The following is a 138,462-nucleotide window of genomic DNA, read 5'->3' on the forward strand; positions in this document are numbered from 1 at the left end:
GAGAGAGAGATCCTAGTTGCTCTCCTCTGCACTTTTTCCAGAGTCCCAATATCTTCTCTCTAATGTGATGACCCAACCTGGATGCAATATTCCAGGGGTGGCCTTTCCCCCCGAAATCGTCTTGCTTCCTCCCAAGCCCGTTCTAGGCCTGGCCTTCTTGAGAGGTGCCAGACTTTGCATAAAGGAACCTCCAAGCCACGTGGACAAGCAGAGGAGAGGGAGGAACGGAGGGAGAGAGAGATATTAAGCTTTTGCTCAGCGGTGACTTAAGGCCGGAAACCCGAGGATGCTGGGATTAGCTCCAGGCCTTGCAAAGCATTCCTTCCTTGATGAGTTACCACCGACCGGGTGGGGGAGGCTGCTCTAACTACAGCTCCATTGGGACAATTGAGGCAAAGGCGTTGCTCTCGCTAGGGGCCTGGCCGCTGCCTTCTGTCTCTGTTTTTTCGCCTCTAATTAGAAGCGGCTTGAAGCCACTTATTTTTTTTTTAGCAGGGGGAGATGAGGGGGCTAACCAGAGTTCCTCTTCTCCTCCCCCCCACACCCCGCACCTCCCTAGCTGAGATTTTTAAGGAGAGATCGGACAGTCATTTTTGTCCTGAATGGTGCCAGGGTCTCCTGCTTAGGCAGCGGGTTGGACTAGACGACCTCCAAAGGCCCCTTCCAAGTCTTAATTCTGCAAGGCAAAACAGCCAGCCGGGCTTGATTTCCCCAGCCAGAATAGCTTAAAGAGGAGAGAGACGTGTGGCCAAACCAACGAATCCTGGAATAGCTAGCTAGCTATCCATCCTGGGGTTCTTCCCCCCACCCAACAATTTCCAGCGAGCAAAAATATATTTTGCTGCAGGAAAGCTGCACCGTCCCGAACTTCTATGTGTTTCTACGGCAGGATTCTGCCAGATATGTCCTTAACCAAACACCCACCGGCCTTTTGAGTCTCCTCATCGTGTCTGGGAAAGACAGGCCACAAGCGACAATTGTGCAAAACCAGCGTTGTCTAACCGTAGTAACTTTTTATTTTTAAGACTTGTGGACTTCTACCTTGAAATGGGTCACTAAACAAGAGGATTAAAAATGCTTTTTTTTTTTTAATTAAAGAAATTTAACATATTTCGGTGAAGTTGAGGGAGACCTCAGTGTAATTCACCCCCCCCACCCAAAAAACTTTCTCATCCACACCCTTCTCCCTCTGCCCCCATTGCAAAAACCAGGCTGCCTTCTTCTCAAAGCGTCTTTATTAAATTTATATAAAAACACAATAATTAAAAACAAAAACAAAATGGTCCTTCCCCCCCACAAATCCAGATACTTTCCCCTCCCTGCCCAGTCCGAATCTCATTTTAAGATCCTACTCTCTTTCTTCCCTCCCTCCTCTTTGAGAACAAATGCCCACCCACCCACCCTTTGCACACACAAACACACTGGCACGGAGCCAGGACAGATTTTTTGGGGGCGGGGAACAGGGACGGGGGAGGCAGCTGCAGAGAGATATTGCTAAAAGGCGATCAAATTATTCTGATTATCAGAGCATCCCCCCCAAATCTTCCTCTTTTTGTGATGGTTCGGGAGGAGGGGAAACCAACCGATTCCTTCCCCCTCCTCAGCCCTGTGAAAGCGCCCCCCCTTCCCTGAAACCCAGCACTGCCCACATTTCAGCGACACACGGGCCCCGAATGGCTGGGGCCACGCAGCACGGCCGCCCACAACTCCGGAGGTCACTTCTTCTGCGGGGTGCTTAGTTTCTGCATCCCTCGGATCTTGTCTAGCAAGTCGGCCACGAAAACCTGGGAGGTAAGAAAGGAGGTGGGGAAAAAAGGCTCAGAGTAAAAGTTTACTCCCCTGCGTAGTAGTGTCCGTAGCAAGGATTCTCAACCTTTGGCAACTTTTAAGAGCGGTGGACCTACAACTCCCAGAATTGCCCAGCCAGGATGTTTGGACTTCAACTCCCAGAATTGCCCAGCCAGGATGTTTGGACTTCAACTCCCAGAATTGCCCAGCCAGGATGTTTGGACTTCAACTCCCAGAATTCCCCAGCCAGGATGCTTTAAGATGGGTGGACTTTGACTCCCAGAACTAACCAGCTGGCATGATTTAAGATGGCTAGACTCCAGGTCCCAGAATTCCTCATGCTTTAAGATGGGTGGACTTCAACTCCCAGAAATCCTCAGTTAGAATGGCTTACGGTGGATGGACTTCAACTCCCAGAATTCCCTAGGTAGCACGCTTTAAGACAGACTTTTGACTCCCCAAATTCTCTAAACCAGCAGGCTTTTTACAACTCCCAGATTTCCCCAGGCAATATGTTTTAAGATATCTAGACTTCGAATCCCAGAATTCCTCGTGCTTTAATTTGAATGGACTTCAACTCCCAGAACTCCCCAGCCAAGCAGGCTTTAAGATGGGTGGACTTGCATTCCCCTTGCTGGCTGGGGAATTCTGGGAGTTGAAGTCCACCCCTCTTAAAAGTGGCCAAGACTGAGAAACACACCTCCTAGCTTAAAAAGACCTTAAACCAAGCCTTTAGCGCTGCTTGAGCTGGGACTGTAAAGCCAAACCTCTTTGAACAGGCGCAGTCTATCCCCAAATTGTGGGGGGGGGGGAACAGCCCACGATACTTAGCTGGGTAGTGTCTAGAGAGAGGGGGGGGGGAAAGGCTGGCCCAGGTAAAGCAACCTTCATTTTGGCACATCTGCTCAGTCTGGAAAACTGCGCCGGAAAACCCACCTCTGGGATCAGCCACTTCTCGCCCGTTGCGGTGCGTGCTGTGTTTGTGTGTGTGTTTGCACCACAGTGAAGCTGTCCCTGCTTTGCCTTACAACCTGTTCCACCCTCCCCCTGCCGTTTCAGGAGGCCAGGCTTGGGAAAAGGCGCCAGAAAAGGAAGTGAGGGTGTGGGGGGGGGGGGAGAACCAGTCCTCCTCCCCTAACAGGTGTTGGGGGGGCCGCAAACCCCACAGAGAGGGAGGCAGCAGCTGTTTTGCAGCTGCTGGGAAAGAGAGGAAGGACTAGCACCCTCTCTGGGGAGTTTAAGAGGAGGGACAATGGGGAAGAGAAACTGGCCACTGCCAATAAGCTGGCTGCAGAAAATATATATATATATATATATTTTTTGAAATAAAGACCTACCTCTGTGGGCTTGTAGCAATCGACCAGAAGTTCCTGCAACGGGGTGAAAAAAACAACAACAGAAAAATTTGCTTATTTTTAAAGCTTGTCATCTTAGATCTCCAGCCAAGCCTTAGGGGTGGAGAGCTGTGATTTCTTAAAAACCCTCTTTATTTGAATTACGGTTCTTTTGGCTAAGCCGGCGTATCACAGCTGGGGCTTGCACGCCTTGCTTTTGGGCCGTTTCGGAGGGTCTTGTTACGGCCCTGGGGTTAGTGGCAACAAAACCCACACGCGCACATCCCTTCCGGTAACTTTTGGGCAGAGGCGATGAGACACACGTGTACAACCTTCCAGTAACTTTTGAGTAGAGGCAGCGGGACATGCACACCTTTCAAGGTCTTTTTGTGACTCTTGTGTAGAGACGGCGAGACACACACATGCACACCCTGTTTCAAGCCCCTCTTGTAACTTGTGTGTCCCTGTGTGTGCAAAAGAGACGCTTCTCTTCTCGTCCTTTTTTTTTTTTTACCTTCACCCTGGCGCTCCGCGATTCGTCGCTCTCCATGTCCAACAGTTCATCCACATCTATTTCTAATTCAGGGATTTCTTCTTCCTGCAAGGAAAAATGTTTTACGCCTTATTCCTCTTGCTGGGATCAGTAAATTGGGAGAGATTGCTAACGGAGGGGAGCAAAGGGTGGGAACACATCGCCTTGCCAATCCAAGCCAGATTCCTACCCCTTGTGAAGACTTCAGATGCTCTTTGTACTCAAGTCTGGCACCTTGGGGGAACCTCTCCCCGCCCCCCTGCAATTTAAATCTCTCCCTTGTTGAGAAAGGGGTTCAGGGCCGACCCTCCCCACCTCCCCCCCCCCAAAAAAAACAGAGTATTTTGCAGATAGGATCATTCTGTGCATCTTCCTGTTTGTGGCATAAAGGCCCAGCCATTATTTCAGCCCCATTGGGATGTCCTGCAAAGACATCCAAGGGAGGGAAGAAAGGAAAGAGAAAAGGGAGAAAAGAGAGCAGGGGAATGGTAGAAAAGACGAAGGAAGGAAAGGGTGAAAAAAAAAGAAATTTGGGAAGGAGGCAGAATGGAAACAAGGAAAGGAAGAATGGGAAGGAAAGAGAAAAGAAAAAGGAAAGTTGGAGAGAGAGAGGAGGGAGGGAGGAAGATTGGAGGAAGGGAAGAATAGAAACAAGGAAAGGAAGGAAAGGAAGAATTGGAAAGGGGAGGAAAAGAGAAAGGAAGGAAGGAAAGAAAATGGTAGAGGGAAGGAAAGACAAAAGAAAAGGGAAAGTTGGAGAGAAGAGGGAGGAAAATTGGAGGAGGGGAAGAATAGAAGGAAGGAAAGGAAGAATTGGAAAGGGGAGGAAAAGAGAAAGGAAGGAAAGAAAATGGTAGAGGGAAGGAAAGACAAAAGAAAAAGGAAAGTTGGAGAGAGAGAGGGAGGAAGATTGGAGGAAGGGAAGAATAGAAACAAGGAAAGGAAGGAAAAAATTGGAAGGAAGGAAGGAAAAGAGAAGGAAGACAAATTGGAGAGGGAGGGAAAGTCGGATAAGAGAAAGGAAAGTTGGAGACAGGAGGGAAGGACGGGAAAGAGAAGTGAAGGGAGGAAGGGAGGAAGGAAGGAAGGAAGGAGCAAGCTACCTTTCATTCTGCCTGCCCCCCCCATCAGAAGGAGGGCCGTTTTGGGGGTTGCATCCCAGTTTCCCGGACCTGAACTCCCATGTTCTTCTCTGTAAATCTCTGCCAACTTGCTGGCCTCCCTCCCTTCGCTCTCTGAGATATAGGATCCATCGAGGGTGCCAAATGGAATCATTCTGTGCTCATTTCTAAACCTTCCACGGAAAGGTTTAATTTTTTTAATTTTTTTTTTATCGCTAAGCTAGCTCTCTCCTCTTGCACACAGAGCAAAACCCTATTTTTAAACCCAGCCTTAACGCTGCTCCAAGTCCTGTCCAGCAACCAGCATTCCTTCACTTTTAAGCTGGGTGGGCTTCAGCTCCCAGAATTCCCCAGCCATCACGGTGCTGGGAGGCCACCTCTCTCTCTCTCTCTTAAAGTAGGCTGGCTGGGGGAATTCTGGGAGTTGAAGTCCACCCAGCTTAAAAGTTGCTCCCCTTGAGAAACCCCGCTCCTAAGAGGAAGGAAGGTGACTTAGGTGATCCGGGAGAACATTTCCCATCATCCCCAGTTAAAAGGATAATGGAAACTGTCCTCTCAACCCCTATAGAAGACATCAATCCTGCACTTAAGACCTTCTTCACCTTCACCTGCACAGCACCAGCCCTATAAATTAATCAGGCCAATTTGATAAAAAATTGATCTTTAAAAGGACATCATCCTTCCGGCAGGCCGTTACTGTCTTTTGATGGTCACTTAAATTGCTTTTTAATGCCTGTCCTCATGCACATCAGCTATTTAGGAAAAGAAGCTTTCACCTTCATATTGGGTTTTATTTTTTTTCCCTCCCTCTTTTAAATCCTTCCCCAAAGGTCACCCATTTGCCCGCAAACATAGGCAGGCCTGAATCCCCCCCTTCCCTGTCTTTAAAATTGGCACAGCTAGTCCTCGACTTAACGACCGCCACTCAGCCCCAAATTTCTTGTTGCTGGCTGAAAAAAACAACAACAAAAACCTCTGAAGCCAGTTTCGTCCCGTTTTACGATCTTTCTTGCCGCCGTTGTTAAGGGAACCGCCGTAGTCAATGTGGTTGTTAAGTGAAACCGGCTTCCCCATTTGCTGTCGAGCAGGTCACAAAAAGGGACGTGACCTGGGACACTGCCAGCATCATAAATGTGAGTCAGTTGTCAAAACGGTCAAATTTTGATCATGGGAGCGTTGGAGACGCTGCAAAGATTGTAATTATGGAAAAAATAAAAAAAACAACCGCCCTAAGTCCCATTTTGCAACTTCCAACGATCCCAAAATGAACTGTTGTAAGTTAAGGACTACCTTAAAACACTTGCTGTCTCATGCCCCTGTTGGAGTCTGATTCAGAGGGGGAGGCGGAACAGCTGACAGGGAGTGGGGGTGTGGCTCAGGTGGCTGTGGAGGAAACTGGGGAAGGGCAAAGTCCGGCTGGGCATTCAGAGGAAGACCCAGGCCCACCCCTCTTCATCCTAGAGCACACAGGGAGGAACGGAGAAGGGAGCAACATGGGTTACGGGGGAGAAAAAGGCCCTGATTCCCTTCATTAGCTGCAGCTAATGGGAAAACAGGATAAAGAGGGTGTCAGTGCACAGAACCTTGCTGGAAGCAAAGCGTGCATTATCTCGGTTTGTCGTGTCCTATCCGGGTTCTGGCGTCCTCGCAACTGTATGTGTTTCATGATCTTTTGTGTTCTGCAATTCCTTATCCTGCCCTGTCTCGCTAATTGCTGCAGCGTGGTTTGTGTTGGTTTTTATTTATAATTTATATATACTTTGAGTTCGGACTAAATTTCTTCCCTTTAAAAACTCTTCTTGGGAGATTATTTTCTCCAGCCGACGATAACTGGACATTGCGGGCCAAGTTGGAGGAATTAAAGGGACTTTTACCTACTTTTGTGACTTGGTTGCTTTTGTGCCACGTCCCTTTGGGTCACCACACGCTCTCTATTGTATGTCCTGTGAAACGGCCCTTAACCCATCAAACCCACCCACCCTACCGCTTCGTTTTTTTGCCCCATTCAGACATGCAACCTTCGTAAACAAAGGAAAAAGTGAGATTTCACTCGGGCACGGGTGGAAAAAGGAGCAAACTTTCTTTTTTCCAAACTGGGGTTGGCCTCCCTTTTTCAAGGCTGCCCTTTATGACTTCTTTTAGCTAATGGTCAACTAGAGTTTGCAGCTGCTCAAAAAAGAAAGCCAAGAGCAGGCGGCTGCAGTAACAGAGAGATAAGAATCAGAGATCACGTGAAGCGTTAATACCGCTTTATAGTGCCTTGGTAATAATACCACGCTTGGAATATCACACCCAGTTTCGGTCGCCACGATAGGAAAAAAAGATGTTGACACTCTTGAAGAAAAAGTCCAGAGAAGAACAACAAAGAGGATTAGAGGACCGGAGGGTAAAACCTACGAAGGACAGTTGCAAGAATCGGGGATGTCTAGTTTAACGAAAAGAAGGACTTGGGGTGGACACGATTTCGGTCTTCCAATATTTGAGGGGCTGCCCCAAAGAAGAGGGAGTCAAGCTATTCTCCAAAGCCCCTAAAGGCAGGACCAGAAGCACCGGATGGAAACTAATCAAGGAGAGAAATTTCCTAACAATTGAGAATAATTTACCAGTGGAACAGCTTGCCACCAGAAATTGCAAAACTGGAAAATCGAGCATACATAAGGGCCCGTTTCCAGCTCTCTCAGTCCTTTCCCCCCACCCACCCACCCCTCCAAAAAAAAAAACCTACGCTGGTTAGCAGGTGCCTTCTAGCATTTGCCAAAGTGCCCACCCGACACGAGAGAGAGAGAGACAGACGGGAGGCCCTGAAAGCCGATCCTGCTATTGTGACCCACATTGAGAAAGCCGGGTTCGAAAGCTGCCAGGTGGGGACAGCCACATTGCCAAGACGGAGAAAAATCAACTCCTGCCCAATCTTGTGACACACACACACACACAAATACACACACACACACACACGGAAGAGAGAGGCCGCAGGATTTCTGAGGCCGCGTGCCAGCTGCTAGGACGGGCAACATTAGGGGCATCCTCCCCCACCCAAAACCGAACCCATGACACGTTATACAATTGGAGTTTTTTAAAAAAACTCTGATTCACATGGGCACGTGAGACCCCCGTGCAAAGTTTTTTCCCAGCCGTTTGAGACCCGTGCAAAGTTTTTCTCACCTCTCTGAGACCCCCATGCAGTTTTCCCTGCACGTTTGAGACCCCCCCACGCAAAAGTTTTTCCCACCTGTTTGAGACACCCCACCCACCCACCCCCCGAGCCAAAGTTTTTCCGTGCCACCCAAAGGGCTGGGATGCCAGTGACCTCCAATGACCTTCCCTCTGAGCCACCTCTTCAGGAATGGGAGATCCTGCCCCCCCGGGCGATCGGCGGCCGTGGGAACTGGCGAGTGGGAGGGTTGCCTTATAACCCGGTTTGGCAACCGGAGAAAGGCTCCGCAATGTGCCAGGACTGCGCCCCCAAAATTCCCAGCTTCATTCAGTGGGGTGCAAGCTGCCCCCTCCCATCAGATCTGAGGTCACCAGGTTTCTGGGTCAGGGTAGCCGGGGGTGTGTGTGTGTGACCACAACGGGGAAGAGACCCCTGTCTTAAAACAGGCCAAATTGCAAGGGCGAGGAAGGGGGTTTCCTGGTTCTCCTTTTGGGGAGCAAACCACCCTCAAGACCCCAAGTTGGGTTTGGGACAGAACTAGTTTAATTGCTCCCTTGCAGCAGCTCCTCCGATCGCTGGCCGGGGGTGGGCGGGTCCACCCCGCAGGTAGCCAGACATAGGTGCCTCCTTGCTGGCTCTGGGTCAAGAGGTCGCCCACTGGTCCCGCCTTATGGGGTGGTGGGAGACGCTTACAGGAGGAAGTTTAAGGGAGGAAAAGTTGGGATGGCACCGGGGCTGCCTTAGGATCTGGACGGTGTTCAAAGGGCGCTAGGATGAGGGGAGGGTCCGGAATCCAGGAAGAAGCGATGGGGGCTTCACCTCGGGAAAACTGGGCGGAGTTCACCGGACAGCCCTTCTTCCTCTGACTAGCCAGCCTTGAGTCACCCCCTTTGCTGGGCAAACCCTAGATTGATCCTTCCTCCCCACCTCCCTTTCTCTGTTCCTCTCTTTTTCTCCCTTCCCTCTCTCTTTTCCTTCCCTCTCTTTCCCTTTCCCTCCCTTCTCTCTTCCCCTCCCTTCCCTCTTTCTCTTTTCCTCCCTTTTCTCTTTCCCTCCCTTCCCTCTTTTCTTTCTCTTTTCCTTCCTTCCCCCTTTTTTCTTCCTTCCTCTTTTCTTTCCTTCCCTCTTTCCCCTTTCCTCCCTCCCTCCCTTCCCTTTTCCTTCCCTCCTTCTCTTTTCCTTTCTTCCCCCTTTGCCTTCCTTCTCTCTCTCTCTTCCTTCCATCCCTCTTTCTCTTTTCCTTTCTTCTCCCTCTTTGCCTTCGTTCTCTCTCTCTCTCTTTTCCTTCCATCCCTCCTTCTTTTCCTTTTCTTCCCCCTTTGCCTTCCTTCTCTCTCTTTTCCTCCCATCCCTCTTTCTCTTTTCCTTTCTTCTCCCTCTTTGCCTCCTCTCTCTTTTCCTTCCATCCCTCCTTCTCTTTTCCTTTCTTCCCCCTTTGCCTTCCTTCTCTCTCTCTCTCTCTCTTCCTTCCATCCCTCTTTCTCTCTTCCTTTCTTCCCCCTTTGCCTTCCTTCTCTCTCTCTCTCTCTCTCTTTTCCTTCCATCCCTCCTTCTCTTTTCCTTTCTTCCCCCTTTGCCTTCCTTCTCTCTCTCTCTCTCTCTTCCTTCCATCCCTCTTTCTCTCTTCCTTTCTTCCCCCTTTGCCTTCCTTCTCTCTCTCTCTCTCTCTTTTCCTTCCATCCCTCCTTCTCTTTTCCTTTCTTCCCCCTTTGCCTTCCTTCTCTCTCTCTCTCTCTCTTCCTTCCATCCCTCTTTCTCTCTTCCTTTCTTCTCCCTCTTTGCCTTCCTTCTCTCTCTCTCTCTCTTTCTCTCTCCCTTCCTCCCGCGCCCACCTGGCAGTCGTAGAGGACGGTCAGCTGTTCCAGGATCCACTCCTCCAAGTGCAGCCGCTTCCGCAGCTCCTTGCGGTCGTATTTCACCGTCACCCGTCCCTGGCGCCGGACCGGGCCCTCGTCGTCGTCGGGGCCCGCTTCCCCTCCGGCCCCCGCCGGGGGGCTCTGGAAGTAGACGCGGGGCCGATCCCCCGGCGCGCCGCTCTCCGGGCTGCAGGGAGCCGCCATCCGCCAGCGGAGGAGCAGCAGCGGCAGCGGCGCAGCCCCCGAGACGGCCGGCCAGGCGCGCCTCTTTTGTTCCCGGCCGGAGTCCGCGCGGCACGTGGGGCGAGCGGGGAGCGGAGAGCGGGGGGGAGCCCAGCCGGCTGGCGGAGCGGAGGGCGCGGCTCGGTCTCCCCCGGCCGCTTCCCCACGTGCAAGGCGAACGGGAAGCCCTCCCCCGCCGGCTCCTTCCTTCCTTCCTTTCTTTTTTTCCTCCTCTCTCTTTCTCTCCCCTCTCTCTCTCTCGGGAAGAGGGATGGGCGGCGCTCCGGGTCTCGGCTGATCCCGATCCCGGTGCTCTTTGTCCCGATGCCGCGTCCGCCGCCGCCGCCGCCGCCGCCGGTGTCTCTGGCTCCGTCTCCTGCCTCTCCGCACCCCCACCCGCCCCCTTAAAGGGCCCGCTCTCGCTTTCCCCTCCCAGCTTTGTCCCGTCGCGACGGCGGCCTCCCCGCGCAGGAAATCGCTCCCCTCCCCGTCCCAGGAAGGGAAGGGAAGGGAAGGGCGTGGCCGTGCCCCCCACTCTCCCCCCCGCCGCCCCCCGCTCGTGCCTTCCACGAGCCCGATTGTTCTTCGCACCTTACGCCGCCGCCCCACCCCGAGGTGGCTTCCTTTTCTGGCGGAATTCTGAGGATGAGGAGGGGATGTTCTTCCTCCTCTTCCTCCTCCCCCTCTTCCTCTTCTTCTTCTCCTCCTCCTCATCTTCCTCCTCTTCCTCCTCTTCCTCTTCTTCCTCCCCTCAGTCTTCTTCTTCCTCTCTTTCTCCTTCTTCCTCCTCTTCTTCCTCCTCCTCTTCTTCCTCTCCCTCCCCCCTCTTCCTCTCCTTCTTCTTCATCTTCCTCCTCTTCCTCCTCTTCCTCTTCTTCTTCCCCTCAGTCTTCTTCTTCCTCTCTTTCTCCTCTTCTTCTTCCTTTTCCTCTTCCTCTTCTTCTTCCTCGTCTTCCTCTTCTTCTTCTTCCTCGTCTTCCTCTTCTTCTTCCCCTTCTTCCTCTTCCTCCTCCTCTTCTTCTTCCTTTTCCTCCTCCCCCTCTTCCTCTCCTTCTTCCTCTTCTTCTTCCTCCTGTTCTTCCTCTTCTTCCACTTCTTCTTCCCCTCAGTCTTCTTCTTCCTCTCTTTCTCCCATTTTCCTTCCTTTTCCTCTTCCCCTTCCCCCTCCTCTCCTCCGTCTACTTCTTCATTTCCTATTCTTTCTTTCCCCTCCCCCTCCTCCTCTTCCTCTCCTTCTTCCCCTCTGTCTTCTTCTCTTTCTCCCATTCCCCTTCCTTTTCCCTCTCCTTCCTCCTCCTCTTCCTTCCCCTCTTCCTTCATCTCTTTCTTCTTATCTTCCTTTTCCTCCTCCTTTCTCTTCTGCCTCTTTCTCTTTATTCTTTTTTTCCTCCTTCCTCTTCTTTCTTCCTTCTCTTCCTCTCATTCTTCCTCCTCTTCCTCTTCCCCTTCTCCCCTTCCTCTTCCTTCTCCTTTCCTCCTTTCTTTTCTTCTCTTCCCCCTTCTTCTTCCTCTTTCCTCCCCCCCCTGAAATGTTTCCAAACATTTCCCAAAACTCACCTAACCTAAGTGATCAGCTGAGTAGTGGCAGGACTTGTTTGAGTATCCTCCTACCCTGATATTTTAAAAAGCAGGCCTCTCACGAGCCCTGCCAGCCTGGGTGAATTTTATTTATAAATTCACATGTATATCAGACGGGGGACTCAGCAGAGCTGTGATCAAGCCATATCCTATAAAACAGTAGGTTCTTCAGGTGAGTTAAGCTCCTATACGAATCTGCTGTCCAGCAGCGACCTGAGCATCTCATACCTTACATTCTTATAAAGCAGCCTGACCTTAATTATACGTGCAACCTATATCTGTACCAAAACGTAGATAGTGCTACGGATACTCCTCGACTTACGACCACAGTTGGGAGCAGAATTTCCGTTGCTAAGCAAGGCCATTGTCCAGCGAGGTGAGACAGAACTCAAAGTTTTAACGGCAAAAACGCAACAAGGAAAATAGCCTCGGCCTGGGACGTCCCTCACTGGAATTCATTAACTGATCACGATTAAAAAGCGGCTTCTACTTCGTGTCTTGTCTTTAGACAAGTCCCTTCTACTTTGCCATTGCTTTGCCTTTACCCGGTTCCGTTAATGTTGTTTAATAAAAATCTCTGACGCCCATCTCACCTCAGTGACTCTAAATCCAAAGGAAAAGTAAACAAAAAGCGAGAGTGAATTGACTTACCTAAATTAAAGGCAAATTTAAGGTTTGAGTTGCTTGGATTGCCTCTGAGGTTGATGACGGGATCGGTAGGGAGAAAACGGCCAGGAAGTTGGGGAGTGAGAGAGAAATCCCAGCATTTACTCCTTGGAAATAATTTTATTTATTCCTTAGAAATAAATTTACCCTTGCTTTTTTATTTCCATAATAAAAAGTCCTCCCCTCCCCTTCTGCTAACACCTTTCTGTTTTGCAAAAGACGTTTGCAGCAGGAGCAGAAAGGGCAAGAGAGAAAAAAAAATGCTATTTTTTAGGGTTTATGTGGCTTTATCCCTTAAAAAGTAGAGAATTCAGCCCCCCAATAAGAAAAAAAAATTAAGCAGGTATTAAGAAAAATAGAATCTGTGGTCAATTGTTTACAAAGTCACAACATGCAAACAGGACACTTTTTCCCGGGAACATAATAATAGTAGTAGTAGTAGTAGTAGTAGTAGTAGTAGTAGTAGTAGTAGTAGTAATAATAATAATAATAATAATAATAATAATAATAATAATAATAATAATAATAAGAAGAAGAAGAAGAAGAAGAAGAAGAAGAAGAAGAAGAAGAAGAAGAAGAAGAAGAAAGGAGAAGGAGGAGAAGGAGGAGGAGAAGAAGAAGAAGAAGAAAGGAGGAGAAGGAGAAGGAGGAAGAGGAGGAGAAGGAAGAAGAAGAAGAAGAAGAAGAAGAAGAAGAAGAAGAAGAAGGGAGAAGAAGAAGAAAGGAGAAGGAGGAAGAGGAGGAGAAGGAGAAGAAGAAGAAGAAGAAGAAAGGAGGAGGAGGAAGAGGAGGAGAAGAAGAAGAAGAAGAAGGAGCAGCAGCAGCCGCCAGTGCTTGCAGAAAAATGGCCTATTGTGTGACAGTCCCAAAGAGAGATTTCTATGGCTTTAAGATACAGGATCCTTGCAAGGGAAGGGGGGGGCGTGGAAGAAGAGAGGGGGGTCACGTGGCTGGGCCCCAATAGAAGCTCGATTCAGCCACTTCCTGCCAAGGAGAAGAAAAGTCGGAGCAGCTGCGCTGAGTCAGACTTTCGGCTGCTCTGCTCCAGAACCAGTCCTGCTGTGAAATGAGAAGGGGTTTTTGGGGTGGGTGGGGGCTTGGAGAAATCCTAGGAAAAGGGGAAGGCCTCCCCTTTGGAGACAGATGCAAAAAAAGCAAGATGTTTCTTGCTTAAACTTAGCAGAAAAGTTTCCTTTCCTTTCTTTCTTCCCTTCTTTCTGTCTCTCCTCCCTCCCTCCCCTTCCTTCTTTCCTTCCTTCCTTCCTTCTCTCTTTTCCCATCCGTTCCTCCCTCCCTCCCTCTTTCATTCCCTGCCTCCTCCCTCCCATTCCTTACTTCCTCTTTTCTTTCCCTTCCTTTCCTTTTCTCCTTTCTTCCCTCTCTCCTTCCTTCTCTCTCTGCACCCTCCTTCCCTTCCCTCTGTTCTCCCTCCCTCTTTTTCCTGCCTTCTTTTCTTCTCTTCCCATCCATCCCTTCCTCCCTTTTCCTTCCTTCCTTCCCTCCTGGCTTTTCTCTCTTCCTCCTTCCCTTCCTGACTTTTCCTTCCTTCCTTCCTTCCTTCCTTCCTTCCTTCCTTCCCTTTTCTATTTGAATTCTTCGACCAATATCCGCATTTAGAGGCTGGAGATTGTGGATGGATTACCCCCCCAGCTGTATCATAGCCAAACATCTGTAGCCCAGATCTGGTCACCTACCCAAACTGACAAATTACCCTTCCTAATTTCCCCCCACCCCCCAAACCCCCACCATCCTAATAACCATGTGCCCTGTGATTATTTTTCCCTAATCTCAGATCTACAGGGGGAAGATTCTTGTTATGAGCCTGAGTAAAATTCCACAGTAATTGCCAGCATTCTGTTGTCTGGAATTTTCCAAGATTTTGATTCTGGGAATGGCCTTCTAGAAAAGGGCGCTTCTCCGTAGAGTTGATCCCTCACTTCTAGAAACTTGATTTCGTAAATCGGGCCAAATGTCCCCTCTCCAGTTTATCCTTGCAATATTCGTGCGGAGGACATTTGTATAAAGCAGTGCTCTCCAAACGTGGCGACTTTTAAGACTTGTGGACTTCAACTCCCAGAATTCTTTGTGCTGGCTGGGGAATTCTGGGAAACAAAGTCCCCAGATCTTAAAGTTGCCGCGTTTGGAGACGCCCTGATATGAAGGGTAAAGCAAGGGACCTTGGAGATCTTCTAGTCCAACCCAGGTGTCCTTATTCCATCCCAGACAAATGGTTTGTCCACCCTTGTCCAATAAACAGAATGAAACAAATCACAGTGTAGACAATATATGCATATGCGTCCTCTGTGTATGCATTGTATATGTGTGTATCTCTTTGTCAACTCTCTCAACTTGCTTATTACAGACCTTAAGTTTTTCTCAGAAAGAAAAACAATTGTTCTTGGAAAGCAACAATTTTATTCTAGCACATCTATTCCTTGAATGACCCATTCATTCGTTCATTCATTCACTCTCCAAATCAGTTGGTTTGCCTTGAAAGCAGCCCCTGCCAGCCTCTGCCTCTTCGAACAGTCATTAAATAAAAAAAAGAGAGAGAAAGAAGGAAGGAAGAGAGAGAGAAAGAGGAAGGAAGGAAATGAAGGAAAAGAGGAATGAAAGAAAAAGAAAATACAAGAGGAGGGAGGGAGGAAGAAGGAAGGAAAAAATGGAAGGAAATGAGGAAGGAAGGAAGAGAAGAAGAGGAACGAAAGAAAAAGACAGGAAAGAAGAAGGAAGGAAGGAAAGGAAAGGAAAGGAAAAAAAAGAAGGAAGGAAGGAAGGAAGGAAGGAAAGAGGGAGGGAGGAAGAAGGAAGGAAAAGAAAGGAAAGAAGGAAGGAAGGATGGAAGGAAGAAGGAAGGAAAAAGGAAAGGAAAAGAAAGGAAGGAGAAGGAAAGAGGGAAGGAAGGAAGGAAGGATGGAAGGAAGAAGGAAGGAAAAAGGAAAGGAAAAGAAAGGAAGGAGGAAGGAAGGAGGGAAGGAAGGAAAGAGGGAGGGAGGAAGAAGGAAGGGAAAGAAAGAAGGAAGGAAGGTTGGAAGGAAAAAGGAAAGGAAAAGAAAGGAAGGAGAAGGAAGGAAAGAGGGAGGGAGGAAGAAGGAAGGAAAAGAAAGGAAAGAAGGAAGGAAGGATGGAAGGAAGAAGGAAGGAAAAAGGAAAGGAAAAGAAAGGAAGGAGAAGGAAAGAGGGAAGGAAGGAAGGAAGGATGGAAGGAAGAAGGAAGGAAAAAGGAAAGGAAAAGAAAGGAAGGAGAAGGAAGGAGGGAAGGAAGGAAAGAGGGAGGGAGGAAGAAGGAAGGGAAAGAAAGAAGGAAGGAAGGTTGGAAGGAAAAAGGAAAGGAAAAGAAAGGAAGGAGAAGGAAGGAAAGAGGGAGGGAGGAAGAAGGAAGGAAAAGAAAGAAGGAAGGAAGGATGGAAGGAAAGAAGGAAGGAAGGGACAAAAGAAAAAGAGAACATCAGAAAATAGTCTGATTAAAGGCACTAATAGGAGCGCAGACACAAGCTCAGCTCACGTCTTCCCTCTTCTGGCTCCACTGAGAAATCACATAGGGGAGATTTGTTGGAAAGGACAAAGGAGATCCACCCATGAAATCCAGAGACTGTAATTTGCCGGTTTTTGGAAAAGGGGAGTAAATCCACGAGCCCCTCAATAAAGCCAGACTTCCTGCTCTCTTGTCCCAAGGGAGAATTCTGGGGAAAGCCTTGGGCATCGCTCTGCACGGATCTTCAAATCCTATTATCTGATTTGGATTTTCTTGTTAGATGCTTGTGTTGATTAAGAGGCATAGCTTGAGTTAAGACAAAGATGAAGGTATCTTTGAGCATGCAGAACCTTCCTTCCTTCCTTCCTTTTTTCTTCTTTCTTTTCCTTCCTTCCTTCCCCATCCTCCCTCCCTTCTCCTTCCTTCCTTCCTTCCTTCCTTCCCCATCCTCCTTCCCTCCTCCTCTGTTCCTTCCCCATCCTCCCTCCATCCTCCTTCCATCCTTCCTTCCCCATCCTCCTTCCATCCTTCCTTCCCCATCCTCCCTCCCTCCTTCCTTCCTTCCTCCCTTCCTCCCTTCTATCCTTCCTTCCCCATCCTCCCTCCCTCCTCTTCCATTCTGTCCCCATCCTCCCTCCTCCTCCCTTCCTTCCCCATCCTCCCTCCCTCTCTTCTCCTTCCTTCCTTTTTTTCTTCTTTCTTTTCCTACCTTTTCCTCCCTCCCTCTATTTCCTTCCTTCCCTCCCTTTCTCTCTTCTCCTTCCTTTCTTTTTCCGTCTTTTCATTTAATGACGGTTCAAAGATATAATGGCAGTGGAAAAAGTGACTTATGGCCAGTCCTCACACTTACAACCGTTGCAGCATCCCCAGTCCCCAGTCCCATGAAATTTGGCGCTTGGCAGTTGGCATAATTTAAGACGGTTTTGCAGCATCACAGAGTCAAGCAGAGTTAATGGAGGAAGCCCGATCTGCTTATGGACCATGTGATTGACTTAACAACCGCAGTGGAACCCTTCACGTTGCCCCCAAAATGTCACAAAATTGGGTGTGACCCACTCAACGGGGTTACTTGACAGCGCAAGTTCTGGTTCTGATTGTGGTCGGAAGTCGAGGACTTGCTGTAGAGACCCCAGCCAGCAAACAGATAAACCTGGGGTTGGCTGATAGTCAGATTCCAAAGCCAGCGACGAAACTTAAGCGTGGTTGCCTTTTGCAGGTTCAGCGTCTGCTGGCGAAAGACGTTGTGAACATCTTATCAAAAGAGATTTCGATCTGGAAGGATCCTTCGCCCTTTTGAGTAGCGCTCTCTCTTCCTTGTGGAAAGGAGGAGCGCTGCTTTCTTCGAAGTTTGGAAAAAGGAGATAGGATGACTTTGATAAGATGGTGGGGGGTCCTTGGTGGTCTCTGAGCTGGGTGGTTTTCCTGAGGACGTTTCATGACCCAACTAGGGAACAGCATCAGTGGTAGAAGGGAGAGGGCTTTGCGGGGAGGAGGAGAAACAATTATGAGGTCCTTGGTGTTCTCTGAGCTTGGTGGGTTTTCTTGCAGACGTTTCATTACCCAACTAAGAAACATTATCAGTGCCAGGAGGAAATGGGGTTGCAGGGAGGAGGAGGAGGAGGAGGAGGAGGAGGAGGAGGAGGAGGAGGAGGAGGACTGGAACTGTGGGGTCCTCAGTGTTCTCTGAGCTTGATGGTTTTCCTGCAGCCGTTTCATGACCCAACTAGGTAACATCATCAGTGCTAGAAGAGAGTAGGGTTGGAAGAGAAGGAGTACTTTCTGAGCTTGGTGGTTTTCTTGCAGACATTTCATAACCCAACTAGGTAACAGCATCAGTGCCTGAAGGTAATGGGGATTGTGGAGATGGGGAGGAGGAAGAGGAGGATGGTGGAGGGTCCTTGGTGCTCTCTAAACTTGGGAGGTTTTCCTGAAGACATTTCATGACCCAACTAGGTAACAGCATCAGTGCTAGAAGGGGGTGGGGTTTGCAGAAAGAAGGAGAAGAGGAAGAAGAGAAGAGTAAAGAGGAGGAGGAGGAGGGGAGAGAAGGAGGAAGGAAGAAGAAGAATGATAGGAGGAAAAGAGGAGGAAGAGGAGGACCATTTAAGTTGATTATATAACTCCTTGGTTTTCTTTTCCTTCACCAACAATGACTCTTGATTCATAGTTTTTAATTTTTTTAAAAAAATTTATTCTTGATTTGTAAATTCCTCCACCCGGCTGTGGTTAAAACAATAACCTGGATCCAAGTTTCTTAGTCCGAGTGTAGTTCTGCACACCCTCCACAAGATGGCGCGATCTTCCCAGGACAAATGACATCCACAGGTGTCCAAAACGAAAAAAAAAAAAAAAGAACCTCACAACCCAAAGAGGGAAACGCAGGTGCATTCACACACAACCCTCTTGACCCGGGTTACTGAATTCACCCCTTTTCCCAGGTCGGCGAGGACATCAGAGCATTCCCCCCGGCAGGCTGGGTTGCTTGCACACACGGAGCCACAAACAAGCGAGTTTCGCAACAAACCCAACTTTCCATATTGCATTACGGGGAGTCCTCGTTTAGTGACATCCAAGGGGACCGGCAACTCGGTCACTAAAGTGATACGTCGCCATTTTATGATCTGGCTTCAGCTTGCCTGTTTCGCTTAGCAAGAGAAACTCTGGGCTCAACTGAAGTCCTAATGCAAGGACTACCTGTAATTCCTTTGCACCCGTGTCCTTTTTCTGCGAGGAAAAAAAACCTGCCATACGAGCGCGTCACAATTTGCAGCATCCCGTTGGCTTTTCGCCTCCCAACTTTCACACGGCGTTTACTTTTGTCCGTTTTATAATACCAACCCACCTGACAAATGGTATCACTTGCGTTCAACGTCGCCACCCAGTTTTGCAGGAAGCAAAAGTGAACGAAGCCACTGCGGGCGTTCGATTTTGGGATAATTTGTGGGGGGTTTTTCCCCCCACCCAATATGCTTCTTTTAAACTTGGCAGAGTTTGGGGATCTATTCCGGGATGATATGCAGAGCCTCCAATTCCAGCCTCCTGTTTATTTCAATTCTGGTTTCCCCTGGGAATTGGGTGGTGGGGATGCAGGGATTTTGGAAGGGAGGGAGGGAAGGAAAGAAGAAGGAAGAAGGAAGGAAATGAAGAGGAGGGAGAGAGGCAGGGAAGGAAGGAAGGGGGAAAACATTAAGAAGATAGGGAAGGAAGGAAGGAAGGAAAAGATAGAGAAAGAAGGAAGGAAGTAGGGAGGGAGGGAAGGAAGGAAGGAAAAAGGGAAGGAAGGAAGAAGGAAAGGAGGGAGGGAAAGATAGGGAAGGGAGGGAAGGAGAGAAGGGAAAGAAAGGGGAGGGAATGTAGGACAAAGATGAGGGAGGAAAAAGGAAGGAAAAGATTGAGAAGAAAAGATTGGAAGGAAGAAAGGAAAGGAAAGGAAAGGAAAGGAAAGGAAAGGAAAGGAAAGGAAAGGAAAGGAAAGGAAATCGAGAGGGAGGAAGAAGATAGGGGAGAAAAGGAAGGAAGGAAGGAAGGAGATCGAGAGGGAGGAAGAAGATAGGGGAGAAAAGGAAGGAAGGAAGGAAGGAAAGGAAAGGAAAGGAAAGGAAAGGAAAGGAAAGGAAAGGAAAGGAAAGGGAGTTGTGGGCGCAAACATTGCCATCTTAAAATAAACTCCCCCGTTTATAAAACTTGGATTTCGGGACCTACTGCAAAGTTTTTCACCATAAAAGGAGTCAAATTCTGAAATATTGCCCAAGCACTATTGTGGGAGTTAAAGAACCCTTGTTTATATTTAAAAAAAAATATTAAGGAATGTGGTGTCTACTTTGAGGGAGAAACATCCAAGAGGTCATTTACAGGGTCCTCACCCACCCACCCATCACCCCTTCTCAAAAACATTTTGGGGGGGATTGACATTCCGGGGTTTGTCTGAAAATCCAAACTTGCAAAACAGAAAGCGAACGGGTGTTTTCGAGGAAAGTTTTGGGGTAGAGTTGAAATAAAGGGGCATGTCTCAATCAGATTTAACAGATAATCAGAGTTGGAAGGGACCTTGTAGGTCATCTAGTCCAACCCCTTGCCCAAGTGGGAGACCCTACACCATTTCTGACAAATGGCAGTCCAATCTCTTCTTGAAAGTCTCAAGTGATGGCGCTCCCACAACTTCCGAGGGCAGAAAGTTTCTCCTTATTTCCAGGTTGAATCTCTCCTTGATCAGTTTCCATCCGTTGTTCCTTCTCTGGCCTACGGGCGCAACAAGCATCTAAACGAAAACGTCCATAATTGAAACAAGATTTATGTGCAAAATCTGATGCAATAAACCGGAATGGGCAGGGCCAAGACAAGCTACCGAGTGAGCCAAAACTCCATTTAATTTTAAGGCAATTTAATTTTAAAATGTTTAGTCTTGTTTGATTTGAGCTGGCGACTTATGGCTGCATCCGGGTGATGTTCTTGGCAATGATTCCGAAATGCTTCCCCGGCCCTGCAATTTCTGTTACTTCGGTCTCTATTCAATAGTCACATGATCTCCTTGTGGTCCCTTGTCCAAGTTCTAATCACACTCCAGCCAGGGGTGTGTGTATGTGTACACACACACACACACATTCACACGCGCATGCATACATACATACATACATACATACATACATACATACAGGGGTTGGGGCTGTGTGCTTAGTGCATTGATCTCTTTCCAGGATATTTTTGAAGCTTTTCCTGTGTTTTCTGCAACTTTGCAGCTTGTAGCCCGGTGAAATGGCAGGTTCCATCATCCCCTGCCACAAGCAGAAGACAGGAAATTGAGGGAAGACCTTTCACTTTCTTCACCCAGAATCTGGCTCACTCCGACTCCCGGTTTCAGCTCCAAAATTGTAAGTTGTTATTTTAAAAAGTGTGGGGTCAGTGATACAAAATGCCCACCCACAGCAGGTATGCGATGGATGGACGCTTTGCTCAAAAGCAGGCAGGTTTTAAACAATATTTGTTTCCTATCCTTTTCCAACTCGACATCTGGTGTTACCTGCAAAACATCACAGGCACCTTCTCAAAGAGAGAGAGGGAGGGAGGGGGAGAGAGAGAGAAAAAGAAAGAAAGAAAGAAAGAAAGAAAGAAAGAAAGAAAGAAAGAAAGAAAGAAAGAAAGAAAAAGAAGGGAGGGAAAGAAGGAAGGTGGGAAAAGGAAGGAGGAGAAAAAAATAAAGTAAGAAGATGAAGAAAGAAAGAAAAAGAAAGAAGAGAAAGAAGGAAGGGAAGGGAAAAAGGAAGATGAAAGCAAAGATAAAGTAAGAAGATGAAGAAAAAAAGAAGGGAAAGAAGGAAGGAAAGGGAGTGGGAACAGGAAGATGAAAGGAAAGGGAAAGTAAGAAGATGAAAGGAAAGAAGGAAGAAGAAAGGAGGAAGAAAAGAAGACAAAAAAAGGACAGGGAGAAGGAAGGGATGAAGGAAGGAAGGAAAGAGAAGGAGTGGGTAAGGAAGGAAGGAGAAAAAGAAAGAAAGAAAGAGAAAGAAAGAAAGAAAGAAAGAAAGAAAGAAAGAAAGAAAGAAAGAAAGAAAGAAAGAAACTTCCTGTTCTTTTTCCCTTTTTTAAAAAGAGCAACCCTTTAGGAATTGACAACCCCTCCAGGCAACAGGGGAATAAAACCATCTACACACTATTTGCAAGACCTCATTGAAATAAAAATGGCCTCTCCCCCGAAAGATTGGGGGGGGAGGGGAGAGTGAGGCTTTGTTTCCCCAGAGACAAGGAGTCCTTTACTCCTTGTTGTAAAGAAATCCACCCTGAATTGCTGTATTATGTGTGTTCTATTCCCTGGGGGGAAACTGCCAGGGCAGCTTCAGCTTCAAATCAGCTTCTTCAGACACACTTTTTCACCAGTAGAGGGCGCCGTCGTGGCTTTCCCATCATCCTCCGCTTGGGCACCCCAAGTGGTTCAAAGGCGGTACTGCAAGCTTAACAAACCTTGAGTTAGTTGGTGCAAGGGAGTCCCTTGACTTAACGACGAACAGTTTAGCGACCAAAGTTACAACATATAAAAAAAAAAAAAAAGAATTTACAGTCCCATCCTTCCTGTTAACGACCACGGGATTTGCTTAATGGCCACAGTGATTCGTTTAACGACCACGACGAAAAAGGTCCTGAGATCGGGCGCAACTCGGCGAACAGCTGCCTCACTTATCCACAAGAAATTCTGTTCCCAATTGCTGTCGTAAGCCGAGGACTCCCTGTTTTGGTTCCTGACAATTCTGCCAGAGGCTTTGATTCACTCCGCCAAATGAAGGGAAACCCTCCAAGGTTGACAACACTCCAGGCCCTGCAGGGGTAGTTTTGTGCGTAGTAGCGAGTCACACAAGAGCGGGTGGGGTGGGGGGGTGGAGGAGGGGAATCCTTTTTAGGGGTGCCAGAAAAGCGAGGCAAACCCAGCTCCAGAATCCCAGCTAGCAGCTCTTTCAGAAGCCTCAGCCGGCCTCTGTGGCTTTCACCTTCTCCTCTGTTGCAAGGTTTGAGCGATTGAGCAAGCGGCTAGCCCTCATTAGTCACCTTCAAACCAAGAGCTTCGCCGATGGATGGAGAAATAAGTAGCCTCAATAGCCTTCGGGGTTCAGTTCCAGAAAGACACTGGAAACATGGAGGCTGCTTGGAAAAGGTGGTTTAATGGTGGGCAGGATCACCTGGCTTGGGTGAAGAAAGAAGGAAAAAGGCAGAGATGCTGCTGAGAAGTCCCTGTTGGGATTTGAATTTGGGCTTGTATTCTGATTGGTTGTCAGACTCCCATGGGGCCACGCAGGGACAACTCTGTAGGTTGTCTTTTGAGTCCCAGGCTTGGTTGAGCCTTGCTGGATGATGATGAGGATGATGTAATGAAAGGGGGTTTAGGCAATTCCTATTATGGCTCTACCTGGAGTAGATCTTTGTTATGTAAAATAGACTGGCCTAGGCCAGAGTACTAGTCCATTAGCAAAGGTGAGAGGGGCCTGAGTTTCTGCCTCTTTCTGAGTTTCTACTTTTCTTTTTAGGGGAAATATTCTGCCTTTTTTAGTATATCCCCCCAAATTTCATTTTTCCTAGGAGAGGGGTGAGTTTTTAACTTCCAACACCACCGTACCGGTCGTCCTTGACTTACAACGGAGCCCGGCCTTTCTGTTGCTAAGAGAGATAGTCAAGTGGATCGTGCCCCCGCATGACGACTTTTCCTTGCCACGGTTTTGTGAAGCGAATCCCCACGGTCGTTCAAGCGAGTAACCTGGTTGTTAAGCAAATCTGGCTTCCCCCACCCCCCCTTGATTTGGCTTGTCAGAAGGTTGCAATCACGTCACCCTGGGGGAGGCCCTGCCCCCCGTCGTAAATATGAGTCAGTGGCCAGGCTTCTGAAGTTTGATCGCACGACCTGCAAACGATCGTAAGCGTGAAAAGTGGTCCCGAGTTCTTTCCTCCCCCCGCAATCCCGTTGTAACTTCAAACGGCCACTCAACTGTAAGTCTGTATTTATGAGACCTGTTCGCGCGAAGTTTAAAACCTTAAAAATTATTAGAAACTAGCTCGATCCCCGTGCTTCGCTACAAAACCATGTGGTCAGGCTTAGTTTGGGGGGACGAAAATAAGGAAATAAAAATTGTGCCTTTTGCCTACCAACATCCATCGGTATTCATCTGGCTAGCGTCCTGTCGGCGTGTGAGAGAGTTGAGGGCTGCTTGGAAACTGAAGGAGTATTTGCTGTGTGAGTAAGGAGGAGACAGCAAGGAGCCTGGGCGTGGCTTAGCTCAACTGTTCTGTACTAAAGTTGCTCAGTGCTCTGAAACTGCAACTCCTCTCGTCTGCTTGTGTTTTGTATTTGGAAGAGATTTCTTTTCAGGTGAGGACTAGAACTCCTTAGCATCAGAGCATGTTAATAATAATAATAATATAGGAAATACTCTAAATGCTCTGAGGGTCATTTGGAAAAATCCTTTTTTAGTGAGCCCCTAGAAGCCAAGAGGAACCTACGTGCCAAATGTCAAGTTTGTAGGCTTTATGGTGCTGGAGTTTTTGTGATGTTGCATGAGTGGCATTTCACTTTTATATATATTATTTATATATATATAAATCTCTTGAGAGGTTGTCCTTGGGTTTTTCCTGGGAACTCCTAACTTTCCAGGCAACCACACGGCTTGACATCTTTCATAGTTGGCTTAATGCTCACAGGCTGTTAAATAATAAGTGTGGCGAAAGCCAAAACAATCTCTTGAGAGGTTTTCCATATATATATATATTCCTGGGAACTCCTAACTTTCCAAGCAACTACACGGCTTGACATCTTTAAAAGATGTCAAGCCGTGTAGTTGCTTGGAAAGTTAGGAGTTCCCAGGAAAAACCCAGGGAAAACCTCTCAAGTGATTGTTTTGGCTTTCGCCAAAGGTATTTAACAGCCTGTGAGCATTAAGCCAACTTGGCTTGGATTCAGGGAGGAAGAAGCTAAACTTCACTTTCGAACTTATAGAGGGTTGGCGGGGAATGTCATCAGGAACCAAAAGGAAGTAAACAAGACCTTGCAAAAAAAAATAAATTAATAATAATAATAACCAGACGCAGAGCGTGCAAAAAAAAAAAATCAGACCCGTGCAAAGTTGCAGAAGTAGGAATGAAATTTTGAAAAAAAGTCTTCCAGTGGTTTGCCGGAATCCCAGTGGAAATTCCACGTGACCAATCAACTCTATAGCACACACACACACACACACACACAAATGCTGTAAAATCAGACGTGACTCACTTAACAACTGCCTCGCTCTGCAACGGGACCTTCCAGAACAAATTCTGGTCATAAGTCGAAGAGTAGCTGTACGTTTCTGCCTTTTTGAGGCGGTGTAAGCCCCTGGCTCTCTTTGGATCTGGAGGAGTCTTTGCGCATCTCCAGAATTTAGTTTGTAAACTTTTCTGCCCGCTCCCTCGGCTTTTATCCGTCTCTCCCCCACTCTATACCCGGCTGCGAGGTCCTTCCTCCAAGCCCCCTCCCCCTAGAGCCCATGGGGAGGCGGCTTCTAGCTCCTCCCGGCGGGGAACGATGGGCCCTGCAGTCCCGCCACCCCGTGGGAAAACGGGCGCGGCGCGCTCCGAAGTTGGCCAACTTTCTCTCCGCTTGGATTCTTCCGCTCCACTCCGGCAAGGCGGGGGTGGGGGGGTGGAACGGAACCGGCCCGGCCTCTCTTGAAGCTTCTCCTCCCCTGGCCCGGACCCACCCCCGCTCAGTCTCCGCCTCGCTGCCTCCAGAGGCTCCGGCCCTGGGAAAGAGAGAGAGGCGAGAAGCGGCGAGAGGCGAGGGGAGGCGGCGGCGGCGGCGGCGGCGGCGGCGGCGGTCCCGGGCCAGCAGCGCGCAGCCATGGCCGGGGCGCGCCCGGGGGTGCACGCGCTCCAGCTGGAGCCCCTCCGCGTCCCGGAGACCCTCCTCAAAGGCAGCAAGTTCATGAAATGGGACGAGGTGAGCCGAGCTCTTCCCCCAGCCCGCAACCCGGGGCAGGAGTCCCCTTGTTTCCCTTCCCTTTCTTCCTTCCCCTCTCCTCCCTTCCCTTCCTCCTTCTTCTGCTCTCTCCTTCTCTTTTTCTGCCTTCCCTCGCAACTCCTCTCTCCCTCCTTCCTTCCCTTTTTCCCTTCCTTCCTTCCCTCCCTCTCTTTTTCCTTCTTTCTTTAGCTCCCTCCTTCCCCTTTCTTTCCTTCCTTCCTTCCTTCCTTCCTCTCTCCTCCCTCCCTTCCCTTCTTTCTTCTGCTCTCTCCTTCTCTTTTCCTTCCTTTCCTCTCAACTCCTCTCTCCCTCTTTCCTTCTCTTTTCCCCTTCCTTCCTTCCCTTCCTCTCTTCTTTCCTTCTTTCTTTAGCTCCCCCTTCTTTCCTTCCTCTCTCCCTCTTTCTCTCCCTCCTTCTCTTTTTCCTTCCTTCCTTCCCTCCCTCTCCCTCCTTCTTTTTTTTCCTTCCTTCCTTCCTTCCTTCCTTCCCTCCCCTCCCTCTCTTCTTTCCTTCTTTCTTTAGCTCCCCCTTCTTTCCTTCCTTCCCTCCCTCTCTCCCTCCTTCCTTCTCTTTTTTCCTTCCTTCCCTCCCTCTCTTCTTTCCTTTTTTTCTTTAGCTCCCCTTCTTTCCTTCCTTCTCTCCCTCCTTCTCTTTTTCCTTCCTTCCTTCCCTCCCTCTCTCCCTCCTTCTCTTCCTTCCTTCCTTCCTTCCTTCCTTCCTTCCTTCCTTCCTTCCTCTCCTCGCGGAGACGCGGAGCCTCCCTTTCCTTGCAGGTCCTTTCAGAGACAACCCCCCCACCCTGCCCCTCCCTCGCCCACTTTCCCTTTCTTTGCACCCCGCAGCTTTACATGGGGGGGTGGGGGCGGGGAAGTGGGCGAACCGCCTGCTTTCTTAAGAACGCGGCTCGGGGCGGGGTGGGAGAAAGTGACAAACGCTTTTCTGGGTTGTTATTTGTTTTTTTTTTCTTCCTGGAACTTTGCGGGGAGGGGAGAGGGCGGCCCCCCTAAAAGTCCTTTCATTTTTCAATGAGTTATGCGCCCCCCCCCCTCTTGTCTGCTGTTATAAGAGGAGGGGGGGGGCAAAGGATGCCACCCCAGCCGGAATGGCTGCTGCCTGCCTCCCCTCTTTCTCTCTCTCTCTCTCTCTTTCTCTCTCTCTCCCTCCGCGCCTCCATCCTTTTTATTTCGTAAGACGCTCTTAAATTCCTTTCCAAACTCCCTATTTCTTCCTAGCGGCAGGAGGGTGGGATTTAAAGGGGGAGACCGCGCGCGCGAGAAAAAAACTCCTTATGCAAATTTCTCCCGCAATCTCTTCTCCCTCTCTCTCCGTCGTCGGCATCTCGCCCCTCCCTCTCTAGAAGGCCCCCTCCCTCTTTTTCAAGAGGGGGTTTGTCCATCGCTCCTCCTCTGCTCCTTCCCTGCTTGCAAGCTTTGCTTTAGTTGCTGTGATGCCTTTGGGGGTGGGGGGTGGGGAAGTTGCAGAAACGACCCTTCCCCATTAATTGGCTTTCAGTCCCTGGGTCTCCTTGGCCCCCCTCTAATTCCCACCCCTTTTGCAAGAGCCCCTCCCCTTGCAGAGACCCTAACCCTCATCTCTTCTCCAAGAGCCCCTCCCTTGCAGAGACCCTAACCCTCATCTCTTCTCCAAGAGCCCCTCCCCTTGCAGAGACCCTAACCCTCATCTCTTCTCCAAGAGCCCCTCCCCTTGCAGAGACCCTAACCCTCACCCTTTCTCCAAGAGCCCCCTCCCCTTGCAGAGACCCTAACCCTCACCTCTTCTCCAAGAGCCCCTCCCCTTGCAGAGACCCTAACCCTCACCCTTTCTCCAAGAGCCCCCCCCTTGCAGAGACCCTAACCCTCACCCTTTCTCCAAGAGCCCCCTCCTTGCAGAGACCCTAACCCTCACCTCTTCTCCAAGAGCCCCCTCCCCTTGCAGAGACCCTAACCCTCACCTCTTCTCCAAGAGCCCCCTCCCCTTGCAGAGACCCTAACCCTCACCCTTTCTCCAAGAGCCCCCTCCCCTTGCAGAGACCCTAACCCTCCCCTTTCTCCAAGAGCCCCCTCCCCTTGCAGAGACCCTAACCCCCACCCCTTCTCCAAGAGCCCCTCCCCTTGCAGAGACCCTGACCCTCATCTCTTCTCCAAGAGCCCCTCCCCTTGCAGAGACCCTTCCTCTTGTTTGAGGTTGGCGGAGTCCTTTTAGAAAGTGGCCCCTTCCCCTCCTCTTCTCCCCTTCCCCCACTCCAAAAAGTTTTCCAGGCTGCAAGAAGTCTCAAAACAACAACAACAACAACAACCCAACAACACACACACACAGCAGAGGTGGGGTGAAAACTTGCAGAAACGGGTCAGCCATCCCACCCCACAACCCATGCTGGAGTTTCTCCATTCTCTCTGGGCCTTTTTCAACGGATTTCCCTGGCCCCAGCAAACCCAAAATCTTGATCCTGTACACTTTCCCATGGCCCACCCACCCTAGCTTCGTAGGCACCTTCCCCTGGCCTGAAGCCGGGTACCTGGGCAGGTGGGAATCGGAGCCCAGAGCAAAGACAACCTTGTTGGCCGCTTTGTGACGGGTGGACTTCAACTCCCAGAATTCCCCAGCTGGCATTGCCGCCGTGGAGATTTCTGGGAGCTGAAGTCCACCCGCCTGGGATAGTCCCACTGCAAAAAAAACAACAACCCCTCCTCCTTGATCTGGTGCTTCTCAACTTCAGCAACATTAAAGACAAGAGGACTTCAACTCCCAGAGGCCTCCACAAGTGGCAAAGCTGGCGAAGGGAATTCTGGGAGTTGAAGTCCACCCGGCAGGTTGAGAAAGATGCCTAGAGGGGCATTGCTAAACCCCGCTGCTGTGTTATTGCACGTTTTCCCTTCCGTGAGGTCTTCCCAGCTGCGAATCTCCATCAAATACCCCTTACGAATCCCCGGAATTCACATTTTCCCCTTCTTCCTTAAAGCCTCCGGTTACCTAAGTCCTTCCTTTACCTCCCACTCCCCACACACGCTGGTTCGTGTGTCCGCTTGCTCGCTCGCCCCTGCCCCACCCACCCTTCCGAACCTTGGGTTTCACAACCTCACAACCTTCAACAGCCTCTCGCAACCCACCCGGGGCTGGGTTGACTTCCTCCTCTCCAATCCCAAAAAAGGAAGTCAGCCAAGTTGAGGCTAGATATGAAAAAAAGAAAAGAAAAGCGGTAAAATAAAGAGATATCATGTCCAACTGAGCCTCTGATGACCGGGGGGGACCCAGAGAAATAGAGAGGGGGAGGAAAAAGAGAAAGAGAAAAAGCTCAAAGCGGCTCAGAAATATACATATATATATATATATATTGTTTTTCTGAACCTCTCCAAATCATATCTTGGATACTTCAAACTGTCTTCAGCTGTTTACAGGGGCAGAAGGAAGTTTGCAGTTCCTGGCATTGCAAACAACTTGGTTGTGGGTTGCAAACCCGATCTCCCATTTTTGTGGGTCTCATTTCTCCTTTGCAGTGTCACCCAGATCTGGGGGTAGGGAGGAAAGTGAAGGCTGAACTTTACAGAAACTTTTCAGCGTTGGAAGGGACGTTGGAGGTCGTCTTGTCTAACCCCCTTTCTCAAAGCAAGAAATCTTATCCCTTTCCGGTCCAATGGTTGGTTGTCCAAACTTTTCTTGAAAACCTCCAGCGATGCAACATCCACAACTTCTGGTGGCAAGTTGTTCCGCTGGTTAATTGTTCTCACTGTTTAGGAAATATCTCCTTAATTCCAAGCTGGCTTCTCAACTTGCTTAGTTTCCATCCGTTGCTTCTTGTCCTGCCTTCAGGGGCTTTGGAGAATAAAGTAACCCCCGTCTTCTCTGGGGCAGCCCCTCAAAATACTGGAAGGTTGCTATCCTGTCATCCCTAGTTCTTCTTTTCATCAAACAGCTCTGGCTGCCAGCCCTATTGCAAGGAGAGAGAGAGAGAGAGAGAGAGAGAGAGAGCTGGGGTAGGATGGAAAGGTATTTGTGGGGGCTGAGGACCCCCCTAAGCAACAGGTGGGACCAAATAGAGTTGAGCGAGGGGGTCATAATCTAGACAGTCCCTCCCCCAGATGTCCCTATTCCTCTTTCTGTCTCTTCTCTCCTTCCCCCTTTTCCTGCCCCACGGATGCAAAAAGATCTCTTTAACAAATATTTGCGTAAGTCCAAAGAAACACGTTCCTGGATTGTCTGCCAACTCAATTCCCTCCAATCTTGGCCTTCAAGAGCCGCCTTCTCAGTCAGCTGCAGGGCGGAATCTCCCAGGGAATCCAAAACGAAGTCAAATCCGGGATTGTGCGGATCGTCAAGGGTCAAATCTGCACGCAAACCCTGTCCCTGCCTCTCTCCAAAGGGATTTGAGGCACGCTGGGAAAGTCGCTTTGGCTCCTGGTTTAAGGCCTTTCGAGTAGCGTTTCTCCTTGTCAGATTTGAAGGAGGGGGAGAGAGAGAGAGAGAGAGAGAGAGACTTCAACTCCCAGAATTCCCCAGCCGGCATTGTCTTAGTGGAGATTTCTGGGAGTTGAAGTCGACACATCTGGAATTGTCCTTTTCAAAAAACAAACAAAAAACCCTGCATTGATTGAGAACTGTGTTTTTCGACTTTGACAGTTTTAAGGTGGGTAGATTCCCAGAATCCCCCAGCCAGCATGCTTTAAGAGGGGTGGGCTTCCACTCCCGGAATCCCCCAGCCAGCATGCTTTAAGAGGGGTGGGCTTCCACTCCCAGAATCCCCCAGGCTGTGTTTTAAAATGGGCAGATTTCAGCTCCCAGAATCCCCCAGCCAGCATGCTTTAAGAGGGGTGGGCTTCAACTCCCAGAATCCCCCAGCCAGCATGCTTTAAGACGGATGGACTCCAACTCCCAGAATCCCCCAGCCAGCATGCTTTAAGACGGATGGACTCCAACTCCCAGAATCTCCCAGACTATGCTTTAAAATGGGCAGATTTCAGCTCCCAGAATCCCCCAGCCAGCATGCTTTAAGATGGATGGACTGCAACTCCCATAATTCCTTGCTGGCTAGGGAATTCTGGGAACAGAAGCCCACCCTCCTTAAAGTATGCTAGATAGAGAATCCTGGGAGTCGAAGTCCACCCGTCTTGAAGTCACTCCTGCTTTAAACAGCGAGAAGGACGGAAGCTGATAGCCGAAACAGACTTTTTATCCATGAAGTGGTGTTTGAGTGGGTTGGTGGTCCTGACACATTACCTAGTAGGGGGCCTGGGGGTCTTATTTACAGCAGGAGGTCAACCTTTCAAGAGCTTTCAAGGTCCCTCTTGTTTTGCAACTCCTTCCACCCCTGTTGGGAATTAAAATAGGCTGCTTGGTGGTCTCCTTTCCCTCCCTTGCGCACCAGCTCCTGTCTTTAGAAGAGGAGGGGTCCACAGCAGAGAGACCCCTGCCCCTCCCTTTCAGCCTCAGCAAATAGATTCTGACACTTTCAGAATCCTTTGTCCTTTCAGTTATCATTTTTATTGCCCGCGGCAGAGCAGGAATTATTCTTCCCCTGCCAATATTCCCACAGAGATAACGGTCCAGAGGGCAGGGAGCGAGTGCGAGGTCACGGTCCGGGCGTGGCCGATGAGAGCTGGCAAGTGAAATCTGGTGGAAAGGGTTGTGTTTTTGTTTTTGCAAAGAGGCCGATTCAAATCACTTTAATCTGCAACATACGCCCGCCCACCCCCCACCTTCCCTTTTAAAAATCTTTTCATCGACTTGCTGCCTGGTTTTCGTGGCTCTTGCGTGCAAAGAGACGAGGTTTGCATTAGAAATCTTGGCTGGAGAAGAAGTTTTGTCTGCCCCGGGGATGCTCCTAGCCCTTGATGGCATGTGTGACTTTCTCTCTCTCTCTCTCTCTCTCTCTCTCTCTTTCTCTCTCTCTCTCTCTCTCTGTGTCTGTCTCTGTTTCTGTCTCCCTTTCTCTTTGTCTCTGTCTCTGTCTGTCTGTCTCTCTGTTTCTGTCTGTTTCTCTCTGTCTCTCTCTCTCTCTCTCTCTCTCTGTGTGTCTCTCTGTGTCTCTCTGTCTCTTTCTCTCTGTTTCTCTCTATCTCTCTGTTTCTGTCTGTCTGTTTCTCTCTCTCAGTTTCTGTCTGTCTTTCTGTCTTTGTCTCTGTTTCTCTCTCTCTCTGTGTCTCTGTTTCTGTCTGTCTCTCCCTCTGTCTCTGTTTCTGTCTGTCTCTCTCTTTGTCTCTGTTTCTCTCTATCTCTGTTTCTGTCTGTCTCTCTCTCTCTGTCTCTGTTTCTGTCTGTCTCTCTCTCTGTCTCTGTTTCTCTCTCTCTCTCTGTTTCTCTCTCTTTCTCTCTCTCTCTGTTTCTGTCTGTCTCTCTCTCTCTGTCTCTGTTTCTGTCTGTCTCTCTCTCTCACTGTTTCTGTCTGTCTCTCTCTCTCTCAACCAGAAAAGATTCCCTCCCAAGTCCCCAAAATCTCCCAGAGCCGCTTCTAGGGAAGTCGGCCGAAGATAGACTGGATTTCCTGGCTGCATTTTGGTTTAAAGTGAAAGTTTGCAAGCTGTCAAATCTTCCAGCCGCAGAAGAGCATCATAATAGTGTCTTTTGAGGGTTGGCTGGTTTGTTTGTTTGGTGCAATGCACGGGGGAATCTGATTTTAACAAGATAACAGACTTGGAAGGGACCTTGGAAGTCTTCTAGTCCAACCCCTATACCACTCCAGACAAATGGCTGGAGCACCCACAATTTCTGGTGGCAAGTTGTTCCACTGGTTAATTGTCCTCACTGTTAGGAAGTTTCTCCTTAATTCTAGGTTGCTTCTCCCCTTGATGAGTTTCCATCTGTTGCTCCTTGTCCTGCCCTCAGGTGCTTTGGAGAATAGCTTGACTCCCTCTTCTTTGGGGCAGCCCCTCAAATACTGGAACACTGCAATATTGGAACACAGAGACACACACAGGACTGCCATCATGTATACGCGTGTGTGTGTGAATACATATACGAACATACACACACACACACGATAGCAGTCTTCCAATATTTAGGAAGATTGTCCCTTGAATAAAATTTGGTAGCTTGGAAAGATCCTAGCATGTTCACCCTGATTTTTGTAATTTGAGTTTTGATTTTTAGCCAACCTCATTGTATACATGTTGTACTCTGGCAATAAAGGTGATAATAATCATCTTAAAAACAGCATGCTGTATTTCAAACTCCAGCCATCATTCCCACATATCACAACGATTCCTTACAGCGTCGTTAAGATAACGTATAGAGTCTTTACAGATCCCACGACAGTGGGATTCATTCCTTCTGTGGAATTTAGTCTTCCGTATAACTTTTTTTTTTGTTGTTTAAAGTTCCTGACCCTACTTTAGCCGGCTAACCGCCCAGTGATACATTATCCAAGAATTTTCACTTTTTAAGTCATTATTGCTTTAAGCAGGGGAAATGCACGAAGAAGTGAAATGGACGTTTAAAAGCGAGCAAAAGAGAATCCGAGAAATTGCAGGACTTGCTAAATTCCCCTGCGCATCGCAGGTGAATGGATGGGCGGCGTTTGCCAAACCTTGAAAGGGGCATTTAAATTGGCCACAATTAAGGAAAGTCAAAAGCAAAGAGATGATTAGCACAGCTTCGGTGAAAAGAAGCTAGCTTAGACTCTTGCACATCTTTTAGAGATTTTCTAGGGTGGGGGAAGAAAGGTTTCCGCCCATCAAAGAATTTCTTAAGTTTTATTTTGTTTTTTTTTCCACTTATTAAATTTAGAGGCTGCCTGGTTTTCAAACATCTCTGGGCAGCCTATCCTTTCAAAAGTAAAGATGGTACAACAGAGAGAAAAAAAAGTCACAAACGTCTAGGGAAAAAAAACAAAAACATTTACATAACTTTTGCAAAAATATGCAAAAAGACCCCTAACGGGTACAGCCACTATCACGCACCAAGGCCTGGTGATAAGCCAGATTTTTCAAGGACTTTTAAAATATCTTCAGGGCAGAAGCCAGACAGATCTCCAAATTCTTCTGCATTGCTTTAGATAAGTTTTTGTCACGCTTGGCAACTTCCAAGATGCGTGGACTATGTCTGGACAGCTCCAAGAATCCCTTGTGAAAGGATGCTGACTAGGGAATTCTGGGAGTTGAAATCCACCCCTCTAAAAGCAGGCTGGGCTGGGGAAATGCTGGGGGCCCTTACAGTCGTAAGCTGAGGACTTTGTCAGTAAGCATGAAGTGTATTTCTTTCCCGTGTCTTTTTTAAAATGTTCATTTTTTTTTCCCCCTCTAAATTTTCTCCACCACAGCCCTGCAGGGTAGGCTGGGCCAGGAAGAATGACGGGCTCAAAGTCATTACGTGAACATAAAGCTGCATATTAACCGATTTTTTTTTAGTGATGCTCTGTTCACCATTTTGAAAAGGAAGTAAAACTGTAAAATAGTTTTTAAAATGTGCACAAAAGTTTTATTTCTATCATCTATCTATATAATTTCTCTGTCTAACATCTGTCTATCTATCATCTATCTATCTTCTATCATCTATCAATGATCTGTTTATCAATTATGTATCTATCCATCCGTTTGTCAGTCTGTATCATCCGTCCGTCTATCTACTATCATTCCTCCATCTCTCTTATCTCTCTTATCTATCTATCTATCTATCTATCTATCTATCTATCTATCTATCTATCTATCTATCTATCTATCTATCTTCTGTCTATTTATCTTCTATCATCTATCAATCATGTGTTTATCAATCATCTATATTTATCTACCTATCATCCCCCCACTTCCGATATTAGCAATAATCCCTACTTTGCAAGAAAAAGAACATCAGATAACAGATAAGCAGACTTGGAAGGGACCTTGCAGGTCATCTAGTCCAACCCCACCCACCCAAGCAGGAGACCCTACACCATTTCTGACAAATGGGAGTCCAATCTCTTCTTGAAAGCCTCCGGTGATGAAGCTCGCACAACTCTTGAGGGCAATTTCTGTTCATTGGTTGATTGTTCTCCCTGTCAGAAAATTCCTCCTTATTTCCAGGTTGAATCTCTCCTTGTTCAGTTTCCATCCATTCTTCCTTGTCTGGCCTTCAAGTGCCTTGGAGAATAGCTTGACCCCCTTCCTCCTCCTCTCTGGGGACGCCCCTCAAGTATTGGAAGGCTGCTCTCCTGTCTCCCCTGGTCCTTCTCTTCCCTAGACTAGCCAGGCCCAGTTCCTGCAACCGTCCGTCGTATGTTTGAGCCTCCAGTCCCCTCATCATCTTTGTCGCTTAGGTACCCATCAGATTTTTGACTTTCTCATTTCTCCCATCTCCCTTTCCAGGAACCAACCAGCCGAGCCCTGGTGACTCTCCGCGTGGATCCCCAAGGCTTCTTCCTCTACTGGACCGGCCCGAGTTTGGTAATCGCCTTTTGCCTTCTTCAACCTCTGCAAAAAAAACCCAAAACCCTCCCCCCTCAACCCAGCCCTCCCCCTCCCTCCGTGCCTTCTCCCCCCAGTTGCCTCCCATCCCTTTTACAAGCGTTTTCGAAAGGCAACCGGCCTCTTTATCGTGTCGGTGGACGGATGTGGGAGCTCGGAGAGGCTCTGGGTGCCTCTGGTTTATCGCAGAAGCCAGCAGTGCAGGGGTTTTTGTGTGCGTGTGTGTGTGTGTGTGTGGGAGGGGGGGACAGGACACCAGGGGGCACGGGCCCACTTCCCCCCCCCCTTTCTCGCCTCTGCCGTGGGGGGGGATCTCATCCGTGTGGGGGGGCCCCGGTTGCGGATGAGATGGCCAGATATAGGTGTTCCTTTCAACGGCCGCAACAATCCACAAGCACACACACACACACAGAGTCACACACACACACATGCCACCCCAGGGGAAGGCAGTTGCGTTAGCAGACTTTGGGTTGAGGTGTTTGTGTTGTTGTTCAGGGCTTCGAAGCCGCTGAGCTGGTTTGTCAAGAAATCTAGCGTGAGAGTCAGGGTGTTGCTGGAGGCGGCAGGCAGGCAGGCAGGCAGGCAGGCTGACTGGGAGGTCTTCGGGCTTCCAGAGCCAAGGAAACTGGTTGAAACTGGGACTTTTTTCTCCTCCTCCTCTTCCTCCTCTTTATTTGTTTTATTTATTTGTTTGCCGAGCATGTGTTATATACAGATATAAGTACAAACATGACTATTAATACGTGAAATGGATACAAATAAAAAGGGAACATTAGGACAGGGAGGGCACGCTTATGCACGCCCCTTCTTCCTCCTCTCCTTCCTCTTCCTAATCCTCTCCTTCCTCCTTCTCCTGCTCTTCTTCCTCTCCTTCCTCCTTCTCCTCTCCCTTCTTTTTCTTCCTCTCCTCCTCTCTTTCCTTCTCCTTCTCCTTTTCCGAAGCCTCTTATTCCTCCTCCTTTTCTTCCTCTCCTTTCTCTTCCTAATCTTCTCCTTCTCCTTTTCCTTCTCCTCTTCCTCGCCTTCCTCCTTCTCCTTCTCCTCTCCCTTCTTTTTTCCTCCTCCTCTCCTTCCTCCTCCTCCTCTTCCCAAGCCTCATTCCTCCTTCTACTTTTCTTCCTCTTCCTAATCCTCTCCTTCCTCCATCCCCTGCTCCTCTTCCTAATCCCCTCCTTCCTCCTTTTCCTTCTCCCCTCCCTTCTTTTTCTTCCTCTCCTCCTCTCCTTCCTTCTCCTTCTCCTTTTCCCAAGCCTCTCATTCCTCCTCCTTTTCTTCCTCTCCTTCCTCTTCCTAATCTTCTCCTTCTCCTTTTCCTTCTCCTCTTCCTCTGCTTCCTCCTTCCCCCTCCTTGTTCAAACTCTGCTCCTTCATCATCATCAACCCTCATCCTCTTCCTCCTCTCCTCCTTCCTCTTCCTTCTTCTCCAACCACTCCTTCTCCTCCTCCTGATGTGTTTTCCTCCAAAAAGATTTTATTTATTTATTAGGCCCACTTTTCCCTCTACCGCGAACAATATAAAGTGACGGGAGGCCCTCAATTTAACAACCGCAAACAGGATGGCCAAATATAAGTAAAATATAAAACATAAATATGCCATAAAATATAAAATAGTAATGAAAATATTGACCCTATGAATAAAAATATAAAAAAAATATAATATTAAAATAATAATAATAATAACAATTCAGTTGACTGAGTTTCATGTTTAATGAATAAAAGTTTATAATAGTAATAATAACAATAAACAAAAGAGTGAAAAGAAAAGAAGTGCAAGAGGAAAAAAGAAACCACAGAAATAACTCCTCTTTTCTCTCGCTCTTTCAAGGGGGAAATTTTCTCTCTTTTTAAAAAAGAAAACCAAAACCAAAATAAAAGCTCAGGTTGCAACGTCTTTGTACTTGTCTCTGCACGAAAAAGAAGAAGAAGAAAGAAAGAAAGAAAATTAAACACGCCACACCTTACAAAGGAATGTAAGCTTTGGAAAGGCACGGGGGAAGAAAAATCCTCCCGATTTTAAAAAAGAGAAAGCACAATTATCAACCCCTTAAATTGCCAATTCTTTGCCTACAGGTGTGTGGTTTATTTTTAATTTATTTATTTTTTTTCCTTTCAAAAAGCGATTTCCTCTCCACTCAGGAGGAAAAGCCCAAAGAGCTTTCAATTTATTTTTATTTATTTTTTTTCCTCTCCTCACCGCATGATTTCCCTACATAATCTCCTCGCGGTTCATAGTGCTTTGGCATTCAACAATCATGATGACAGCCTCTAATTGGCCTTTTTGAATTTTTTTTTCCAACTGGACTCTTGGCCCAGCGCAGGAAGGGCGAGAGATCAGAAAAAAACAATACAAAAAGGCCAACCCACAATCTGCATTAAACTACCTTACAGACCCCAGTGGAGCCCAGAATTTATGACGCTGAGCGAAACGTTTACGAAGGGAGTTTTGCCCCGTTTCACAACCTCTCTTGCCGCGTTTTGTTAAGCGAATCACCGCAGTTGTGAATTGAGTAACACGGTTGTTAAGTGAATCTTTCTCCCCACCCTTGACATTGCTAGTCAGAGGGTCCCCAAAAGGGGATCGCTGTGACCGTCATAAATGCGAATTGGTTGCCAAGCGTCTGGATGTAAATCACGTGAGCATGGAGGCAACGGTCATTAAGTGCGAAAAACAGTCGCAAGTCCCTTTTTTCATGCCGTGGCAACTTTGAATGGTCACGGTTGTAAGTTGAAGACTATTTGCAATTCATAGCTCAGGTAGTCCTTGACTTACAACGGTTCCCTTAGTGACTGTTCAAAGTTACAACGGCACTGAAAAAAGGGACTTAGGAGTGTGGTTCACACTTATGACCGTTGTAGTATCTCCATGATCATTTGATTAAAATTCAGATACTTTGCAACTGATTCAACTTATGACCCGTTGCAACGTCCCGGAGTCACACGATCCTGTTTTGCGACCTTTGGACAAGCAAAAATAAGTCAATAGAGAAACCAGATTTGTTTGTTCCTTTATTTATTTATTTTAGAACATTTATATTGCTGACAATTCACACATGGCAACTCAGGAAGGCTTAGAGGCGTATGAAAACCTCATATATAAAGCAATAAAACTAATAAAAGAGAATCATTTAGTTTAGTTGACTTTATTGTCATTGTACCTCGTACAATGAAATTAAGCACCATCTTCAGTGTACATTATGACTAGGAAAATAAACACAAACACACACATCCTTCACATGCTATACATTGAACTGATATTTCATTAATATTGCACTATACAATAGAATTCAGTAGAGCTACTGCCCTGGGATAGACACTGTTTTTCAGCCTATTTGTCCTTGTTTTTATGATTATCCTGTACCGTCTGCCATATGGTAATAGTTCAAAAAATGGGTGCCCAGGATGAGATGGATCTTTGAGGATGTTTTGAACTTTCTTAAGGCAGCGGGAGCTCTAAAGCTCTTCCAAAGAGGGGAGAGGGCAACCCAGGATCCTCTGGGCAATGACCTTAACCCTCTGGAGCGCTTTCCTATCTGCCCCTGTGCAATTGGCAAACCCTACAGAGGCAAACCAATCACATAATAAATTAATATAATCACTGCACCCTGGCAACAACAGTTTCACTTAACCACCGTGCGACTAACCGAACAGCTGCAACTATTCACTTAACAACCGAGGCAAGAAAGTTCGTAAAATGGAGCAAAGCCCACTCAACGATTTTCTCCCTTAGCGACAGAAATGTCGGGCCCAATTGTGGTCATAAGTCGAGGACTCCTTGGGTTGCACTCTTAAGCACGTTCTTCTTTGCAATACATTTCTGATAGGGACAATTAATGGAAACCCGAGCAAATGGCGTGGAAGTGTGTTGTTTTCCTACAAAAAGGGAAGGGTGTGTGAACGGATAAAACCCCGGCTAATGGGCAGCCTCCAACACAATTAGTGCAATAAACACTAATGTTCGTTGTTACTGATTTCTTTGGGTTTTTTTTTTTCTTCCTTCCCTTCTTCTTCCTTTTCTTCAATTATGCAAGAGCCAGCTTTTGAACGTTTTTGTTTTTTTTTTAATAAAAGGAGGTTTCTGGCAGCAGAATTAAAATAAAAACCTCAAATCTAAAATTAATATGTTCCTTGTCGTGGGGGCAAGGAAAAAGGAGACCTCGATACCTAGTCTAATTAACACATTTTGCGGTTCTTGTCAATGCAGGAGGATGTGGCAGAATTGGGCCAGGATGCTAACAAAGCACATTAATTGAAGAAATTGTCCTTTTTTCTTTTTTGGGGGGCTTGTTTCTCCTCCGCAAATTGACAGGAAGTGGACGTTTTGGATATCAGCTACATCCGGGACACTCGGACTGGACGTTATGCTAAGCTGCCTAAGGTAAATTTGGGTTTATAGGAGGAAATTTTTAAAAGGGGGGGTACATGTTCCCCAAATTTCCTAGGACATCATAGCACTAAATGTCAGGGCTCCGACAAATCCACTCCCATTCAAATCACGAGTCTGTAACCACATTTCTCAGAGTAAAAAAAAAAAAAGATTTATTAGGAGTGATCATGTTGGCGTTACGTGGGTGCAGCCGACACTGAGACACATCATTCATTTCCCCTTTGACCCTGGTCTTCCTCCCACCTCCTGGATCTATATTCTCCAATGGGACACATCCATAGCCAAGAGTCCTCAATCATGCTCTCCAGTAATAATCTTGAGCGCCAGATGCTTCGGCTGCCTAGCAATTATCTGATGCATTTAAGGAATGCACTGCTTCCCCCACTCCCTTTCTGCTGGCAACTAAAAAGACCAAAGAAGTAGTATTTTTTAGTTGACACTAAAATTTGAGGTGGGTTTTCCTCTACAGGTACTCCTTGACTTACAACCATTCATTTAGTGAGGATTTCAAGCCACGGCGGCAGTGTAAAAAGTGAATTGTACATTTTTCACCCTTAGGACCATCGCACCCTCTCTGCTGGTCACGTGATCAAAATTTGGCCCCTCGACAACTGTCTCATATATACGACGGTTTTGCAGTACCCCAGGGGACATGTGATCCTTCTGACAAACAACGGGGAAGCCAAATTCACTTAACAACCAGGCAATTAACTTAAGCGTTAAAGGTTTCACTTAGCAGCCGTGGCAGGAAAACACTTCATAGAACGGAGCAAAATTCACTTAACGAATGTCTCCCTTAGCAACTGAAAACATCGGGCTCAATTGGGGTTGTAAGTCAAGAACTACCTACACCCTGAGCAATTCCATGAAACTGTAGTAGTCTCCAAGCAGCCTCTGGTTTGGAGGGTACAAACTGGGTTGACCTTGTGCACAAAGCCACGATTGGTTTAGCTGTGTTTTTTTTTTTTAAATTGTGGCTTGTTAAGCCATGGCTGACAGGCTCAATCGACTCCACATTCAAAACTCTGATCCTTGGTTTTGATCCTTGGATCCGCAGTTTTCCTGAGAACAAACTGTGGTTCGTTGTGTACAAACGGTGGTTTGTTTTCAGAGTATAAATCGTGGTTTGTTGAGCCATGGCAGATTGGCCCGCTCCATTCTGCATGCAAAATTCTGATTTTGGGTATAATTGTTGCTGTTGAAGTTTTTTGTTTCTCTGTTTTGGACTTTTTAATATGTAAGCTTCCTGGAGTTTGTGGAGTCAGCCAGTCTCTCCATTAATGAAATAAAAGAAGGAAATAAAATTAAAATAATTTGATGACCAGGGTAATAACTTGACCTGCTGGAAAGACCCAGTCATAACATCCTCTTATTGCATTAAGCTTGGATTTGTTTTTAAGTATGTTTTTCTGAGCTCAATACAGTAACTTATTGAGTTATGGAGTTTGATAAACTCCCCATCCTTCAATTCTCAATATTCCACAATGGCTGTTGCTAGGAATTCTGGGAACTGAAGTCTTTTCAAAGGTGTGGACTTCAGTTCCCAGAATTCCCGAGGCAGCATGGACATTGTTGAGAAATCTGGGAGCTGAAAGTCGCCATGTTTAGAGAGTAAGCAATTGAGGGAAAGCTCACACGCACGATTTCAGGTTGTAAATCCGTAATGAAAATGAAAATACTAGCTGGGGGATTCTGGGAGTTGAAGTCCGTCCAAATTAAAGTATGCTAGATGGGGGATTCTGGGAGTTGAAGTCCATCCAACTTAAAGTATGCTGGATGGGGAATTTTGGGAGTTGAAGTCCACCCATCTCAAAGCATGCTGGCTGGGGGATTCTGGGACATGATGTCCCCCCCTTAAAGCATGCTGGCTGGGGGATTCTGGGAGTGTCTTAAAGTTGCCAAGTTTGAGAACTTCTAACCAAAATCATGCTTCTTAATAGCCTCCATCCAGTTAAGATGGCTTCTCCCAGCTTTTATATGTCTTCTCTTGTCTTTTGAAGGATCCCAAAATTCGGGAAACGCTGGGCTTTGGAAGTCCAGAACAACAACCCGAGGATAAACTTTTGACCGTGGTTCACGGACCTGACCTGGTGAATGTGAGTTTCCTCAACTTCATGGCAGTTGTCCAAGACAATACAGCAAAGGTAAGGAGGCCCTGAAGGTGAAACTGTGTGTGTGTGTGTGTGTGTGTGTGTGTGTGTGGTATTCAGTTTTGTTCAGGTATTTTCCCACGTCTTTATAGTTGTGCTTTTAAAGTTGCAGCGACGTTTCGGCAGAATCTCATCTGCCATCATCAGGCTTCTGTGTTGTGTTCATCTGTGAGTCAGACTTTTACAGTTGTTTCAGTTTTAAATTTGGGGCTAGCCTACTGCTGTGCCAGAATGGTTTTTTATTCATCCTGATTGGTTGGGAGTCTTGGTCTGTGTTTATTGGTCTTGGAGTTTGCGGTGTTCTGCTTGATTGGTGTTTCTAATATCTTCTGTCTGTTTTGTGGCTTTTTTTGTCTTGATTGGATGGCAACATTGTGTTTCCTGTATTGGAGGCTTTTAGTGCAGCTTGGCTCTGAGTAAATGGACGGCTATCATTTGTTAGGAAGCTAGGTTTCATCTGGGTGCCTGGTTGGGGTGTGTTTGAGCTGGAGGTATCGGGGGGGATCTGTCTGTGCCCAGGTGTTTGCCTGGCTTGTGGTGTGGAGATTTTTTTGTTTGTGAGTGCAGGCTTCCAAATAATTGACAGTCTGGTGGAATCATCTCTTCTATTCATGCTTTCAGGTCTTTTTTCAGTTCTCTATGGCTTCTCTGATGATTCTGTGGCTGGGGTTTTGGTGCCATTGAAGTTGATGCTATGACCTGTTGCTTTCATGTGTTGGACTAGTGAGGAAGTGTGTTCCAGCTTTTTGACTGCATTTTTGTGTTCATCCAGGCGGGTACTTATTCTTCTATTGGTCTGTCCAATGTATGTGCCTGGGCATGATGCACAGGGGACTTCATATATGCCTTGGTTTTCCAGGTCAATTTTATCTTTGGGGTTTCTAAGGATGGCTGCTATTTTTCTGTCTGTTTTGAAGGCAGTCTTGATGTGATGCCCGTGTAGTATCTTACTGATTTTGTCTGTAGTACCTCTTATGTAGGGCAGGACAGCTGTTCCATAGGTCTGTTCATCTTCTAGGTCTCCATTATGTCTCAGTGTGTTTTTGTGGATCAAGCCGGTGATTTTGCTTTTGTGGAAGCTGTTGGCTGTCAGTACTTTAGTCAGGGTGCATAGTTCAGTCTTTATGTGTGTCTTGTCTGCCAGGCGTTTGGTTCTGGCGATTAGTGTTTTGGCCACGGAGTTTATCTGTGCTGGGTGGTAGTGGGATTGGGCGTTGAGGTAGCGGTTGGTGTGTGTTTTCTTCTGGTATATGGTGTGTCCTAGTGTGCCATCTGTTTTTTTGTAGATTAGTACATCTAGGAAGGGTAGTTGTTTGTTTGTTTCCGTTTCCATGATAAAGTTGATTTTGGGGTGTGTGCTGTTTGGGTGTGTTAGGAAGTTGTTTAGGTTTTCTTTTCCATGGGGCCAAATCACAAATGTGTGATCGATGTATCTTAACCATAGTTTGGGTTTGTGGGTGGCATTTGCCAGGGCTCTGAATTCGAATTCTTCCATGAACAGGTTTGTAATGACCGGTGACAGTGGTGATCCCATAGGGGCTCCTTCAATTTGCTGGTATCTTTGTCCTTTGTATATGAAATATGTGTTGGTTAAGCGGTGTTCTGCTAAGTTCCATGAGGTGTTTAGCTGGTTGGTATTTATTTTTGATGATTTCAAGAGTTTCCTTTATCGGGACTTGAGTGAATAGTGAAACCACGTCGAAACTTACAAGCAGATCTTCTTGTTCCACGTGTAGATCTTTGAACCTTTCCAAGAAGTGGTATGAGTTTTGTACACGTGAAGCTGCTACTTCAGCATGGGGCTGTAGCTGATAGATATGAGACGGTTGCCAAGCATCTGGCTTTTGATCAGGTGACCATGGGGATGCTGCAATGGTCATAAGTGTGAAAAACGATCATAAGTTCAGCTGTAGTCACTTCAGTCGCTAAACGAACTGTTGTACAGTGACTAAAACAGTGTCCTGTTTGCTTATGAAAAATGACATGATTCACAGCTAGTTCCGAGAGTGGTGCGGTGGGCCTTAGAGGTGGAGCTGTGAGTTCGATCCTAGGTAGCGGCAGATATTTCTCTCTCTCTGGACACAGTGGGAATATAACTGCTGAACAAAACTCCGCATTGGTGACAGGAAGGGCATCCGGCCAGTAAACACTCAGCTCCATGGGGTTGTTAAATGATGATGATAGCTAGCTCCTCAAGGCAGAAATCAGTCTGAATCCTTTCTCCCTGAGAAACAAGCTTTTTTACATGCAGGGAATTGATTTCCTGCAGGACCCCAGAATATGTTTTCCAGTCTTGATTTTCATGGCTGTATAATTGTTCAGATAGAACTGCATTGCTTTCGGATTTCCTGTTCTGGCAATTGTCCCTTTTTAGTTCTGGATTACTAATTAAGCTAAATAAATTGGAGGGGATTTCTTGGGCAGAGTTGCAAGCAGCTAATGGCCCATGTTCTCATTTACACAAAATCACAATGGTTGCGACTATGTTGTGTTTTCTCATACTGTTCCTTCTGAAGTAATGTGTATTTTTTTGCATCTTAAAAACTTTTTAAAAACACTTTAGGAAACTTTTTTTTAAAAAACTCCTCAACTAAAACCCTCTCCAGGCGACATCCGGGCATCGAAATGCCAAAAGCCATAACAATAAAAACAAAATGCACTTTAATTGAATAGTGCAATAAACAGGGGGTTTCTTTTTAACCCACGGGGTTAAATAGCCGGAATCTATATTTCAGATTTGCAAAGAAATCCAAGGCTTGTTCGTCCTGTGGGCTATTTATTTGCTGTCTTTTTCAAAGCTGTTTTTGCTTAAAAACAGATCTGCCCATGGGTGAAAATCACCGTTTTTGCATTCCCTACATCCTTGACTGGCATCTGTTCTCTTTCCAAATCAAACCAGACTTAAGGTTTAAAAACTGGCTGAATCTAGGAAGGCAGCAAATTTTATTCTGTTTTGGGGAATGGAATGGAATGGAACGGAACGGAATAGAAAAGAACAGAACAGAACAGAATTCTTTATTGGCCAAGTGTGACTGGACACACAAGGAATTTGTCTTGGCGCAAATGCTCTCAGTGTACATAAAAGAAAAGAGACGTTCGTCAAGAGTCAAGAATCATTAGGTACAACACTTAATAATAGTCATAGGGTACAATAGGCAATCAAATCATACTAGGAGACAGTCAATATAAATCATAAGGATACAAGCGACAAAGTTACACTCATACAGTCACAACTGGGAGGGGATGGATGATAGGAATGATGGGAAGATTAATAATGATAGTAGTGCAGACTTTGTAAATAGTTAGACAATGTTGAGGGAATTATTTGTTTAGCAGAGTGATGGCGTTGGGGAAAAAAACTGTCCTTGTGTCTAGTTGTTCTGGTGTGCAGTGCCCTATATTGTTGTTTTGAGGGTGGGAGTTGAAACAGTTTATGTCCGGGATGTGAGGGGTCTGTAGGTATTTTCACAGCCCCCTTTTTGACTTGTGCAGGATCCAGGTCCTCCATGGAAGGCAGGTTGGTAGCCATTGTTTTTTCTGCAGTCCTAATTATCCTCTGAAGTCTGTGTCTGTCCTTTTGGGTTGCAGAACCAAACCAGACAGTTACAGAGGTGCAGATGACAGACTCCATCATTCCTCTGTAGAACTGGATCAGCAGCTCCTTTTGGGCAGTTTGAGCTTTCTGAATTGGTGCAGGAAGAACATTCTCTGTTGTGCTTTTTTGATGACGTTTTTGATGCTAGGTGCCCATTTTAAGTCTTGAGATATGATAACACCTAGAAATGTGAAGGTCTCTACTGTTAATACTCTGTTGTCTAGTATTGTAAGAGGTGGTAGTATGGGAGGGTTTCTTCTAAAGTCTATTTCTACGGTTTTGAGTGTGTTCAGTTCCAGATTGTTCCAGTTACACCACGAGGCAAGTTGTACAACCTCCCGTCTGTTTGCGGATTTGCCATTGTCTCGAATGAGACCAAATCACTGTTGTGTCAATAGCAAACTTCAGTATTTTCACAGATGGATTGTTTGAGATGCAGTCATTGGTATATAAGGAGAAGAGAAGTGGAGAAAGCACACAGCCTTGGGGGGCCCCTGTGCTAACTGTGCAGGTGTCAGGTGTGATTCTGCCTACCTTCTGATATAACAGAGTGTTTGGAACCGTTGTTAAGCGAATCATTGCATTGGTTAAGTTAATAACATGGTTGTTAAGTGGCTTTCCCCGTTGACTTGGCTTGTCGAAATGTTATCACGTGACCCCGGGACCCTGCAACCGTCATAAATACAAGACAGTGGCCAAGCATCTGAATTTGAATCTGGTGATCATGGAGGATGCTGCGTGAGAAACGGTCCTGAGTCCCTTTTTGTAGCTTTGAACGGCCATTAAAGGAATCGTCAACATTCAAGGACTACCTGTGTAATGTTTTTTTTTTCCTTCTTTCTTTCTTCCTTCTCCAGATTTGGGCCGAGGAAGTGTTCAAGCTGGCCACCAACATCCTCGCCCAAAACGCCTCTCGAAATACTTTTCTGCAAAAAGTGTAAGTGGTTTTTCCGGCCATAATTCAGATAAAGATAAGGAGGAGATTCCTAATTTGCCCAAAATAACCGGCTGACCTGACTTGCATTTGCAAGCTGCCTCCGTGAAGAATCAGATCAGATTTCGATCTGGGCGGGTGGAAATAAAGCCCCCATTTGGGTTTATCTCTTGGGCTCTGATCAGTAGCTCCGCCTCCCTTCCTGCTCTGTGAACTGAGTGTCCCAATTGTGTGGTTGCAGCTACACCCGGCTGAAGCTCCAGGTGAACCAAGATGGGAGGATCCCGGTCAAGAGGTAAGAGGTAACCCCTTTGGGGTTGGGGGTCCACATCTTCATTTTGGTTCTGTAGGACAGGGGAGGGGTGGAGGTCGGGGGGGCTTGAACTCTGCCCTCTTGTGGGGAAGGGAAGGGAAGGAAGATAGAAGAAAGGAGAGGAAAGGAAGGTAGAAGAGGAGAGGAAGGGTGGTGAAGATAGAAAGAAGGGAAGGAAGATAGAAGAAAGGAGAGAAGAGGAAGATAGAAGAAAAGGAAGGAAAGGAAGGTAGAAGAGAGGAGAGGAAGGGTAGTGAAGATAGAAGGAAGGGAAGGAAGATAGAAGAAAGGAGAGGAGAGAAGAGGAAGATAGAAGAAAAGGAAGGAAAGGAAGGTAGAAGAGAGGAGAGGAAGGGTAGTGAAGATAGAAGGAAGGGAAGGAAGATAGAAGAAAGGAGAGAGGAGAGGAAGATAGAGGAAATGGAAGGATAGAAGAAAGGAAAGGAAAGGTAGATAGAAGAAAGGAGAGGAGAGGAAGATAGAGGAAATGGAAGGGAAGGAAGATATAAGAAAGGGAAGGAATGAAAGATAGAAGAAAGGAGAAGAGGAGAAGAAGGTAGAGGAAAGGGAAGGAAAGAAAGATAGAAGAGAGGGAAGGAAGAGAGAAGAGAGGAGAGGAAGATAAAAGAAAGGAAAGGGAAAGAAGATAGAAGAGAGGAGAGGAAAGGAAAGGAAGTGAGGGAAGGGAAGAGAAGGCAAAAGGGAAGAGAAAGGAAGGGGAAAAGAGAAGGGAAGATGGGAGAGAAGGGAGGGGAAGGAAGATAAAAGAGAAAGGAAAAGAAAGTAAATGGACGAAGAAGGGAAGGGAAAAGGGAGGGTGGAAGGAAGGAAGGGAGGGAGGGAGGGCAGGAAGGAAATAATTTAAAGAATATTATTACATTATATTATATCCCTCTGAACCAGCAAATCTTCCAGGCATGGGCTTACGAACATACAGGAAGTCCCCAACTTAACAACTCTTCATTTTAGTGATTGTGCAAAGTTAAAAGGACACTGAAAAAGTCAGTCAGACGGCGATTCCCTTAATCTCTGCAGCAAAGAAGTAAAGTCCGATGTGACTCACTTAAACCGCCTTGCTTAGCAACAGGAATCCTGCCCCCCCCCTCCCCAAATTGCATCCGTAAATCGAGGATCAGCCTATAGTTTCATATTCAGATTTTATTTTTATTTTATTTTTTAAGAAAAGGGCTGGAAATTTGGACTGCAGATAATTTGGCTCCTGCTTGACAAGGTTTGGGCTTGGCCAGGGCTGTCCTGGGTTTGCTGGGGAGTTGGCTGCCTGGGAGCGAATGCCGCCGGTTCAGCCTCCTCCCCGGAGGCTAGACAAGGAGCCAAGGCATTGCTTAGCACCCATTTCTGCCTGCGGTCGGTGAAAGTCAGGCCAGCCTGGGAAGAAAGGCCCGCCCGTTGAATATTGTCCAAAAGCACAGAAAATGGGGCGGTTGTGAGGAACAATCTACACGCCGCAGCTCCTTTGACATAAACCTCCTCTTTTCGCTGCTTGGAAGAGATAAGCCCAGCCAGGCTGGTTTGGTTCCAAGCGTGGTTTTTTGCTTTTTTTCCCCTTTCCAAGTTTGGTTTGACGGCGATAAATAATTTGAGCCTTGCCGGAAGATTCTAGGCTGGCAGAATTCGAACGGAGTGGGGAGGGGGACTGGGAGGTCATCTAGTCCAACCCGCTGCTCGAGCAGGAGAGACCCTAGACCGGGGCTTGTCAAACTCGATTTTTTTTCTTCTGTTGTTGCTTTTGTTTCCTTCTTGCAGCATTCTCAAAATGTTCTCGGCTGACAAGAAGCGCGTGGAGACAGCCCTGGAATCCTGCAGCCTGAATTTCAACAGGGTATGTTCTTCAGGGGTGGGTGGGGGGAGAGAGAGACAAGGGGGTGGGGATTCTCCTCAGTCACCCAGATCTCTTTCCCCTCATCACCCCCCAAATTTAAGTTTGCCGGGATCCTAATGTCTACTTACTTGAGGGAGGGAGGAGGAGGAGAAGGAGAGGAAGAAGAAGAGGAGAAGGAAGGAGAGGAGGAGGAAGGAGAAGAAAGGAGGAGGAAAGAGAAGGAGGAGGGAGGAGAGGAAGAGGAAGAAGAAGAGGAGGAGAAGGAGAGGAAGAAGAAGAAGAGGAGAGAAAGAAGAGGAGGAGGAAGGAGAGGAGGAGGAAGGAGAAGAAAGGAGGAGGAAAGAGAAGGAGGAGGGAGGAGAGGAAGAGGAAGAAGAAGAGGAGGAGAAGGAGAGGAAGAAGAAGAGGAGGAGAGAAAGAAGAGGAGGAGGAAGGAGAGGAAAAGGAGGAGGAAAGGAAGAGGAAGAAGAGGCGAAGGAGAGGAAGAAGAAGAAGAGGAAGAAGAGGAGGAAGGAGAAGAAAGGAGGAGGAAAGAGAAGGAGGAGGAAGGAGAGGAGAAGGAGGAGGAAGAAGAGGAGGAGGAAAGGAAGAGGAAGAAGAGGAGGAGAGGAAGAAGAAGAGGAGGAGGAAGGAGAGGAGGAAGGAGAACAAAGGAGGAAAGAGAAAGAGGAGGAAGGAGAGGAGAAGGAGGAGGAAGAAGAGGAGGAGGAAAGGAAGAGGAAGAAGAGGAGGAGAGGAAGAAGAAGAGGAGGAGGAAGGAGAGGAGGAAGGAGAACAAAGGAGGAAAGAGAAAGAGGAGGAAGGAGAGGAGAAGGAGGAGGAAGAAGAAGAGGAGGAGAAGGAGAGGAAGGAGAGGAAGAAGAGGAGGAGGAAAGAGAGGAAGAAGAGGAGGAGGAAGGAGAGGAAGAAGAAGAGGAGGAGGAAGGAGGAAGAGGGGGAGGAAGGAGAGAAAGAGGAGGAAGGAGGGGAGGAGGAAAGAACAAAGAATAGCAGGAGTGAGAGAAGAAGGAAGGAAGAGGAAGGAGAGGAGGATAAAGAAGGAAGAACAAAGAAGTAGAGAGAGAAGGAAGGAACACGTATGGACTTCAACTCCCAGAATTCCCCAGGCCAGCAGGGCTGGCTGGGGGATTCTGGGAAATGAAGTCCACACATCTTAAAAGTCGCCAAGGTCGAGAAACCTAATTTATTCCTAAATCTCCGCTCCAACCTTCCCGCAGCCTCGCGTTATGTCCCTCCTTCCAGCCTCCCCAGAACTTGCAGGAAGGATTCAAATTTCTCTAGCGTCCTCCGCCCGTTTGCAAATCATTTCTTTCCTCCCCAGAGCGAGTCGATCAAACCCGAAGAATTCACCCTGGAGATCTTTGAGCGTTTCCTCAACAAGCTTTGCCTTCGTCCCGACATTGACAAAATCTTGCTGGAGATGTGAGTGAAACAGGTCCTTTTTGCGTGTCTGAAGCCGTTACGATACAGAAACTGAGGCATGGTATATATAAGCACCAACTCGACTTGTGACCATAATGTTCTTTGTCAGTTACGGTCGTTAAGTCTCAGGGATCATAAATCGGGTCCCCCATACAACCAATCCAATTTTATGAGCATCAATTTGTTGTTGTTGTTTTTTTTTGTGGGGGGGGGGGTAGTACAGATCACCTTCAAGAAGTGAGGGGAGCCGAATGTCAACTCATAGAACATTTTCTATACACATTTTATAGTTGTCCACAGAAAGAAGGGGGGGGGGGGTTTCAAAGAGTGTGGAATCGAAAGTATATTCCATTCATATTTTCTTCAGAGACTGATTCGATGACTGAAGCTTCGGCCACGCAAAAAATCTAATTGGAGAGCATGATTGATGACTCTTGGCTATGGGCGTGTTTCGTTGGAGAATATGAATTATGACACACCCAGAGGGGTTGGGGGAAAAGCAGGGTCAAAGGTGACAATGAATTACGTGTCTGAGAGTCGGCTATGCCCAGGTTATGCCGACATGTTGCCTTCCAGTAAATCCTTCTCTTAAGTTTTGGGAGTTTGGCTCCCAAATTGGGAGTAACTGCCGGAATCCTGACAGATGTGACTTTTTCACCCTTACGACTGTTGTGGTCACAGGATCAAAATTCAGACGCTTAGCAACTAACTCGTATTTATGACGGTCTCGGTGTCCGCAGTGTCACATTATCCCCTTTTGCAACCTGACCCTGCAAAATCAACAGGGATTTCACTTAACAACCATGTTTCTCAACGCCTGCCGTGATTCCCTTAACAGCTCTGGCAGGAAAAAGCTCGTAAAAGGGGACCAAACCTTCCTTAACAAGTGTCTCGCTTAACGACAGATATTGTCAGCGCCGTTGTCATAAGTCGAGGACTTAACCTGTATCCGACTCCTTTTTTTTTTTTAACCCCCTCCCTGTCCTTTTTCTGTCCTCACCCAATCAGCGGAGCCAAAGGGAAGCCGTATCTCAGCCTCGACCAGCTGATGGAATTTATCAACCAGAAGCAGCGAGACCCCCGTCTCAACGAGATCTTGTACCCTCCCTTGACGCGGGCGCAAGTCCGCCAACTGATCGCCAAGTACGAACCCAACCAACAGTTCCAGCAAAGGGGTAAGATACCCGATATATTTATATATACATATATATTCCAGTTTCAAACATGCAAACCTTTCGGGTTTTTTCTCTCAAGCAGTGTGTCGTCTGGGCGCAAACTCCTCTGTGCCACGTTCTTCACCATTTACAACCGGGGGTCCCCAAACTTGGCAACTTTAAGACTTGTGGACTTCAACTCCCAGAATTCCTCAGCCAGCTATGCTTGTGGACTTCAACTCCCAGAATTCCTCAGCCAGCTATGCTTGTGGACTTCAACTCCCAGAATTCCTCAGCCAGCTATGCTTGTGGACTTCAACTCCCAGAATTCTCAGAATGCTGGCTGAGCAATCCTGGGAGTTGAAGTCCACAAGTCTTAAAAGTTGCCAAATTTGGAGACCTCTGATTTACTCCCAGAATTCCCCCGTCAATATGCTCTATGCCTGTGTGTGCGCTACAACTCCCAGAATTTTCCAGCCAGCTTGCTTTAAGGATTTGTGGACTTCAACTCCCAGATCTCCCAGCCAGCATTCTGAGAATTCTGGGAGTTGAAGTCCACAAGTCTTAAAGTTGCCAAGTTTGGAGACCTCTGATTTACAACATCATTCACATTCACATTGATATTATTTCTCTAAACTTAGAATTAAGAGACGTCAAACAGCTAAACATTAGACAACTCTTCTGGTGATAATGCCTTATTAAAGTTATATCTCATTATTCTCATCATACATATAATAACAGTTATCATTTTTTTCCTATCTCTATCTTAATTTATTTTCTGTTCTCCTTTATTCTGCTTCATTTCTAAATTCCTTTTTTATTCTCTAACCATTGATAGAATATTTTCCGTATCATATAATACACAAAAGGCTTCCCTATTGAGTTGGCTTGCCAGAAGTTGACGTTGCAACTGTCACAAATGCGAGTCAGTCGTCAAAGCATCCGAATATAGGCCACGTGACCATGGGGGACGCTGAAACGGTCATAAGTGTGAAAAACAATCCTAAGTCACTTTTTTCAGTGCCGTTTTAACTTTGAACGGTCACTAAATGAACTGTTGTAAGTTGAGGACAATCTGCAATAATATTATGTAGTAATAAAACAAGGCAGGTTCTTGGATTGTGGCTGAAATTTTCTTTGTGCTAGCTTCCTCATTCTTTTCACTTCCCTTTTATTTGAAATCCTTGACTTTGGCCAAGGGAGTTCCGGTCCAACTCGATCCTCAAGTCTTTCTCTTCCTTTCCCAGATCAGATGTCCCTGGAGGGTTTTGGGCGCTACTTGGGGGGTGAAGAGAACACCATTGTGCCGCCCGAAAAGCTGGACCTGAGTGATGACATGACGCATCCGCTGAGCAGCTACTTCATTAATTCTTCGCATAATACCTACCTCACAGGTATGTATAGATACTGGGCTGGGCAACTTTGTAGGCATCTGTCTCTGTCTTTTTACTCTGAGCGTGTGTGTATAGATATCTTTAGATATCTATATTTATCTACCTTTCCATCTATCTCTATCTTTCTATATATCTCTCTGTCTCTTTATCTATCTCTATGTTTACCTATCTATCTTATCTATCTGTCTGTCTGTCTGTCTATCTATCTATCTATCTATCTATCTATCTATCTATCTATCTATCTATCTATCTATCTTGTCTGTCTATCTATCTATCTATCTATCTATCTATCTATCTATCTATCTATCTATCTATCTATCTATCTATCTATCTATCTATCTATCTATCTCTTTATATACCCATATATCTTTATATATCTCTATCTATCTATCTATCTATCTATCTATCTATCTATCTATCTATCTATCTATCTATCTATCTATCTCTTCTATAAAGTCTTTATTCTTTATTATAATGTGCCTTGTTTGGTTTTGGTTCAGAGTTTTTCAACCGTGGCAATTTTAACCTGTATGGACTTCAACTCCCAGCATCCTTCAAACTCAGCCAAGTTTTCAAAGGCTACTGGGAATTGCAGTTCCCCTAACATAGAGCAGTGTGTCTCCACCCTGGCAACTTGAAGACAGGTGACTTCAACTCCCAGCATCCCTTTCTCTCAGCCAAGTGTGCAAAAGACTGCTGGGAACTGCAGTTTACGCAACATCATACAATGTTTTCTCAACCCTGGCCACTATTTGATGTGTGCGGGTGTCAATCCCAAAATTCCCTAACCAGTATGCTGACTGGAGTATTCTGGTAATTGAAGTCCAGCTATTTTAAACTTATTGAGGCTGAGTGTTGTTAGAGCGTTGTGGTGTCACAAAACCCCACATTAAATGATATTGCCAGTGAGTTCTTTAATTCAAGACGATTTGCCGAAGCATTTGGAGATCAAAGCATTAAATGGAGTTGTGGCTAAGAGAAAAATTTCATGACTCATTTTTTATAGCTTGCATTTGAACATTATATTGACATTCCAGCAATTAACACCAAGCAGAGGTGACTCCACCCTGTTCTTTATCTATTGGTACAATTTGTTTTTTCACCCTTTACCACAGAGATGGAGAACTTTTGCTTTAAGTCAGCATTTCTCAACCTTAGAAATGTTAAGATGTGTGCATTTCAACTCCCAGAAGTTTTCAGCCAGCGCGCTTTAAGATTGGTGGACTACAGCCCCCAGAATTCCCCAGCCAGCATGCTTTAATATTTGTGGATCTCAACTCCCAAAATTCCTCAGCCAGCCTGCTTTAAGATGGATGGTCTTCAACTCCCAGAATTCCCTGTCAGTATGCTTTACGATGTGTGGATTATAACTCCCAGAATTCCTCTGTCAGTATGCTTTACATCTATGTGTGGACTATAACTCCCAAAATTCCCGTGTCAGTATGCTTTACGATGTGTGAACTACAACTCCCAGAATTCCCCTGTCAGTATGCTTTACATCTATGTGTGAACTACAACTCCCAGAATTCCCCTGTCAGCATGCTTTACATCTATGTGTGAACTACAACTCCCAGAATTCCCCTGTCAGTATGCTTTACATCTATGTGTGGACTACAACTCCCAGAATTTTCCAGCCAGCTTGCTTTAGGATATGTGGACTTCTATTCCCAGATCTCCCAGCCAGCATTCTGAGAATTCTGGGAGTTGAAGTCTGCCCATCTTAAAGTTGCAAGGTTGAAAACAGTGCTCAATGGTTATGTGAACTGCAGTTCCCAGCAGCCTTTGCAACCTTGTCCAAAAGTGAGGGATGTTGGGAATTGGAGTTCTGTAACAGCTGGGGGAAGAGATGCAGGCGGCCAGAACTGACTGGAGATGGTTTGAATGTTGCGGCAAATCCTGATATGGTTGGCTTGATCTTGGCTTAAAGCTGCCCTTAAACGCAGTCTTTGCCGTTTATGGCTTAGAAGACGATAGTTGTACAAGATCAGGCTCCAGGCACGGGTGTGAATCCAGCCACTTCAAACGTACGTGTCGAAACGGAGCCAGCAAGCGAAAAAACGCAGCTCAATTGTAGAATAATTCGAATAATTGAAGGTGGCCATACATTGCCTTCCGTGTTGCAGCCTCTGGAGACGTCACCCCAATTAGTTGGCGCCAAAGAAAGGAGAAATTTTTCTCTCGGATAATAGCTTACAATTTCCTAGCGTCCTCGGGGGAGAAGCGGAGTGTAACAAAAGCGTTTCTGGCCTCACTTTGTGAAAAGCTTGCACAGTAGGCAGCATCTTCAAATTCCTCTCTTTTTTTTTGTATCTTTGGTATTCCGAAGAAGAAATATTTGCAAAAAACACAATCAGAACAAATAGACATCTTCAAAGCATCCTTGTTTCCCAAGATAACTTGGTTTGTTTTTCCTGTCCGAAGGAAATGAGGTGCGGCGTTAACATCACTTACAGGTTGTCCCTGACTTACGACCATTCGTTTAGTGACTGTTTCAAATTACAATGGACCTACTTCAGGGTTACCTGCAACTGGATTCAAACTTCTGACAGTTTCCCAGGCCCCGGGGGTCACATGAGAAAACTTCAAGCATTTAGCAACTGGGCCTCTTTCCTTCTTGAGCAGCCGGTTGGACTAGAAGACCTTCAAGGTCCCTTCCAAGTCTCCTCCTCCTCTTCTCCTCCTCCTCCTCTTCCTCTTTCCCTTCCTCTTCTCCTCCTTCTCCTCCTCTTCTTCCCCTTCCTTTTCCTCTTCCTTTCCTTCTCCTCCTCCTCCTCTTCCTCCTCTCCCTCCTCCTCCTCTTTTTCTTACCCTTCCTCTTCCTCTTCTCCTCCTTCTCCTCCTCCTCTTCTCCTCCTCCTCTTCTTCCTCTTACCCTTCCTCTTCCTCTTCTCCTCCTCCTCCTCCTCTCCTCCTCCTCTTCCTCTTCCCCTTCCTCTTCCTCTTCTCCTCCTCCTCTCCTCCTCCTCCTCTTCCTCTTCCCCTTCCCCTTCCTCTTCTCCTCCTCCTCCTCCTCCTCCTCCTCCTCCTCCTCTCCATTATGCAACCGAGGGCTCAGCCATCTCTTATCTGAGACACAGCCTCCTTTCATCCATCCCTCAAGGTCTTTCTCACCTACCATTCCAGCCCTGTCCTTTACAGCCTGACCAATTAGGGAAGATCCTGCCTTCTGAACATCTGTCTCCATCCATTATGCAGCTGAGGGCTCGGCTCTTCCTTCTGTCTCCCAAGGACATTCCTTATCATTTCCCCCCCACCTCTTTTTTTTTCCTTCCAGCCGGGCAGCTGACGGGCAATTCCTCCGTGGAAATGTACCGGCAGGTGCTCTTAAGCGGCTGCCGCTGTATCGAACTCGATTGCTGGAAAGGGCGTCCCCAGGACGAAGAGCCGTTCATCACCCACGGATTCACCATGACGACGGAAATCCCTTTTAAGGTACTCTTTCAACTCCCCCGGGTACTTGGTCCTCCTGGGGGGCAAGAGGTCGGGGACCCAAGAGGTTTTCTGGTCCGACACCTCCTCCCCTCAAGGCAGGAACCAAGGGAGATGGGCAGTTAAAAATATGAAGTATAAACGAAATAAATCTCTGTGGCATTGTTTCTCAAACTTGGGCAACTTGGAAGATGGGTGGACTTCAACTCCCAGAATTCCCCAGCTAGGATGCTTTAAGTTGAGTGGACTTCAACTCCCAGAATTCCCCAGCCAGGAGGCTTTAAGTTGGGTGGACTTCAATTCCCAGAATTCCCCAGCCAGTCGGCTTTAAGATGGGTGGACTTCAATTCCCAGAATTCCCCGGTCAGGATGCTTTAAGTTGGGTGGACTTCAGCTCCCATAATTCCCTGGTCAGCCTGCTTTAGGATGGATGGACTTCAACTTCCGAATTCCCTGGCCAACAGGTTTTAAGATAGGTGGACTTCAACTCCCAGAATTCCCCAGCCAGTCGGTTTTAAGATGGGTGGACTTCAACTCCCAGAATTCCCCAGTCAGGATGCTTTAGGATGGATGGACTTCAACTTCTGAATTCCCTGGCCAGCAGGTTTTAAGATGGGTGGACTTCAACTCCCAGAATTCACCAGTCAGGATGCTTTAGGATGGATGGACTTCAACTCCCAGAATTCCCCAGTCAGGATGCTTTAGGATGGATGGACTTCAACTCCCAGAATTCCCCAGTCAGGATGCTTTAGGATGGATGGACTTCAACTTCCGAATTCCCTGGCCAGTCGGCTTTAAGATGGGTGGACTTCAACTCCCAGAGTTCCCTAACTCGGATACTTTAAGTTGGGTGGACTTCAAGTCCCAGAATTCCCTGGTCAGCCTGCTTTAACATGGATGGACTTCAGCTCCCAGAATTCCCCATGCTATTCATCTACCCCTCTGCGGCAAACCTGGATCATTTTGCCCGAGTCTTTTGGTCCCTTCGCTCCCCGATGCTTAATCCCTCCGCTCGCCTCTCTCTCTCTCTCTCTCTCTCGGTTGCAGGAGGTCATTGAAGCCATTGCGGAAAGCGCCTTCAAGACCTCGCCCTACCCAGTCATCCTTTCCTTTGAGAACCACGTTGACTCGTGAGTAAAGTTACTTGCAGCCAGAGCGGATCCTGGCGGGAGCTGCCCCTCTGTCTTGTATTCTCTTTTACAGAGGTTCTGTCCATGCTTCCAAAAAATGGCTCATCTCTGGTTTTCCCCTCTCCATTTTATAGAGCAAAACAGCAGGCTAAGATGGCCGAATATTGTCGAAGCATCTTCGGTGACGCCCTTCTGATCGACCCCTTTGAAAAATATCCAGTGAGTAACTCTTAATGGACTTGGCTGACTTTTAAAAAAATAATGTTTATTAAACGATTTTTCTTATCTACAACATCATTTCCATTCATTAATAATGCTTTCGTGACGGTATACATACTTTTACGTAAAGCTTAACTATCTAGACCCTTGTTTATATTGCTTAATCTATTTTTATCCTCTATAACATTCACCTTATTATCTTATTGTCATCTTCTCTATTTAACTCTATATCTATTATTTAGCCAGGCATATACAGAACATTCCACGTCACAGAATAATCAATTTGCTGTCTTTCCTTTATCTCCATGGTCAACCTGATCGGCACACTCTCGTATTTTTCTTATCACATTTTCCTCTGTGTTTAGCAAGTTATTCTTGCTGCCGTTAATAAATGTAGCATTAGATAATCGTGTTATTTTTTATCATATTTTCCCATTATACCTAATAGAAAACTCTCCAGTCTTAATTTAATTTGCTGTTTAATTATTTCCTCTATTCGTTTTTTTGTCCTTATCCAATATTTTCTCGCTACGGGGCATGTCCACCACGCATGGTAATATGTTCCTTGCTTTTGTTTGCATTTCCAACACTCAGAGGATCTGTTGGGGACTTGGCTGACTTTTACTGACAGGTTGTTCCACCTCCCCCTCGGAATCCGACTCCAACAGGGGCATGACATTTTCTTTGTGGTTCGGCTCAGCTAATTTTCTCATTTGTCTTCTCCCCCCTCCCTCTCTTCCTGCAGCTCCAGCCTGGCATAGCCTTACCGAGCCCCCAGGAATTATTGGGGCGCATTCTGGTGAAAAACAAGAAACGTCGCACCCACATCAAGGGGACGGAAGGCAGCGTACGCAAACGGGTTTTGGAGCAGACGCCCAGTTCCTACAGCGACTCTTCTGGGGTGGGCGAGCCAGGTTCTCCCGCCTTGGGTAGGTGCCCCAAAGTTATTTCTTTATTTTTATTAAATCTACAGGCAAGCTCGTCGCACTTATCCAAAGCAACCCTGAATTTTTGCTGCTTCTTTGGGGGAAAAAAAATCCCGTCTCAGCTAGCAAAGAAGCTGAGTTTTTGCTTTGTGCAAAGTCCAGGGCAGAAGGAAGTCCAGGGCAGAAAAGAGAGAGAAATCAAAGGAAGGAAGGAAGGAAGGAAGGAAGGAAGGAAGGAAGGAAGGAAGGAAGGAAGGAAGGGACAGATGGGAAGAGAGGGAGGGAAGAAAGAAGGGAGGAGGAAAGGGGAAGAGAAAGAATGAAAGAACGAAAGGAAAATGGAAGGAAGGAAAATTGGAAGGGAGAAGGAGGGAGGGAAGAAGGAAGCAAAGAAGGGAAGAGGAAAGGGGAAGGAAAGAAAAGAGGAAGGAAGGAAAAGAGGAAGGAATGAAAATTGGAGGGAGGGAGGGAAAAAAGAAGAGAAAAAAGAAGGAAAGGAAGGAAGGGAAATTGGAGGCAGAAGGGAAAGAAGGAAGGAAGGAAAATAATTGGAGGGAAGGAGAAAGGAAGGAAGGGAAAAGAGAAGAAAAGGAAGGAATGTGGAAGCAGGGAGGAGTCAGCAAAAGGTAAGAAGAAAAACAGAAGAAAAACAGAAACAGAAAGAAAAAAAATGCAAAGATTTGATCTTCTTTATCATACTTATAATTCTAAATTTGGCCTCTTAATCGATGATTGCAGCATATCTGCCTTCTTTCTATCATCTATCCCGTCTAATCGTAAATCCTGCTTTCATAAAATACGCTGATAATATCCTCCCCAGGCTGAGGAGCCACACAGCACGCAAGGAAAAGACGCCGAGGAGAGAAAAGGAAAGCAAGAAGAAGCCGGCTGATTTCTTTTTTTCTTTTCTTTTTTAATTTTAGCATCCCTTCCTCTCTTTTAGGGTCTCCCTTTGCCGAGCAGCCGGAAATCCTCTCCTCCATCCTGACCAATGGGGAGGAAAAGGCCTCGGACAGAATGGCAAAACTAGGGGAGCCCCGCAAATCTATTGGTGAGACAACCCCAAACAGAGGCATATCCAAACTAAGGTGAAGAAAAGGTTTTCCCAATGTGCCAGCTGGGGGATTCTGGGAGTTGAAGTCCACCCGTCTTATAGCAGGCTGGCTGGAGGATTCTGGGAGTGGAAGCCCACCCCTCTTAAAGCCAGCTGGCTGGGGGATTCTGGGAGTGGAAGCCCACCCCTCTTAAAGCCGGCTGGCTGGGGGATTCTGGGAATGGAAGTCCACCCCTCTTATAGCATGCTGGCTGGGGATTCTGGGAATGGAAGTCCACCCCTCTTATAGCATGCTGGCTGGGAGATTCTGGGAGTGGAAGTCCACCCTCTTATAGCATGCTGGCTGGGGATTCTGGGAGTCGAAGTCCACCCCTCTTAAAACCTGCTGGCTAGGGCTTCTGGGAATGGAAGTCCGCCCTCTTAAAGCATGCTGGCTGGGGGATTCTGGGAGTGGAAGCTGATCCCTCTTATAGCATGCTGGCTGGGGATTCTGGGAGTGGAAGTCCACCCCTCTTATAGCAGGCTGGCTGGAGGATTCTGGGAGTGGAAGTCCAGACATCTTAAAGCAGGCTGGCTGGGGGATTCTGGGAGTGGAAGCTGATCCCTCTTATAGCATGCTGGCTGGGGGATTCTGGGAGTGGAAGCTGATCCCTCTTATAGCATGCTGGCTGGGGGATTCTGGGAGTGGAAGTCCACCCCTCTTAAAGCATGCTGGCTGGGGGATTCTGCGAGAATGATCCAAACATCTTAAAAGTTGCTAACTTTTAAAAATAAAAGTTAGGCCTCCTGGGAATTGTAGTTCGTTGAGGTTCAGCAGCCCAAATAGTGATTTCCCCATCCTGCAGACAAATAGCCAACTAACCGTTTGACCACCAAGCCCCTAATCCCCTTCCTTTCTCCCCACCGCCAGACCGGGAAGCTGAAAGCGAGGAGGAGGAAGAACAGCAAGATCCCAAAAAGCCCACAACGGACGAGGTAAGTGCAAATGGAAGAGGGGGTGCTTCGGCAGGGCCTATCCACCCTATTTTGGGGTTCATGAACGACTTTCGCAGAGGCCGTGAAGAGGAAAACAAAAGGGGATGAAAAATAAGTGGAGCCATTTTATTTCTAGAACTCCCAGAAGTCATTGCAAGAGCCCTGATGGGTAAAAGATTCATTTCCCAGGTTTCCCCACCAGCCATGAGCCAGAAGGGATTCTGGGAACTGGAGTTTTAAAGCAGATAGAGCATTTTTTGAAGTTTTGCATTGCTGACACTGTTATTTTTCCTCCTCCTCCTCCTCCTCCTCCTCTCTTCTTCTTCTTCTTCTTCTTCTTCTTCTTCTTCTTCTTCTTCTTCTTCTTCTTCTTCTTCTTCTTCTTCTTCTTCTTCTTCTTCTTCTTCTTCTTCTTCTTCTTCTTCTTCTTCTTCTTCTTCTCCTTTTCATTCTCCTTCTCCTTCTCTCTCCTTCTCCTTCTCCTTCTCCTTTTCATTCCTTTTCATTCTCCTCCTTTTCTTCTTCCTCCTCCTCCTCCTCCTCCTCCTCCTCCTCTCCTCCTCCTCCTCCTCCTCCTCCTCCTCCTCCTCCTCCCTCCTCCTCTTCTCCTTCTCCTTCTCCTTCTCTCTCCTTCTCCTTCTCCTTCTCCTTCTTCATTCCTTTTCATTCTCCTTCTCCTTTTCATTCTCCTCCTTTTCTTCCTCCTCCTCCTCCTCCTCCTCCTCCTCCTCCTCCTCCTCCTCCTCCTCCTCTTCTTCTTCTTCTTCTTCTTCTTCTTCTTCTTCTTCTTCTTCTTCTTCTTCTCATTCTCCTTTTCATTCTCCTCCTTTTCTTCCTCCTCCTCTTCCTCCTCCTCCTCCTCTTCCCCCTCCCCCCTGCCAACCCCCTGATCACCCCCAGGGCACCGCCAGCAGCGAAGTGAACGCCACAGAGGAGATGTCAACCTTGGTCAATTACATCGAACCGGTCAAGTTCAAGTCCTTCGAGGTGGCCAGCAGTGAGTGAGGGGAGGAACATGGTCAAGCGATGGTGACCGGCGGCTGAATTCAGCTTCTGCCTTTTGGCCCTTTGCGGCATAAAAACGTTAGCCAGGGATGCCTGGTTCCACGCGCCTCTTAATTTTGTCAGCCGTATTTTCTCGGGGGGAGGGGAAAAAATGCAGCTAGTCCTCGACTTACGGCCAGGGTTGGGGGCAGTAAATTTGTCACAGTCACTAAATCATGTGACTGCGCCTGATTTTACGGCCTCTTGATTTCCGGCTGGCTGGGGAATTCTGGGAGTTGAAGTCCACGAGTCTTACAGTCGCCATGTTTGGAGACCTCTGATCTATGAGGAAGGACATATGGTCTCTGTAACCTCAGCACAGAAAAACAGGGTTTTTTTTTTCCCTTGTAGAGGCTACCTTTGTCATTTTCGTTTTTGGCTCTTCCCCCTCCTTCCTTGCAAACTGCCCTGATCCTTGAGATATAGAGGCTTGTCCGAGCACTTAAATATGCAGCTGGACAATCACCAAATTCGTAGCGTTTCATTTGAAGGACGACCTGGCCCGTCCAAGGTGCCAGATTTAAAAGCCAGTTTTGTGGGCAAACCTCTTGGGCGATTGGAGGCCAATCTCTACTTTTCTGGGCGGCCTCCCTCTCAAGGTTGTTGTTATGGGGGAAGGGGAGGGAACAGGGTATTAGGCACATACAGAAAATTGACGTCCTGCTATTTTTTTTTTTTTTGCTTTCCTTCCTTCCTGGGCTGCTCATATTTGCAGCCCTGCTCAAAAGGGCCCAGCAGAGATTATATTACCTGAGGCTTCTCAGGAAACAACAACTGAATGGAAAACTGCTGGTGACCTTCTCCTGCTGCACCAGAGAGAGAATTTTAACTCACTGCAAACCCTGTAGAGTTTGCCAATTGCACAGGGGCAGATAGGACAGCACTCCAGAGGGTGAATGTCATGGCCCAGAGGATCCTGGGTTGCCCTCTCCCCTCTTTGGAAGAGCTTTATAGCTCCTGCTGCCTTAAGAAAGCTCAAAACATCCTCAAAGATCCATCTCATCCTGGGAACCCTTTTTTTTGAACTATTACCATCTGACATCCAGTACAGGACAATAAAAACAAGGACAAATAGGCTGAAAAACAGCTTCTATCCCAGGGCAGTAGCTCTGTTGAATTCTACTGTATAGTGCAATATTCATGCAATATCAGGGATTTTCAATTCAATGTGTAGCATGTGAAGGATGTGGGTTTGTGTTTTATTTCCATAGTCATAAATTGTACACTGAAGATGGTACTGAATTTCGTTGCAGGAGGTGCAGTGACAATAAACTAAAACTAAACTTCTCTTCCAGAACGCAACAAATCTTTCGAAATGTCTTCCTTCGTGGAGACCAAAGGGTTGGAGCAGCTGACCAACAGCCCCATGGAGTTTGTCGAGTATCCTGCAAATATGAAGCTTTCGAACCCACGTCCCTCAGGAGCCCCTTTCTCCCCCCCCCCATTTTTAAAATTGATGAGAGGTTTCCGTTGTGCTTTGGCCTGGCTGATATTTATCAATATGTCCCAATTCAAAACTTCTAAATTGATGTCTTCGCTCCGGTCCAGGTTATCACTACGGCGGGGGTGGGATTCGAACCCAGCGTTCTTTCTTTCCCGCCATTAAGCGAAAACAGGCAGTCCTCGATTTAACGACCGCTGTTGAGCCCAGCATTTTCTGTTGCTAAGCGTGACGGTGGTTAAGTGAGTTTTCTCCGCCTCCCCCGTTGTACGGCCTTTCGTGCCATGGTCGTTAAGTGAATCCCTGCAGTGGTTCAGTCGGCCACACGGTCGTTAAGTGAATCCGGCTTCTTTAAGCTTGCAAAAGGGGATCACGTGACCCCCCTCCCCCCACTCCCGGGACACTACCACCGTCATAAATGTGAGTCAGTTTTGCCAAGTGTCTGAATTTTGATCGCATGATCATGGGGATGTTGCAACGGTCGGTCAGCGTAAAAAACTGTCATAAATAAGAGTCAGTTGTCGAGCATCTGAATGTAAATCACACGAACCCGGAGACAGCGGTCATAAGTGTGAAAAACGGTCATAAGTCCCTTTTTCCAGTGCCGTTGTAACCCCAAACGGTCACTATAAATCGAGGATTACCTGCAGTGTCCATTTTTGATGACTCCTGAGGGGATTTTTGGGGTCAACATCCCTGGAATGTTAAAACCACATTTTAAGTAACATTGCTCTAAGGGATCCTGCCTTGAGTTAGGGGGTTGGACTAAATGACCCCTCAGATCCCACTTTTATGGTTTATGATTCTAATGTTAAGAAGGAAGGCTGAATTGACAGGGGAGGTGTGGGACGGGTTGGAGGGATTGCTTTGAGGTACAGGTGTTGATAGTCAACTGGACAACTGACCACACCTACCAATTTTTCGGCCTTGACACGCATCCTTCTCAGATACAACAAGAAACAGTTGAGCCGAATCTACCCCAAAGGGACACGTGTGGATTCCTCCAACTACATGCCACAAGTCTTCTGGAACGCCGGCTGTCAGATGGTGGCCCTCAATTTTCAGTCCCTGGGTGAGTTGGCCTTCTGGAGGGCAATGAGGGCTAGGAACTTGCACAGGCGTGTAATACATTTAAAAAAAGAACTTTTCCTCGCGGCCTTGTTTAGATTGGCGAATGAGAGAGGTTTTGGTTTAACCAGACATCAAAATGTCGGGGCAGATGAACCTGGAAGGATGATGGTTATTATTTATTACATTTATATTATTTAATAACTTTATTATTTATTAAATTTATACGGCACACAAAATTTAATGGCAATTGAGCTAAGGTGGGAACGGCTACTTTGGGGAAAGGTGCAGTTTCTCTGCTTTACATCATCCTCTTTTAACAACCCCATAATCCCTTGCGGGGTGGAGTCTGAGCAATTGAATGGAACTGAGTGTTTACTGGCCGGATGCCCTTCCTTGTCACCAGAGCGGAGTTTTGTTCAGCAGATAATATTCTTTATTTTGCCCAGAAAGAGGAACATCTGCCTCTACCTAGGATTTGAACTCGCAGCCTCCTGATTGTGAGGTGAGAGCAGCACCTCTAGGCCACCGTACCACTAAGGTTTTTGTGTTTTACATACAGGACTAAAATTCAAATTTGTTTTACATGTTTATTTTTTTTAAACGTTTTCACTGCCTTGGCCAAAGAGCGGGTGACTTTGATAAATGAATTTGCCCGCCATTTTTTTTTAAGCTTCCCGTTAAGCTTTAAATTCTCAATAAAAAGAGAAGCCGCTAGAAATAATCTTTGCTTCTAAATATAAGGAGGAATGGAGCTATGGGTCTATGGGTCGCGCACAGTGTGTATCCAGACATCTTTTGCATGTTGTTGTCGGCTTTCCTTCTGGCGGTATAATGAGGACTAGCAACCTGGCTTACATTTTGGTATCGCCCCTTCGTGCAGACTTGCCAATGCAGTTGAACCTGGGCATCTTTGAGTACAATCGCCGGAGCGGCTACTTGCTGAAGCCCGAGTTTATGCGACGGTCGGACAAGTTTTTCGACCCTTTCACCGAAGATATTGTCGATGGCATTGTGGCGAACACCGTCAAAGTGAAGGTTAGAAGGCGTGGCGGGGTGGGAGGGGCGTGAAATTGGGTGGAAACTGTGTAGATACCTCTTGGTTGTGAGTTGGAGGGGAGGAAGGAAGGAAGGAAGGAAGGAAGGAAGGAAGGAAGGAAGGAAGGAAGGAAGGAAGGAAGGAAGGAAGGAAGGAAGGAATAGATGGAGGAAGGGGGAAATGGGAGGGGGAGGAAAGGGGAAGGAAGGAACGAAGGAAAAATAGAAGAAGGAAAATTGGGAGAGGGAGGGAGAGAAGAAGGAAGTAAAGAAGGGAGGAGGAAGGGGGAAGGAAAGAAAATTGGACGGAGGGAGGGAAAAGGGAAGAGAAAAAAAGGAAAGGAACAAAGGGAAATTGGAGGCAAAGGGAAGGAAGGAAGAAAGAAAGGAAGGAAGGAAGGAAGGAAGGAAGGAAGGAATAGATGGAGGAAGGGGGAAATGGGAGGGGGAGGAAAGGGGAAGGAAGGAACGAAGGAAAAATAGAAGAAGGAAAATTGGGAGAGGGAGGGAGAGAAGAAGGAAGTAAAGAAGGGAGGAGGAAGGGGGAAGGAAAGAAAATTGGACGGAGGGAGGGAAAAGGGAAGAGAAAAAAAGGAAAGGAACAAAGGGAAATTGGAGGCAAAGGGAAGGAAGGAAGAAAGGAAGGAAGGAAGGAAGGAAGGAAGGAAGGAAGGAAGGAAGGAAGGAAGGAAGGAAGGAAGGTAGGTAGGTGTTATGGATGAGAGAAAGGAAGTAAGTAAGTAATGGAAGGAAGGTATTGTGGATGAGAGAGGAAAGAAGGAAGGCAGGCAGGAAGGAAGGGAAGGAAGGAAGGAAGTATTGTGGATGAGAGGAAGGAAGGAAGCTATGGAAGGAATGAGTTATGGATGAGAAACTGGAAGGAAGGAAGGAAAAGAGAAAGAAAGAAGAAGGAAAGAGAAGGAAGAGGGAGAAAGAGAGAAGGAAGCAAGGAAAAGAAAGAGAAGAAAGGAAGGAGGATAAGAGAAAAGGAGAGGGAAAAGGAAGAAAAAGGGTGGAAAAGAAAGAGAACATAGTGAGAAAGAGAAAAAGGGAAGGAAGGATGGAAGAAAAGGAAAAGAAGGAAGGAGTGAAAGAAGAGAAAGAGGGAAGGAAGGAAAAAGAACTGAGGGAAGGATGAAAGAATACTTTTTTCTTCCATTTTTCCACTTTTTCTTCCTTTACTTTTGTCTTAAATATTATTGTTTGTTCATCTTAATTTTTCTTGTTGAAAACATTAATCAAATTATAATAAAGAAGAAAGGAAAAACTGGCAAACCTACTTGAGTTAGCGGGCTAAGCGGAAGAGAGTTCTTCTGAGCATATACAGAGGGTTGCATCAGAAACCGGCCTGTGAATTCAACCAGAGTTTTCATTTTAAGCCAGGAAAACGCATCTTCTTATCTCAATCGTAGATCATATCCGGGCAATTCCTCTCCGATAAGAGGATCGGCATTTACGTCGAGGTAGACATGTTCGGGCTGCCGGTGGACACCAAGCGCAAATTTCGCACTCGGGCCTCGCAGGGCAACTCCTTCAACCCCGTTTGGGACGAAGAACCGTTCGTCTTCCAGAAGGTGAGCGTGGCAAAACCGAGAATGTTCCTTAGAGAAGCCTATATTTTGGGCAGGGCAGGGCAACGTGGATCTTCCTGGAAGCCCTGAATTTCTGAGCATGTGTCGAGTGCTTTTTTTTTTTTTTTCTTTCCCCTCACCCCAAAATTTCAACTTTCAACTGACCTTTTCCAGAAGCTAAATTTTAACTCAAATTAAACTTTTTGAAGTGGACGTCTTTTGGCTTTGTTCTCCTCAATTCACAAAGGTTGTCTATGTGTGCATGAGTGTGTGTGTGTGTGTTTAGAGCGTCCGTGGCACAATTTGAATTCAGCGCTTCCCTCCAGCAATCCTTTCTCCTCTCTCTTTGCCCAGGTTGTGCTGCCAACCCTCGCCTCGCTGCGCATCGCGGTTTTTGAGGAGGGCGGCAAATTTGTGGGCCACCGGATCCTGCCTGTCTCTGCCATCCGGGCAGGTAAGTGCCTCTATCTGTCCTTCCTGCCTAAGGCAGGACTAGAACTCCCAGTCTCCTGGTGATTGGCTGAAGTCACCCAGTTCTTTCATTCCTATGGCAGGACTAGAACTCCCAGTCTCCTGGTGATTGGCTGAAGTCACCCAGTTCTTTCATGCCTAAGATAGGACTAGAACTCCCAGTCTCCTGGTGATTGGCTGAAGTCACCCAGTTCTTCCATGCCTAAGGCAGGACTAGAACTCCCAGTCTCCTGGTGATTGGCCCAAAGTCACCCAGTTCTTTCATGCCTATGGCAGGACTAGAACTCCCAGTCTCCTGGTGATTGGCTGAAGTCACCCAGTTCTTTCATGCCTAAGGCAGGACTAGAACTCCCAGTCTCCTGGTGATTGGCTGAAGTCACCCAGTTCTTCCATGCCTATGGCAGGACTAGAACTCCCAGTCTCCTGGTGATTGGCTGAAGTCACCCAGTTCTTTCATGCCTAAGGCAGGACTAGAACTCCCAGTCTCCTGGTGATTGGCTGAAGTCACCCAGTTCTTCCATGCCTAAGGCAGGACTAGAACTCCCAGTCTCCTGGTGATTGGCTGAAGTCACCCAATTCTTTCACGCCTATGGCAGGACTAGAACTCACCATCTCCTGGTCATTGGCCCAAAGTCACCCAGTTCTTCCATGCCTAAGGCAGGACTAGAACTCCCAGTCTCCTGGTGATTGGCTGAAGTCACCCAGTTCTTCCATACCTAAGGCAGGACTAGAACTCCCCGTCTCCTGGTGATTGACCCAAAGTCACCCAATTCTTTCATGCCTAAAGTAGGACTAGAACTCACCATTTCCTGATCATTGACCCATAGCCACCCAGCCAACTTTCGTGCCTAAGACGGGACTAGAACTCACCGTCTCCTGTTTTCTACCTCGTGCCTTCACCACTAGACCAAACTGGCTCTATAAAAATATTCCATTGCATCGTATTGTATTTTTTAATTTATTTGGGGAGGGGGGGGTTGAACTAAAAGAACCCCAAGATCCTTTCCAACTTTATGATTGTACTTATCTGGAGATACTGTAAATCAGGACTCTTAACACTTCTGGGCTAATCTTGTGTGTGTGTGTGTGTGTGTGTTGTGTGTGTGTGTGTGTTGTTTTGTCTTTTCCAGGGTACCACTATATTTGCCTGCGCAGCGAAAGCAACCAGCCCCTCTGCCTCCCAGCCTTGTTGGTTTACACGGAAGCTTGCGACTATATCCCCGATGATCATCAAAGTAATGGCTTGTGGGGAAAAGGGGGTGGGGCCTTCCTGGGGAGGGGGTGGAGCCCCCCCATCGGCCCTGCCAGGTAGACCAAACCAGCCAACCCAAAAACCACACCGGTAGTATTGGATTTGCTTGATTAGGGACCGTTCAAAGTTACGACGTCACTTTAAAAAAAGTGAATTATTTATAGCCGTTCTTCGCACTTACGACCATTTGGAGCATCCTCCATGGTCACATGATCCAAATTCAGATGCTTGTCAACTGACTCCTATTTATGACGGTCGCCGGGTGATCCGCTTTTGTGACCTTCTGGCGAGTGAAGAAGCCAGAGTCCCTTAAAACAACCGTGCTACTAACTTAATGACGGCACTTAACAGCAAAGAAAGGATGGTAAAATGGAGCGAAAGTGCACTTAACCAATTATCCCCCTTAGCGACTGAAATGTGGGGCTCAGTTGTGGTCATTAAGTCGAGGACTCCCTGTATTGCAGTCCTTAAGCGCGTTATTCTTTGCAAATAAATTCCGGCTTCTGATAGGGACGATGAATGGAAACACAAGCAAATAGGATAGCAACTGTGGCGATTCACTTAACAACAGTGGCAAGAGAGGTCGTAAAACAGGGCAAAACCTCTCTGAACAACTGCCTCACTTAGCAACGGTCTCACACGGCTGTGTGGGTGTGCAACAGAGAAAGCAAGGATCTGAAGATTTTTAACCAGATTCTCCAGCAACCCATGTCTAAACTTTTTCTAATCCTTGTCTAATCGTTGTCTAATCTTTTTCTAATCCTTGTCTAATTCTTGTCTAATCTTTTCCTAATCCTTGTCTAATGTTTTTCTAATCCTTGTCTAAACCTTGTCTAACCCTTGTCTAATATTTTTGTAATCCTCGTCTAATCCTTGTCTAATCCCAATCCCTGTTTTTTTTATTAAGGAACCCAGTGGGTCTTAAGGTCTCTCTTTCTTCCCTCCTCAGATTACGCCGAGGCTTTAATTAACCCAATTAAGCACGTCAGCTTAATGGACCAGCGAGCCAAGCAGCTGGCCACCCTAATGGGAGAGAGCGAGGTGAGGATTCCTAGACGGGACGTGTGACGAGACGGACAGGTTTGGGAGGGTGGAAATCCGCGGGAGATCCTCACACTACGTCGAACAGGGGGAACTTTTTTGGACGGGACGGTCCCGGCAGGCGTCGCAGAGCTGCTTGGCGTCCCGGGGAGGGAGGGAAATCTGAGAGAGAGACACACACACACCCCAACTTTACTTCCCTGTATCCCCCCCCCCCCGGTTGGGCAGGAGAACGTGGAGAAGCCGAAGGAATCTCTGTTGAGGAGCCCCTCTTGCCACACTATGGGGCCGTCCCGGGAGGTCCAGAAGCCCCTCCCGGATGTGTTACCCCCAACTCGGACCCCCAGCATCGTCCCCAGTCAAGGTACAGACCGGAACAAAAGAAACCCGAGTTGAGACATTTCCTTGCCCCATAAAATTCCGGTTGGCTGCTGGAATTGGGAGGGTTTGGGTCTTTTTGCCCAACATTTGGGTGTTTCTTTTTTTTTTTTTTGAAGAGTGCCCCCTCCCCGTTTGTTGCCCAACCCCGAATGTTGAGATCAGATTTTAAAAGGCTCTAAAAGTCCATTTTTCCTCCTCTTTTAGGGCAGAGGGATGACTTGATCGCCAGCATCTTGGCAGGTAAGAATGAGAGTATTATGCCAGCCCCTTCAACACCAAGGGACACCTGTTGACAGGTGTGAGAAGTTACGGCTGACGGCCGGTCCTCGCATTTATGACCGTTGCAGCCTTCCGCCACTGATCCTGGGATTGTTCAGATCGACGCCCTTTTCCAACAAATCAAACACAATCCAAAAGGAACAGAAACCTCGTAATATTTTTACAAAATAATTAGCTGTGATAAGCACAAGCCTTGCCAAACTATGTGAGACTTGCCAAAAGATAACAGACAAGAAATAATTTGCAAAATAAGAATCTTCAAATACAAACTCAGGATACTGGAATGTCCGTGAGGCTGGAGTTTCAAAACGTCTTTGCCTTCTGCAAAGGGCGTTCGTTTCACAGCTGGCTTTTATCTTCTTGAAGGAGGGGCCGTTACCTTGGAGCCTTACTCCCGAGTCGGCTGTCCTGTTGTAGCTGCTCTTTCCTACAAGCAATCCTGCATGCACGCGCACTTGGCACAGGCTCCTCAGGAACCTCCTCATCGCTGCTGCCAGCCCCCACAATCTCTGAAGGCAGCAGTCCCCTCCCCGATGGTCCTGGCCCCTCACCTGAGTCCTCGCTCTCCTCAGCCATCCACACCTGCTGCCGGCTAACCACAACAGTGATTCAAAAATTCAGACACTTTGCAACCGGCATATCTTCGCAACGGTTGCAGCTTCTGACGGTCGCGTGACCGTCCTTCCCAGCAAGGTTATAGGGGCAAGCCAGGTTCACTTAATGACATGACTCACTTAACAATGGCAGCAGTTCGCTCCTACACCATGTCAAAAATGGTCATAACTCCCTTAACTTACCAATGGAAATGTCCCATTGTGGTCGTACACAGAGCATTACGTATCCGTTTAAATTTCCTACTTCCTAAGCCTCTAGAATCGATTTATCGGCGAGACAGGCAGCCTATAAATTTAACAAATAAATACTTTTAATAAAAAAACACTCAAGTTGCTAGTCCACATTGACGCCGGAGAGAAACTTGAGAAACGGGGAAGCAGGAAATGGCCTGATCTGCCCCTCCCATAGTCTAGTCTCACGCTCCCCCTCCGTCTTCTCCCCTGTCGTCCTCCTCGCGGGACTCCGCAAACCCTCGTGCTGTGCTCTTCTTTCTTCCCAGAGGCCTCTCCGCCTTCCGTGGAAGAACTGAGGCAGCAAAAGGCTTTCGTGAAGTTGCTGAAGAAACAGTATCGAGAGCTGAAGGAGCTCCGTCGCAAACACATGAAAAAAATTTGCAGCCTCAACAAAAAGCAAAACACGCAGCTGACATTGGAAAGAAGCCGGCTGCGTAGCCGGGAAGGGTGAGAATAATACCGGATTTATTTTATTTTATTGGGGGGGGGGGGCATGTGCTGAACCTGGAAGCCCATAGAAAAAGATTTAGATGTGATTCGCCATGCGGGGAAGAATTACAGCTGGTTTTCTCTGACGAAAGAGAGATTTAGTGTAATTTTCTTTTTTTCCCATGCTGAAAATGAGAAGTAGGACAGCTTCTCCGTGCCAAAAAGGAGATTTAGAGCAGATTCTTCATGCAGAGAAACAGACTTGGAGCCGATTCGCTGGGCAGAAAAGAAGATTTAGAACAATTTCTTTAGGCCAAAATGTAGATTAACAGCAGGTTTTCCATGCCAAAAAAGGAGATTTATCTTTTTCCATGCAGAAAAGGAGATTTCAAAACATATTTTTCCCTTCAGAAAAGGAGATTCTGATTATTTTTTCCACGCAGAAAATGAGATTTAGAGCATATTTTTCCCTGCAGAAAAGGAGGTTTCAAAACATATTTTTCCCTGCAGAAAAGGAGATTCAGGTTATTTTTTCCATGCAGAAAATGAGATTTAGAGCATATTTTTCCACGCAGAAAAGATGTAGACTATTTTTTCCATGCAGAAAAGGAAATTTAGACCATATTTTTTTCATGCAGAAAAGGAGATTTAAGAGCAAATTTTTCCCGTGCACAGAAGGAGATTTAGAGCAGATTTCTTTCCTTTCTTTTTTTGAAGAATTAGTGCAGATTCTCCCTGCAGAAAACAAGAATTAGAGCAAAGTTCCACGCAGACATTTAGAGCAGAACCTTCAGGCAGGATGGGAGAAATTTGAAAATATTGGTTCTATTTGGATATTTCAGACTTTTGCAAAGATTGCCCTTCGCCTGTCACGCAACCCCCATCGTTTTCACGAATGTTAAGATTTGGTGGAACAGTTTGAAAACCTTTGCAACGCAGGGCTTTCTAAAATTCACTCACCGCTGCCTCATTTAGCAACAGAAATGTCGAGCAATTGGACTTTCTTGGTTTTTTTTTTTCTTTTGAAGACATTTTGCTTCTCCTCCAAGAAGCTTCTTCAGTGCTGACCAGATGGTAGGGAATGGAAGGATTTATATTCCTTGCAGGCAGCTGGTCATTTGCATCCTTTTAGAGGGTCGTTGAGGCCGCTTGGAGGCTTATCTGAGTCCTCAGGATCACCTGAGTAGTGCAAATGGTTCCTGCATTTTTCCCCCCACCACCCTCTGGAAATCCATTCCTCCTCCCACAGGGTATCCATCCCAAATTATATAGCTAAACGTCTGTAGAGATTCTCAGTCATCCAGGTCACGGTTATCCCAAAGCAGAGGCGGTATTCAGCCGGTTTGGACCAGTTCAAGAGAACCGGTAGCGGAAATTTTGAGTCGTTTGGAGAACCGGCCAATCCCACCTCTGACCGGCCCCGCCAACCCCATCTATTCTCCGCCTCCCATTGAGTCCCAGCTGATCGGCTGGGTCTTCTTTGGTTGCCCTGCATAGGAGAACAGAGCTGGAAAGCAGGCTAGTGGGGTGGGGAGGGAAGGGGGATTTTGCCGTCAATTTCCCCTGCCACGCCCACCAAGCCACACCCACAGAACCGGTAGTAAAAATTTTTTTAATCCCACCACTGTCAAAGGTGCATTTTTTCAGGAGGCCACTGGACTTCCTTGTTCTGTTTTTTTTTCCTTTTGAATATAAATCCTTCCGTTCCCCTCCATCATCCTGTCAAGAGCTGAAGAAGCTTCTTAGATGAGAATCGAAACGTCTTCCAAAGGGAGGAAAAAAAAAAAAGGAAGTCTAGTGGCCTCCTTAAAAAAAAACACCCCCTTTGGGACAGCCAGGATCTGGATGATGACTTGAGAATCTCTCCAGACTTTTAGCTATACAATTTGGGATCTCCAAGTGGCCTCAACTCCCCCTCTAAAAGGATGCAAATGACCAGCTGCCTTGAGAATCTCTCCAGACTTTTAGCTATACAATTTGGGATCTCCAAGTGGCCTCAACTCCCCCTCTAAAAGGATGCAAACGACCAGCTGCCTTGAGAATCTCTCCAGACTTTTAGCTATACAATTTGGGACCTCCAAGTGGCCTCAACTCCCCCTCTAAAAGGATGCAAACGACCAGCTGCCTTGAGAATCTCTCCAGACTTTTAGCTATACAATTTGGGACCTTGGGACCTCCAAGTGGCCTCAACCCCCCCTCCCTCTAAAAGGATGCAAACGACCAGCTGCCTTGCAAGGAATATAAATCCTTCCGTTCCCCTCCATCCAGTCACAGCTACTTGGATGAGAAGTAAAATGTCTTCCAAAGAAGAAGAAAGAAAAAACAACAACAACCAACCTACTGAAAAAACAAAACAAAAAAAAGAAGAAAAGGACCTTGGGGGACGGTCCCGCAGATATTGGAACACAACTCCCGCGTCTTCTTTGTCGGCAGGTCTCAAAGCTCTTTAGAGGGAGCTCGACAAGGACAGGACCACGAGGAGGCCCAGCGGAAGAACGACCTCCAGGAATGGCAGATGCAGGGTCTGCTACGGCTGCGTGAGGCTCAGCACCAGCTGGAGAGGGAGCTGAAGCGAGACCACCTGCACCAGGTATCCTATACGCCTTTAACCCCCCGCCTCCCTCCACCCAATCCTCTGGCTACTCACACACACCCCGATGCCTCAGACCGATTGGTCGCTGCAGAGTTTCATGTTTCTAGTCCTCATGGCAATAAGAGGGAAAAGCCACCCCAGAAGGAGTGGCCTAGGCTAAAAAAAAAATGCCAGCAAACTAGAGAAAACTCGCCAACGTTTCCCGCTCTTGAGAAAACGGGATCGTTTAATCCTGAGTTTATTGATCAGACTTTATTAATAAATCTTAATTCGTTCACGTAATAAATAATATTGGAAACAGTCGATAAACCTGCCCCCCTGAGGAGTCACCTTGAGGAGAGACAGGCAGCAAACCAATTTAATGTATAAATCAATGTATAAATATATAAATGAATAGTTAAATAAATAACTTTCGATGCTCTTGTAACTATGAATGGTCACTAAATGAACTGTCATAAGGTGAGGACAGCCTGTAATTCAATGGGCCTTTTAATGTACCAAATATATGCTAGGTTTATTTGTTTATTTATTTATTTATTTATTTGTGTATTTATTTATTTTTCTTTCTTTCCTCCCTTCTTCCTTCCTTCCATCCTTCCTTCTTTTCCTTCCTTCCTTCCTTCCTTTCATTCCCTTCCTTCCTTTCATTCCCTTCCTTCCTTCCCTCCCTCCCTCCGTTCCTCCCTCCCTCCCTCCCTCCCTCCCTTCCTTCCTTCCTCCCTTCCTTCCTTCCTTCCTTTCCTTTTCTTCCTTCCTTCCTTTCATTCCCTTCCTTCCTTCCTTCCTTCCTTCCTTCCTTCCTTCCTTCCTTCCTTCCTTCCTTCCTTCCTTCCTTCCTTCCTTCCTTCCTTCCTTCCTTCCTTCCTTCCTTCTGGCTTCATCCTCAGGCCCAGCAGCGCTTAAAAGACATCGCCCAGGATTACCAGACAGCACAACTGAAGAAGCTGAAAGAAACGAGCGAGAAGTGAGTCGTAAAGCGAGGACAAATGGCAGGCCCCAGACGAGGAGTGTGGGAATTTCGCCTTTCTTTTCATCCCGCCATCTTTGGCTGCCGGGGGGGGTGGGGGGGTTAGTTTCATTTACACCTTGTAGAATAAGCACTCACCTGCCCCGCCGTTACGCTTTTCGTGCTAGAGAGAAGAAGGAACTGCAGAAAATCCTGGATCGAAAACGGCACAACAGCATCTCGGAAGCGAAATCTCGCGAGAGGAGCAAAAAAGATGTGTGAGTTTAGCCAGGAGCCGAAAGAAAACCCAAATCGTACGGTGGTTTGTGTGGGTGGGCCAAGCCAGTTAGGGATTGCCCTTAACCTGGTTTGTCTCTCCTCAGGGAATTAACTGAGATCAACAGAAGGCACATCACGGAGTCCGTAAACTCAATTCGGAGGGTAAGCATCTAACAAGCCTCCATTTTCATAATTGCTATGTTCAATTTCCTTTTTCCTTACGGGAGCCAAGGGCATTATCATTCTCACACAATGAAACACACCACAACACTACTCTAAATAAGTGTCGCACACGCACACACAAATAGTTAACTAAATTAAGGGTTTCTTATTTTTTCCGAATGTGTAGCAAAGAAGCGGAGAAAGATACAATTCGGGATAAACTTTAATTTATTGGACTGATGCTTTGAGTTGAGCTCTGACACACACGCACACACACCCCTCCAAAAATGGGCTAAATATTTATTTATTTTTTCATTTTGGGAGGCCGAATTCTGAATTTTGAGAATATTTCTGGCTGGTCTTCGAGGGGGCAGTCCCACACTGCAGTAGTCTAGACTGGAGCGAACAAAACGGGATCGACTTTGGAAAAAAAAAAAAGAATCGCTGGCAAACCAGCGGATGAATTCAGACGGCTGTTCTTCTATCCCTTGGCTTATTTTTCCCGCTTCTTTTTTTCAGCTTGAGGAGGCCCAGAAACGACGTCAGGAAAAATTACTTTTGGGACACCAGGAAATCATGCAGTTGATTGAGGACGAAGAGCCACGGGTGGGTGATTTTACAAAGGGGTCGCCAAGACCGATCTTGGACCTTGGGGCTAAATGATGGGTCCGAAGGAATAGTCGGATAAGAGACAGCCGAGCCCTCGGCTGCATAACGGATGGAGAATGAGGCTCAGAAGCAGCAGCGGGATCCTACCTGTTCCGCCACTGTTTCAGTGCGTGTGCGCACCTAACACACGCTCATGGAACACGCACGTGCCGCTTTCCACACATCGGCTGAGGCCTGCAGTGCCAATCAGCTGAGAGGATGAAGAGAAGTGTAGGGGCTGGTGGGAGGGCCGCCTCTCAGCTGATCGTTAGAGGCCTTTTTGTTTTTACTACCGGGTCGGGTGAACCGGACCAAACCGGTAGCACACCACCACGGCTCAGAAGCAGGGGCGGGATTCTATGGGTTCCGACCGGTTTGGCCAAACCGGTTGTTAGGATTCTGCGCAGTTTGGAGAATTGGCAAATTGTGCCCCTGGCTGGCCCTAACCGTCTCCTCCTGCCCCCCCCACTTCCCGCCCAGTCAGTCCTTATCGTGCATGCGCGACATCATGCGCATGCCTGACACCGCTGATTGCGTTCTCCCCAGGGGTGGGATTCTACCACTTCGCACCTATTCGCTAGAACCGGTTGTGAACATCCTAAGCAGTTCGGAGAACCGGTTGTTAGAAGAAATTACTGGGCTAATCCTGTAAGAAAGGCGGGAAGGAAACATTCTGGTGTTGCTTACAGAAACTACTTCTCCGTTAACCCTTATTACATTCTTGGCAGGATTGGACTTCCTGTCTCAGGAACCTCTCTGGAGTTTTCCTTTCCCTCCTTTGCTGGTACTTTGCTTGTGTGGAGTGACCATTCAAAGTTACAATGGCCCTGAAAAAAGTGACCTATGGCCATTTTTCACACTTACGACTCGAGAGGCCAGGCGAGGTGATGCGTGCCTTGAAGTGAGTGATATTGAGTTGGTCACGCCCAGCCAATAACATGACCACCAAGCCATGTCCACCCAGTCACATGACCACCAAGCCATGCCCACCACCTAAGCCACGCCCACAGAACCGGTTGTTAAAAAAAATTGCATCCCACCCCTGGTTCTCCCGCCAGTCACTCCTTAAGGTATTTCTTTCTATTTTTCCTCCCAACGATCAGCTGTTCCTATGATCAGCTGTGCTGGGATATCCTTCACTGTCTTACTTGCTTCCCTGAGGCCTAGGAGGCGAAAAGGGACATGCAGGGTGTGTGTGTGTGTGTGTGTGTGTGTGTGTGTGTGTGTGTGTGTGATGCCGTCCCAGCGCTCCATTTTTGGCCTTCCTGGCTGGAGACTTCTGGGAGTTGAAGTCCACAAGCCTTCAAGTTGCCAAGTTTGGAGACCCGGATCTGCTTTACGGTCACGTAGAATTCGTTTGTCTGCTGCGAACTCAAATGTCTCTTGGATCGAGACGTTGCCGCTCGTTTCGCCTCTCCCTTCCTCCATTCCTCCTTTCTCTTTCCTAGTTGGTAGCCCAGCTGGAACAAGAATGGCAGCTGGAGTGCTGCTCCCTGACCCAAGAGATTGGCCGGTTCCTTCAAGAAGAACTCGACGGGACGGTCAGCAACGGGCACCCCCCGGCCACCAGCGTCAGCTCCTTGCCCCCCGAAGACGAGCTGACGGTCCTGTGAATCCAACGGAGAATAAGGGACGTCCCCGAAGGCCGGCCGGCCGCCAACGAGAAGCATGGGGCGGCCCGGGCAGTGTGGGGGGGGCAGCACCTTTGCATGTTAAACACACCCCACGTAGGGACGGGGAGGTTAGGACCGGCCAAAAAAACACACTAAAGGCACTTCTTTCTGGTTTCCTATTTTCTTTTTTTTTTTTCTTTTTTTTTAAAAAAAAAGTTTTATTTTTTTAAACTTTGTGGGTTTCCCCCACTTTTTCTTTTTTTTACAAAAATTGCTAACTTGTGGTGTGTCTCCTCCCGCTTCTCCGTGGTGGATTGAGACTGGAGAAAGTCTCCTTTTGTCAAAGAGGGGAGGGGGCAACGGTTGGACAATCTACTCCTCCCCCCCAATTCTACACACGCCCCTGTGGTCCACGTATTTTGCACGCCGTGGTGCCAGTGGAAAAACACGCATGCCGCTCATTCCCCGCCCCTCCCCCGGTGTCCTTTCGAATGCACGATTAGAGATGAGAGCAATTTTTTTTTGTCTAGCGGGGGGAGAGCAAAGGGTTATTTTAAACGCACCCCCCCTCCTTTTTTTTCCCTTTCTTTCGTTTTATTTTTTTTTTTAAAGCCCAAGAGCTTGAGAAAGACAAAAAAAATAAAAGGGAAATGTCCATTTTTGTTTTCGTCTTCCCTGCAGCTGGATGGGCTTTGCCAGCTGCGTGGAGGGAGGGGGGGAGCGGGGGGGGGGGCAGAGGATACCCGGAGTGGCCACTGGATTGGTTGGAAGGCCGTCCAGGAACAAAGGACGGCGAGCGAAGAGGGACAAAAAGTTAAAAAGGCCAGGTCGGTCCGTCCGTCTGTCCGTCATCGTTTTCGGGATGGGTCCAAAGAGGAGAAGAGTCGAGGTTGACCACTGATCAATCTTGCCCTTTCTCCCCCGGAATGGCATGGATCGTTGTTATTTCTGTCTTTTTTTTTAACGTTGACTAATAAACCTGTAATTCAATGGTCTCCCGTCGGATTCCTGCCTCCGCCTCTCCGAATGGCAAAGACTGGCCTGGTTTTGCATCAGGCGAAGGGTTGGAATGGAATGGGACGAGCTGGGGGCCTCCCAATCAGGAGGCGGCGAGTTCGATCCCAGGTAGAGGCAGATATTTCCCTCTTTGGGGACAATGAGAATATATCTGCCAAACAAAACTCCACGCTGACAGCAGGAAGGGCATCCGGCCAGTAAACAACTCTATTCCGTTCTATTCTACTCAGTTGCCCAGGCTCCGCTCCAAAGCAAGGGATTATGGGGTTGCTAAATGATGATGATGAATGAGCTGGAAGGGACCTTGGAGGGCATTTAGTCGAGCCACCTGCTCAAGCAGGAGAACCTATACTATTTTGTATAAGGGACTATCTGCTCTCTTCTTGAAAACCTCCAGCGATGAAGCACCCACAATTTCTGGTAGCCAGCAGTTCCACAGGTTAATTGTCCTCCCTGTTAAGTTAGTTCCTCCTTAATTCCAGGTTGCTTCTCTCCTTTGATTAGCTTCCATCCATCACTTCTTGTCTTGCCTTCTGGGCCTTTGGACAATAATTTGACCCCTGATAATTTGACAAATACTGGAATGCTGCTGTCATGTCCACCTTAAATTTTCTTTGGACTCCCTAGCCGAACCCAAATCCTGCAGCCATTCTTCATATGTTTCAGTCTCCAGGCCTTAGTTTCATCTTAGCTGCTCTTCTCTGAACTTTTTCCAAAGTCTCAACCTCTTTTTTGTTAGTAAGGTGACCAAAATTGGGGTTTTTTTGGGGTGGTGGTGGTGGTTTGCGCATAGTTTTGCATATATTTCTTCTGCTCTCTCCTGGGTCGTGCTTAGAGGCAGCTGAGCAGGGAGGGCAGAGGAAAACTTCAGGGGATTGGAAGTGAAGGACGTGTTTAGAAGATGGAGCCAAAAGAGAGAGAGAGACACACACACAGAGAGAAAAAATTTTCAGGGATTGGAAAGGATTGACCCGTGGGATTTATTTTGGTTAAAATTTGGTAGGTTTCAGAGCTTCTCTCTTCTTCTCGAGAGAAGTTTTGTCTTCCGACAAACTTGTTTGAAACAAAGGTCCAAACTCCGCAATGGTTCAGACTGGTGAACGTCTCAACTCCCAGAATTCCCCAGCCAGCATGGCTGGCTGGGGAATTCTGGGAGTTGGACGTCCACCAATCTCAACCATTGCAGAGTTTGGACACGCCGGGTTTACAACACATTATTCTGCCACCCCAAAATATTGTACCAATTGGGTATGATGGGTGTTGTAGTCCCAACCCCTTCCGAGGGCCACCGGCTTGTCCAAAAACCACCTTTTTTTTGTAAGTCTTGATTTATATATAGGTTCACCCTTTTAATAGAACGGGTCCACAGAAAGCCCCCCCCCCCGTAATAAGATTCTTTCTATAGATCCATCCTTTTAAAAAGATTGTTTATAGATCCCTTTTGTAGATCTGCCCTTGTGTGATTTATAGAAATCCTGTTGATGGGTCCCTTTTATAGATCCACTCTTGCTGTAAGTCCAATGTATGGAACCCTTTTTTGATAGATCCCTTTAATAAATTCCCCCCACCCTTGTTCTATGTTTGATTTATAGAAATCCTGTTGTTTTATAGATCCAGTCCTGCTGTAAGTTTACGGGACCCCTTTTTGATAGTTTCCTTTTATAAATCCACCCTTGTTATGTAGTATATTTGATTTATAGAAATGCTGTTTGCGGATCCCTTTTATGCATCTAAAGGACTACAAGGCTCTTGCTGTTAAGTCCGATTTACGGAATCCACCCTTTGGATGGATCCCTTTGGATGGATCCCTTTGGATGGATCCCTTTGGATGGATCCCTTTGATAGACCCACTTTTCCCTTTCCCAGCCGTGGATAGGAGGTCAATGCGAGCCTCTCTGCGATGGAACGAGATTTCCGGCCCCCATTTCAACCAAGTGAGAAAAAACAACAACAAACGTTCAACGCACAACCGCCTCCCAGGAATTTTCGATGTTTTTAAAAGAAAAGAAAAGAAAAAGTTTTTCTTTTCTCTTTTTTTTTAGAAAAACCACAAACTCACACAAATAGATCACGCACGAAACAGAAAACAGATCCGAAGTTAAGCGCAGGCAGGCAGGCGGTGTCACCCGGTTGCACGTGGTGGGAGAAACCAGACTGCAGGTCAGGGCCGAAGATGGACATTCGGACGTTGCGACAAAGTGACGGACAGAGGCAAGGGATCAGCTGGGGCGCAGGGTGGGGTGGGGGGCACAGGAGCTGCCATGCAAACAGGGTTGGGGGGGGGTCCTGAGGCACCCCCATTTTGGTGGGGAGAAGGAAAGGGCACAGTGGGCTGAAAAACACACAGAAACACACAGATATTCCAGCTGAAGACACAGTCGATGAAGTGACTTTTGAGTGCAGGTAGTTCTCGGTTACGACCATCGGCTTAGCGACCCATTCCAAGTTAGGGCGCTACCGAACAGAGCGATGTACAATGGGTCCTCTCACTTGCGACCCCTCCTGATCACGTGACCCAAAGTTTTAGGTGTATGGTTGGAGGATCTCGGGGAGTGGGGGCTACGAATGCCGTTGGTTTTCTCAGCAAGCTTCATAAAGCGGCAGGGAAAGCCGGGGTTTTGCTTCCTGACCACGCGACTCACTTAACGACAGCAGCCAAAGGAGGTGATCAAACTGGACACGGCTCTCACCGGACGGCGTGCGTCGCTTTAAAAGTGACCCCCCCAAAAGTAAAACTTGTTGCATGGCTCAGTTGAGTTGAAAATTGGCTTCGACTTCAAAGGGAAGTTAAAAACGGGGAATGGCTCAGTGAATGACCCATTTGGCGGTTCACTTAACAGCCACAAAAATGGAAAACTGGCTCCATTAACGATCCACTTTAACGACGGCAGCAAAACGAGGTGACAAAACTGGACACCAATTCAGCGACCCGCTTAGTAACTGAAGATCTAGTCCCGATGGTGGTCGTAAGTGGGAGGACGGCCTCCACCTTGGCTCAGTTTTGAAACAGAACACAACAGATAAATAACCCCTCCGGACGGAGGCGCATCTTGTGTTTGGACAGCGTGTGAAGATCAATGCTAAAAAATAAAAATTAGGGGCCCCGTACAAAGAGCCCCAACCCCAAAATGGATGACAGAAACCAAGGAACCCTGGGGGAGGAGGAAAAAAAAAAGCTATAAGAAAAAGCAGTATCTCTTTTTTCTTCTTCTTCTTCTTCCTTTTTTCTGCCGTTTGGAGAGATGTTTTGTGCTGTTTTCGGGAAGAGCGCGAAGGTTGGCCTTTAAAGAGAGACTGGGCTGTGCTTGAGATAAATTGGCAGTTTCGGGATTGTTCCCTCCCCCTCTTGGCCCGGCCTGGCCGCTTCCCTTCTTCTCGTCATGGATGGGAGACCAAGAAGAGAGCATATTTTGTGCAAATTGCTTCATTCCAAAAAACTCGGTTTCGGAAGCCGTTTCCGACATCCGAGCATGAGCAAGTTTCCTTCTGCTAAACCGTGGCTTGAAGTAGGGCAGGGTGGACGAGAGAGGTAACATATCCTGCCCCCCCTTTTTTTAATTTCTTGGAGCGTTGACTGAAGGTGTGTCTTCTCTCACCTGGGTCCAAAGCCTTCGATTTAATGCAGGAGAACGAGAGAAATTGGACAGGTGTGTGCGAACCCATTCTTTCCGCCACTCATTCAGGCACAGCCAGGACGGCTTTCCCCGCCCCCCCCCACCCAAAAAATTGTTTCCTTCCCCCTTAAGTCTTCTCCAAGACACCGTCTCGAACTCGTGACTTGGGGCACTCCAAAACCCAGATGGGGGCGGGGGTCTCAACTGGTCCTTGCTGAAACGGAGACCTGAGCACACCCCAAATCGGACGCCAAAGTGGCCAATCGGGCGGCGGAGAGAGGGGGATTAAAAGGGGGGGGGCTGGGTGGAGGGGGTCCTGCACTTTTTCACACGGAGGAGGCTCTCCGAGTGGTGTGAGGTCCTCTCCGGAATCCCAAAGTCCTGGATTCGAACCCGCCGCTTCAGAAACCTTCGATATGGCAATAGGCTTCCAAAGCCGCTAAGAGGATGTAGACCAGCCAGAGGCTGATGAAAAGCAGGGTGGACAGCAGTTTTGGGGTTCGGGGACCTCCCAGCTCGCCCCCCACCGGAGGCCGGCGCCGGTACAACAGCACCGCGATGCTGATGAAGGCAAAGATGGTGAAGAGGGTGACGGAGAATGCCAGGGTGCCCGGCTGAACCTCGAAGGGCTTCCCCTGGCTGGCCCAGTAACTGGCGGCGATGGTCCAGGCCACCCCGATGCCCAGGAAGACGTTCACTGCGTTGCTGCCCGTCACGTTACCGATGGAAGCATCGGCGTACTGGTCTTGGATGGCGGCCACCTTGCTGGCGAAGGTATCTAGAGAAAGAGACAGAGATGAGGGAGTCAAGCCACGAATGTGGGTTTGTGGCCTCGTCTTTTCCGGAAGACGGAAGGCGAGGCTGCTTGGCGCCAGTCTAAGGGTTGCTATATCCTCTCGTCTTACGACCATTTTGTAATTTTACAGGATTTCCTGATTCCTAAAAGAAAAGCTACTGGGTCGTTTTTGTTTACAACTCAGTTGATGGAAAAATGAGATATTAAAATGACTTGCAAGCATCTAAGTGCCAGTTTGCTGGATACGGAACCTTCTAAAGAACTGAAATATTCTTTTCCAAACTTGGCAAGTTTAAGAAGGGTCGTCTTCAGCTCCCAGAATCCCCCAGCCAGCAGGCTTTATCGCTTTCCTTAGGAATAAATTACAGTTCATTTCTAGGGATTTTAATGCCCCTAAATAAACTTCAATTTATTTCTAGGGATTTTAATCCTCCTAAATAAAATTTCAATTTATTTGAAGTTATCAAAGGCACCGTATTCTCATCCTGATTTTGATTAATAGATCAATTAAGCAAATTCTCCAGACTTTTGTTCCTAATTATAATGGAGATTGCATTCAATATCAGTGATTTAATTGGCGTCTCTTGAAAGCCACTCATTCCTGGCTGTGGTTAAAGCTGTATTTCTCAAACTTGACAATTTTAAGACCTGTGGACGTCCGTGCACAGCGTGCTGGCTGGGCAATACTGGGAATTGAAGTCTTAAAAGTTGCTAAGTTTCACAAACGTTGATTTAAACACCTGCAACTCACACAGTCCCAGTTAACCAAAGAGTTTTTACTCTGCTATCTACCCTTCTTCATCCCAAATGAGATTTTTCAACTAGACAGCCATTCACAAGGTTGCCTATTTTGCAGATAAGCTGCAAAATAAACGAATGAATGAAAAGAGATAGCCCACAACTTACAACCACAGCTGAGCCCAAGCTTTCTGTGGTTAAATGAGAAATTTGTTAAGTGGGGAATGCTGCAAAAGTCGTAATGGTAAAAAACGGTCATAAATCACCTTTTGTAACTTGGAACGGCCACTAAACGAACCATTGTAAGTCAAGGACGACTTGTACGTAAATAACCAAATTTAAAAAACGTTGCTTGCCGTTTAGCTTGTGCAAGAAAAGCCTCTAGGGACACGACCCAAGCTGATAAACGAAATAGAGGAGTATGGGAGAAATGGCTGGATTAAAAATAAACACAGGAGAAACTAAGATATTGGCAAAAAAAAAAACATGACAGAGAAACAAACAAACAAAAAAGGAATTGACAAAGAGGACAGATATTCAGACAGTAAAGAAAGTTAAATATTTAGAAATTCAGTTGATGGCAAGATGTGGAACAATTAAAGAAGGTAATTATTATAAGCTCAAACAACAAATGAAGACAAGAGTTAGAAAAATGGGGTAATGTGCAGTTATCATTAACGGGAAGAATTGCGGCGATTGAGATGAACATATTACCCAAAGTGTTGTGTTTGTTTCAAACAATTCCAATAAAATTGGGGGGAAAATACTTTGAAGGTATTGATAAAATAGTATTGAAATATATATGGCAAGGGAAGAAAGCAAAAAGTAATAAAGAATTCTATTCTATTCATTCTTATTCTATTCTATTCATTCTTATTCTATTCTATTCTGTTCTATTCTACATTCCAATATCCTATTCTATTCAATTCTATTCATTCTTCTCTTCTCTTCTCTTCTCTTCTCTTCTCTTCTCTTCTCTTCTTAGTCTATTCTATTCTACATTCCAATATCCTATTCTATTCAATTCTATTCATTCTTATTCTCTTCTCTTCTCTTCTCTTCTCATTCTATTCTATTCTACATTCCAATATCCTATTTTATTCAATTCTATTCATTCTTATTCTCTTCTCTTCTCTTCTTATTCTATTCTATTCTACATTCTAATATCCTGTCCCATCCTATCCTATCCTATCCTATCCTATCCTATCCTATCCTATCCTATCCTATCCTATCCTATCCTATGTAAACATGTTACCGACCAGCAATTTCTGAACAAGGGATTTCACTCCCCAGTTCACTCTTCTTGGGGAACGAGTGGGTTTGCACTAATAACAGAGCAGCAACTTCCAAGCAGCCCATCAGAATCGATGAGAAAAGTGGCTGGCAAGCGAGCAAGTGAACATTTGCACGTCATTGCTCTCCCATTTGGACGTGTTAATCTTATCGCTACAAGCCTAAAAAAGAAAGTTTTCCCCCCTTTAATTGCAAGGACTGTGTTTTTCCTGTTTGTCAGTTGAGCGAAGGGCGTTGCGTGGTTTTTTTTTTGCACACGCCTGCTTTAAAATCCACCCGGCCGCTTCTACGTCGTGGTGTTGTGTCAGACCTTCCAGCTCTATTCTATTCTAAACCTTCTGCATCCACACAGCCCAACTTAGGAACACAACTGGCAGCAGAATTTTCATTTCTAAACAGGGCCGTTGTTGAATGAGTCACAGCTGATTTTTAGGGCCTTTTTTTGAATCAGCAGAATGTTCTTATTCTATTCTATTCCATTCTATTTCTCTATTCCTATTCCTATTCTAATTCTAATTCTCTATTCTAATGCTCTATTCTATTCTATTCTATTCTATTCTATTCTATTCTATTCTATTCTATTCTATTCTATTAATTCTCCTATTCTATTCTGTTCCTATTCTATTCTATTTCTCTATTTTATTCCAATTCTCCATCCTATCCTATCCTAACCTATCCTATCCTATCCCATTCCATTCTATTCTATTTCTCTATTCCTATTCCTAATTCTATTCTCTATTCCTATTCTAATTCTCGTCCTCTGTTCTATTCTATTCTATTCTATTCTATTCTATACTATTTCTCCTTCTATTCTATTCTATTTCTCTATTTTATTCCAATTCTCCATCCTATCCTATCCTATCCCATTCCATTCTATTTCTCTATTCCTATTCCTATTCTGTACTATTCTATTCTAATTCTCATCCTCTGTTCTATTCTATTCTATTCTATTTCTCTATTCTATTCTATTTCTCTATTTTATTCCAATTCTCCATCCTATCCTATCCTATCCCATTCCATTCTATTCTATTTCTCTATTCCTATTCCTATTCTGTACTATTCTATTCTAATTCTCATCCTCTGTTCTATTCTATTCTATTCTATTCTATTCTATTCTATTCTATTCTATACTATACTATACTATTCTATACTATTCTATTTCTCTATTTTATTCTAATTCTCTATCCTATTCCAATTCCAATTCCAATTCCATTCCCACTCCACTCCATTCTATATTCTTCTCAGAAGAATGCAGCATATCTGACGCCACCCGTCTGGACCCTTGTGTGGCTGTGTGTGTGTGTATGTGCGCGCGCACGCACATATCTGTGTGTTTTAAGGCCCTCTCCCACGCGTCACTGACCGGGCACGGAGGTACCCAGCGCCACGAACACCACCGCCGTGACTGAGTCCTTGAGGCCGATGGTGCAGCCGAAGTGAGAGGCCAGGTCCCCAGTGAGGGCGGTGAGCACCCCGATAAGGCAGATTGAGACCAGGAAGCAAGCCCAGCCACACCAATACTCGGTGGGCGGCACGAAGGCGAAGAGAACTTTCCAGAAGACGGTGAGGAAATGCATGATGTAGTCGAAGCAGGAAGGAAGACGGTCCTCGCCCGAGTCGTCGTCTTCATCATCACCTGTCGGGGGGGTCATAAAAACACGGATTCAGCCTCTCTCGGTAACAGGAACAAGAGTTGGAAGGGATCTAGGAGGTCATCTAGTCCAACCCCCCCTGCTCTTGTATATGGTCTATACTGTTTCTAATAAATGGGCATCCGGTCTCTTTTTAAAAGCCTCCGGTGATGAGGCACCCACCACTTCCACAGTAACAAGACTTGGGAGGGAATTTGGAGGTCATCTAGTCCAACCCAACCCCCCCCCCCGCTCTTGCGCGAGACCCTATTTCTGATAAATGGCCATCCAGTCTCTTTATAAAAGCCTCTGGTGATGAGGCACCCACAATTTCCCGAGGCAATTTGTTCCAAACGAATTCTTGTACTTGACAGACAGGAATTCCTTCTACCTTGTTTTTTTTAACCCACAACTCTGTTCACACAACGAAGTTGGGACAAATCGCGCCTTTGTTTTGACACCCAACAAGCTACCTCAGCCTAGTGTTAACTGAGGTTAGTTTTCAGATGCTGGATCTTTTGTAAAAGGCACGATTTTGGGTTATTGGGGTTGAGTACACACTGGATGGCTACATCAATCAATGTCATCGTGGTCTGATTGGATTCCAGACATTACTGCCAAAGCACATCCTTGAAGGAAAGTTATTTATTGCTCAAATGGCAATTAATGTTAACCCATATAGTGTGGCTGAAGCATTATTTGTCTTATCTTCTATGCTTCCCACTTCTATTGGTATTATTATTGTTATTATAAACTTTTATTCATTAAACATGAAACTCAAGTCAATTGAACATTTAAAAATGTATCACAAATATCATTGACTGGCTTTGATGGTTGAGACGGATTGATAGGGATTGCTAATAATAATTAATAAAAATCTTTCATTCATTAAACATGAAACTCAAGTCAACTGAACATTTACAAGTGTATCACAAATATTGACTGGCTTTGATGGTTGATATGGGTTGACAGGGATTGCTAATAATAATTAATTAATAATAATCTTTCATTCATTAAACATAAAACTCAGTCAACTGAACATTTAAAAATGTATCACAAAGATCACTGACTGACTTTGATGGTTGATACTAGTTGATAGGGATTACTAATAATAATTAATAATAATAAACTTTTATTCATTAAGCATGAAACTCAGTCAACTGAACATTTAAAAATGTATCACAAAGATAATTGACTGGCTTTGATGGTTTTTTTTAAATGTTTGATTAGATTTTTATTTTTAAATATACATCAATATCAATAGAGGAACAGTGTGGCTTTTATTCATTTTGATACGAACATCAATAATGTTGTTATATTAATAACTTGTATAATCCAAGTATTAATATACATGGACTGGCTCTGATGGTTTATACAGGTTGCTGCCAGCATCCTAGGTATCAACCAAGTATCTTCTTAAAATGTATGTTTATTATTATTGTTGTTGTTGATGATGATTTAATTTTCAATTCACAGTCTGTGACTGGTAAAAACCTAACAGTTCAAGTCCTAACCAAGGACCTAAGGAACTATTAAGGAAGCATCTGAGAACTTAGGTAGTACTGAGTAAAGTGTTCTTTTTCCAAAGTCAAAATATTCAGGTCTAATTAGTGCCAAATTTCCATGTATCTAAGCAGCCCTTTGGATAATTGCTCCAAGAGCTCCTACTACTATTGGTACAACCATTGCTTTCTTCCTCCACGGTCATTCAACTTCAATTTGCAAATTGCGATATTTCATTATATATTTTTCCCCCTAGCTATTTGTCTTCCAGTCGCACGTCACGTGATACTGCAATATCAACGAATGAATCATTATTAATAATAATAGGAGCGGCACTAGTATCCACTCTGTTGCTTTGCATATACACAGAGGGCTTCTGCACCGGGAAAAAAATTCCTTGTGTGTCGAATAGCACTTGGTCAATAAAGAATTCTACTCTACTCTACTCTACTCTACTCTACTCTACTCTACTCTACTCTACTCTACTCTACTCTATTCTGTTGCTTTGCATATACACAGAGGGCTTCTGCACCGGATAAAAAATTCCTTGTGTGTCGAATAGCACTTGGTCAATAAAGAATTCTACTCTACTCTACTCTACTCTACTCTACTCTACTCTACTCTCTACTCTACTCTACTCTACTCTACTCTACTCTACTCTATTCTGTTGCTTTGCATATACACAGAGGGCTTCTGCACCGGGAAAAAAATTCCTTGTGTGTCGAATAGCACTTGGTCAATAAAGAATTCTACTCTACTCTACTCTACTCTACTCTACTCTACTCTACTCTACTCTACTCTACTCTACTCTACTCTACTCTACTCTACTCTATTCTGTTGCTTTGCATATACACAGAGGGCTTCTGCACCGGATAAAAAATTCCTTGTGTGTCAAATAGCACTTGGCCAAATAAAATATTTAATTCAATTCAATTCCCTTACCGGCACTGACCGTGACGGCGCTCACGAACTGCTCTCGCCAACTGCTGCTTCCCACCACAAGTGCTAAGTTGGTTTTCTTGATCAGTTTGTCCACAGTGCTCTGGAGGAGAAGAGGTTGGGGAGAGGTGAAAAGGGGGTGGGGGGTTCTTGAGGGCTCCCCTTCCCCTTCCCCCTCACCCTCCCCCTCCCTTCCATTAGCGATTGTTTTGCTTTCAATGTTGCCGCTGAGCACAGCAATCACGTCATGGAAGAAAAAAGAATTATTTTGTTTTTAAAAAATACAGGGAGTCCTTGGTTTATGGCCACAATTGAGCTCAATATTTCTGCAGTTAAGTGAGACAGTTCTAAAGAGGGAAGGATGGAGAGAGAGAGAGAGAGAGAGAGGGAAAGAGAGAGAGAGAGAGAGAGTCACTTATTACCTTGAACTCGTAAGATTCCTCAATGATAACTTCAAGTTTGGAGTTTTCTCCCAAACTGGGGTATCCCATTTTGGCAATTTTTTCCTGCTCCCCTGCAGGAAGCTGATTCTCATTGGTGTCACCTAGGATTGGATGAGGAAAAAGAGATCGGCATTGTAAAGGCCTAAGAGAAAGACCTTGAGCAACGGAGGAAAAATATACTGTTTAGGGAATTGGATAGATAAGAGCCCACGTGGCCCTCAGCTACACAACGGGTAGAGAGAAAGTAGACTCTCTCTAACTTCTCCCGATTTAAGGGAAAACTGCATGGGGAATTTCTTCCTTTTTCCTCTTCCTATCCTTACCGTGCTGCAGTCCGATGTCCAAAATAACCGGGGGTCCCAATTCCAGGTAAAAATTCTTATTTTTTTCATACTCCTCATCGTCGATGATTTTTATCTCGATGTATCTTCTAAGAGAGGGAGAAAGAAAACCGGGTCAAACTCAAACTCCAACATCGACAAAGGCAGGCAGGACAAACTCTTAAGACCTCAGCCCCCAAATGCTTCCAACTTTCTTCTACATTTTCCCGCTTTCTGGGGGGGGAAAGAAACCACAAGTTTTTCCAGTGCTTTGACTTAACGGCAAAGAACTTGCCCATCATACAAAACCACAGGTAATCTTCGACCTGCAACCATTTATTAGGTTGCGATCATTCGAAGTTACAATGGTGCTGAAACAGCAACTTAAGGGCCAGTCCTCACACTTACGACTTTGCAGCATTCACCCATGGCCATGTGATCCAAATTGAGGCAACTGGCTTGATCACCATTTGGGATCTTCCTGGCTGGCTACAGACCATCAAAGTCAGTGGGCGAAGCCAGTTTCACTTAACATGAACACAATTCACTTAACACAAACATGATTCACTTAACACAAATATGATTCACTTAACACAAGTATGATTCACGTAACACAAACACGATTCACTTAACACGAACACGATTCGCTTAACACAAACACGATTCACTTAACATGAACACAATTCACTTAACATAAACATGATTCGCTTAACACAAACATGATTCACTTAACACGAACACAATTTGCTTAACACAAACACGATTCACTTAACATGAACACAATTCACTTAACATAAACACGATTCGCTTAACACAAACATGATTCACTTAACACAAACATGATTCACTTAACACAAACACGATTCGCTTAACACAAACACGATTTGCTTAACACAACTCGATTTGCTTAGTAACTGTGACGATTTGCTTAACAACCCAGGCCAACCATTCCCCCGGGCCCAACTCACTTAGTCACTGCCTTGCTTAGTAACGGACATTCAGATCCCCATTGCAGTCGTAAGTCGAGACCACTTGTACATCACCCTGCAGTTATAAACAAACCGCTGTTCCCGTGCTGATAATAATTTCTCTGCGTTTTTCCATGCGTGGCCTCCAGGTTAATGTGAATAAAATAAGTTTCTGAGTTTATTCTATTGTATTTTTTTTTCCCTCACATTCTCCGGAGGCCACAGAGTTTTTCTCCAGTTCCCAGGGGTGAACAAGTGTCGGCAGCCATTTCAGGGCCACACTTCGAAGAGATGACAAGGCAGGCGGTTGTCTCCTGGGGTCCTTTCCGATGAGCAAGGAAAATAAAATATATGGATAGCCTAAGAGGATTGAGATATGCAGGGAATTTATAGCCAGAACCTCCAGTCAGAGCAGCCCTGCTCAACCCTTCTGGGCTGCTAAAACCTCTGGAAAAACAGTTCTAAAATCAGTTTATAGATAAGTTTAAATGCGCAGGGGGGCCTCTGTGCAACTAGACTGTTAAATTAATCCTTGACTTACAACCACAATTGAGGGCAAAATTTCTCTTGCTAAGCAAAACAGTTTCCCTCCCTATGACATTTCTTGCCCCTGTTGTTAAACATATAAGTCACTGTTTTTCCAGTGTTAGTGTAACTTTGAACCGTCTCTAAATGAACAGTTGTAAGTTGGGGACTGCCTGCTGATCAAATCTGAGGAAAGGATATTAAGAATGGTACCTGAAGGTTACAGCAAAGAAAAAAAACATATTTAATTATACATGTATTAACAGCAGCTAGAATTGGTTTTGCTCAGAATTGGGAAAGCAATAAGATACCGATAGAGGGGAAATATTTGAGAAAATATTTGAATGTGCAGAAATGAATAGACTAACACTGGCAATCAAAGAAAAAGAAGAAACAGAATATTATATGGTATGGGATTTATTTTATCAATGGTTAGAAAATAAAACAATTATATGGATTAGATGACTATATAAAGTAATAAGATTGTCAAAAATGATAAGATCTATTGGATGACACTTAATAAGAAAATGGGATTACTGTCATATTGGTAAGAAAAGTATTTGTTATAATTGTAAGCACAAAAATTTGTACCTAATCGACACGCGGTTGAAATGGAATGGTATTAGTGTAAAACATAAATTAAAAAACTTTTTGGGGGGAAAAAAAATTTGAGAAAAGGAAAATCACTCCGTTTTTTCACTCTCCGCCCAGACTCCACAAAGCACATTTTTAAAATTATTACTTTATATATATATATTTTTCCCCCCTGTCTTTATGTTATTTTTTCTCTCGTAAAGGATATCAAAAGATACAGAAAACTTGAGGGTTTCCTTCTGGTCTGTCAAAACAAACCCAAACTAGGTTAAAGGAGGTGGGGGAAGGGGGCTTATTTTTGATGGCTGGGGTTGCGTCGGTTGTCTTGTTGCCTGTTTTAAACTTTCTGCGCCTCCTCAGACACGTCTGGCACCTGCCTCTGGCTCTTCCCATGTGCCAGGATGGGCCCCGTTGTGTTTCACACCCTCTCTTTCTCGCTCTGGGCTGGCTTGTGTGTCTCTCGCTCCCTCTCCCTGTGTTTTCACACCATCCTGTTGACCCAACTTGGCGCACACACCCTGCTCTCGCCAATTAGGTCAATCCCTTTGTCAAATTCAGAGGCTGAGCGAGTTGATGCTTGGCAGAGGGAAGATTGAATGTTTTCAGAAATTAACGCCACGTGTCGGAGGGGTGGAGAGGCTGGGTTGGTCGAAGGGAGCAGGAGAGCGGGAAGCGGTTTGAGACGGGGAGACGTCTCTCAAAAAAGGGGCTTCTGCTGTTTTTGTTTAAAACGGTTGTGTCTCTTTTAGCGTGAAAGGATGGTACCCCTGAGCATTGAGTACTAAGTGCCACGAATATGAACTAACTCTTGGGTCTCCCTTGCATATTTTTAATAACAGGCTATAGCATCAACACTAAACATGATTTTAATAAGGAGATCTCTCTCTCTCTCTCTCTCTCTCTCTCTCTCTCTATCTATCTATCTATCTATCTATCTATCATATCTAACATCTATCTTATTCTACCCATCAATCTCTCATTCAGTCATTCTCTCTCTCATTTTATCTATCTATCTATTATTCTAATTTATTCTATCAAATTTTATTATTCTATAATTTATTTTATTTTATTCTCTCTCATATCTCTATCAAGCTATCATATTCCATCTATCTCATTCTATCTATCTATTAATCTATCTTGTTTTATTTATCTCATCTTCTCTGTCTCTTTATCAATTCCATTCAATTTATCTCATTTTATCTTTCAATCTAACTCATTCTAACATTCTATCATCTATCATCTCTTCTCTCTGTCTCTCTGTCCATCTACCCATCCATCCATCTGTCTCTCTCTCCTTCCTCCCTTCCTATCTACCTGTCTATTCATCCATCCATCTCATCCATCCATCCATCTATCCCATTCATCATCTATCTATCTATCTATCTATCTATCTATCTATCTATCTATCTATCTATCTATCTATCTATCTATCTATCTATCTATCTATCTATCTATTCCATCCATCATCTATCTATCTATTCCATCCATCCATCCATCCATCCATCCATCCATCCATCTATCTATCTGGTTCTTGCACCAGGCACATTGTAAATTGAGGACTATTTTACATTCTTTTTAAATATTATCTGATTATCTATGATGTATGTTGACTTTATGGCTGTTTTATGATCCTGTAAACCACCAGACGTCCATACAATTCAGCAGTAGAGAAACTATTGTCAGAAATAGCAATAAAATAAAATTAAGTAACACTTGGATGAACCATGTTTTAATGCAGTCTACAAAATCTGCCTGGCATTTAACGTTTGCAGTGATTCGCTTAAGAACCCTGGCAATAAAAGTTTGTAAAATTGAGTCTGACTGACTTAATAGTCTCCTTGTCTAGCATTGGAAATTCTGGGCCCCGTTGTGGTTATAAGTTGAGGACTTTGTCAATAAGTATAATTATTTTCCATGTCTTTTTTTTTAATTTTCATTTTTCTCCACATTTTCTCCACAACAGCCCTACAGGGTAGGCTGGGCCAGGAAGAATGACTGCCAAAGTCATTATGCCTATTTACCAATTTATTTTTAAATGATGCTTTGTTCGCCATCTTGAAAAAGGAAGTAAAACTGAAAAATAGTTTTTTTTTTAATGTGCACAAAAGTTTTGGGAGTTTGTACCGAAGTCAGTAAAAAAAAAAAAACCTGAACATTTTGTACCTAAATGTAGTAAAAAACAGATCCATTGCTGCCCTGCTATTGCAGCTTATATATATTTTCTTGATTATTATAAACATTTATCATCTACCACCCGTGTAATTCCCGTCGTAGCTGACTCCTTCCTGCCCGAAAAAAACCCATTAAAACAAATTAAAAACAGTTAAATCTGACAAACGGTGTACCAAAAGCTGGAAAATTTTAATATCAAACCACGTTAATACTCTGAGCGGAGATAAAAATGGAGTGATTTTAAAGCCCTGGAACCAGGCACATTATCTGATATTTAAGACCTTGAGGAACTGGGGAGGAAGAAAAAAAAAACTATAGTTATTTGGGAATTGGATGATGGTTTTTGTAATTTCTGGCCTGTCTTTTTATGCTCTTGGAAACGGACTGTCCAGCGTTTTAGAAATTTTTGCAATAAACAAAAGCCATTGAACTGAACTATGGTGCCACCACCAAAAAGGCCATGCTCCTTATTATGAGCTGCTGTACGCCAGCGCGTACCATTTCTTCCTTTTCCAGGCCCTTTGAACAGTCCTTGACCTACAGCAGTTCACTTAGTGACCGTTCCAAGTTACAATGGCACTGAAAAAAGTGACTTAGTTAGGACCGTTTTTCACACTTAACGACCGTTGCAGTGTCCTCATGGTCATGTGATCAAAATTCAGACGCTTGGCAACTGATTCATAATTATGACGGTTGCAGCATCCCGGGGTCACCTGATCCCCTTTTACGACCTTCCAACAAGCGAAGTCCATGGGGAAAGCCAGATTCACTTAATGACCGTGCGACTCCCTTAACAACGGCAAGAAAGGTTGTAAAACCAGCACGTACAGTATTTATGATGGTTGAAGCATCCTTGCATCCCGCAATCACCGCTTGTGACCTTCCCCGGCCGGCTTCAAAGGAGAGGAAGCCCAATTTGCTTAACAACTTCTTGACTCAGTTAACAATTGCAATGATTCTCTTAACAACCATCGTTAAAAGAGGTCATAAAATCAGGCTCCCTTAACTCCTTAGCAATGGTAATTCTGGATCTAATGTTGATCGTAAGTCATTTGTGAATGTTTTTAATCTACTGTCTTTTTTACGGTTTTAATGTTTTTCAAATATCTTGTTTATGGACACAACATGGATGGCAAACAAATTTTATAAATAAATAAAATTTTACCACTATCCATAACCCATTTTCCCTCCTCCCGCACATGCGTCGTTCATCTCTCCCTGCCCCGCCATTCCCCATGCTGTTATCTTACACTGTCTCGTCGTTCTGAAATTCCACCTTGCCGGCCACTTCCTCGTAATCCTCGCCGGCTTTTGCCGTGCCCTCGATGGTGTGATAGGGGATGGCCACTCGCCCGCGGGCCCCCGAAGTCCTCAACACTTTGATGTGTACCACACCTACGCTTTCGTTCACTCGCTTAGAGGGTCCCTCAAAAGTAAAGATACCAGCGTGGTCATCATCGAAGATCGTCACGGTGGCCATCTTGGAGGGTAAGAGACAAGCTTTTGGAGGAGGCTCCGGCCCTAGCTCGGCCCAGGCTGCCCTGGCGTTACTGAGGTGGACGTAAAAATATTCGTCCTCTTCAAAAATATCATCGTCAATGATCCCTACCCGCAGTTCCTTGTGCGTCTCTCCCGGCTTGAAGAGCAAGGTACCCTCTGCAAATTCATAGTCGGAGCCAGCGTTCGCCGTTCCGTCCTCTGTACGGAAGTCCACTCGCACAGTGACGCAGGCCAGGTCCCCTCCTCGACGGACCACGGTCAGGACTACAGAGCCACAGTTCTCAAAGCACTGATAGTGAGCTGGCTCGAAACCAATTCTCGTCACCGATTCATCTTCCTCCATCTGGACTTCTTGCATGCTGATTGCTTTGCGGGCCTGATCGGCCGCGTGTTTCTTGAGGATGTTCCCAGCTCCGATCATCATACGGGTCGCTTGGATGCGGTAGAATGCGCGGCTCTTCTGCTGCTGGACCAGTACTTGATAGTTGGCCATTTCAATCAGTTGTTCCATGTCCTTTTCGGGGTACTTCTGTTTCAAATCCCGCAAGGTCCGAGCCATGTCTCTGCGGGCCTCCTCGTCTTGATCCTTACCCGTATCCCCCAGACCTTCCGATCCTTCCTTGAGTGAGTTATCCATCTCAATGTCCATTTTCGGGTAGCCGGTGTCTCCCTCGCTCTCGATAATGAGACTCCGTGATTTATCCGTCCGGTACTTTTTCTGCACGTACTTGTAGAAGAGGAGTCGCCGGTCAGCCACCCAAGCTTGGAGGACACAGACTGGGAAAAACAGGAAGGTGAGAAGACCTTCCCATAGTTCGACCTCGCCGGGAGAGAACCAGGCCAAGATGAGGTACAACCAGATGTAGGCGAAAATGCTCCACGCCGCCGTGACGAAGAAAACCCGCAGGTGTTTGATGCGCCGTACCTCACCCTGAGGGACCACGTGGATGCAAATGGCAATGATGATGAACATGTTAAAAGCGGCGCTGCCCACAATGGTGCTGGGACCCATGTCTCCTGCATGAAAGCCATGACCCACAATCTCAATGATGGAGAGGAGTATCTCGGGCGCCGAAGATCCCAGGGCCATCAAGGTTAGGTTGGAGACCGTCTCGTTCCAGATGCGGATTGTGGTCGTCGTGGTCTCCCCGTTGGGTTTCTTAATGGTGATCTCCTTCTCCTGCGAGGTGATCACTTCGATGGAGGCCATGAAGCGGTCGGCAATGATGGACATGCCCAGGAACATGTAGATGAGGGCCACAAAGTAAACGATAGCCCGGGCTACCTTATCTCCGACGGAAGGATTCTGGGGGAGCCACACAGGTAAGATCACACCTTCCTGGCATTCGGTGTTTTCCTGGCACTTGGAGCTACGGTTGCCACCGTCTGGAGAAGATGACCCAGTCCTGGGTGAACCCAAGGCATTGTCCACTGTGGCAAACAGCGACGGGAGGAACAGAGCCAAGAGCAGGACTGAGGTCTTCAGCGGAGACATGTTGGAGAAGATGACTCTGGGGAGAGAGAGAGGGGAAAGAAAGGGTTACTCACAGCTGGTACTTGGGTCTCTCAGAAGACTTGGCATGGTGGGATCATCGATGGAGACTTTGAGGACCACCAAGAGAGGACTCATAAACACTCCAAAGATGTCTCCCAACGTTATCCCTTCAGCATTTCTCAACCTTGGCTACTTTAAGACGGGTGGACTTCAACTCCCAGAATTCCCCAGCCAGCCATTCTGGAATTCTGGGTGTTTGAAGTCCACCCATCCTAAAGCATGCCAGCTGGGGAATTCTGGGAGTTGAAAGTCCATTTATTTTAAAGCATCCTGGCTGGGGAATTCTGGGAATTGAAGTCCATCACCTTAAAGTTGTTGAACTTGTCATCTTCCTTGGACTGCAACGACCCAATCTGACTACAACTCATGGGAGTTGCAATCCAATATTCTGGAGAACGTGTAGTAGGAATCGAAGGAACCAGAGTTAGCTTAATCAAGACCTCCACCTCTCCATCTGGCCTCCCAGAATCCCTTCCATCATGGATGAGATCTTTTTAAAGATGTTCCTGTCATTTTGGATTCTCGGCCAATGCCTCTTGGGGATGATTGAACATGGAGTCGTGCTACTTGATTTGAAGGCTCGTCCGTGAGATGTCAAACCTTATACCATCACAAGTTTGTCTTCTCTGTGAGAGAAGGATGAATCAGAAGTCTATTTAAACATATTTATTCACATCTGCGCTTTTGTTCCTTTCTAATATGGACTCGGCTCCAAGGAACAGTAAGAAGATTCAAGACAAGGCACCAAACCAGCTCACTTCTGGCAACGGAAGCCCTGATTGCAACTTATGTTCCTAATTGGAGCCAGGTTTTCTGTTTATTGTTTGTTTATTTAATTTGTATCCCACCTGCAGGAGAAGAAGGAGAAGAAGGAGAAGAAGAAGAAGAAGAAGAAGAAGAAGAAGAAGAAGAAGAAGAAGAAGAAGAAGAAGAAGAAGAAGAAGAAGAAGAAGAAGAAGAAGAAGAAGAAGAGGAGGAGGAGGAAGAAGAGGAGGAGGAGGAGGAGGAGGAGGAGGAGGAGGAGGAAGAGGAAGAAGAAGAAGAAGAAGAAGAAGAAGAAGAAGAAGAAGAAGAAGAAGAAGAAGAAGAAGAAGAAGAAGAAGAAGAAGAAGAGAGAAGGAGGAGGAGGAGTGTGGAGCCTTGGTGCTCTCTGAGCTTGGTGTTTTTCTTGCAGACGTTTCATGACCCAGTTAGGGAACATCATCAGCGCTAGAAGGGAATGGGGATTATGGAGAGGAGGAGGAGGACGACTGTGGAGTCCATGGGGATTGTGGAGAGGAGGAGGAGGAGGAATGTGAGGTCCTCGTTGCTTGTTTTCTTGCAGACGTCTCATAACCCAGCTAGGTAACGTCATCAATGCTAACCAGTCCTTAACAAACCATCTGGCACCAAAAATGTCAGCCTCCATTGCAGTTGGAAGCCAAGGACTACCTCCAGATAAGAGGAGTGGTGAGGTTGCTTGGACAACACACCCTGGTGGTCTACAAGAGGGCCACGGCCTACTTGGGAGTAAGGCATTCCTCCCAGGGGGCTGATTTTTCTGCAAGGAGCTTCTGCCAGAGGCGTTTGGAAGGAGACCAACAACTTGCCCGGTTTTCCGCTTTGGCCCGAAGAAAAGTTGAACGCCGCCTTCTCGCATGGCCCTTGTCCAGAAGAGCTTGGAAGCTGCTCAATTTAATCTAGACCTGACGCTGCCTTTTGACAGCCAGCGAGAATCATTGTGCACATTTTGCATCCTGATCTGGGTCATAATTACACCCTGGCTGAATAATCACTAGCGTGAGAACTTCCTGGAGAAGTGACCTTGGACGAAGGAAGCTTCCTTCAAAACTCTCGGGACAGGGAGTTCTAGTCTCTCACCTTAGTCATGAAAGGCAGCTGGGTGACTCTGGGCCAATCACCAGGAGATGGTGAGTTCTAGTCTCACCTTAGTCATGAAAGCCAGATGGGTGACTCCAGGAGTCACCAGGAGATGGTGAGTTCTAGTCCTGCCTTAGCCATAAAAGCCGGCTGGGCGACTTTGGGCCAATCACCAGGGGACGGAGAGTTCTAGTTCTTCCTTAGGCCCAAAAGACAGCTGGATGTGACTCTCTCTCTCTCTCTCTCAGCCCAACCCACCTCACAGGGTTGTTGTTTTTCGGGGGGAAATAGGAGGAGGAAAGCATGCTGGATAGGTTCGCCGTCTTGAATCATTTGTAAAACAAAGACAAATAAACGAAATAAAAGGTAAACCTTGAGCATCTTAAATTGTTACCTTAACGACTTCCTCCCAGCCTTAAGGATTTGCCCAACAGTTATCGTGTTTTTTTACCAAAATGGAAATCTCCCTGTTTTGAGTGCCAGGAATGGGAGGCCAGAACAATTAAGCCATTATGGCACCTTTTTCCCAGCATACTTGAGTGACACTAAAGTGCAGAAGCGTGTTCTGGGCCAACCCCACCCGCCCATCATTAATTCAGAATATCCACTTCGCTCTCTGCCAGTTTCGCCCCACACTTCCTTCCCACAGACGAAGGAAAGGCGTTCACCCTCCTTTTCCTAGAATCCAGACCTCTGAATTTATGTATTCATTATTCATGTAGCATATGGCATATACAGAGGCCATGCAATTATTTATTGATTGATGATCTATTATTCATTGGTTATCTATTGTTTATTTATTACCTATTACCTGATTAGTTATATATTATCTAATTATCAATTTCTATTTCTTTATGATCTAATTATCTATTTGTTATTTCTCTAGTATTAACATTTGTTATTTCTCTAGTATTATCTAATTATCAATTTGCATTATTTACTTATATAATTATTGTCTATTTATTTATCTAGTATTAACTTTTTATCTATCAATTTGTGTTATTTACTTATACAATTATTTTCAATTTTTTATTTACTTATTATCTACTTATTGATTTCTATATATTATTTACTTATCTCATCAATTTCTATTTATTATTTACTTATCTCATCAATTTCTATTTATTATGTAATTATCTAATTATCAATTGCCTATTTATTTATCTAGTATATCATTATCAATGTCTATTTATTTACTTGTCCAATTATCAATTTCCATTTATTTACTTATCTAATTATTGATTTCTATTATTTATCTAATTGATTATTTATTTATTTGTCTAGTATATATCAATTTCTATTTATTATTTAATTTTCTAAATATCAATTGTCCATCTAGTAGCTAATTATCCCTTTTCTATTATTTACTTAGATAATAATTATCTATTGCTTTTATTATTTACTGTTTATTTATCTAGCATCTAATGATCAATTTATTGATTATCTTTGTTCCTTTATGCCTGTGACTAGTATTCTAGCAATCCTGGGCCATTGCAGGTTCTAGATCCCATCATCCCCAGCTGATGGTCCCAGAAAATTAAGGTTGGCAGAGACCATTTTAACCCCGGGGTTTGTATATATTCTCAGAAACATTCCTGCGCCATCGCTGAGCATCCTCTCTCATTATACAGTAAGTGCTGCTGAAGCTCTTTGATTGTTCTGGCAGCCGTCCTACCAACCCTACAAATCAGGCCAAATATTCTTTTAGCGATTCTTAATGTTGATGATTGGACTCCTTGTCTTCGCCTTCCAAAAATCAGATTCGGAGGAGAAATTTTATTTTCTAAGCCGTGTCGATTCCCTTCGCTCGACTCAAGATTTAACTTGCATTTGGAGTTGTGCAAATTTACCTCAGAAAAATAAAGAGTTTAAACTGAGCAGGGCGATTAAAAATCTATCTATATCATCTATCTATCTATCATCTGTCTATCTATCTATCTATATCATCTATCTATCTATCTATCTATCTATCTATCTATCTATCTATCTATCTATCATCTATCTATCTGTCTGTCTATCTATCATCTATCTATCTATCTATCTATCTATCTATCTATCTATCTATCTATCTATCATCTATCTATGCAGCCAACGGCTGGGTTATAAATCTTTCGGCTGGGCCATTTCTTTAAGTTCAATGGCTGTCCAGCGCCAGGTGTGAAATCTGGCTAAGAAATGTTAGTTTTATTATTAATCAGCTTTACCTTTGATCATCTAGGGCTGTGCAGGGTTGAAAGAACTGCTTAATGAAGTTCTTGGAATTTTGTTCCTTTGGGAAAAAAGGAAGCCCAATCATAGGCCAATTTTGTTTATTTAATTTATATCTCACCTTTTATTTATATATATATATACACACATACACACACACACACACACATACATACATATACACATACACACACACACACACACATATATATATATGGATCTTTGGTTATTTGAATTTTCTCCTGCGTAAAATTGGAAGTATCTTGGCGACATTTCAACGAAATCTCATTCATCATCTTCAGGCTTGTGTCTTCAGCTTTGTGCTTCTTGGAGTAATGTGAGCTTGCAGCTGTTTTTTCTTTTAACTGCCAGCGGGAGTGCGAGTTAGCTAAGACTAACCTGAACACAGCCAAGCCCCCACCTGAACAGAACACACCCCCAGCCAATCAGAACACAGCCAGGCCCCCAACCAATAAGAACACCCCCCCACCCAATCAGAATACAGCCAAGCCCCCACCCAGTCAAGCCGCACTCCCACTGGCAGTTAAAAGAAAAAACAGCTACAAGCTCACATTACTCCGAGAAGCACAAAGCCGAAGACACAAGCCTGAAGATGACGAATGAGATTTCATTGAAATGTCGCCAAAATACTTCCAATTTTACGCGGGAGAAAACCCAAATAACCAAAGATCCACATACAAATGCCTGCAAAAACCTCAGAAAACACACACACACACACACACACACATATGGCTTCCCACCCAAAGTTCACCTAGCTGGCTTTCATGTTTAAGGAGGGACTAGAACTCCCAGTCTCCTGGTTTCTAGACCAAACTAGACCAAAATTTTGATCACATGACCCTGGGGACACTGCAACGGTCATAAGTGTGAAAAGCGGTCATAACTCACTTTTTTAGTGCCGTTATAACTTTGAACGGTCATTAAATGAACTGTTATAAGCTGAGGACTTCCCGTACTGTAAAAGTGAGGGGAGGGGAGGAAGATATGTAAAGATAGTCCTTGACTTACAACCATTTCTTTAGCGATCCTTCGAAGTGACCGTTTTCCTCACTTACTACCATTCCAGCCTCAGGCCATCAAAATTCAGTCGTTGGGCAACTGACTCACATTTATGATGGCTGCAGCGTCCCGGGGGATCACGGGATCCCCATTTTGCGACTTTCCAACCGGCGTAGTCCATGGGGAAGTTTGGACTCACTTAACAACTGTGGGACTAACTTAACAACTGCAGTGATTGACTTAGCAATGGTGGCAAAAAAACCCCGGTCGTACTATGGGGCAGAGCTCCTTTCACTTGCTTAGGCACAGAAATTTGGGGCCGAACTGATGTTTGTAAATCAAGGACCCCCTATACTTTCAGACTTGCCTGACTTACGCCAGCCCTTCGAGGTAGTCCAGGGAAGAAAGCACCACCCAGAAATAATCACACCTTCCTCCAGGTAGTACCTGGTTTGAAAACCACCTCTTCCCCTGCCTGCCTGCCTGCCACCCGACTTCTATAGCCATTGTAGAAGACCGATAAGGCCCTGGAGGGGGCTCTTAAGGGAAAATACTGTGAGGTCTGAAGCCCCTCACCCTTTTCACACCTGGTATCCAAAGGACCGAGTTCCAATCCTTCCCAATTCTCTCCTGTCCTAAAATGCCCCCTGGATGGGCAATCTGCCCTATTATAATAATCCCTCTCCGTTAATCCATTCTTGCTGTGTTGTTGTTTTTTCCTGCAGGGAGTTTTCCACTGCCCCCCCCCCCGCAAAAAACCCCCAGTTTTCTCCCCTAATTATAGGTGGCCTCCCTGCCAAAACTTCCCAGGATACTAAATTAGTCTCTTGAAAATAAAAAATAAAAATCCAAATCTGCAATCTCTTCTCCCGGGGGTTGATTTTTAAATGCGATTTTCCCCCCAATCCTCTTTTCTTTTTCTTTTTTTTTAAAAAAAGGTTCCAAAATTTCCATGCTCCTCCTGCCTTGGCGTCCCCTGACCCAGGAGTGGGGAGGCGAAGCCAGGCCTGAACTCCGAGGGGGTCCTGAACCAGTTCCCCCCCCACCCCCTTACTGTCACCCCATTCAACCTCTACCTCCCCCCACTTCAGCTCTTTGCAGTTGAGACTCTCGACTAAGTCAGCCGCTTTGGGGTTTTAGACACAAAACATTAAGAAAATGTGCTTGTAGCATCATCAGCGCTACTGCAGTGAATGTGCATAGCTGGGAAGCTAGGAGAAGCAGGGCGGGCGGGGGGGCGAGGGGGGTGAAGAACGAAAACTCTAGGGTGGAAGCGGGAAGATTTGGGCCAGCACGATTGCAGGAGATTAGCGGCCATCAATCACCCCAACCTATAAAACGCCCAGCCGGTGCAATCCGTGCCTGGTTTAGAAGCGCATGGAAAAACGTGCAGGGCACATGGGCACGGTTGCGCCGCCGAGGGCCCTCTTCCTTCAAAAAGAGCCGCTCTCTGCACATACTCAAGAGGGCTCTTGCGTTGGGAAGGAAACTGTGGGGGGGGAGAAGTGGCATTGGGTGGGGCCTGCCCCCCGTGGCTCCCAGGGCATGCCCACATGGCACTCTGTGGCCAGAGATGAGGCAGACACCCCTAGGTTTTCTCTTTCTTTGATGGGCCTCCTCCTCCTCCTCTGAGACCGACCCTCCTGGCAAACAGGCCCCTTCTGTGCCACCCCATCCTGGGGGACGCCCTGCCCCTATGCCAAGGGAGCTCCTGGCTGGGACATTCACAAGAACCATGTGGCCTACTCACAAAACCCAGAATGGCCCCGCGTAGCTCTCGGCGCCAGGCTTCTGCCCGACCGTTGTTTCAAAACAGGGGCGCTTGGTCTATGGGATGTGCCTCTGCAGACACACACACACAGATGTGCGCACCCCTGTTTGTGCCTGGGTTTCCCCCCAGGTTGCTTGAAGGGGATAAGGGAGTCCTTGTTTGTCTGCGTTGCTCCGCGCCAGTTGTGCTAGGCTGCAAACGTCCCAACACAGCTGGATCTGCAACACCCAGAGTGGTCGCACTGGCACGGGGAACTCCGCTGCCCATAAAAAGCAGGGAGGGGCCCCGGTTGGGACCCACACACACACAAGCGGCCCTCCGTCTCGGCTGTCCCCCTTTCCCTTGTGCACCGGGCAGGAGGACATGAGAATGGCTGAATTCATGGTGTGGTGCCAGGCGGTGCCCTTCCCTGCCCGCGGTTCTCCTCCCCCCACCCGGCTTCCTTCTCTGGGGAGGGGTGGTTTTCCTTCCTTCTCCAACCCTGTTGCTCGTCCCTAACCCGCAAAGAAGTCCAGCATCACACACACACACACACACACAAAACACACAAACACACACATACACAAAACCACATCACCTTTGGCTCAGGCACTAGAAAGACTCCTCTTGAATTCTCTTGACACTAGTTGTTGTTTTGATGGTGAGAAAGTGATTTCTGGGGCGGGGTGGGGGGGGGAGGTAAAGGAATCCTGCAATGGGAAAGCCCCCTCCCCAAAAATCTGCAGTGCCCCCTCCTCAAACTTCTCCCTGGGTTTTGTGGGAGGGCTCCCAAAGTGTGTGACCCACATTTTGGGAAGACGGCAGCGAGAGGAAACCCCCCCACCCACCCACCCAAACACACCATCAAATAACCTCTTCCATCCTAAAACCTCTATTCTTGAACGGGCCAATTTCTCTTCAGGGAAGGGTCTCCCCTTGGCTTCCCCCCCCCCCTCCACCTCCAAAATAACCTTCCCTTCATCAAGATAGTTTCCCTGACTTCGTTTCTCTCCTCGTTGGGAAAAATCCATGCAGAGTTTTGGGGTGGTTTCTTTCCCCGGCTCCCCGTAAAAATCTCTTTTTCCCTGTTGGCGGCAGGGCACCTCCTTCGTCGCATCGCCTCCCCCCCCCCGCCTCCCGGCCACCAGCTCTTCTTTTAAAAATGTGTAGCGTGGTTCCCCCCCCCCAAAAAACCGCTCATCCGTCAACTTTCTTGGTCCGCCGGGAAAAGCGGGGGGCAGGGGGGGAAGAGAAAGAAAGAAAGAGAGAGAGAGAGAGAGGAAGGGATGGAGGTAGAGAGACGGGGAGAGAGGGAGAGAAAGAGAGGAAGGGATGGAGGTAGAGAGAAAGAGAGAGAGGAAGAGAGAGAGGGGGAGAGAAAGAGAGGAAGGGATAGAGGGAGAGAGAAGGGGAGAGAGAGGGAGAGAGAGAGGGGTGGAGAAAGAGAGAAAGAGAGAGAGAGAGAGAGGGAGAGAGAGAGAAAGAGGGAGAGAGAGAGAAAGAAAGAGAGGAAGGAATGGAGGTAGAGAGAAGGGGAGAGAGAGGGAGAGAGAGAGGGAGAGAGGGAGGGAGAAAGAGAGAGGGAGAGAGAGAGGGAGAGAGAGAGAAAGAGAGGGATGGAGGTAGAGAGAAGGGGAGAGAGAGGAAGAGAGAGGGGGAGAGAGAGAGAGAAAGAGAGAGGGGAGAGAAAGAGAGGAAGGGAGAGAGGGAGAGAGAAGGGGAGAGAGAGAGAGAGAGAGAGAGGGAGGGAGAGAGAGGAAGACACCTTTGAAAAGGTGAGGAACCTTTCCCCCAATTCGTCTGCCATCGCCTTTTCTCCTCCCTCCCTTCTTCCTTCCTTCCTCCCTCCCTTCCGCCACCCGGCACCTCTCTTATTTTTCATTCCCTACAACATTTGCTTACCTGGTGAGGAGAGCAGGCGACGGAGCGGCGTGGGGAGGGGTCGTCTGGTCGCTTTCCCCTGCCTGGGGAGATCGGTGCCAACTGCCCAGAGAGTGTGTGTGGGGGTGGGGGGGGTGGGAGGCAAAGCTTGAAAGACCAAGGAATGGGGGGGCGGGGGGGCGTTGCAATGAATTCTGGCTTTTAGAGAGATGCGTCTGGCGCGCCTTGGCTTTTGTAAAGGAGCTGATCTCTCCCTCTCTCTCTCTTTCTCTCTCTCTCTCTTTCTCTCTTTCTCCCCCCTTCGGCTCTTTCGCTCTGCCCCCCCGTTTTGCTTACAAAGCAAGAACGGATCCCATAGATCAAGCGGCGGGGCGTAGAAGCTCGGGAGGGCGGGGGGGGGGGGCTGCAACCCCAACCAATGTCGGCTGGTTAAAGCAACCCGATTTCTGACTCGGAAGATGCTCCCTTTATTTGATCTCTCTCCCCTGGGCTGCCTCGGTCACCGCTCCACCCCGGAGAGCTTTGTAAAATAAAATAAAATAAAATAAAATAAAATAAAATAAAATAAAATAAAATAAAGGGAGGCACACCGCTCGCCCCGCTTCTGCAATACGGCGGGGGGAGAAGCAACGGGGGGGAACCCTGCTGGCTTCCGAAGAAACTCAGGTCTGGGGGCTTCCAGCTTTGCGCGTCGTTCCCCCTCCTCCGCCTGTCTCTCTTTCAGGCAGGTACCCCCGGATCCATCAGCCCCTCCCAGCCCCCCCCCCACTAAACCCAGTGGAAGAAGGGAGAGCTAAATTTGCAGCAGCCTTTCCTGAGCCCCCCACCCCCCAAGAGCAGACCCCGTCCGGGAAAGACGGCAGAGAGAGAGAGAGAGAGAAAAACAAAAGAAAGAATGAATAGAGCCAGACCGGTTTCTTCCCTGCAGCCGCGCGATGCTTTGAACCCCGATCCGAGGAGGGGAGGGGGGAGGAGGAGGGTGAAGGGGGAGGAGGGTGAAGGGGGGAGGAGGGTGAAGGGGTGGGGGGAGCGAGAGACGCGTTCGCACGACGCCTCTTTAACCCGGATTGGGTGGGTGGGTGGGCGACAACGTGGGGCGAGGGTCTCTCGAAGGGGGTCTCCGCTGGCAAAAGAAAAAGGAAAAGAAAAAAAATGGGGGGTCGCGCCAAAGACAGGGGGAGAGAGGGAGAGAAAGAGAGGAAGGGATGGAGGGAGAGAGAGAGAGGGAGGGAGAGAAAAAGAGAAAAAAAGAGAAAAGAGAAAAAAAGAGAGAGAGAAAAGGCAGCCGGGCTGGGGTCAATGGGACCTGTAGTCCTTTAGCCCCATCTGGCTGGGGCTGCTGGGGCCCGTCCCTCCGTCCAGCCGGCCAAACGGGCTCTCGGCTCAGGCCGGCCGTCCTCGCGGGGTTGTTGTTGGAGGAAGGAGGAGGAGGAGGAGGAGGACAAAAAAAAAAAAACGGGCGATTTTTGACCGTCGCCTGGAGCGCTTGAAGAGGAAAGGCGACCTACGAAGGCAAAGGGGGGTGTTTCAAGAGAGGAGGGGTCTTCCCCCAACAAGGGAAGGGGTGGTAGAAGGGGGCGCTTCCCCTACAGCGCCCCCTTTTCCTCCAAAAAGCGTCTCTCTTGTGGGGGGGAGCTGTGGGACTCCCTGCTACTCCCTCCCCCCAAAGCCAGATTTCATGGGAGCCCCCTCCCCTCCTCTATTTAAACCCCCCCTCCCTCTTCCACCAGGCGGCAGGGGATGATGGGTGCAGAGGACGAAGGGAGGGAAGGGGGGGGAAAAAAACCCCAATCCTCGCCCACCTACCCACAAAAAAAAAAAACCCTCCTCGTTTTAAGTTCCTCCGGCCGCCTCTAGGGGACGCTTCGCCCCCGCCCCCCCGAGGTGGGGGTGGGTGGGTGGTTCTGTATGCCGCTCACGCAGCTTTGAAACGGGTTCGCCTCCGGCTGCGGCGCCGGGTGCTAAAGCCTTTTTGGTGCCAACGATTTGGGGGAGGGGGGCTGGAAGGCGGAGGGGAAGAAGGGGGAAGAGGAGGACCAGGAGAGGGAGAGGGGGGCTAACTTCGCCTTCAGCTGCTGCCCCCAAAAAATCCCAAAGCCCCAACGCATTGCATCTCTTGCCCGGTTTTTTTTGCAGCTGCAAAGGGGTGTGTGCGTGTGTGCGTGTGTGTGTGAGAAACACCACGCCAAGTTGCACAGCGACACTGCGGGGGGGCGAGGAAGGGAGAGGCACCGACCCACCGACCCCCCACCCCCACCCCCAACTGCATATCTAGAAGGCGAGGGGTGCTTGCAAACAGCCACTCCGATCCGGTGCAAAAAAACAGGAAAAAAACTCTTCTATTGCCCGAATTGGGGAAGGGGCTTAATTTGGGGGGAGGTGGCTAGGGGGCTTGGAAGAAGCCCACCGCAGGCAAGGAGGTCGATCCCATCAATCTAGGTTTCTAAACACCCCCTCCCCAATTCCTCAGGTTGTGGGGGTCTCAGGGAATAACACCCCCAAAAAAAAGCGATGAAAAAGGAGGAGGAAAAAGCGATCCGTTGCTTTTTTTTTCCTCCCCGCATCTTCATCTCAAAAGCCGGTATTTCTAGTTTCTTCTTGAAAAAAAACGGCTTTTCTCGCGCCCCCGTAAAAAAAAAAAAGGCGGCGTCTGTCGCCCTCTGCTGGCCGTCCCCCGCACGCGGAGCTGTGCTTTGCTTTCCAGCTGCAAAGCTGCTTCTGTTTTCGTTGGCAAGAAACGGGGAATTTTGGGCCAAAATCTGAGACTTAACAGCGGATATGAAAGCTGTAGCCCCGTGTGTGTTTGTGTGTGTGTGTGTGTGTGTGTGTGTGTGTGTGTGTGTGTGTGTGTTTGCACTTCCCTTGGCGAGGGTTCCTTCCCCCCCCCCTCAGATGTTGTGATTTGAGTTGAAATAATGGGGGTGAGGAATAGAAATAATTATAAGGAGCAACAGCAGTACCCCTCTTAGCCCTTAGACTTATACACTGCTTCATAGTGCTTTTACAGCCCTCTCTCAGCGGTTTACAGAGTCGGCCTCTTGCCCCCCCCCCCAACAATTTGGGGTCCTCATTTTACCGACCTCGGAAGGACGGAAGGCTGAGTCAACCTTGAGCCGGTCAGGATCAAACTCCCAGCTGTGGGTAGAGTTAGCCTACAATGCTGCATTCTAACCACTAGGAAGGAAGGAAGGAAGGAAGGAAGGAAGGAAGGAAGGAAGGAAGGAAGGAAGGAATAGGAAAGAAGGAAGGAAGGAAGGAAGGAAGGAAGGAAGGAAGGAAGGAAGGAAGGAAGGAAGAGCAATAGTACTTAGACTTATATACCTCTTCACAATGCTTCACAGCCCTCTCTAAGTGTTTTAGAGTCAACCTCTTGCCCCCAACAATCTGACCAACTTTGGAAGGACCGAACGCTGAGTCAACCTTGAGCCTGGTGAGATTCGAACTGCCAAATTACAGGCAGCTGGTAGTCAGCAAAAGCAGCCTGCAGTACTGCCCTCTAACCACTGCGCCACCGTGGCTCTGAAATGCAGGATTCTGGGTGCAGAAATGCAAGGAAGAGGTCTTAGGGTGCATGGCAGGTGAGACCAAAGAAACAGGAATGCTTGGGACTTGAATTGCAGGCGGCAGCTTGCTAGGTTAGAGGCAGGTAGTCCTCAACTTACGACTGTACAAGCCAGCTATAACTACCTTGTTACAGATTGGATAGCCGTTTGTCTGGAATGCTACAGGGTCCCCCTGCTTGAACAGGGGGTTGGACTAGATGACCTCCAGCCTCCCTTCCAACTCTGCTATGTTGTTATCCTCCTTACCTACAACTCCCCTCTAATTTGAACCTGATTCCTTGAGTTCTGGGGCAAGGGCAGAGTGGCCAAGTGACAGGTGATGACCACTGACATTTGGGATCACTAACCTGCACACCGGAGGCTCTGGACCAGTGGTGGTTCGTCCCGGTTCCTGGAGGCAGCAGAGAGCTCTGGCAGCCTCCAGGATGACTGGAGCAGACTGAGGCAGGTGAGGGTTTATTGCAGGAACTAGCGGAGGAAACATTTATTTGGAAAGAGAAGCCACAGACTGGAAACTTCAGCCAGAGAAGTTTTGCAATCCAAACTTCCCTGGCTGAAAAACATCGCCACATTCCCACCAAAATGAATTTATTCTCTTCTGTTCTGTTCTGTATTCTGTTCTGTTTTCTATTCTATTCTATTTTCTGTTCCATTTTCTATTTTATTCTATTTTCTGTTCTATTCTATTCTTATTTCTGTTTTGTTTTCCATTCTATTCTATTTTCTGTTCCATTTTCTATTTTATTCTATTTTCTGTTCTATTCTTATTTCTGTTCTGTTTTCTATTCTACTCTATTCTCTATTATTCTCTATTCTATTCTATTTTTATTCTATTCTTTCTATTCTACTCTATTCTTTCTCTATTCTATTCTTTTTCGATTCTATTCTATTCTATTCTATTCTTTTTCTATTCTACTCTATTCTATTCTACTCTACTCTTTCTCCTCCTCCTCTCCGCTCCTATTCTATTGTTTGTCTGAGTTGGTAGTTCCTTGATTGTTCCATCAACACAACAACCCACTTGTATACAAACAGAGCAACCCCGCCCCTCCTTTCTAGCACTGATGATGTTACCTATCCGGGTCATGAAATGTCCACAAGGAAACCACCAAGCTCAGAGAACACCCCAGAAGATTCCTCCGCTGCCAGTTACGGAGACCTCCTCCCTCCATTGCCAAGATCCAAAAAGCGATCTCCATCTTGCAGACAGCCTCAAATAAAGCAAGGGGATCCGACAGCTTCCCAGCTAGGATCCACACAGCACTAGACTCAAATACTCGGCAGCCATCTTGAGGGACGTTTGATCCACCCAGGAGATGCTGGTTGACTTCCTCCTTGCGGTTCTTTGTAAAAATAAGGGGAAGCAGACCAGACAGTGGTAGAAGCCACCAAGCGGGGGTCTCACCTCAGTCATTCCAGAGAAATCTTGATCCACGTTTTCCTGGACAGACGTGGGTTTGTCTTATAACTTCCCAGGATGGTTTTTGGACCACACCAGAGTACAAGGTAATCCTCGAGTTACCACCCAGTTGAGCCCAGGTGGCTAAAGTGAGACCTTTGTTTCAGCGAATCTGGCTTCCCCATTGACTTGTCGGAAGGGTCACGTAACACCAGAATGACAGAGCTGGAGGGGGCCCTTGTAGGTCATCTAGTCCAACCCCCCCTCCCTCCCAAGCATGACCCTGGGACACTGCAAGCATCATAAATACAAGCCAGCTGCCAAGCGTCTGAATTTTGATCGTGTGACCATAGGGATGCTACAAATTGTTGTAAGTGTGAAACATGGTCATAATTCCCTTTTTTCAGTGCTGTAGTAACACTAGACAGATGTGAACCAGGTTCATGATCATTTAATGTATTTGCAGGTGCAAAGAAATGTCACCCGAATTGAAGACAGCAGCCAGAGTCTGGCTGATTTGATTTGGAGGTGGGTGTGTCTCGGTGGGCCTGACTACAAAGCTCATGTTGCTCACCCAGGGCTGGCTGGGAACGATGGGAACTAGAGTTTTAAGTCCACCTGAGAAGTTAAGCAATGGAAACTAGAGTCCACACAACTAATTTCTTTCTCTCTTTTCTTTCTCTCTCTCTCTTCCTCTCTCTCTCTCTCTCTCTTACACATGCTCTTTCTCTTTTTCTTTCTGTCTCACACTCTTTCTCTTTCTCCTCTTTGTCTCTTTCACACATGCTCTTTCTCTCTTTCTCACGTGCTCTTTCTCTTTTTCTCTCTCACACTTTCTTTCTCTTTGTCTTTCTCTCACATGCTTTTTCTCTCTCTCTCTCACGTGCTCTTTCTCTCTCTCTCTCCTCTTTCTCTGTGTTTCTGTCTTTCTCTCTCATGTGAACTTTCTCTCTTTATCTTTCTCTCACACTCTTTCTTTCTCTCTCTCTCTCTTTCTCTTTTTAAATTCCTTTTCCCGGGTTCGCCTCCTCTTTCTCTAGCCCTGATTGGGCAGCAGCCCCACCTATCACCCGGCCTCTGGTCCCGCCTCCTCTCTTTGTTGATCAGCCATGCAACGCAGAGAGACGGCACTTCCTGCGTCCTGGTAAGCTGGGGAAGGGGGTGCGGGGGGTCTTCTCGCCTCTTTTTGCAAAATAGGGAAGGCTGGCAAATCTGCAAAAAAAAAAAAAGAAGAAGAAGAAGTAAGGCCCGGTTGGGGTTTAAAGCTGGCTTAATCCCGGCTTGCTAGCTAAGCCAGGGATTGCATGCTAAGCCAGGGAAATCCACTTGCAAGCCCCTTTTAAAGTGGGGTCCCCCGAGGTGCAAATGGCTCCCTCAAAGAGGGGGGGGGCTTTTAATCGCGGCCCAACCCCTTGCTCAGCCCCTTGCTCGTGACAACCTGGTGCTTCCTTGCCTAATGCAACGCTTTCCCCTCAAGAAAGCAGAATATTTTGTGTCCCTGTGCGATGCCCTTTCCCCTCTTTGCTTTTATGGTGTGTGTGTGGGGGGGGGGGTCGCCCCGTGAAGCGGGCTGCAGCCCCCCAAAGCTTGCACCTTTTCCTAAAAGGGGGTTCCTTTGAAAAGAGGCTCCCGGGAGGGGGTGCAGTAACAAAGCGTGGCCACTAGAGGGGGGAACTTTCCAACTAACTAGGGTCTGAAAGGCGTAGTGGGGCAAAGGAGCCTCTAGAGGGCGTCCCACTTACTCCCCCATTGGACTGTGTGACTTGGGTCTTTGCAGCCCATCAACCCATCGAAGCCAAAGGTGACTTGGAGGAGTTTGGTTTCCACCCGCCTGTCCTTCAGTCCTGGAAAAAGCTTGCAGCCCAACCTGGTCCCTGCTTGGATGGGGTACCACCAGGAGATCCCAAAGCTGTAGGCTACAAGCGGGAAGCCGAAAAACAGACCAGGAATCCCAACACACACACACACACACACCTGTGTGGTCCCCAGCCTAATTGGGTTAAGCCATGAACACAAGCGGGTGTGGCTTTCCCACAGTCAGTCGTGAAAATGCATTCAGGGGGTCCTCAGGTTACAACCCCCAAATTTCTTAAGGGTTGAGCTTTGCCCCAGTGTTATGGACCTTTCTTGCCCCACCGTCGTTAAAGGAATCAACGGCGGTCGTTAAAATGAGTAGCATGGTTAAGAGAATCTGGAGTCCCCTGTTGATTTGGCATGTCGCCAAACGGGACCACGACACACACCCCCGGGATGCTACAACCAACATTTAATGTGAGTCGGTTGCAGAGCGCCTCAATTTGGATCACGGGAATGGCCGTTAAGTGTGAAAAAAACGGCCGTAAGTCACTTTTTTTCAGTGCCGGTGTTAACTTTGGTCAGTAAATGAACCTACACTAAATGAACCTTGATCTACACTAAATGTAGATCGAGGACTAGCTGTGTAGAGAGCTGAGGACTTAAGCTCTCTACACAGCTAGTCCTCAATCTACAACGGAGATCCAAGTATCTAATTCTGCTCCTTTTAGGCTCCCGGAACGGACCGTGTGGTTAAACAACGGTGTCCCGATGCCCCTTCTAGGCCTTGGCACCTTCCGTCTGAAGGGGGACGAGGCCGTGCAGGCCAGCCTGGACGCAGCTCTGGCAAACGGCTACCGCTTGGTGGACACGGCCACCGTCTATGGCAACGAGGCCGCGATCGGGCAAGCTCTTAAGGATTTGCTGCCTCGCCACCATCTCACCCGCAAGGACGTTTTCCTGACCAGCAAGCTGAGCCCGAGAGACCACGGAGAGGAGGCTGCCTATCAAGCTTGCCTTCGCAGCTTGCAAGACCTAGACTGCGGTTACCTGGATCTCTACCTGATCCATTGGCCGGGGACTCAAGGCCGGCCTCAGGACGATGCCGGGAACCCGGAACGTCGGTTGCAGAGTTGGCGCGCCCTGGAGCGTTTGTACGAAGCCGGGAAGCTCCGAGCTATTGGCGTCTCCAACTACACCGTCCGGCATCTTCAGGAACTGTTGGCGCACTGCAGGGTGAAACCCACTGTCCTGCAGGTGGAATTCCACCCCGAACTCACGCAGGCGGAGGTGCTCGAGTTTTGCACCCGGAACGGCCTCCATTTGCAAGCGTATTCCTCGCTGGGGACTGGCCCATTGGTAGAGCATGCCACAGTACGGGCCGTAGCCCAGCGGTGCGGTCGTACGCCCGCCCAGGTCTTGCTCCGTTGGGCTCTGTGCCGAGGCGCGAGCATCATTCCCAAGTCGGCGTCTCCACGCCGCGTGGCTGAAAACGGCCAGCTGTGGTCGTGGGACCTGAGCCAAGCCGACCTGGAAGAGCTAAACTGCCTGGATTGTGGGAAACGGTATTGCTGGGATCCCACTGGGGTGGTGTAAGAAGCCGGCATGGATCCCGCCAGCTTCAACCGGGATTTTTCCAACTCTTGAAGGTGGTCACCCTCTTCGTGAGGTCAATTTCCTATCTCGAAGCTTGCCGTCTTGCCGGGGTGCCAACGCTTGGTTGCTAATTGTTGGTTTAGTGCCTTGCCCTCGCTGAGTCACTTAGGGCTGAGTCAACCCTAAATTAGCCAGGTTTACAAATGTCAGGCTATTTTAGTCACTCGTTTTGGAGGGGTGGGCGGGTTTTTGAGAGGCAACCTTCCCACCCAGCTGCGAGATCGCGGGGCGGAAAAAAATGGATACGAGGCCTGATGAGAAGCCAGAAATAACAACCTTTATATACATTATTTTTTTTCCTTTTAGGAATTAAAAGACAAATAAACAGCAACAATACAGAGAGTGAAGGTGAGAAAAAAAATACAGGTTTGTTTGTTTTTTTGCTTTGTTCAAAAAAGGAGATTTGCCTTGATTTTTCAGGAGAGGACGGGGGACCCTGGAAAATTAAGGGTGTTGGATACTGGGGAAGGGGAAAATACACCCCTGAATTTAATTTAGGGTTGAAGGAGCAGAGGGTGAAAATCTGGACAGTGCCATAATGTCAGATCCGGAGTAAACTTCTTGTCGGTGGCGTAAGGAATGGAAAGTGTTGGGGAACAAACTTGGCACCCGGAATAATTTGGAGGATACACCACGGAGGAAAAAGCCTACGGTCGAAACCCCACCAAGTGTCTCCCTCCCACCCAGCCCTCCCCACCCCCGTAACTGGTAGCAGCAAAACCCGGTTAAGAACCGGAAGGTCCATTCTCCGGGCAACTTCGGCGCCACCACGACCGCAGGGTGTCTTTCCAGCTGGGAGGAGGGCGGTCCATGTGGGAGCAGGTCCCGGCGCTTTTCGGGCGCGGCAGCTTCTGAAAGACAGCGGAGAAAGCGCGTGAGATTGTGACGCAAAACCGGTGGACCGACTATACCGCTATACCGATTGGTAAAATAGGTCGCCGTTGCACCCATCGTGGTTGGCGTCTTTCTTGAATCGTTTTTCCTTGGGGGCAAAGTGGAACGAAGAAGGATCGGCGGTGGCTTTTCTCTCTTTTGAGATGCGTTCAACCAAGCAAAGGTTTGAATTGGAATTAGAATTACAATTAGAGTTACAATTAGATTAGAGGTAGTCCTTGACTTACAACCATGTCAGCATTCCAGCAATCCTCCGCTCCAATCAATAACTCTGAGACAGGTATCTTCTCAAATGTTCCTTTTATTTTGGACAATAAACTGGCACACCTGGGGAATCCTGAATCTGAAAGTTCTGGGCTTCCTTGCAGTAAGCCAAAAACTACAAAATCCATCCCCTACACCCATCATTGCATCACATGCCCCAATCACCACCTGTCCCAACTTGAGACTTCCCATCACTTAGGCACCAAATAACATGACCTTGAATTAGAAAAAGAATGTTGTTATGTCTAAGTTGATAGATCCAATATATTTCCCCCTCCCACTTTCCCAGGATCAGAATGTGGCAGCGTGGGAGCATCTGGTCTCAATATGGCTTCCAAAGCTGACAAACAGTTCATTTAATGGCCGCTCTAATTTACAACGGCCCTGAAAAAAAGGTACTTGGAACCATCTACAATTGTCGCGGCATCTCCCTGGTCACTAGATCAAAATTCAGCCACTTGATTGACTCATACTTATGACAGTTGCAGTGTCCCGGGAGTCAGGCAATCCTGTTTGGACAAGCCAACTCCACGGGGAGGCCTGATTCGCTTAGCCACCGTGTTCATAACAATGGCGGCAATTCACTTAACAACGGCGGCAAGAAAAGTCGTAAAATGGGGCAAAATTCACTTGTCTGTCAACTCATAAAATATTTCTAGGGTCTTTTTAGAGTTGCCAATAGAAAGGGAGGGGGGAACAGTGGGCAGCTTGCATTCCATAAATGTTTTCAAAGTTAGTTTCTAGGTGACTGAAGTTTCTGCTGGGCAAAATTCTAACTGGAGAGCTTGATTCTTGGCTATGGAGGCGTCCCATTGGAGAATATGAATTATAATGCACCCAGGGGGTGGGGGGGAAAATAGGGTCAAGGGTGACAATGAATGATGTGTCTCAGAGTCAGTTACATCCAGGCAGTGCCGGACATATTAACTCCCAATAAATCCTTTTTAAGTTTTGGAAGTTTGGCTCGAGACTCAGGATTTAAATGGGGGCAACTGCCGGAGCCCTGACATTGTCAGGGTTCCAACGGATGCCCTAATTAATTCATGAGCCTGGACATCACTAATGTTTCGCTCGGCAACAGAGACTTGGGGCTCCATTGTTGTAAGTCGAGGACTTCCCTGTAGGTTACTCCCTTTAGTAGACCCTCCGTAAAGGGAAGGATCGCTCGGCGTTTGCAAAGTTGGCGTCCCTGCCCTGCCCTGCCCTGCTGAGGCCAGGCTTACCTGAAGGGCGCCGTGAAATTCATCGCTCATCCTGCGTAATTCTCGGCCGTATCGTTGCGCGGCCCACAAAATGGGAGGGGCAGAGCGTGAGCGGGCCCGGAAAGCCCCCACCTCATCGGAGGTCTCCGAATCGAGTTGGTCCGACCCAATGCGGCGTCTCAGTTCTAACAGAGCAAGACATCTCAAGTTAGAAGGAAGTGGGAGTTACTCGTACACGGACAGTTTGACAGAGTCCTCGTCTTAACGACCGCAAGGGAGGTCAGAAGTTCCGTTGCTAAGCAAGGCGGTTGATTTTTTTAACAACCCTGAGGTTGTTAAGCATATACCTCTGGAGTTGTTCGGTGATTTACAAAAGGGGCTTCCCCCATCGATCATCGTTGGAAATTGGTCGGTAAGTCACAAATGGCCGATCGCAGGAGACTCTGCAACTTTCATAAATACAGGGCCAAGCACCTGAATTTTGAATCGCGTGATCCACGGGAATTCTGCCATGTGTGACGACCGGTCATAAGTCACATTCCCCGCCCCCAAGCACTGTTGTAACTTCAATCAAGGAGATTGTTTGTAGCTCGAGGTTGAAATGAGGGATCCTTGGTACTCTCTGAGCTTGGTTTTTTTTTCTAGTGGACGACTCATGACCCAACTAGGTAACATCATCAGCGCTAGAAGGGAGATCAAAGAGATTTGATCTCTGCAAGGAAACACATAAAGCGGAAAAACTCTGTCCCTTCTACCATAGCACTGATGAAGTTACCTTTCCCACTGAATGAATTTAGTCTGTTCTGTTCTCTATTCTAATCTGTTCTATTGTATTCTGTATTCTATTCTCATTCTATTCCTATTCTATTTTTAATCTTATTCTTTTTCTATTCCTGATTCTATTTCTATTCCTTATTCTATTCCTTACTCTATTTCTATTTCTATTCTACTCCTAATTCTATTCATTATTCTATTCTATTCCTAATTCTATTCTAATTATTCTATTCCTTATTCTATTTCTATTCTATTTCTATTCCTTATTCTATTTTATTAATTGTTCGACTTGGTAGTTCCTTGATTGCCCCACCAACATGACAAGTGACCTGTATATAAACAAAGCAAAACCCCACTTCCCTTCTAGCACTGATGAGGTTACCCAGTTGGGTCATGAAACGTCTCCAGGAAAACCACCAAGCTCAGAGAGCACCGAGGAGCCCTCCTGTTTGTAACTTGGAGCTGCCGCTAAATGAACGGTCGTAAGTCGAGGCTAACCTTGTAGGAGGTTAACCATCGTATGAGCCACCTGGCGTGATCTGATAGGCATTTCCTTCGGTGGAGCCCAGAGGGTGTGGATTTAAGACTGCAGCTGAATAGGGCGAGATCCCTGTTGTACGCTCAACTGGACAGGAACAATTTTCACGTCACTGAATGGGCTTTAAGCTTGTCAGAGGACGCATCATATCAATTTTGACAGCAGCGTCATTTGTGGTTTCAACTACACGGCTCAGATTTTGGATAAAACAACCGTCTTATACGGAAGGCAACTTGGGGCGGGGGGAGCACAGGCAAGAAATCCCCCCAAATTCCTTTTTATTTCCTCTTTCCTGTCCAGCAACCTTAAAATCAGCCAGAGCTTAAATTAAACCAAGGATCTCATACACTCTGCAGTCCCCGACTTCTGACTTTCACGACCGCAAAGAATCGCTTAACGGCCAAGCCCCCCCCCAAAAAAACATTGCAAAATTGAGTGGGGAGGGGACACGGCGGCTCACTCAACGACCACACTGCTTAGCGACGGACGTTCCGATCCTAACTGGCCGTAAGTCGAGAGCTGCTTGTATTTGACCTCTTTTTCAAAATCCCCTGCACCACACAGGCCAAAGGTAAGTTGCTAATTTTGTGAGAACCCATCGCACCGCGGCTTAACCGAGAAACCGTGATAAAGCAAACCAGGGTTTAATCAGGGCTGTTTTCTCAAGGGACCGGGTAAAACTTTGCTCGAGAGCTGAGAAATTGTGGAAATAGTAAGCTGGGAGGATGCCCTGCAGCGTTTCCTCTCACCTGGGTTCTCATGCGAGGGGCTGTTCAGATCCTTGGGCCCCCAGGCGCTCAGCTTGGGATCCGTGGGGTCCTTGTCACTCGTGGAGAAAGTTTCATCTTGAAATTCAGAAATCTGGAACATGGTCAGGGGGCTGGCATCGCCCCTGCCTCTTGACTCTGTGTTTTCCAGAAGGCTTAGAGGTAGTAGACTGCCTGTGGCCGAGGGAGGGAGAATTGGAGGAGGGAAAGGAAGGGAAGAAGGAAAAGGAGAGAGAAATAGGGACGAAAGGAAGGTGAATTAGGGAGGGAGGGAGAATTGGAAGAGGGAAGGGAAGAAGGAAAAGAAGAGAAATAGGGAAGAAAGGAAGGTGAATTAGGGAGGGAGGGAGGGAGAATTGGAGGAGGGAAAGGAAGGGAAAGAAAAGGGGAGAGAAATAGGGAAGGAAGGAAGGAAGGTGAATTAGAGAAGGAGGGAGGGAGAATTGGAGTAGGGAAAGGAAGGGAAGAAGGAAAAGGGGAGAAATAGGGAGGGAAGGAAGGAAGGTGAATTAGAGGGGAAGGAGAGGGAGGAGAATTGGAGGAGGGAAAGGAAGGGAAGAAGGAAAAGGAGAGAAATAGGGAAGAAAGGAAGGAAGGTGAATTAGAGAGGGAGGGAGAGGGAATTGGAGGAGGGAAAGGAAGGGAAGAAGGAAAAGGAGAGAGAAATAGGGAGGGAAGGAAGGAAGGTGAATTAGAGGGGAAGGAGAGGGAGGGAGAATTGGAGGAGGGAAAGGAAGGGAAGGAAAAGGGGAGAGAAATAGGGAAGGAAGGAAGGAAGGTGAATTAGAGAAGGAGGGAGGGAGAATTGGAGTAGGGAAAGGAAGGGAAGAAGGAAAAGGGGAGAAATAGGGAAGAAAGGAAGGAAGGTGAATTAGAGAGGGAGGGAGAGGGAATTGGAGGAGGGAAAGGAAGGGAAGAAGGAAGAGGAGAGAGAAATAGGGAAGAAAGGAAGGAAGGTGAATTAGGGAGGGAGGGAGGGAGGGAGAGGGAATTGGAGGAGGGAAAGGAAGGGAAGAAGGAAAAGGAGAGAGAAATAGGGAAGAAAGGAAAGAAGGAAGGAAGGTAGATTAGAAGGGGAGAGAAGAAGTGAAGGAAGGGAGGAAGATTGGAGAAAGGGAAAGGAAGGAGAAAAGGAGGAAGGAAAAGGAGGGGGAAGGAAGAAAGGAGAGGAAGTGAAGGAAAAGAGAAAAATAGTCAAGGAAGGAGAAAGGCATTTATTTATAATATTTATATATTTATGTATGGGTATGATAAATTAATTTAGAGATATTTATTACGCCACTCATCTAACCAAACTGGACGGCCCAGCAACATGGATTCCCCCATTATAATAACCTTCGGAGTCCGATTGTTACCTTGTCTGACGTGTCGCTTTTGACACAGACCTGTTACATCTTCCCAAGTTTGGGGCAGGACATTTTTTTTTTCCACACTAGTCTAGTGTTCCTCTAGCATTGCTGGCTGGGGAATTCTGGGAGTTGTAGTCCACCCCTCTTAACAGTGGCTGGGATGGAGAAAGGATGCTTTAAAAAACCCACCTGGGAAACGCTGCCAGTGTTTAAACACCCTAAACCCGGCTTAACGCCACACGAGAAATGTCCACCCTTCAAACTTGGCAACTTTAAGGCTTGTGGACTTCAACTCCCAGAATTCCCGAGCTAACATGACTGGAGGAGGAGGAATTCTGGGAGTTGAAGCCCACAAGCCTTAAAGCTGTCAGGTCTGAAGACCCCCCTGGCCAAGATAATGTCCCAACACCACAAGCATTTCCTGGCACAACAGCTGGGCAAACTCACACCACAAGGGTAGACTTCCTTCCCATCACACACCGGATCTCCCTCTATCCAGTCAGATAACAATCAAGAGTTGGAAGGGACCTTATAGGTCATCTAGTCCAACCCCCCCCCCAAGCGGGAGACTCTACACCATTTCTGACAAATGCCAGCCCTAAATTGGTGTGAACCCAACTTCCTGGTGAGCCAAAGCTAGGACGACAACAGAAGGTGGTGAGTTTCACACCAGGAAATGTGTCCAGCTCAAAGCTTCACAATCCTGACTCACAAAAGACACGAGCAACAGGCAGAAACCCTCCCTTGCCACTCCTCTAACTGTAGGCAACCCAAAACAGTCTGGGGCTGCCATTCAGAGAGATGGATCTGGTTGGGTCCCCACGTTTGGCCAGACCCGGGTTTGCAAAAGATGCTCCCCGGATTCGAACCTGGCTAGCTTCAGCAAACCAATTGCAAAAAAACACACCCCCACCCTTGGCTATCCAGAGGTTTTGCCCCACCCCCGGCACCCGATTCTCTCCTTTTGCCTCCTTTGCCCATCCGCTCAGTCCCCTGCCATCCTTTTAAATCTAGTGGCCGGGAGTTCCGCAAGCACCTCGCACCTCTTCCCGGCTCTCTAGGGCGAAGCCGTTTTTTTCCCCCTTTCTTCTTCTTCTTCCCCTTCCCTCTCCCCTGCGGAGCTGTGCAAAGCCCACCCACCCACCCACCGCAGCTTAAGCCTCGGAGATGCGTGCGCAAGGTTGCAGATGCAAACCCACCGTCGCCCCCTCCCCCGGCTTTTTTAATTGCAAATCGACCCCTTCCATCCCATGTCTTTGCACGCTCCCCGCTTTGCCTCCCGCCCCGTCTTGCGAATTGCAAAGAGGGGAGGGGGTCCACTGCACCTCCAAAGCGCCCCCTCCCCTCCCGGACCCCCTTTTTGCATTCGCTTCCTGATCTGGGGGATGCAATGCAAAGGTGCATGTGTCCGTCCCCCCACCCAGGTTTCCTCCCCCAGCGCTGCCCAGATTTTGGGGGTTATTGCAGCCCCCAGCCCTAAATCCGCCCCCTCCTGCCTTCCTTCCCCCCACCTCTTGGCTCGGCCCCGCCTCTCCCCGGGGCTGCCCGCCGCGCTTACCTGCGGACGGAGCGCTGCCTTCCTCCTGTTTACCGCGAGCCGCCAGCCAGCCGGAGTCGCCAAGGCGATAAAGAACTGCCACCGGCGGGGCCCAATCAGGAGCGGCGACGTCAGAGGGGGGAACGGAGAGGAGGGGGAGACCCCGCCCCTCTTGGGCGCATCAACCCCCCCGTCCTATTTCCCCAGGGTGGATGGAGGAGGGGGAGTTTCAAGGGGGCTTCGCAGTTTTCTCTCCTTTTTCCTTTTCTTTCTCCTTCTTTTATTTGATTTTCCCCTTCTTTTTTGTCTCTTTTTTAACCTCCCGCCTCCTTCCTTCCTTTTCCCCTTTTTGCTTTTCTCCCCTGCTTCCTCCCATCCTCTTCTACTTTCCTTCCCTCCCTCCCTCTCCTCCCTTCCTCTCCTCTTTTTTCTCATTTTCCTTCCTTCTCCCCTTTCCCTTTCCTCTTCTCCCTTCCGTCCTTCCCTTCTTTCCCTTCCTTCCTTCCTTCCTTCCTTCCTCTCTCTTTCTCTCCCTTCCCTTCCTTCCCCTTCTCTCCTCTTTCTCTTTCTCTCCTTCCCCTTCTATTCCTATCCCATTCTTTTCCTTCCTTCCTTCCTTCCTTCCTTCCTTCCTTCCTTCCTTCCTTCCTTCCGTCCGTCCCTCCTTCCTTCCTTCCTTTCTTCACAGCCTCCATCCCTTTTCCTTCCTCCTTTCCTTTTTGCTCTCTTCTCCCCTTTCCCTTTCCTCTTTTTTCCTCCACTCCCTCTTCTTCCTCTTCTCCTCTCCCTCTCCTCTCCTCCTCTACTTTCCCTCTTCTTCTTTCTTCTTCCTTTTTCTTCCTCCTCTCCCTCTTCTTCTTTCCCTTCCTTCCTTACATTCTCTTTCTCTCCCTTCCCTTCCCATCCCATTCTTTTCCCACTTCCTTCCTTCCTTCCTTCACTGCCTCCCTCCCTTCTCTTTCTTTCTTTCCTTCCTCCCTTCCTTTTTTACTCTCTTCTCTCCTTTCCCTTCCCTCCTCCCCCTCTTCTCCTTCTTTTCTTCCCTTCCTTCCTTCCTCTCTTTCTCTCCCTTTCCTTTCCTTCCTGGCCCATTCTTTTTCCCCCTTCCTTCCTTCACTACTTCCCTCCATTTCTTGCCAACTTTCTTTCCTTCGCTTCTCTTTCTCCTTCGCCTTCCCCTCCTTTCCATTCTTCAGTCACCACCACCCGTTCTTCTTTCTTCCTCTCTTCCTTCCCTCTGTGGCTATATTTGCCCCTTGCCCTTTTTTAAAGTGCATAAAAACGTTGGTTGGGCTTCATTTTGACTCTTTGGTCCCATAATATTTTATGCCACAATTTCTAAATATTAAAGGGCGCTTTAGTTCTTCTCTGCATCTCAACTTTGGCAGTTTTAAGTTGTGTGGGCCATAATTCCCAGAATTCCCCAGGCCAGCATTGCTCATTGCTGGCTGGGGAATTCTGGGACTTACAGTCCACACACTGGCTTGCCTCAATTCTAAGCATTTCACTGCTGTTGGCAAATTACAATTCCTTTATTCAATTTAGATACCGTCCGACTCCAACCGAGAGTTCTTGCATCTACAGAATAATTTTTTCTTCTTTTATGTCAAAAAGCAGTAAAATGTATGAAATATATAAGTGGAAAACGGGTGAAGCGGAACGAAGGATCTCAGAGAAGAGTTGCACTCGGAAGCAGAGAATAGAACCCAGGGGAACCTTTTAGCGTGAGGCGCTTCCGGCCTGGGGATTTTTAATGCCCATCGTTAAGATGGCGAATCGGAAAGAGCGCCGCCGCTCTAGTCAGGTTTCCCCCCCCCTCGCTCCCCGCCATTCAGAAACGCGCTCTACGCCCTTGGCGCAAGTGGAACCAGACGGCGGCGGCCGGCGGCGGCGGCGGCCAACGTCACTTCCGGCACGCCGAGCCGGTGCGGCCAAGGAAAGTGGGCGGGGCGAAGGCACTTGGCGCAGCTGGAAGCAGCTGGGAGGTCGCGCGGTTGCGGCTGGCCTGGATTTTGTGGGGAGGGGGCGTCTTCTCTCCGCCCCCACCCCAGATTTGAGGCAGTGGGGCCGGAGAGGCAGCCGGGGACTCGGGGGCCCGAGAGAGCAGGGGAGGGTTGAGGGAACCAGGTATCTGGGGAGGCGAAGAGGGTTCCCAGGTGTCCTGGGGGCGGGGGCAAAGGGGGAAAAGGAGCATTTAAGGGTCTCAGGCCCAAGTATAAGGCTGGGAGGGCGGGGCACAAAGGGGTCAGGGGCACAAAGAGGCGGGGCTCCAATGAGAGTGGGGGGCTCCTAAGAGACCCATACGTTGTAGGGGGAGGGTCCCAGACCTCTGAGGATTCGGGGTGGGGTGCAGGAGTGAAAGTGGAACAGCAAGGAAATTGGGGTGGGGGGCTTGAGGTAAGCTTCAAGGAGAATGGGGGTCCTAAGGAAGCTATTGCAAAGGTGGGAGGATGGGGGCGGGTCCTCGGAGGAGGGGTGCAGGAGTGAAAGTGGAACAGCAAGGAAATTGGGGGCTTGAGGTAAGCTTCAGGGAGAATGGGGGTCCTAAGGAAGTTATTGCAAAGGTGGGAGGATGGGGGCGGGTCCCAGACCTCTGAGGATTTGGGGAGGGGGACATGGGTGAAAATGGGGCTGCAGGGATATAGAGGTGGGGAGGGTGCGGGGCCTCGAGATAGGCTCCAAGGAGAATTTGGGGAGCTCCTAAGAGACCCAGCTGTTGCAAGAGTGGGGAGGCGGTCCCGGACCTCTGGAGGATTGGGGTCCTAGGAGGGAAAGCTGAGCAGCAGGGGAATAGGGGTGGGGTATCTGAGGGAGGTAGAGAAGACCCAAAGAGAATGGGGGGCTTTAAGGGACCCAGACGTTGGAAGGCTATGAGTAGAGAGGATTTGTCCAGGGCCTGCAGGGTGAGAGCCCCAGACCTCTTGAGGATTAGCGGGAGGGGCGGCAGGGAGAAAGGGGGGCAGCTTCAAAAGCACCCCAGTTTCTTGTCTCTCTTCCTCTTGCAGCTCCTGCAAAGCGCCCAGTTGGACAAAAAGAGGGGGCTGCCCCTTCTCCACGCCCCGCAAGGAGATCCAGGGAGGGTGATCCCCCCGACTCTCAGCTGCCTCCCCAAGCCAGGATCCCCCACAGAACAAGCAAGCATCCTTTGATTTTGCCGCCGGAGGGGCCAGCCTCCCCCCCGCACCTCCCCAAAGGATGTAACACGCCCTCCATGCGGGGGCCAAGAGAGGGGGCTGCGGTGGTGGTACGACACCCCCCCCCTCCTCTCTCTCTCTCTCTCTGCAACCTGGGGGGGGCGGGCATGATGGCTCCCTAGCCGGCGAAGATGGAGAAGGCCGTGAGCAACCTCAGCTCCATCGTGCCGGCCTCGCGGCTCACGCCGGCCTTCCCGCCCGCAGTCAAGGTGGGCCTGACGACGTTCTACACGGCCTTGTACGCCTTGCTTTTCTGCTCGGTTTATGCCCAGCTCTGGCTGGTGCTCCTGTACCGCCACAAAAAATTCAGCTACCAGACCGTCTTCCTTTTCCTCTGCCTCTTCTGGGCTGCCCTGCGCACCACGCTCTTCTCCTTCTACTTCCGGAACACCCTGAAGGCCAACCACTTGCACCCCTTCTTCTTCTGGCTGCTGTATTGCTGCCCTGTCTGCCTCCAGTTCTTCACCCTGACCCTCATGAATCTCTATTTTGCCCAGGTAAATGCCGTTCTCTGCTCCCAAACACGGGACCCCCGTAGGGTTGCGGGTAAACGGGCCGGGTGGAGGCCGTGGTGCTTAGGCCGCCTGGGTGAATGCTGACCCTAACCACATGGTAGCTAGGGTCTTAACGGGTGGAGAGGAAACCGAGAAAGAATATATCGTAGCTCAGGGTTGAAATGAGGGGGTCCTGGGTGCTCTCTGAGCTTGGTGGTTTTCCTGCAGATGTTTCATGACCCAACTAGGTAACATCATCAGTGCTGGGAGGGAGGGAGAAAGGAGGAGAAGGAGAACTGTGGGGTCCTTGGTGCTCTCTGAGCTTGTTGGTTTTCTTGCAGTTGTTTCATGACCCAACTAGGTAACATCATCAATGCTAGAAGGGATGGGAGTTTGTGAGGAGGAGGAGGAGGAGGAGGAGGAGGAAGGAAGGAAGGAAGGAAGGAAAAGGAGGAGGACTGTGGGGTCCTTGGTGGTCTCTGAGCTTGGTGGTTTTCTTGCAGACATTTCATGACCCAACTAGGTAACATCATCAGTGCTGGGAGGGAGGGAGAAAGGAGGAGGAGGAGAAGGAGAAGGAAGGAAGGAAGGAAAAGGAGGAGGAGGAGGACTGTGGGGTCCTTGGTGCTCTCTGAGCTTGGTGGTTTTCTGGCAGGCGTTGCATGACCCAACTACGGGATGTCATCAGTGCTAGAAGGGAGTGGGGATTGTGGAGAGGAGGAGGAGGAGTATTGTGGGGTCCTTGGTATTTTCTGAGCTTGGTAGTTTTCCTGCAGACGTTTCATGACCCAACTAGGGAACATCGGTGCTAAAAAGGAGTGAGGTTTGTGGAGAGAAAGAAGATGTGGCGGGGAGGAGATACAGGAAATGAACTTGGGGTCTTAGAGGCTATCTGAGCTGGGTTGTTTTCTTGCAGACATTTCACAGCCCAGCTAGGTAACAACATCAGTGCTAGAAGGGAATGGGGTTTGCAAGGAGGAAGAGGAGGATCATGCCTGTGAGGGTCCTTACATCTTAGTTCTATCTTCATATGCATGTTTTGGGTTAAAGATATCTTAAATATCTATTTATTTTGATTGTCTTTCCACTCCCCACTACCTCCAAACCAGTAGTTTCCCGATCTTGGGGACTTTAAAATGTGTGGACTTCAACTCCCAGAATTCCCCAGCCGGAATATTTCCTGATAGGCTGGATTCTTTCTGTAGGTGAATTTTCTTTAATTGAGTGTTATCTGTTCATTTAGGAATAAAAATCCACAGTAGTTCTAATCAGCGTGTCGATAGTTATCCCAATTCACAGCAAAGGTCTATAAGCTTGTGTTTGTGCCTCAGATATAGTGGATGATTAAAAGTAACAAGATTACCTTCCTTTTTTTTACCTTCCAGAATGCCAATTTTTTAAAAAAAAACACAGGAAAAAAAAAAGCTGTAACAGCACATTCATATTTTGCATTGTTAGCACCTCTGTGTTAAAAAGGGCAAAACTAATGAATTCACAGCCTTATCAAAAACCACAGGAAGCCTTATCAGTAAATTAAGATAGCAGAATAGCTAGTGGTTTAAAAATGCTTGCTCCGAGTTGCAAATTCCACCCCTCCTTTCTCCCTCTCCCTCTCCCTCTCTCTCTCTGTGTATATATCCCGTTGGTATCGGTGGCAGCATGCAGAAATGGGCATGTTTTATGGCTGTAAGAGGTTGCAACAACCGAGTTGCTTTAATTGCAGCTGAGTAGCAATTGCAGCATGTTTGATATATTTGGGGTATATCTCGCTACTAAGCGTGTTTATCAAGAGGAGGAAGACTCCCCAAACCAGATAAGGAAGAGAAAGAGTGCAAAACGGTTCTGGGTTAGCAGAAATTGTGGTTGGTAGCCCGACTTTCCATAACCTAAGAACAGAATTGATGTATATATGAGTTGTGCATTTTACACAGTCCCCAAGGAGCCGTCTTCAAGGTCATTCGGTGGCTTTGGCAATGAATTGGCTCTGTTCCTCCCCTCATTTAGGTCAGGAAGCTAAGATTTCCCACTAAGTCTTGTAGACTCTTTAGGATGCCTTCTCTTGCCCTAGTTCCCATCATCCCCAGCCACGGGATGGGTTTGAGTGGTAAGGAATGTGAGCTTTTGGAAGCTTGAGAAAACCTGGCCCTTGGAACGCTTTCTGATACAATCTTTATTTACATTTACATCGATTGATTGATTGTTTGCATCCAGTTTTGTTCACCACATTATAAAAAAGGTGTTGAGACTCTAGAAAAAGTGCAGAGAAGAGCAACCAGGATGATTAGGGGACTGGAGGCTAAAACTTACAAAGAACCGTTGCAGGAACTGGGCCTGGCTAGCCTAGGGAAGAGAAGGACCAGGGGAGACAGGAGAGCAGTCTTCCAATATTTGAAGGGCTGCCTCAGAGAGGAGGAAGGGGGTCAAGCTATTTTCCAAGGCATCCAAAGGCCAGACAAGGAATAATGGATGGAAACTGAAGAAGGAGAAATTCAACCTGGAAATAAGGAGAAACTTTCTGACAGAACAATCAACAGAAGTTGTCCTCGGAAGTTGTGGGAGCATCATCACTGGGGGCTTTCAAGAAGAGATTGGACTGCCATTTGTCAGAAATGGTGTAGGGTCTCCTGCTTGGGTGGGTGGGGTTGGACTAGATGACCTACAAGGTCCCTTCCAACTCTGCTTATCTGTTATCTGATTCATTGATTAGCCCCTGGGCCATATCAACATGGAGAGTTAAAGAAACAAATTACTACTAAAATTTGATTTTAAAAAGCGATTTAAAATGGAAGTAGAATAAAATACCATTTAAAATGAAACTGGAATAAAATAAATATTGAATCGTATCCCACTTCTGGCAAATGCAGGCAGCCCCCTGTCCATCAAAATAGAATCGAAGCAGGCTACCGAAAATCCCCTCCACTAACCCCCCCCCATCCCCAAAATAAAACTAATGGTCAGTTTTATTCTCCTTTTCAGGTGGTTTTTAAAGCCAAAGCGAAATATCGTCCTGAACTGATCAAAGGCCTGTGAGTATTCCGTCTTTCTCCAGCGTCTTTGTGGGGTTTTCTTGCACAAAACTACAGGTGGCCCTTGACTATTCGTTTCGCGAGTGCTCAGTCACAAAAAGCGACATGAAAACCGTTTTTCACACTTAATGACCGTTGCAGGTCACGGGACCAAAATTCAGACACTTGGCAACCGACTCGTGTTTATGATGGTCGCCATGTCCTGGGTGTCCCGCGATTCCCTTTTGCGACCTTTGAGCCAAGTTGATGGGGAACCCAGATTCAGTTCACAACTGGGTTACTAATTTACCAACTGCAGGGGACTCCCTTAATGAACGTGGGAAGAAACGTCGTAAAATGGGACAAAACTCCCATTTGACAACTGTCTCGCTTAGCGGCATAACCTTGGGGGCTCAGTTGTGGTCGTAAGTAGAGGACTACCTGGTATCATAAATGCTATAATTCACGGGACACGGCCGCTCTTTTTAACATGAGAGGTTTTCTGGCAGCCCTGGGTAGGCACCGCCCCAGATCAGAGATTCCAACAATCGCCCTAATTAAATCATGATTCTCGAGCCAAACTTCAAAAAACTTCAAAGGATTCATTAGAGGCGACATGCCCTGCCCTGTATGAAGCCAGCTCTGGCATACTGTTCTGACCCCAACCCTTTTCCAATAAAACAAACACGAACCGAAGGGAACAGAAACCTTTTAAATGATTCTTACAAATCCCCGGTTAAAAGGCTGCTGCAAACTAATTAATTTTGATAAGCACAAGCCTCGCCAAAACTGTGCGAGGCTGCCAAGAACAACAGATAAGAAATATTTCACAACACAAAGAGTCTTCAAATACCAACTTAAGATACACTGCAATGTCCACGAGGCTGAGTTTCAAAACATCTTTGCTTCCTGCAAAGAACCTTCGTTTCACAGCTGGCTTTTATCTTCTCGAGGGAGGGGCCGTTACCTTGCAGCCTTACTCCCGAGTCGCCCGTGCTGCTTGCAGCTGTTCTTTCTTCTTACGAGCAGCCCTGCGCACACGCACACTTGGCACAGGCTCCTCGGGAACCTCCTCATCGCTGCTGACAGCCCCCACAATCTCTGAAGGCAGCAGTCGACTCCCTAAGGGTCCTGGCCCCTCACCTGAGTCCTCGCTCTCCCCAGCCGTCCGCACCTGCTGCCGGCTAACCACAACACATACATCATTTACAGGCTGGGTGTCATCAATCACATTCTCCAATTACAGGCTGGCTGTCATCATTCACGGTCTCCAATTCAATATATTCCCGGGCAAAAGCTCTGGTAGTTTAGTTACAACCTTTTAAAGAGAAGAGTTGGAATGTACTTTCGCTTCCACCCCCCCCCCCTTTTTTTTAATGACAATTACTAAAACAAGCATAGGAATGTTTTATGAGTTGACCTAGAGGGGCTTCGGTTGATCCAGGAGAAAGACGCTTTGGGGGATCTCGTGACTCTCTCCCTCTTTACTCCAAGTTGGGTTGTTTCCCCCTCCCCCCAGGTTGCTGGTGCGAGGGGTGTGCTTCGGGGCCAGCGTCCTCTTCCTGGTGGTGAACGTGGCGTGCGCCGTGCTGGTGCGGGCACACCAGGTGGAGCCCTGGGCTGTGGTCCTCGCCCGAGTTCTCATCAGTGACTCGCTGTTCGTGCTGGGGGCCGTCTCGCTCGCCCTCTGCCTCTTCCTCGTGGCCCGTGGCTCTCCCTCGACACGCATCTACCTGGAAGCCAAGGTGCGCCCTCTTGTCTCCGCCCTGTTACAGAATATTCTGCTATTCCATTCCAGTTCATTCCATTTTGTTCTTCATTCCAATGTTAGCATTCTGTTCTCTTCTATTATTTTCTATTTATTCAGTTCAGTTCTATTCAGTTCTATTTTATTCTCTATTCTATTTCTATTCCAAGCCATTCTCTATTTCTATTCTCTAATCTATATTCTATTTTCTATTTATTCTATTTTTTCTATTCTCTGTTCTAGTCTCTTTCCCTTCTGTTCTATTCTGTATTTCTATTCTATTTTATTCTGATTTGATATAAATGTCTGGGGTTCTTGGCAGTCTCTTGAGCTTGGTGATTTTCTTGCAGACGTTTTATGACCCAGCTAGGTAACATAATCCGTAGTAGAAGGAAATGGGGTTTGTGGAGAGGAAGAAGAGGATGGGGGGGAGGAGCAGGAAGAGAACTTGGGGTCTTTGGTGGTTTTCTTGCAGATGTTTCACGACCCAACTAGGTAGTCTGATCAGTGCTAGAAGAGAATGGGGTTTGCAGAGAGGAGAAGGGTGACCATGAGTTTTGGGGTCCTTAGTCTCTGTGACCTGCAAATGTTTCATTTCAACCCAGCTAGGTAATACCATCAGTGCTAAAAGGTTTGGGAGGAGGAGGAAGACTTTGCACCAAAGAGTCGTCTCTCTCCATGAATAACAAATTTGGTTCTTCCTGCTATGTCTTGTTTGGTTGAAAGAGATCTTAAATATCTATTTAAGTGGAGGAGAAAGGGGAGGAATGTGGGATCCTTGAGGCTGTGTGAATTTGGTTTTGACCCAGCTAGGTTATGTCATCCGTGCTAGTCGAGAGTAGAAGTTGCTCTCTCTATATAAAATCAACGTTTGGTGGCGTGTTCCGTCCAGAAGTCTTTATCAGTTTGCGGTATTTTATTATTTTGCCAGCTTTTAAAATCATTCCCCGTTTGCGTTTCGCCCTTCCGGTGCTGCTGGAAGACCGTAAGAAAAATGTATTACGATGCCCCAGCCAGGCCTCAGGTTTTCATTGGCAATAGCCCATCCGCAAACTGACCGCCTCTCTCCGAAACAGGGCACCACGCTGTGCCAAACGGCAGCCATGGGAGGCACCATCGTCCTCCTCTATGCCAGCCGCGCTTGCTACAACCTCGCTGCCTTGGCGCTCTCATCCCGCACCCGGCTCGACTCCTTCGATTACGACTGGTACAACGTCTCTGACCAGGTGAATCCTTCGGGGAGGGAGGTTGAAGAGCACCTGGGGGGGGTGGGGGAGGGCATCTCCAGCGTCATGGACCGCAGTCCCCATCCTCCCCCTCCCCTGAGCTAGGAAGTGTGGAACAGTTTCCCCCACGCTCCAAAAAGAGGAATATTCAAATGTCCGAATTCATACCGTCTGACTCCGTCCTAGCTGGACAGGTGGTTGGCATGCTTTGTAGCCACTTGTACGCCATCCTCGAATTGTGACCATTAGAGAGCCTGCCCATCATGGTCATAAAGCGAATCCCTGACCTGATCTTAAGGCCTTTTGACCGTGGAACGCTGCAAACAGATGTAAACGTAGCCCAAAGTAATCTCAAGGCAGGTCTGTCGTAACTTCGAATCTAGGCTAAGTGACCAGTCACAAGTCAAAGAATGGGTCAACTAAAAAAAATACTCCTTTGGTCTTTTTAGTTGCCAGCAGAAAAGGAAAGCAGTGCATTCCTTAAATGCTTCAGATAATTGCTAGGCAGCCGAAGCTGTTGGCGCGCAAGATTATTACCGGAGAGCATGATTGGTGACTCTTGGCTATGGATGTGTCCCATTGGAGAATATACATCCAGGGTCAAGGGGGAAATGAATGATGTGTCTTAGTGTCTTAGTGTCAGCTGCACCCAGGTAATGCCAACATGGTCACTCCTAATAAATCATTTTATTTATTTTTTTACTCTGGAGATGCGGCTAGAGACTTACGATTTGAATGAGGGTATATTGTTGAAGCCCTGACAGGATGCCTATAAAGATTTGGGAATAAAGGGGTGTGTTTTAACTACCTAAGTCTCTCTCTCTCTCCCCCGCTTCCAGGCCGACCTAATAACCGATCTCGGGGATCAAGGTTATATCGTCTTTGGACTCATCCTCTTCGTTTGGGAGTTACTACCCACCATGTTGCTCGTGGGCTTTTTCCGGGTGCATCGGCCGGCTCAGGATATGGTGAGAGGGACGTTCGGTGAGGGGGGCGGGGGGGGAGGAATCAAGACTCTGGGTCTCGATACCAGGTGCGCGAAAGAGCAGCTCCACGAGTGAAGGTTCAATCAAACCGCTTCATTTCTTAAAGCCTTCAACCCCAACAAACAAGTCGGCGCCTGGTTAGCGTTAGTATAAGAGCCAAAAAGGTTTGGACTTCGTTCACTTGTGACTACGTAGGGGATGCTGGGCTGATGCCTCTTTTGGACTCCGCCCCCACTCCTCCTTTTAACCCTCCTCCTCTAAGAAGTAACCCCTTTTATTGGATCGTTTGTCTCGTTATTCATTGGCTCGCCCATCTTACCGTGAGCGCCGCGGCGGCCCAGGTGCGGCGCTCTCGCCTCACAATCAAGAGGCTGTGAAGGGACGGTGTTTTGCTTAGTGGGGTGGATTAAAAATCGAGGGTTTTAAAAATAAAATTTTAAAAATGTGGGTTTTTTTTTAAAAAAAATTTAAATCGGATTTTTAAAAATTTAAATCGGATTTTTTTTAAATACTTTTACCACGTTTATTTTAATCAAGTGCTTTTGCAGTATAAAAAAAATCTATCTAAAGATAGTTTTCCATTTAAGGTAACATTGGTAATTTAGTTTGTTCAGCATGAGACGGAGCTTAGTTAGGTAGCATGAGGCCGGCTGTCTATTCTGCAATATTTACTTTTTTGGGTGACCCCATTCCATGAATCCAAGCTGAGGTAACACACCCTGCGTTGATGCGTTCGGACAATTTCACAGTAACCGTGAGATCAATCATAAAATTAAGTTGAGGAATATTCCTTTTTATCCCATTGTTTTGCAAGTCAAACTGTATGATTGTTTGAAGAGAAACGCACCTGTACCAACCTCTTAAGTGTGAGGAGGCAGGGCAAGTGGTCAAAATCGAAGTGATGCCACCTAAGCAGCTGTCCGAAGACGTCTCCGTGGTCGTGTGGCCGGCATGACCAAACACTGAAGGCGCACGGAGCGCTGTCACCTTCCCACCAAAATGGTCCCTATTTGTATTTTTTACGTGCTTTCGAACTGCTAGGTTGGCAGAAGCTGGGACAAGTCACGGGAGCTCGCTCCGTTCCGCGGTGCTCGGGGATTCGAACCGCCGAACTGCGGACCTTTCTGATCGACCAGCTCGTCATCTTGGCCCCTGAGCCACCGCGTCCCTATGCTAAGCAGCTTATAAATGTCATATTAAAGAGCGCCTGTCTTTTCAGACCCATCCTGGCAGCAGCGCCTGTTAGCGGGCATCCACTCACCTGCTGCCCGCCGTGTCTCTCACCTTGTTGTGTCACTGTTACATACTAAGGCACTGGGACTGTCCCAGTTGCTCTTTAAAAAAACACGACAAGTGGAATCGATTTCAATCCAAGACTTTTTACTAGGGGTTTAAATCCTGATTTTAAGTCGACTTGATTTCAATCCAATCCACCCTGTTAAAGTAGGGGCTAGGAACGTGGATCCGCTGAGTTGCGATTGGGGTGCAAATGAAAACAAGCCGGGCAAAGAAGCAAAACCAACCAGCAAGGGGAGGAAAGTTGAAATGGTCTTTTTTTTTTCCTTCCGGCAGAGTGCCAGTCGCGTCTTCAACCGGCAGCTGGGTGTCTCCCGTTCTTATTTCTTTGACTATCCTGGGCAGCGCGAAAACGAAGGACTGACTAGCAGGTAAACCTCCTTTTTTAAAATCCTTCAAATATCCAGCAAAACCTTCCCGGTAACACAGACACTGGAGAGTGGAGAAAACGAGAGAAAGAGGGGAGAGAGAAGGAGAGAGAGAGAGGGAAAAGGAGAGAGAGAGGAGAGAGAGAAGGAGAGAGCGAGAAAGAAAGGAGAGAAAGGGAGAAGGAGAGAGCTGAAGAGAGAGAGAAGTAGAGAGAAAGGGAGAAGGAGAGAGCGGGAAAGAGAGGAGAGAAGGAGAGCACAGGAAAAAGAGAAAGAGAAGGAGAAAAAGAAGGGAGCAAGAAAAGAGAGGAGAGCAAGAAAGGAGAGAGGGAGGGGAGAAAGAAGGAGAAGAGAGAGAGAAAGAAGGTGAGAAAGGGGAGCGAGAAAAAGAGGGAAAGAGAAGGAGGGGAGAGAAAGAGAAAGAAAGTGAGAGAAGGTGAGAAAAAGGTGAAAGCGGGAAAGAGGAGAGGGAGAAGGAGAGAGAAAGAAAGAAAAGAAAGGTGAGAGCGGGAAAGAGGAGAGAGAAGGAGAGAGAAAGAGAGAAAGAGGAGAGAGAAAGAGAAGGAGAGAGCGGGAAAAAGAGAAAGAAAAGGAGAAAAAGGGAGTGAGAAAAGAGAGAGGAGAGCAAGAAAGGAGAAGAGGAGGGAGAGGGGAGGAAGAAGGAGAAGAGAGAAAGGAGAGAAAGTAGGTGAAAGAGAGAAGAGGGAAAGAAGGTGAGAAAAGATGAGAGCGAGAAAAGGAGAGGGAAAGAGGAGGGGAGAGAAAGAAAGGAGAGAGAGAAAGAAGGGAGAGCGGGAAAGAGGAGAGAGAGAAAGAGAAAGAAATACACACACACACAAGGAAAGAGAGCGAGGAGGGAGAAGGAAAAACTTCCCGCGCCCCCGTCTGTCTGAGTCTCTCATTCCTCTGGTTCGTGTCTCCTCTCCTCCTCCTCCTCCTCCTCTTGCAGCCTGACCGGACGAACCCAGAGCAGCGGGAGCTACTACGGCTCCATCAACCGCAGCGGCGGGGAGCAGGACTGGTTCGGGGGCCACCCGCCCACCGCCCCCCTCCTCTTCTCACAGGCGGCCGTCTCCGGCAGCCACCATCATCACAGCCTTTACTCCACCCCGCAGAACTGAGGCACGGGACAGGGCGGCCTCCCCATCTCCCCCCACCCCCCTCACCCCCGTTACTCACCTCCCCCTACGAGATGCTGCTGAAAATGTGTCCCCCCGTGTGTAAATGAGTGCCGGGTTGTTGGTTTTTTTGGGGGGCGAGAGGGGACAAAACCGGCATGCAAACAGGGTACTAGAGCCACACGACCCCCCTCTTTCCCCCCTTCCTTTCACCCCTCTTTCCCTGAATTTTAGCCCCCACCCACCCAAAAAAAAACCCTCATTCCATCCTTTAATTCCAGAGCTGGCTGTTGATTTATTTTTATTTTATTTTTTGCTGGAACCTCGAGTCCTCCCCGTTTTTTCTTCCCCCCGACCTCCCCCGTCAAATGTCCCTTAAATATTTAACCCCGTAGGATATTGAGAACACTAGCACTTTATTAAAACGACGTGGGGAGGGGAGGTGGGGGGGGCCGCGTTTTATCTTCGATGTTGTCGGGAACAGATTCTGTGAAATGGGTAGAGGGGCACTTCTCTTCCCCTCCCTCTCCCTTCTTTCCCCTACACCCCCCTCTCCCCCCAAAAGCCGGTAGCTGCCGTATAATTCGGAATAAGCTTCTGTGTTCCTCCGCTAGACAACTTCCGCCATTACTGGTGCTATATGATCGCTTGCCCGTTCCAATAAATGGATTTTGTGTTAGCGACAGGAGGCCTCGCCCATTTTTTCCCCCCGCCATACGTCTGTGTGTGTGTGTGTGTGTGTGTGTGTGTGTGTGTATGTTTTCTTAAGTTTTTTGCGGGTACTTACATGTATGGCATTCAGCTTTGTTCAGGTATTTTCCCACGTCATTGTAGTTGTGCTTTTAAAGTTGTAGCAACGTTTCGGCAGAATCTCATCTGCCATCATCAGGCTTCTGTACTGTGTTCGTCTGTGAGTCAGGCTTTTACACATACACACACACATATATATATATATATATGTATATATATATATTCCACCCATTTTAAAGCGTACTGGATGGGGGATTCTGGGAGTTGAAGTCCACCCATCCTAAAGCCTGCTGGATGGGGGATTCTGGGAGTTGAAGTCCACCCATCCTAAAGCCTGCTGGATGGGGGATTCTGGGAGTTGAGGTCCACCCATCCTAAAGCCTGCTGGATGGGGGATTCTGGGAGTTGAAGTCCACCCATCCTAAAGCCTGCTGGATGGGGGATTCTGGGAGTTGAAAGCTACCGAGGTTGAGTAACCCTGATCCAGCTAAATTGTAATACACACTCCTGTAGCATTGGGAAACTGTCATGAAACAAAGATGGGAGGAAGATTTATATAATCAATTTAGAAGCAGCTTATTCATCACTTGGAATCCAGATGAAATCAAGGCTGTCAACAGGCCATTGAAAACTCTGCCTGGGCACCCCAAATTTGTACCCTGTGAAGTTTGAGGGGTGCCTGGGACAGGATAATTCATGGTCTGGGTTTAACTTCAGAATCGTGCCCGGTTGGCTGACTGTTTGATCAGCTACGGGTATCATCACGTGGTTGACATATCTTGGCCACCCCATCAATAGATTTTTCTCCCAGTGAGGATTCCCAATCCAGCCATAAGGATACAAAATTGGGAATCGCTTCTCTGCAAAGAACCCTGCGAGGCAGGTCACTCGAACCCCGGGCCTGCAAGAAGAAACAATTTGACATTTCTGGTTTTTTTGTTTTTCCCTGCCTGCCTCTTTAAGCTTTGAGCCAATCTTATTTAAGTGCGGATGAATGTCGGTGAATTAATTAAAATGCAGATGGCTCCCTGGCTGAGATCTACTTCTTCAGAGAAAAAGAGATTTTTTTTTTCTCAAGGTGATACGCTGCCGCCGGTCTAATTCCGTCTAGCCGGTAAGCAATGATTAGCCTCTTTTCAGCATTTCATATCTAAAGGTAATAAAAATCACGCGAAACAAGTCTTAAGTAGAGCTAGCAAACTTACTGCGTATCAAACCTAGCTAGCGCAAAATGGGGCTACTGTAAAACTTGGCCTGCAAGTTGTGAAGGATGATAGACAAGCCAAGATTCAACTACAGTTTCAATTGTGGCTGCAATTCAACCACGTCCAGTTCTTCTGTTGCAACCTGGTTGCAGAAGGTAAACAGATTTGCACCGATGGGTTAACAGGTCAAAAAGCTGTTCAAAGTAAAGGCTCTTATACACATGGTGCTAGTCCACATTAAGAGCAGCGTGGGGCGGGGCTGCAGAATAACCCCAAAGTTTACTGTTTACTTACTTTAAGCCTCTAGTCCTAGGATACAGGATGCTAGTCCACATCAAGGGCAGTAAATAGGGCAGAGCTGCAGGATAACGTAAGGAGCCCAAAGTGTATTGTTTACTTACTTCGAGCCTCTAGTCCTATACAGGACCCTAGTCCACATTGAGGGCAGCAAATATGGCAGGAGCTGCAGAATAAAGAGCCATCTGAAGGAGCCAAAAGTTTACCGTTAACTTTTATCAGCCATTTTGTTTTTTTTTCTGCTGTAGTTCCTTGAAGCTGCCCCGGGGAAGAGCGGAGGGTCCTGATTCAAGGCAGCCAGGATATCCAGCCCCCCCTACTGCCCCCCAGCCCATGGAAGGGTCAGGGACTGGCTCTTGGTTTGTGGCCTTGATTGACACCGAATATGAACCCTACTTGCCCAGTTCCCAGTTTGCAACTGGACTGACCCATCAGATAGGTGGAATGTCTTACAGGGATCGCTAAACTCCTTGGGAGTTTGGAGGAGGCTTTTTTGGGGGGGGGAAACTGCTACCTTGAAACCAGATTAGACCCCCTACAATGGCGCTAACCCCATCCTTGTCCCTCCTGGATCAAAGCATTCGGACGTACGTATGTTCCTTGGGGCAGGAACCGCAGCTGGCTTTGAGTAACAAAAATGGGTTTTCTTGGCTCCTCCGAATCTGCCCGTTTAATTCAGTTCTTTGATTTCTCATTTAAACGGCTGGACTTTCTGGACAACGCAACCAAAGATAGCCTGGTGCGGTTGGGAGTTGGCAGATCTCCCTAGTTCTCGGTGGAGATTTTGGAAGAAAAAAAAAAGGGGGGACAATCTTCCCAGCAGGTTTTGCCATCTTTTGCCCACATCACCCAGGAAACTTTGCCCGGATGCCAGCATGGTTGAACAGCCCGGTCAGGCTGCTGCTTTGGAGTTTCCGAGTTCATTATTCTTGTTTTTGTTTTCTTTCAAGCCACTAATGTCAAAAAATATATATTTGTTGGGGGTTCCCTTCTCTTCCCCTTTCCAATTCTCTTTTCTTTCCCTCTCCTTTTTCCTTCCTTCCCTTCCTCTGCTTTCCTTTTTCTTTCCTTTTCTTCCTTCTCCTTTTATCTCCTTCCTTCCCTTCCTTCCTTTTTCTTCCTTTTTCCTTCCTTCCTGCTTTCTTTTCTTTTTCTTTCTTTCTTTCTTTCTTTCTTTCTTTCTTTCTTTCTTTCTTTCTTTCTTTCTTTCTTTCTTTCTTTCTTTCCTCCCTCCCTTCTTTCATTCCTTCCATCCTTGTCCATAACACTCATTCTGGACCTCTGCAGGTTCACTGACAGCTGCTGAATGGCCAAGCGTGGCCAAATGTACCTCCCTCCCTCCTTCCATCCCTCCTTCTTTTCTCTTTCCTTTTTCCCCTCCATCCCGTTCTTCCTTTCTTCCCTCCCTCCCTCCTTCTTTTCCTTTGTCTTCCTTTCTTCTCTGCTCCTTTCCTTTCCTCCCTCTCTCTCTTCCGTCTCCCTCTCTGCATTCTATGCAAATCCAGCTCCGTCCCTCCACAGAACGAAGTGGTTGTGTGAACACGTCCTTTCTCCTTCTCTTCTTCTTCTTCTTGTTATTTTTTATTTTTTGAAAAAGGTGAGGGTTTTTTTTTAATAGCTGGGACAAAATCCACCCTGCCTTTCCGGCCGCTCAGAGACCGGCCTGACCCTTCCAGCCCCAGGTATCTCTGTGCTTCGCCCATTTTCCTGAGCTTTCCTGCCCATTCACCCCCAATCAACACCCCCCCGCGCCCCCAAAAAGGGCTTGTGGGCACCCCTTGTTCCAGACCAGATTCTGCCTGCAAAATCCTTCTGCCGTTTTCCTAATCTTCCTTCTATGACTCTTCCTCCCTCCCAAAACCCCCCCCCACCTCATCCCAAGTTGAGGAAGGGGCTGAGAAAAACCCCTTGGGGGGGTGGGGGCCCCCCCCCAGAATACACCGTACGTCCGTTGTGTAGTTGTGTGGCTTTCTGCTGGTTTTCCCCATGTCATTCCTGGCTCGGCGTCGCCCAAAGAGTTAACCCACAAAGCTTCATTCGCCTCCTCCCGGTGGGGCTGGATCTGGGGGCTGGCCAGGCTGGGGGTGATGGGTGAGACGGTCCAGGCAGAAGAGGAAGGGGGGGCGAAG

General features: G+C 47.2%; 7 protein-coding genes across 8 annotated transcripts in view; 4 read left to right on the forward strand and 3 right to left on the reverse strand.

The window, feature by feature from the left end:
• Window positions 1-1,222: 1,222 nt before the first annotated feature.
• PPP1R14B (protein phosphatase 1 regulatory inhibitor subunit 14B) lies at window positions 1,223-10,388 on the reverse strand. The gene is made up of 4 exons (XM_087913880.1): window positions 9,762-10,388; window positions 3,637-3,720; window positions 3,126-3,158; window positions 1,223-1,784 (listed from the first exon to the last, which is right to left on the reverse strand). The coding sequence occupies exons 1-4, from the start codon at window positions 9,987-9,989 to the stop codon at window positions 1,716-1,718; spliced, it is 414 nt and encodes a 137-aa protein (XP_087770006.1). The 5' UTR covers window positions 9,990-10,388; the 3' UTR covers window positions 1,223-1,715.
• A 14,576-nt stretch (window positions 10,389-24,964) lies between these two features.
• Window positions 24,965-77,577, forward strand: PLCB3 (phospholipase C beta 3). The gene is made up of 33 exons (XM_087913881.1): window positions 24,965-25,171; window positions 34,462-34,539; window positions 38,867-38,935; window positions 40,945-41,088; window positions 45,547-45,626; window positions 45,865-45,918; window positions 47,701-47,776; window positions 49,098-49,198; window positions 50,207-50,373; window positions 51,600-51,746; window positions 55,021-55,178; window positions 56,223-56,305; window positions 56,440-56,524; window positions 57,270-57,453; window positions 58,394-58,501; window positions 59,415-59,479; window positions 60,380-60,476; window positions 61,819-61,903; window positions 62,912-63,036; window positions 63,916-64,070; window positions 65,483-65,644; window positions 65,996-66,095; window positions 67,243-67,347; window positions 68,314-68,405; window positions 68,634-68,769; window positions 68,991-69,026; window positions 70,180-70,360; window positions 72,776-72,932; window positions 73,823-73,899; window positions 74,070-74,159; window positions 74,265-74,322; window positions 74,842-74,928; window positions 76,419-77,577. The coding sequence occupies exons 1-33, from the start codon at window positions 25,073-25,075 to the stop codon at window positions 76,581-76,583; spliced, it is 3,606 nt and encodes a 1,201-aa protein (XP_087770007.1). The 5' UTR covers window positions 24,965-25,072; the 3' UTR covers window positions 76,584-77,577.
• Window positions 77,578-79,578: 2,001 nt separating this feature from the next.
• Window positions 79,579-96,236, reverse strand: LOC113446579 (sodium/calcium exchanger 1-like). Its single transcript, XM_026716304.2, has 6 exons — window positions 94,387-96,236; window positions 88,881-88,987; window positions 88,537-88,658; window positions 88,118-88,217; window positions 85,405-85,677; window positions 79,579-81,992 (listed from the first exon to the last, which is right to left on the reverse strand). The coding sequence occupies exons 1-6, from the start codon at window positions 96,129-96,131 to the stop codon at window positions 81,616-81,618; spliced, it is 2,724 nt and encodes a 907-aa protein (XP_026572089.1). The 5' UTR covers window positions 96,132-96,236; the 3' UTR covers window positions 79,579-81,615.
• A 14,681-nt stretch (window positions 96,237-110,917) lies between these two features.
• LOC113446638 (uncharacterized) lies at window positions 110,918-113,576 on the forward strand. The gene is made up of 2 exons (XM_026716378.2): window positions 110,918-111,016; window positions 112,398-113,576. Exons 1-2 carry the CDS (start codon window positions 110,982-110,984, stop codon window positions 113,260-113,262), a joined length of 900 nt encoding a protein of 299 aa, XP_026572163.1. The 5' UTR covers window positions 110,918-110,981; the 3' UTR covers window positions 113,263-113,576.
• Window position 113,577: 1 nt separating this feature from the next.
• On the reverse strand, window positions 113,578-120,897 carry BAD (BCL2 associated agonist of cell death). Its single transcript, XM_087914185.1, has 4 exons — window positions 120,669-120,897; window positions 117,744-117,935; window positions 115,704-115,867; window positions 113,578-114,173 (listed from the first exon to the last, which is right to left on the reverse strand). Exons 2-4 carry the CDS (start codon window positions 117,862-117,864, stop codon window positions 114,048-114,050), a joined length of 411 nt encoding a protein of 136 aa, XP_087770311.1. The 5' UTR covers window positions 117,865-117,935; window positions 120,669-120,897; the 3' UTR covers window positions 113,578-114,047.
• A 1,657-nt stretch (window positions 120,898-122,554) lies between these two features.
• On the forward strand, window positions 122,555-134,766 carry GPR137 (G protein-coupled receptor 137). 2 transcript variants are annotated; one of them, XM_087913882.1, is made up of 8 exons: window positions 122,555-122,572; window positions 123,653-124,338; window positions 127,312-127,361; window positions 128,860-129,085; window positions 130,164-130,313; window positions 131,153-131,281; window positions 132,872-132,966; window positions 133,913-134,766. In XM_087913882.1, exons 2-8 carry the CDS (start codon window positions 123,973-123,975, stop codon window positions 134,082-134,084), a joined length of 1,188 nt encoding a protein of 395 aa, XP_087770008.1. In that variant the 5' UTR covers window positions 122,555-122,572; window positions 123,653-123,972; the 3' UTR covers window positions 134,085-134,766. The 2 variants fall into 2 exon arrangements, with proteins under 2 accessions (XP_087770008.1, XP_026580426.1); XM_026724641.2 differs by lacking the exon at window positions 122,555-122,572 and adding an exon at window positions 122,579-122,774.
• A 3,549-nt stretch (window positions 134,767-138,315) lies between these two features.
• The window catches only part of KCNK4 (potassium two pore domain channel subfamily K member 4), a 14,072-nt gene continuing 13,925 nt past the window's right edge, over window positions 138,316-138,462 (forward strand). The window contains exon 1 of the mRNA XM_087914274.1: window positions 138,316-138,462. This exon is cut by the window's right edge and continues 90 nt beyond it. The gene's annotated coding sequence lies outside the window, so the exon portion shown is untranslated.

This window comes from Pseudonaja textilis, chromosome 16, assembly GCF_049901715.1.
Source record: "Pseudonaja textilis isolate UNSWEBS1 chromosome 16, rPseTex1.2, whole genome shotgun sequence".
NCBI classification, from domain to species: Eukaryota; Metazoa; Chordata; class Lepidosauria; order Squamata; family Elapidae; genus Pseudonaja; species Pseudonaja textilis.

Bases quoted from the DNA above. Each gene is read 5' to 3' on its own strand.
- GPR137 (XM_087913882.1), top strand. From the start codon at position 123,973: ATGGAGAAGGCCGTGAGCAACCTCAGCTCCATCGTGCCGGCCTCGCGG. The intron at 129,086-130,163 runs GTGCGCCCTCTT...TCTCCGAAACAG, and splicing joins GCATCTACCTGGAAGCCAAG to GGCACCACGCTGTGCCAAAC. The intron at 132,967-133,912 runs GTAAACCTCCTT...CTCCTCTTGCAG, and splicing joins AACGAAGGACTGACTAGCAG to CCTGACCGGACGAACCCAGA.
- BAD (XM_087914185.1), bottom strand. From the start codon at position 117,864: ATGTTCCAGATTTCTGAATTTCAAGATGAAACTTTCTCCACGAGTGAC. The intron at 115,868-117,743 runs GTGAGAGGAAAC...TTGCTCTGTTAG, and splicing joins CCCCTCGCATGAGAACCCAG to AACTGAGACGCCGCATTGGG. The intron at 114,174-115,703 runs GTAAGCCTGGCC...GCTGTCTTTCAG, and splicing joins AATTTCACGGCGCCCTTCAG to AAGCTGCCGCGCCCGAAAAG.
- LOC113446579 (XM_026716304.2), bottom strand. From the start codon at position 96,131: ATGTCTCCGCTGAAGACCTCAGTCCTGCTCTTGGCTCTGTTCCTCCCG. The intron at 88,659-88,880 runs GTAAGGATAGGA...ATCCAATCCTAG, and splicing joins GGACATCGGACTGCAGCACG to GTGACACCAATGAGAATCAG. The intron at 88,218-88,536 runs GTAATAAGTGAC...CTTCTCCTCCAG, and splicing joins AGGAATCTTACGAGTTCAAG to AGCACTGTGGACAAACTGAT.
- PLCB3 (XM_087913881.1), top strand. From the start codon at position 25,073: ATGGCCGGGGCGCGCCCGGGGGTGCACGCGCTCCAGCTGGAGCCCCTC. The intron at 34,540-38,866 runs GTAATCGCCTTT...GCAAATTGACAG, and splicing joins ACTGGACCGGCCCGAGTTTG to GAAGTGGACGTTTTGGATAT. The intron at 73,900-74,069 runs GTGAGTCGTAAA...TTTTCGTGCTAG, and splicing joins CTGAAAGAAACGAGCGAGAA to AGAGAAGAAGGAACTGCAGA.
- PPP1R14B (XM_087913880.1), bottom strand. From the start codon at position 9,989: ATGGCGGCTCCCTGCAGCCCGGAGAGCGGCGCGCCGGGGGATCGGCCC. The intron at 3,159-3,636 runs GTAAAAAAAAAA...ACCCCGTTGCAG, and splicing joins CGCGGAGCGCCAGGGTGAAG to GAACTTCTGGTCGATTGCTA. The intron at 1,785-3,125 runs GTAGGTCTTTAT...CTTACCTCCCAG, and splicing joins ATTGCTACAAGCCCACAGAG to GTTTTCGTGGCCGACTTGCT.
- LOC113446638 (XM_026716378.2), top strand. From the start codon at position 110,982: ATGCAACGCAGAGAGACGGCACTTCCTGCGTCCTG. The intron at 111,017-112,397 runs GTAAGCTGGGGA...TGCTCCTTTTAG, and splicing joins ACGGCACTTCCTGCGTCCTG to GCTCCCGGAACGGACCGTGT.